This window comes from Cardiocondyla obscurior, linkage group LG01 (genome assembly GCF_019399895.1).
Source record: "Cardiocondyla obscurior isolate alpha-2009 linkage group LG01, Cobs3.1, whole genome shotgun sequence".
NCBI classification, from domain to species: domain Eukaryota; kingdom Metazoa; phylum Arthropoda; class Insecta; order Hymenoptera; family Formicidae; genus Cardiocondyla; species Cardiocondyla obscurior.
The window spans coordinates 9,492,175-9,636,353 of NC_091864.1; the positions used below are offsets into that span (position 1 = coordinate 9,492,175).

The following is a 144,179-nucleotide window of genomic DNA, read 5'->3' on the forward strand; positions in this document are numbered from 1 at the left end:
CTAATGCAAGCCGCCCCAGTTTCATTGATCGCCCCGCTAGGCATTCCCTGGTGCATTCTGTTTGAATGTGAATTACGTATGCGGAATCGCGTATACACGTCGACGCGAAACTAATAAATTAAGAGAAATACGACAGAGTTGACACAAGCCTGCGAAGATCGCTGCAAACTGTTGCAGTTGAAATAAAAATGTTTAAAGCGCGAAAACCCTTCATAAATTCGACAAACTGGAATGTTGCCGTATAACAAAAATTGTTCTTTGGTTTCCATATTGGCACGGTAACGCGGGCAGGTTTGTACGGCAAATAAAAGCGATTTTTACGAACGTTTTTTCGCTTCTCTCGCAATCTGACGGTCAACAAACCGGAGGACAGGTTATAAATTTTTTTTTTGCGAAGTTAAATTTTAAATAAGAATAAAAAAATTACCTCCTTCATGACGAATTATTAATCAATGTTTTATTCATTCGCTTTTCTTTTCTCTCTCAATTGTTTAAAATCGTTCGACCGCGCCGACTTTTTCGCTTTAATTATTTTATTGAAGCTCGTTATTACTTTTTCGACGCAGTTTTCGCAAGCTGCTGTGCGTTAAATATTATCATTCCCATCGGGACTCACGAAAGGACGACAAAGCGGCTCTCGTCGTTTCAACAACAAATTGCACCGTCCAATGCATGTGGTGCACTGAGGCCGCAGCTGTCGCGGCCACTTCTCATGCATGTGTCTGTGCACATGTCGAGTGGCAGAAGGAGAACGCGGAGGAGAGAAGGAAACGGCGAAAGTAATGCACGCCTGATACGTAACAGTCAAGTCTACACGTGTGTATCAATTATGTCAATAGGTAAGACCTGTGCAAACAAGCCGGCAATGCTGCTCTTTAACCTTTCTACATACGAGAGTATCTGTCTGCGAGCAGTTCATCGCGCGCAGATTGAATGATCTATTATTAACTGAACTAGTTTGTTACATATAAATAACTTAATTAAACGAAGAATGAAAGACCTCGTTAGACGAAGCGCCGACTATTTATGCATATTACAATTTTATTTTTTTTTTTATTCCTGCAGTTAATTTACTTTTATTTTTAAATTTTATATATAATATACTATATTAATTATATCGAATCTACCGTCCACCAGATAATCGTGCTGATTTAATAAAAGAATATTAAATATAAAGAAACGTGTGTGATTTTACGTAAGACGTTCTTAAAAATCTCTCATTTCTGGCTGAGAAACCGATCGCTCCTTCCTTCCAACGGTATAAACGATAAACAATGTAACAAAAATAGAATCCCTTTTTACGCGGGAGCTATTACGAGGAACATGCCGTGATGCTTACGCCAGCGAGAAAATGGCTTAAAGCCCCTCGTGGGTGGGAGAGATAAGAAGTTTTAAGAATGAGTGCCGCGGTGAGAAATACGTGACGTTGGCTCGCGCGACGGGATTCGTCATTCGACAAAGGACTAAACCTCAGCTAACATAGCTCGTACAAACGCCGCAATTATTCCCGACAATTTCGGAGGTAGAAATACCTCATTTTCCAAGCCCACCGCACGTAGGACGAGCCACATCGACGTTCTCGCTAAAAAAAAACGTCGTCCCTGAATTGACCGGAGAAAATTTCGTTAGAGATACGCGACGCGGGAAAAACATTTTATGCGGTCTCGCGACGCACATGAAATTGGCGAGGAGAGTTTCCGGCGATAAAAAGCGGGCACTTTTATCCCTGCGGGGTGATTACCGGTGGAGAGAACTCGTCATATTCGCAAGCGTCGTCTTTCTTCCGCTCTGCGGTATTGTGCTATTGTGCGCGGGCTCGCGCCACTTCGGAGAGAATACGCTCTTAAAGGTAATGACGCAACAGTGTCCCCGCGGACATTATTAAGTCTTCCGTCCTCTTACCGCGATCCTTTACCGTAGGACACACGCTCTCGACGAGAGTACATTGATCTTCATCGAGAAACTTCGGGGCTAAGCCGATGGAGAACCGGAGATCAAAACGCTCCTCTGCCGGTCGCGAGTATAGGTATACTGAAAACTTCCTTTGTTTTCGAAATCAAAGCGGAGATTGTGACGGGTCGCAAGGAAACGTCTGATTCAATGATTGGCTTTGAAGTGAAGTTTACTCGCGTTTGTTTTTCCCAATTTAATTTCCTAATCACGGTCGTTTCGGTAAATCTCGAATAATAAATAGTGCATTTAATTTAATTTAATTGTTATTTTTTCTTTTTTTTTGTTAGTTTGTTGCAAAACAAAATAGTACTTTATTTAGTTTGGCATTCGTACGTTTCTCTGACTTTAATATTTTATTGCAAAAGTATGACCCGTTTTGGAGGGATAAAAAATTACTTTATTAATAATGAATGATCGGTATTTGCGTCATGTAGGGCCGTTAAGCGAGGACGGTAGATTCGAAGTGCAACGTATATAGTTTATAATATGCATATTAATGGAGCTGGAGTTCACGAAAATTTTCGTATAATTCAAGAGCACTCGTTCATCTTATGTACTTTGCATCTGCAAGGTTCGGAAGCGATTCGAGTGCCGTCTAAATGACGGCAGTGTACACACACGAAACATATATTAATATTTTCCGCGCAATACTTTCTTACGTAAATTTTGTACGTAGAAAAAAAAAACAAAAAATAAATTAATCGAGTTATTAATATTATATTTACATGCTGCGAAATAAATTACTAATAAAATATTAAAGTACACCGTTTAGCGTTTCAGCTTTTTAAAACTACCGTTAAAAATTGACGAATCGTCGTTTTAGTATTTTCTGAACAAATAATTTAAAGTTAAAAAATGCAACAAATTATTGAAAAAAATCTCCAAGAATTTAATATGTGTAAATTAAAAACAAAAAAGTATTAATGGTATTTATTCTATTAACATTTCTCTGTAGAGGAATTATTGCAATTGTGTACTACAATAAAGGAATAAAAAAAAATTAATATTTCACGGACTTCGTTGCAGTTGATTAAAATATCATAAGCATGACGTACAATATAGATTGTATGTATAATCAATTAAGGCCATCAAAAATGACCTTTGAGTAAAAAAAAAAAGATAAAAACGGAAAATTCTTCAAAGTTAAATTTAATAACCATTAATTTCATAACCGTTATTAATGACACCCTACGTTTCGAACGGCAAATTTGATAATGTAGCTTGACGAGTTACGAGGAAATCGATGACCATCTGGGAGATGATAGCCAATCTCTCCCCCGCCCCCGCATGTAAAACCGACGAGTCGATTAATAAAAGGACCACCCCGAGATTACGCCGAATTGTAATGCGGTCGAAATAATTACCGAATTCGATGGACGAATTGATGGCTGGCTCACGATAAATTATTCACACGTGCGCAATTAGACGGGCTGCCGAATCGACGTAATTGCGCCCGCTGACCGCGCCCGATAATGCACAGGAAACGATGTTAAGCGGCAGAAAGATTGACTCGTAACCACGGATTTTTCAAATGCCACGTCGAGTAGGCAGCGCTACATTTATTACGCGTTTATTATAAATTTATTACATGTTTATTATATATTTATTGCATGTTTACCGCAATAAATTTAATTAACTAGAAGGGATATGCTTTCTCTTTTTTTGATCGTATAAATTTCGCAAATCTGTTGGACAATGAAAAAACGACGGTACTTTAGCCTCGTCGGATAAACGAGTATGAGTGTCAGGTCGAAGGTCGATGTGCGGCGAAGGTTATTTTTCCTGCGTTGCCCTTTCTCTTTGTGCGACCAGAGAAAGGGCTCCCGTGAGAAAAGAGGATATAGCGAGCTCGTTCCCGACAGACTTTCGCTTTTCTGCTCGTAGGGAGCTCAAATGCGGAAGAACAACTTCCGGATGGATAGGAGGCTCTCGTCTTTATTTGCCTTGTAGACGGAATTACGTTTCCTCAGGAGGCGCAAGAAATATAAACTACCGGAAAAGTATTGTAAAAAAATCATGCAACTCACCAATCTGCATTAGCGTCAACGGAGTTGAAGATACTGGCGGTGGCTGTAACATAAAGTACAAAAATATTATTATAGAGATGCTGAAGATAGTTAATGTTTGAACAAAAAGAATCACGCGTATGTAATTGATTCTTTAATATTAAAAAAAAAAATTAAAAATTAAAATAAAAATATAGTTAATAAAATGACAAATTTTATTTAAAAGAAATTAATTCTCACCTAAAAGTTGCTCCGTTGATGCATGATGCCCGTCCCGGACCTCCTCCTCCACTCAGATGGGACGTGTCGAGTCATCCTTCCGCGCACTGGACATTCACGAAATCCGCGACCTGGTGAATTTAAAATCGCGAGTGTTAATTACTGCACACTTTCGCGCGATATAGTACGTTATTCGCGTCTGAAAAATTCGAATATTAAAACTTCTTTGCGCGTTGACTTATACGACACTCCCGAAACGCCCGACGAGCTGGCTGCAGCTCGTTTAATTAGTAATTTCGGAAACGAGCACTTTTCCTTCGGATTTTATCTAAGCAGAACAAGTATTCTGTTTAGATAAATATCCTTGGAGTACTGGGCTGTGAATTAAATGTCAAATTATACATGATAAGTGACTGTTGCGCAAGTAATACGTTCTTTTTTTTATAATTAATATAATTTTATAATTTAAATATTATTCACGGGGTGCAGGGCAGTATTAAATTATTTTATTTTATGTCGCGATGGTAATATTATTTTTCCGCGTGTAGTAGTATAAGATTTTTCCCACCCGAAATTTCTAGCTACGCTATGAAAAAAAACATGCGACTCACCGACCGTTGGAGCGGAGTTTTGCAATTCTGTAACATAAAAACAAAAAAATTAAATTATAAACATTATAAAATAATTTTCGGTGTTAAAAAAAAATTAATACGCGTCTTTAATTACTTTTTTTAATAAAATAATTAAAAATAAAATTATTTATAATTAAAACGAAAAAATTTACCTTTGGGTTGCTCCGCTGATGCAAGATGCTTCTCCAAAGCCTGCTCCTCCTCTCAGAATGTCATGTGTCTGGCTGGATCCTCATTCAGCGCACAGAACACTCCAGGTTCTTCTCTGGATCTACAACAGAATAAAAATTTTGATATGTTAATAACAAATCAAGTATTAATAAATATATAAAAGGACAATTATTATACGCCACATAGAAACCTGCTCGCGACGCTAGCTACGTAATCATTATGCGCAAGGCGATGACAAACATCGCGCGCGAGTCGCGTAAGGTCACCGAAATTGACGTAGGTCTCGCGGTGTTGTAGGTCAGACGCGCGATAACAGCTACATGGTCAGCTATATACACACAGCGACAACGTGAACGCCGCGCGAGCAAAGCACGTAGACTTTCCACCATGGCTCGAGTCACGTAGGCCGCTCGCGCTCCTCACTTTTACTCGCCCGCTACGCAGCATGTACAATTACACAAAAATACTGCCCTCACGCTCACACTCAATACATGACGAATTTTTACCTATGAACACGTTGCGGTACTCGTCGATGAAATCCCATTCCGAGCAAGTTCTGACCGAACAGATCGACGATTTACTTTCAGTACTATCAACGACGTTTCTGTCGCCCGTGTTACAGAAGATCCGTGGTCAGTACAAATGCCATCGGTAGTATTATAAGTTGATGGTCGGTCGGCTCGCTTGAAGCTTGATCAAAGTAGGTTTCAATCGATCACTTGTAGATTACATGATCGGCCGAGAAAGCTGGTCATAACTTATAAATAAATGGGGAAGAACTCTTACTTTAAAAGAAGGAAAGGTGATTTTGGCTGCTCCCTAAGTGGATAAGAGAAGGGATTTATACCAGGGTTGGATTGTCCGATGATGAATATGCGTAGAATTCCGGTACGCATGATCTATCTCTTGCTCAGGTGCTGCGTGGTCGGCGGCCGGTGGGAGAAAGGAAGTGAGATGGCTCGTAACTAGGCACGTGGCGCGCTACTACGTATGCTCCCACCGCGTTCCCCGCGCCGGCAAGTACTCGACGATTTCCTCCATCTCAATCGTTATATTTAATTTATAAAAAAAAAAGAATTTGCACGCCGAATATTATACTAAATATTAATCGGACGTAAAGATTAATGTATCGAGTGTGTTATAACGTGTCGCGACATTTATTAAATCAATTATTTGTAGATATTTAATTAATCAAAGGAAATAAATATAATCATGTAAGATATGTATATGCACGTACGTTTGTATAGTTTATTATTGAAAATTATTGACTGTAAAATAGTTTTCTTTAAGGCGGAAGAGGCGAAAGTAAAACGCGTTTTCTAATGCCTAGTCTTTCTTGATAAAGATTAATCGGCATTTGAATTATTTCAGATCTTTTTCGAGATGAGATTTACGAAATATTTATTTCCTTGTTGTTTCTACTAATTGCTCGGTATGAAAATATTTCGAAAAAAAGTGCCAAGAGCGATTTAAAATTGCATAGGCCACTTGCAAAAACCTCTCGAGCATTGATTCTTTTCCTCTTGAAAAACTCATTTCGGTCGTAGAGTTTTGCGTTACGTATTGATTAAACTGTATTTTGTGTGTCTTCAGTATAATTTACGTTTATGCTGATTGCACAGAGTAAATATCCAACACCGAACGTGCTTATATTACAAAATTATGAATCAATGCGTATTACAGACCGTTATATACAGAATAATAGGACTTATAAATTTACATTGACTTTCACACACCAGACCGATAGAATAAATTCTGAATTTTGATTAACGAGATAGCAAAAATGCCCTAGATCAACGTTGATCACATGTACCAAAAATTGAAAAGTCTGTAATAAATACAATTTTCTCAACAATTTCATTGTCAGATAAAAAACATTAACAACGTTTTTTTTTCTAATTAATAAATATGTGAAAGTTCTAATTACAAATTAATTTGTAAGTTAAAATTTAATTTTCTATAAAAAAAATCAAGTAAAATAAATACAAACCCAAACTCAAAATGTATCGACTTATAGTTATAGTAGATGTAAAACAATACGCGTAATGGTGGTCTAGTTATACCAATTGGATGGTTTACAACTCTCTGGCGTAATATTCGCGTTTGTCTCCAAATTTGCTTGACACATTGAAATCAAATCGTTCACTGCACTGACAAGCGAACAATTCTGGACGTTCGTGTCGGGTTAGCTGTCATTAATTCATGTGGTTAACACGTGTAACAAAATGCGCACCTGTCGCAGTAAATAAGTTTTTCCATGCGTTATGAAACTATTTCTATTTCCACCGTACCTTTAATTAATAAATTGTAATAAAGAATCTTGAATTATAAAGAAAAGCGTCAAAAATAATAATTTTCTTTGAATTTCTTGACGTTTTTTTGTAAAATTTATTAACAATTTAACGACCAAAGTAGAAAGCAAATTATCTTCGAATCAATCGACGATTTAAAGAACGATTCAGTCTTTAAACCGGCTAAAGAATTAACTATCACGTCATTGCAGTTAATATCATGGAGTTTATTATTATGACAATTTTCATTATCTACCGTTTCGGTTTCTGTGTCAAACAAACAAATCGTATGAAATAGCCACTGTGATAAACGTTCCCTCGATACGCTTACGTAAGAGTTAATTAGTTACGGAAACTGATAGTCGCTAATTGTTTATAGAGAATAGCGTATCAAGGAATAATAGCACAATGCACACAGAGCAACTCGAGTCGCTCGAAGCTTTCTACGAACGGTGACAAAATCACCACGTGAATATCTATTTTTATTACTTTTTATCGCGAAAATTAGACTCCTTTATGCTCAAGATTCCGAATAAACTATTATACTTTTTGCGCCTATTTCAATCAAGTTTTATCGTAAAAAAAAAAAGAAATTCGCTAACCCTCGCGAACATTCGTCTCTGTCCGTCTCAGCGAGGCCTCTGAAATATTCATTAGTGCAGGGATTTTCGCCGTGCTCTTTTGCATCGTGTCGCGCCACTACGAGTAAGTCTACGTCAGGATGTCGCAGTGCGGTATGCACGTGCGAACCAATGAAAGAAACGTTACAATGTTGAGGTGGCGAGCCTCGAAGCTCCGGCCGCGGCCTTAAATCGCGCACGCGGATTTGCGTCAAGTTTAAACGTCGAGAACATGCGGGTGTAGGTGCATTTTATTTATTACATATTTTTACAGACAGTTTATGTCGCAATTGTTACTTGTTAATTGATTATCAGGTGAAGAGTTCGCCAAAAGAGAAGAAAAAAAAAAAAGAGCTTATCCACCTCGTGGCCGAGTTTCTTGCAAATACGTTGGCATTCGTTATAAAAAATCGATTTGCCGCAAAATCGCGGGATTTCTTAACCGCGCGAAGCAGCCCGTGGCAATAGCTCTTTGTTTTCCTGCGTGTAATATCGTCTCCTCCAGCGAGATTTGCGAGAGAGAGAGAGAGAAAGAGAGAGAGAGAGAGAGAGAGTTGCGACATTGTCGATCGAGGTCTGCTCTCGCCGCAGCCTCCCTGCGATCGTCTCGGCATGCGCGTAACACTGCTGATACAATGTCGGGAAATCGCCTCAATTAACGGCGTAACGGCGAGCCATTGTTTCGCCCGGAACACATACAGCGTATCCTGCATGCGAGCTACGGGGTCAGCTTGCTGCTCGAAATCGGAGCTCGTTGCGAGCGCGGCAAGCTGTGGCGACATTCAATGTCCAATAATCGCTTCTATATGGCGTAAAATGTTCCCGATCGATCATCATTTCAGATCTACGTATTATAACATTCGTAAGCTTTACAATTAATTCGCGAATTAATTACAGGAGCAGCGCAAAAATTATCCGAGGTCATACTCGGTCGTTCGGAAATAGTAATTATTCATCCGTAATGCGCTTAATATTTGCACTTGTTATTCTTTCAATATGACTGCAATAACTTTTTGTAAAATATATTAAAAAAAAAAAAATTATATTTATTTCTTTTTAACCGCGTATATAAGCAAATTTATAAAGAAAGTCAGAGATCGTTCGGAAACACTTCGGTCAACTGTATGAAAATACTGAACTATCGTTGTTCCACGACGTTCATTGTCGCTCTGAGACAGGAAGAAAGGCCAGAAAACTATAGCCAGCTCCTTGTCTCGCTTCGGTAATTTCGAGGGTTTGTCATCCGCGTTCCTCCCTCGTTCTCTTCTATCCGCTCTTATCCCGAAAGGAATTTAATCAGACTACCCTTCGAATCGAATCGATTCGAGCCGAATTGAATCGAATAGCTTGTAGAGGCAGGGGCGAGAATTTTCTTGCGGCGAATGAAAAGACACCCTCGCGAAATATTTGACGAGTTTGTGCGAAAATAGCGAGCTGCGCGAGAAAACATTGAAGGAGAGCGCGGAAAGGAAGAGAAAAAAGGCGCCGGCTTTTCGGCAATAAATTTTTATCCGCTTCTCCCGGCTCAGTCGCGCGACCTCAAATATTCGCCGAAATAAACGTACCGACCAAAAAACGATCAAATAAAACGTGAAGCATTTACTCGCGTCAAAATTTACGTTGAAGAAAAAATTAATTACGGAAAATCTTATATAAATAATTTAGAAAAAAAAATGACGCTTACCGTCGAGTTGCTCCGCCAACGTATGTCGCTCTTTCTGGGCCTTCTCCTTCTCCCAAGGTGTCGGATGTTAAACAATAGGACGTTCACTTCTCTTCTCGATTCTTTTCTGAAACAGAAAACGGGCTTTAGTTAGTCGCGTCAGCTAACTTACAATCAGCAACTTACAATCTGTAAGTGTACATTACTTTTCGACGCGTACGAACTTAATAGGTTATGCGACTGTCTGTTAACTGCTCGCTTTGACCAACGTGAACTACGCGCTTGGTCAATGATAAATATCTCCGACCGCGATGGCTGCCGCTCGAGATATTTACGCAGCTATCTCTTTCTATCCCGCGCGACCTCTGTCTTACCTACCGCGATCTCCGTCTCTCTCGCACACTACGCACCACGTTACGCACCACGCTACGCACAGCCCGGCTTGCTCGGATTTTGGTCGAAGAGGGCCGGGATTAATCGTTCACGAGCCACGGTAATCATCTCGGAGACGCGAATATAATTAACGCGTAAATGGGGATAATGCTTACTTTATAGACTCTTATCAAGTTCTCTCTACGTCCGGAGCATCCGTCGGGGCAGTCAAATCGCATCAGGATGCATACCAGTACCTTCAAATCTGCGTATAATTAACGAAAAGGACCGAGCGTCTTCACCGCGTGTTGCGCGCTCGATCGCCGAAAGGAGAGAGTGAGAAGGGGAGGTTACGGCTTTACGCAGCTACTGTTCTCCTTCCTCTATCCCCACCCCAACGCCTTCTCTAGTCTCGATGTATTCACGCGCTGTTTACTGCGTGATTCGAGTGTGTCGACCTCCGACTGAGATACACTATTATAATGAGATTTATCACACCGAGCAAGGCCACGTAAGGCGCGATATTTTCTTTATGTAATTACATTCTCTACACGTTGGAAAAGAACTTACGCGTCGAATATTTGGTCAAATATTATTTCACATATTATCTAAAATATTATTTCAAATAATATTATTTTGATTATTCTCGCGGAAGGCGCGCGCTTTGTAATATCTCAACCAAAGCTTTTATCAAAAAATTTATAGATCGCGTGGAGCAAAAGCGAATTAGAGAAAGAGGCGCGAGTATGACCGACGTTACATTCAGGAGACGCTCCGGAGAGGAGAGGAAAGGGCTCATTTATGTCGCCGGAAGAACAAAGCTTGTAATTTCTCTCATAAAAGCTTTCTCTCTCTCTTCTCCTCGCTCTTTCTCTCCCTCTTTTTGTCAACGTCTCTCTCTTCTTCCCCGTTTTCTCGAGCCTCCTCGGTTTCGGTCTCGCAACACAATAACGTGCAATTACGCGGTACATATACAATTACTGCAGTACGTTGGGCGCAAGCGGCACTGCGCGTGTAACCGCCGCTATTTCAAGCTGCGGCTAAATCGCTCTCCGGTTAGCCCCCGGAGGGCTGGAATGATTCTCGGGGGAGAGTATGCGCTGCTCTAACATTTTCTCTCCGCGAGCAACTTAACACTTTAAACCTGACGCCGCTAGCACCTCCTTGGTATTTCAATCGTCAACGAGCCGTGAATTTATTCTCCGGCACATAAAGTAATTTATGATTTCTCTCAGCGAGAGAGTATCTCGCATATCAGCGAAATATTTGCAAAAAAGATTGTGTATTTTAATGTCAACATATAAATATTTTTTAAATCCAACAAATATATTAGCTCCGCTGTTTCCCTTAACGTCCGCGGGAGTTTGTTCAATTTCCTGTTCGATGCCCAATCAAAATTGAAAAAATATTTGCAATTTATTACTCAACGTCGATGTGCGTGGAACACATATTTAATTTAATTTTTAACAGAAATTGCAGCATTTCGCTGATGCGCCGTGCTGAACAATTGCACTTTGTAATAATCTGTAGTTACACGCAGCTGTTTAGTATTTGCAACGTTTAATCTTTTCGCTTTGTGGAATGTTGTAAAAGTACAGTAATAATTCACTTGCGACATCGGAATTTCATTGTAGAATCAATTCTTACGCAGAAGTGTTTTAATAAAATTAATTATGCGCATAATTTATAGCGAAGACTTAACGATTTCTATTTACCTCGCTGCGAGATATGCGATTATTACTGGTACTCGATAGCGCGGGGTCACTTAACTCCGGTAGACTCATTGCGGAAAATTGCACTTCTGTCCTGTGATAAATCATCGAATCGCGCCGCTGTGCTCGCGTGAACGGGAAACTCGGCGCTTCGCTTTTCCTCGCCGAATCTGACGACATTCTTAACGCTCGGATTAAGATCGTTCCAGACGACTCTCTTAAAGCAAGCGTTCTATCATCTCCACCGCAGAGTCGTAGACGCGACATGATTTTGGAAATAATCGCCGAAACAAAACTTTATTTTGCAAGCTACCAAAGAAAAGAATTTATTACTTAATTTTCCGACAGAAGTAACAAATTAATGAACGGTTGAAAAAACACTGGGAGCAAGAGTGATTTAATCGGGAAACTTTATATGCTTCTTAGAAAAGCACGAGGGATCTTTTGGAACTTTTCGACCATGCTATTCGCCTATGCATACGCATGTACATCGATCTAAAAGGTTAATATTTGCGCACAGCAATTCTCGGTAGCAATATCCAGAATGGTATATGTATCCTAACCCATTCTACATTTTCCAAGCACTTCTTTTCGCCAAATCCTCTCTGTAACTTTTGTACAGTCGTAAAAGTGTACGACGGCATAAATCGATCGTCTCTGTAGTTATATGTGTGCTCAAGAAAATTGGGTTTTTTTTCTTTTTTTTTTTTTTTTACGTCAATAGATTTTTGGTTTTTGCGTAATTATAAAATAACCCAGTTTAAAGAAATCGTCCTCATCGCGTGTCAAATTTCTAAACCACCGCTAGGATTCGCGTGTGGCTCTTATCAAATTTTCAAGACGCTCTATCATCGTTGCACGAATAGCTTTCAGACGTAAAGCATTCCCCATGATTTTACTTACTTCCCTTTCACGCGTCGAATCTCGCGAGCACGCCGAAGAGAATCTGCTTTCCTTTCAAAACCAGCTCCATCGGTCTCCGTGGGGAGCTAAATCCATTAGACATTCGTCTTCTCTTTTTTTCCGCGAGGTAGACGAGGTGCAAGTACGAGAGTGGCAACGATACGACGCAAAGCTTACGTGGAAAAGACGCAAAACGTCTCTTGACGAAGCGAAACTCATCTCGACCGGCAGGATTAAAAGAGTATCTGACAAATTAAAGTACCGAGAGCTGGGCGTGCTTTCTTAAATTTGATTTTTTTTCTCTCTCCCTTTTTTTTTTTAATTTGATTTTTCAAAGAACGATAAGCTGCAAGGTCTCCTCTTTGTGAGCTTTTTTTTATTACCTGATATAAATTTGCTCGCACAAGCTTGCCAAACAATTTTTTACTTCGTCTCCGTGATTGAATCATTACGGATTAAGAGACAGGTCAAATTGCTCCCGTAAGATTGACGCTAATTGCAGGTCGTGGCGTAAGGGATTACAGAATGTTGTAGGTCGGGATACGAGAACTTTGCTAATACCACCACAAAGCGTCTCGGGCCCAGGTCGAGGCTTTAAGATTATTATTTTTTTTTTTTACAATGTCGATACAGATTGATTATAAAATAAATTATTTTAAGTCTCGACATAACTAATTTATAAAATTAAATAATGCATCGGTGCATCAGACCAATATTTCTTAACTAACAGCTGGTAATTTGCGACGCGATGCATCAGTTACTCGAAAAATAATCGATCAGAGCGAGGGAGAACGAGGGATGGAAATATGGCAATCGAGGAAATGGCCGTCGACAGACGCGGGAACGATTAGGGCGCTTCAAGGGCTCGAACGGAGGGAAGGTCGTATTTGTCACGGTTGTTCAACTCCGTGGAATTGTGCGCGTGTTGCACGTTTCCTTCTATGGTGGACCACATTGGATCTGGGAGTGACAGCTCGTTACAAGGATTTTCGGGGAAACATGAGCGTTCTAGATTGCGTTCGCTGCGAGAGGCTCGCTTTTACACGTGGTGCTAGGCTCGCCATGATTACGGCAGGTCCTAAGAAAACACATTTTCCTTTTGCGAAAGTATTCTTCCATTCGGGAAAAAGATCCGTGCGAGGTGCCGACGGCACAAAAAGAAAAAGGAATTGTAAAAATGCAATACGTTGCGGCAAATCGAAATACACATGTCGTTTGGCGAGGGAAAGACGCTTTTTTGCAAAAGAATCAGATAAAAGTTTCCGAGTTAAAACATTTTGAACCAGATAATTAAATATCAAAATGAGATGTAATTAAATATAATAATTAAATGTCGTCAGTAGCATCCCTCGCACTGTTTACGTTTGAAAACTAACTAGATAATTATAAAGATTTGGCTGCATATTTCTTTCAAGGTATCGTTAAAAGGGTCGATAATATAATAACGTAATTACATACAACGATCCAGATAAATACGCGCTATATAAAACAACCTATGGCAATCGGGAATTTAATACGGTGGCAAATAAAACGTTCCCAAACGATTCGTGCTTCCAGTAATGTGATACTTTCGAGTACACCGGCAGCCGAAAACGGGAGAAGTACAATTTCATTACGTCAAACAGAAAATTTAAGTTATTCGTATTTAATTAAGTACTTGCAGGCTTGCTTTCATTAAACTAACGACATGAACTCTTTCTCAAACATAACTGAAATTTGATTTCAAATTCTCGGTATTTAGTTGCGTGCGTGCAGCGATTCTACTGCAGATATTCTGTTTCAGACAGCTTCTGATAGACGGATGTACACGGCGAGTACGTACGTTTTTACGAACAAAACGCGATTATTGCGAACGATAAACCAGTTGCCTACAAATAAAAACTGAAAATTCATTACGCAATGATTGGACTCGCTAAATAAATAATGGTTTTCCATAAAAGCGAAAATTGCGATAAAACCGTGAAGCTCCGTGTCACGAAAGACACAAACATTTCAAGCTTTAATTCGGTTAAAATTAATAATTAATCACGTTAATAATTACAACGTCGACGTTATTGGCGCGAGCTCGGTTATTTATTTCAGAGTTGTAGCAAAAAACTGTCCTCAATTTTTTTCAACCATTCTTATCGTTAGCTTCTCCTCTATTTTTTATTTTTTTTTTTATTTTTTTTTCGAAGAAATTACAAATTGAAGATTTATTTTATGTACGCAAAATGAGATTAATCGGGTACAAAGTCGTAAAAGAGAAGCCTACCCCTACACGCGGTACTAGACGTCGCATCCTCTCGAGTTTGTTTCCACCCCTCGTTTGCCCCTAGGAGCCCTTGGCCTCGCTGGCTCCTGCCACCTGCTAACCTCTGGCTCGCCTGCGACACGTCAATATTCGCTATCCACCCTCCGAAAACCGCTGTCCCCACCATCGCCGCCACCCCGGAGGCCTAAGAGGCGCAGGCGCTCTAGATAAACCGGACTGCACGATGGAGTTGCTGGTATCCGAGAACAAAGCGCTTGGATACGCTCGTAGTGCTCTATACGAATGCCATACACTTAATAAAGTCGTATGTTGAAAATACTAAATTCATTTACAAACCATTATCAATTAAAAGAGAAAAGAGACGCAAATTTTAAGCGTAGGAAATTTTGAACTCGCTAATAATTACAGTCCGCTTTCCACCTTCTCTTTCCGGAGTAGCAATTTTTCCACAAAACTTCCATGAACTTTTCACAAAACACATTTATGCGTTTACGTAAAAAAGACTGAATAAAAATTAGAAGAAAAAAGAAAAAAAAATGGCCAACGGTTCTCAAAAAAAATAATCGCGGTAAAACACACAGGGAGCAACAGCGTTATTAATTTTCGCTTTGCATTCATAACAAACTCGCGTTAAAGCACACGCATGCATCCACGTGTCAAGCGCGGTAATGCAAAAGTCAATAAGCCGGGCGCATAATCGAATATGAGAAAGCGTTATTTGCAATCAAATTACAAGATCAAATGCAGCGTTTGTATGCATTTGATGTATCGAACTTCGGCGAGCCCGGCCGCGGAGGCTGCGAATTCGATTACAACACGGTTTATAATTCAAAAGACAGACGGAACTTAAGGGTACTCCACGTGCGCTTTAAATAAACATTATAATAAATGCGAAATACTGACGGCACGTGACACTAATGCCGATCAAGATTGTGGGGCGAGAAATTATTAAGAAAAACGAGCCGGCCTCAATCTCGCCGATTCAACATCGCGTTATCATTTTTATGGTTATTTTAAGCGGGCCTTAACTTCCCAAATAATCGTTTACGGAAAACACAAGGGCGATTCTTAGAAATTAGCCCTCGCAACGATCAGATTAGCATAAAAAAAAAAAAAACAGCTTTTCCTCGCGTCCAACTCGTCCTATTTGCATCTCACGTATCAGACACGTGTTGTGCACGTTACGGTATCCATCACGCGGTATCGCAATTTTTTTCCCGGCAAACGAAGCGACGCGCTTGGAATGTAATATCCTTGAAATAGCAAGTAACGGAATACACGCAATCTGAAAATCACGGAGAATCTAAAGCGGTCTCTCTCCGATCTCCCTTAAAGGCGTCATTTAATTTTAAAAGGACCTTTCCTCTGCAAGGCAGCCGAAGCAGCTGGCGGCGTTTCTCGCCAGAAGCTTATGCGCAAGTTGGAAGAGCCCAAAGTGATCAAATTGCGCCATTTCGAGTGAATGGAAACTGCTGCTCCACGCATACGAGCCGGGATTCTCGTTTCGTGGAAAAAAATCACTCGTCTTTCGCGATTCAACAGATTGTTTCGCAACAGCTAGAGTTCTCCGGTTTTTTCGACGGAAGTCGAACGACAGGGTGTTGCTCAAAATCCGTGGAATCGATAACTATTTCGCGCGCCTTGAAAAAGAAATGGAGGACGTCGTCGAATAAGCAGCGTCGCGCTTACACTTTCGACTGAGCAGATCTTTGGAAATTGAATCGGGAAAAAATTAACCGCGAGTGGCACCTCTGGTAATTCTTTTCACCAGAAGTGACCGAAAAAACCGAGCGACAACTCGCGTCGCATTTCGTGCCTCCGAAACAAAAGGGACCGAAATAAACGATAAGACCTTCTGACGTTCAAAAGCCAAACTTCATACAACGCGATTGTGAAAAACGGCTCGTTTTTCACAATAGGAAAGCGCTGCAACAACCACAGGAAAAAAAACAACAAAAAAACAATAGCGGTTTCGCGATCTCGCGCCAAGCTTATTTCAGCGATTCCGCTCAAAAGGAAAATATACTGGATAACGAGACGAAAGTTGCGAGTATTCCGTGCCTTGCTTTAATCTGCTCAGTAATTTATCCGACTGCAACTAGGTACGGTGACGATTTCGAAAGGATGTAATAAGCGCGAAGCGAGAAGGTTCTAACGTACGTGGTGCGCTCGGCGATCGTTTAGCAGCTTCACGCGGAGTGGACCGAAGAAATCTCTGAAGGTTCACACGAGCGGTAAATATCGCGGGGGCGTGCGAACCTGCGCCCAGGTTCGCTTCTCCTCGCCTCACCTCCGCACCCTGCTCTCGCACCGCCATTGCTAACCCCTACTACAGGGTTCCGCATCCCCGCCTCGCGAACGTCGCCTCGTCGACTGCTTCGTCGACTGGCGTCAGCGCCGTCAACGTCGTCGTCGGCGTCGTCGTCGTAGTGGTCCTCGCGAGTCGACCTAAGTCCCGGCGACCAAACTCCCGCGAGCAAAGTTCCACGGATGTGAAGCCCGCGGCTGCTATCCGCGCGTGTCTCGCGCGTGTCGCGAAATCTCGCGCGCTTCGCTCGCTCGCGAACCGGAAGTGTACGCGAGAGTACGACCGCCGGTCCAGTGTTATTGTTCTACAGCTGTTAACGAGTGTTTTTCATTATAGCGATAAGCGTATTGTCGAAGATCCAGGTCGATCTCCAACGGATTCTGGAGGCGATTCGCGCACCCGGCGGGAGCCCGTATCTCCGTCACGTGGCGAATGTGACGAAAACGCGTCGTCGCATGGCTGATTCGAGGTAAAGATTTAGATTTAATTTTGTGTATACTTGTACACTCATTTTTTTTCGCCGTAATTTTGCAAATAAAATTTTTCCAACGTTCTCTTTAAAGCTGAAAGTTTTAAAGAAATTTTGTACATTCCTAAACGGCAAGCCTCTTTAAAAATTCCCGTAAGTAATTTGACGCTCATCGATACACATGACACCGAAGTAAGTCGCATCGCCAAAGTATCGCCATAAAAGGACAGTTTGCCGACGCGAATGACTTGCTACAGGAAATTCCGATCCCAAGAGGAAAGAATAAATTACGTTTCTTTTTTCCTCCCTGACCAACTGGCCCGAGTTATCTGAAACCTCGGGACGAATATTATATTCACTCGCGTCGCCTTCTTACTTGCACGTCTACGTCCGATACGTCTCTGCCTGAACCCTCATCCCCGCTGGTATCTCGACGTAGTGTAACCAGATGCACTTGGGACGAGCTATTAATATGAGAGCCCTATTTCGGTCTGTGGTGTGTTTACAAGCTCGAGCTTGCCCCGTGAAACGGAAGTACGGCGGATTCGCTTTTACGTACGGCGCGTTGGAAAGTCGCGTTTAACTAAGTGCATGGTTGCCCGTCGCAATTTCCCTGAATTAATTAGATCGCGTATGCCGCGTCGGCGAGCCGCGAAGTTACATAGAAAGCGCATGCCAATCACCGTGTCGCCAACCGAAAGAAAAAGCGTCGAGGAAAAAGATGTCGCGCTAAGAAAAGATCGTGCCACGCGGCAATTAGGGCAGCTTCCTGATTTGGATAACGATACGCGAGTAATGACACCCAGCGGCGTTTCCTGCGGAATTAAAGGCCACCAGTTGCGAGTGATGGTGGAATAATAATTAATCGCGAACAGATAAATATAAAAAGTAACAAATAAAACTGACGTTGATTATACTCTTTCATGTCACGTGTGTAAATGCGCGGAAGTTGTAAAGTACGTTCGCATTTATTTCGGAGCTTAATAAAAATTATGCAAACAAGAGGTCGTCGGCGTACTTGGAAATTTAATATTGCGTTACATTTATTTATAAGTATACGTCGTAGCATTAAGAGCTAATGCTGAATGTTTGCTAAGCGACGCGATTCTCAGAACTTTGTGGAAACATCTCTCGTATAAGCGCGTATTTTGGCATTCCCGGCGCTATCAATAAAACGTTCCAGTTTCCCAAAAAGTTTCCTCAACCTAAAAGGTGTTATTCCAAAGATATCACATTTTCTGCGCGCAAGCTAACTAAAAATGAATTAACCGCGGAGAATTCAGAATTCAAAGGTAAAATTAATTTGACGATATTTGGACGTAGATAATGATCGATAAAATATGAACATAAGATCGCGTCGTATCGCGTGCTTATGGAAGCGATGGGACTTGGTTGCCGATTGCCACAAAGTCCCTTTCCTCCTCGTTCTCTCTGCATTCGCGACCCAAAGATGCCGAGTACGTCGTTGCGTAATGCTCAGCGGAGGAGAAAGTCGGCCTTACGAGGACTGCGGGGCTCGTGCACGTGGAGCAGCCGCTGGTTCTGTAACCGCGATCACCGAGCGTTACACAAAGCGCAGATTTCCATCGCACTTTCGACGAATAAAACATTCGGCGCACGGTTGCATTATCTCGCCCCGCTTATCTTCGGCGTCGAGCGCTCGGAAAATACGCGATCTACACTTTGACGTGCGCCTTGTTGATTTTCCCCGCGTGGCTCAAAGTTCCGATCGTTAAAACAACAGTTTCATTTTTGCGCCGCAGCCCGGAAGTATCTACCTTGCCCGGCTCGCGCCGAACGACTAATTGTCCCACGTAAAAAGCATGCCGACGAGAGGAAATTAATTTACGATTTTTATTATTTATCTCTTTGCCGTTAAGTTGAAAGAATCTTAATTAAATTAAATTATAAATTTAATTCTAACACCGGACGAGATTAAAATTGTTTCCGTGAACTGAAGATTACAAAATTCCGTCAGCGTTACATTTAAGAATAATAACTGGCGATGTCTTGAATCGTGACACCCGGCGCGATGATCAATCGGAAACTTTCTTAGATCGCAGCAGCTATCGGCGGATGTTTCCGGGGAAATGTTAATGGAAAGGAAAAAAGGAACGCGCTTATTTGTTAAAGCAAACTTGTCGACGGAGTGCTTTTGATTCGAAGACAAAGCTCACTTTGTCTTCGCGTAATCACCGCGCCGATCCCGATACGAATGACGGCTGCAAGAAGACTGCGCTTTTCCCACGAAAGTACACTGCCAGGCGTGTCTTTTTACTGTCAGATATTCTCGCGGCCATAACGATTCCCTTGCAAAGAAGCCTTCAGTTCGAGCCGGATAGCTCGTTATGCTGTCGCGCAAAAGAAGAAACGGAAAACGGTAAAGAGTACATTTTCCCGCGTAGCTCCACTCCGAGATTTAAACAAGATATTTTATGCTGCAAAGTTACGGCAGTGTGTTACGCCAAAATAAACTTCCTCGTTATTTCGCAAGCTAAAAATCCGATAGAGCAGCACATTAAAATGTGCCGGTTAGTAAATTTGTAATTATGTGAATATCGAAGCTGCGTTGCTCAATCAAAATTTATACCTCGCATCTTTCATCGTTTTCACTCGATATTCGATATTCAAAGGGCATTGAAAGCACTTTGAAATTCTCGCATCAAAAGAAGCTGAATTTACGATTCAAAGTCATAAATTTCGACGGGAAAATAAGCGGGGAATCTATATCGTGCGTTTTCAAGCCAAGTGGGTTTTGACAAATTCAGAGTCAGTTTCTGCCTTGCGACAAAGGTCGTGAATCATTCTCTTTAAAGAAACTTCGTCGACGAATCGAGATCTCTCGACAAGAAACGATTTCGAGTATTTCGAGACAAGAATATATACAAATGTTATTTATTTCTTAGCTTTTAATGTCGCGATTCCGCACGTACGTTCGTAAATTGCTTTATTTCCGCATAAAAACCTTCGATATTTAATTCGTTAATATATCCGTGAACAACGAGCTGGCCGTCTTTGTTTCAACGTCTCGTCTATCGGGACGGTAATAGCGGTGTCATAAGATCACGCTGTAAGCCTCGCAAGAAAAATTGCATTTTCTCAAGAAACTCGGACGAATCACGTTGCCAGAGCGTCGATGGCGTAGTTCCTGTGGTCATCTTCTCTCCCTGAGGATTACGCTGCCGGTCCCCGGTTACGGGGCAACATAATAAGATTTCGCCGTGTGTTTCGCTCGCTGGCGCACGGTAAACTTCGGAGTCTCTTGAGAAAGGAACCCACCCGTTCCGTAATTACGCTCTCGATGAGTCGCTAATTCGCTGCCGACCTTACGGCTAAAATTGTTTCGACAGCAAACCTATCGCGGTCAAGACGGCGGAATATTTAATCAGTATCGACTCGATGATGTCAGAAACGCATTACCAAGTCACGAATATCAGATCCAAGGACTGAGGCTCTCTTTGCCCGACTTCAAAAGCGAACGGTCTCGCCATTAATTAAAAAAAAAAAAAACAATTTCTGATATCTCCTCGAAGAGAAATTATTTGAAAATTATCTGATCCGATGTACACTCAACGCGTTTTCTCGTGCTTCAAAGATGCAGCCGGAATGAATGCAAATTGCGACGATTCTACGAAGTCAGGAAACTGCTCAATTCATCCACTTTCACTCCTTGGATCAGAGTCTCACGACAGATTTCCGTGAATCGTGGGAGCCTGAAGAATAGACTTTATTCGAGCTCTCGGGGGTAGAAAGGATACCGCGATATCGACAGCGATCATATTTTCGAGCCCATTGACTTTCGCAATTTGACATTTCCCACATTCGGCGCGCAGCAGTTTTTGTCTCGCAACTCTGTCAACCGAGGGCCTTCGGGGTCTCGAACTACTTTGCACGTTATCGTTTATTCGGAAAATAGCCTCGCGAGGAAGACGCGCGATAAGACGACAACGTAAAAGTGCTATCGCCACGAAACGCGACACCTCGATATCTACGCGCGCGTAATAGGTATCGATGCGTTCCGCGGAAGGTGAGATATCCTCTCTTCCTTCGCCACCGTCGTGTATCTTCTCCTCTTTCAACTTTCGATCGCATTCCGTTTTATGCGTCGTCGAATCTAGGTTATCGCTTAGACGGCCATCGTCGCGCGCCTATTCTACGTCTAAGACGTACATATGTACGTGCACGTCGGAATTCCTGAAGACGCGGGGGGATAAAATTTCAGAAACCTCTAGTCACTCTATCGTTTTTCAACGACGCACTTGAACCGTCAGTCGCGCGTTCGAGCGTAATAATTAACGGGAAAAATATGCGCAGCGATATTTAGATAATTTTCGAACGAAGAGTGAAGTACTCGGCCAGAGAGAGATCCCGGAGAAGTGGTCGGAAATTTCACGCGACGATGTGAGGAACGAGAAAAACTCGGCGAAAGATTTTGCTGAATGGAGACGTCTTCGCTCTTTTACCTTCTCAGACGGTTTTTACCGGAATCGCCGTCGACGCTGACGCGCTTTTCGTACTTTACACAATCTCGCGAGATGTCTGCTCGTCTCCGTCGCTTGAATACGCTGATACGAATACGTTCGAGGAAACTTGATGTCCCGGCAGAATGCTACTCCATCGACGGGCGAATATTTCATTGGAAGAACATGCGAGAAGGGCATTACATGATTGTGCCGCCTTATAAAGTATCATCGCGCGTCGACATGTCTTTTTCAACGCTAAATGAATTTTCAAAGACACAAAATTATTAAAGAAAAAAAAAAAAAAAATTATAAATGCCATGAAGACATGTTTGAAGCTAAATAATCTCGTTTGGTTGCACGGTGGTTAAAATAATGGACCGATACCAGATCGATTGCGATACAAAGAGCTTGTTTAACTCGATGAATGCTGTTTCTCTTTATGACACAATGACTCCCGGTTATTTATATCAGATTAATATCTGCGCTCGCATTGAATCAAATTATTTGACCCGTTGGACGTACGGTTCAACTGGCCACGGATCTCTGGGATAGCGACGGTTGGTTACAGCGCGGTGAAACGGCGTGAAATGCGAGGCGCGAAGGCACGAGGAAACTTAAATTAATAAAGCAAAGCATGCGAGAGCAAGAGAGAGAAAAAGAGAAAAAGAGAGAGAGAGAGAGAGAGAAAGAGAAAGAGAGAGAGAGAGCAGCGGCCGCGTGTATTTATAGATCGTCTTGCAAGTAAGCCACTTTGGTCGCGTTCAATTACGCTTCTTCCGCGTCGTTCCGATATGCCCATTTTGGCCCAATCTCCGTTCTCCATTAACTCGATCGTTCGACAGCTCAATTTAAATCGGCGCGGTTATCGACCCGAGGAAAAAGGGTAAAAGACACCGTATAATACGAACACGCCAGCGAAAAACAGATGCGTTTTTCTCTGCGAAACGGAACGCATTCGCGAGAACTTTGCCTCTAAGCTAAGTGCGCGATCGTAAAAACATTTCTTGTAATAATTTTGCTTACAAAATACCTATTCCGCGGTTTAAATCGAACTTTTAATCTCTCCGAAATGCATTTGCATTAAAAAAAAAAAAAACTTGACATTTTATAAAATAGATTTCAAACGCAATATGCAATGTAAGTATTCGATTCGATTATTCATCTTTGCGTGGGCAAAACGTATAAGCCGGTATATTTTTTCAAATTAAAAATAAGAATTGGAAACACTCGCTATGAAAGATCTTCCGTTAAATTAGGAACGCGGGTCTTTTTGGACCCGAGCCCTACCCTGCGTGGATGCAACGAACTTGATATACTCGGTTACAACGAACGGTAGCGTCAGTGAGCTACTTGTAAACCGTGCAACCGAAGTTTAAACTATCCGCTCCTTAGGGGCTCAAGTATCCGACCGAGTGTTCAGGCCAAGTGCCGGCGGTGAGTGTATACTCGAAAGCAACTGGAAACGCAGAAAGGAAAACTTTGTTTTACGCCCTCGGCTCGTTGCTATAATTTAAAGTTCGCTTCCGCATAGATCACCGAGCGGATCCGAGCTCGAAGAAGGAATCCGTAGGATAACACGAATGTAGAACAATGTCTCGTTTTCTACGTCATTTTGCGAAGTACGTCGTTGCCCCCCGCTCCGTTTCCCGCGAAAGATTGGAAGCGAAAGCTCGGTGAACCGGTCGGAGAAAGCTCGGAGGGTTATACCGACATGAGGGAAGAAACAATATTTCAGCCGAGAGTGCATGATTAATGCCTGGTAAACTTAACTAACCGCTTCTCCACCGTCGACGAGTATATACATTATAACGAGACGGCGTCGATATAACACGAAGAACTTGCCGTCTGTACATTAGAAACAACGCCGTTTAAGAGAAACAGTTAAATCCGACGTTACAGCTTATCGATATCTAATTCGAGAGAGCTAATAGTAACTTCGATAGGAAAATTCAGTTCGTTCGGAGTACCTTCAAGCAACGTCGCAACTTTATAAAAATAAATTACTTTGTGATTACTATCTCGCAAGTTAAGAATTAATTACGACGCGTGGATTTCTGTTTGACCTTTTATTAAAAAAAAAAAAAAAATTACTATGTGTAACTATCCTAAATTAAATTACACTCCCGTGGAGCTTCACTAAAACCTTGTGGCGACGTGAAAATTTCTGGCACGACAACGAAACCACGCGCCACCTGCGAGTCGGTGTAACCGAGTAATGTGATACACCGGTAATGATAAATTCGCGATTTAATGATAACAGCAAGTGGCAGTTTACGTCACGATAAAAACCAATTAACTTCGCTGAACACCAACCGGACCCAAATAAACTGTCGTCCTGCGTTGGCAAAGGGTACCGGCTATTAACGCGAGGCGTTAATTAATTAATTTCGTAAAGGTCGGCTGCTTCGTTTTGCGGTGATATCACAACGTCGCGCTTAAACTGGCTACCTGCGATTTCACAATCGTGATCTCGATCCCACGTAAGTTGCACAATCGACCCGCTCTCCTTCTCTTTCTCGTGAAACGGAGAAAGGATTTTAATACCGTCTTATTGCCGTACATTAGATTTAGATATCTGTTACGCAAATCAAATTTAATGCGGCGGGAAATCGAGATATCCAGAATTTCATTTTTATTCCGCGGGAGCAGCTCGCATCGTTCACGGTTAAACTCCCAAGAAGTGAAACTCAGCGAGACGCAATGCTCCATCGTGATTACTCCCGGCAAACGATGGCATTTAATCTTTGCGTGAAATCGAAGAAGCTTGTAAAGCAAATCGCGTCCGAGGTCTCGCTCGCGGGATACCGCCCGGCGAACTCGCGTAAAGGAGATGCGAGAGGAAAGAAAACAACGAATAGACATTGACTCCCTCCGTAGATCTGGAAGGCTTTTACCTCCTTCGATGTTCGCAACATTCTCATTAATTGCACATTGAGTTCTAATGCGTCCCTCGTGTTCAGCCACTTTCAATTCAATTTAGATTTTTATTTACTCACCCGTCAGAATTTGCAAAAAATCTTGCTTTTTTAAAATCGAAACTCATGAAATGTTTAAAAGACTAAATATCCATTATACAATATTTCGCGGTGCGTAGTGGCGTAAACAAAATTAGAAAATACCGGACTTGGTTAGTTGCCAATATTGACTTCTAGAAATAAACGTTGGGTTATCGTGTTGTAGAAAAGCAATTAAAGAGAAGTAGCTGCGAGACGGAGAACGGAGCTATAAGAATGAAAGACGATGTGGAAGCTCATGTCGAAGTGAAGTAGCGAAATGATTTATCAAGGAGTTTTCGAAAAGACGCACGAACCGAGAAGGAAGTATTTTTACAACATTATACGAGCGGAAAATAACGTCCTTTCGAAAATGTCATTAATACAACATTTAGATAAATCAAGCCTTATACACATAAACACTGTAATTTGTGTTAAATAAACATTGTATCAACTTTATCTACAGATTCATCGAATCTAAATCACTTATTCCGTATTATATAAACTTGATTTCGCCAATGCATTCGGTTGTAATAAATAAATCAAATTTAACTCACCGATTTGCTTCATCATGCGCCGCCAAGTCATCGTGTGAAGTACAGAATCGTTGCCGTCACATGTCGCCGGAAGAATTTCGCAAATAAATACGAAATGTGCAGACAGATCCGTCGTACGACGGGATACCAGGCTCTCCGAGAAAGCCGCGGACGAAATTGCATTATGTCGTCCGAGAGATCGTATCCAACTTTCGGTCCCTCGGAGGGTGTCGGAGATTCACACCTGAAAGACGGTGACGTTACCAATTTAATATCCAATTACATGCGCCGTGTCTATATCGTATATTATTAACCGCGAATTATGTCAGCGGAGGGACACGAAAATCAAAATTAAAGTTGAAAATAAAAACTCGTAAGATCGCATGACGAATTCCGCGAGATTTCCTATTACTTCCTATCGAATCGTGCGAAAATTAATGCAAGGCTTAACTTTTATTTTTTTTTTATTTTAATTACGAGATATTATTTTTCCGCGTGTAATAAATACATACTTTTGTCAAAACTCAATGTAACTACTTCTCGGTCAGGTATGAACTGATCTCCGCTACGTACGTGTTACTCGTTCGTCTGTAGAGGAATGTAAAAATCGTAACAACTACAGCGCGCAAAACCCTTCATCATTCGCGCTTTATATTGTTTATAATCTCGCTCACTGTCTCTACGAAAGTTAAACGCATTACAAAGGAATTTAAAGCTTTAAATATTATATCAAATTTTGTTTTTTTTTTCAATTTATCACAAATCTATAAAACTGGATACGTCGCGGTGCTCATCGATTGAACTGATCATTTGTAATTAACAATACAGAAAAGTATTAAGTACGAATTAGTAGAATATGAAAGTCTGGCGCACAGTTTGGCGTACTGTGTTGTACTGCATATTTTATTTATTTTTCTAATGCAAACGTACGTAAATGTCGGATAGCTTGCACCGAAAGAGCGTGTAAATTACTAGCTGGATGCAAAGTGCGAGCATGTAAGTCCCGTTCGCATCGTAAACACGTCGCGGTATAGCACAGGTGGACACCACACGTGTGTCCGAGTGATGTCATTCATTATGCTGACTCCACCAGTGATCCTTCCATGTTTGGCCTTTTGCAATGGTGAACGTGCCCGCGGGATAGATTAGTCTCGCGTTGACGTCAATACGCGAACAAATTTTTTTTTTTTACATTGATTCAAAAAGTACGTCCGTGACTTATTTCGCTCAAGGTATGTAACGCGTAAATTTTTTATTTATACCTACGGTTAATTAAAAAATGTATTTATAGCCGCATGCTGTCATTTCGTATCATTACTATGATAATGACGTACTTAACGCGGTTTATTCGAGCTGGAAGATCTTTAATCTAATTAACACTTCCTCATCAAAAAAGATTGAAACTAAATTTTTAACAAGTATCTGCAGTCAATTTATGGCAAATACTTTTTTAATAACTTAATGCAGGATAATGGAAAAAAAAGTGCGCAAGTGGATTGGTCATTACAACAGGCACAGTTGGCAATTTTTTTTTTTTATAAAAGTTTAAAATTCCACTAAAGGGAGGAAGAGATTTAAAACACCACATGGATTCGTGTCGTAATCCACAGGGTGAATCGTCGCTCGTGTAAGTTTAAACGTATGCGTTGGGAGCAAGGTAAAAATCCACAAAAAAAAAGAAAAAAAAGAAATAAACCTTTGAAAAACGTTCTGGAAACCATATCGAATACGTGAACGGGATTACGATTTACGCTACAATCCGAGATACAGGAAGAGGTCCGACAAATCTCGCGCATTCTTCTAGGTCGTGCATCAACGCCACTATCAAAAATCCATCGCGATTTATGAACGTGGCGTATCCGCCAAATGGATACAGACATAGATGCGCGCAGAGGTGTGCATAGATCTATCTTTCTGTCTCTCTCTTTTTTTTCGTTTTTTTTTTACCGCTGCAAGCATACACAAGCAGTTGATTTATTCCGCGGCCGTGTTGGTTGCCGCGCGCGTCCATGACACACATGAAAATCCATCGTCGTGCCGGATCCCGGGCGATGCGTTCGAGCGATGAGGTACGAGTCGGAATGCCGCGGTCCATCCACGCCTATTGGGATTCCGAACTTAACCATCCGCCACCCGAGAGAATGTTTCCTCCATCAGCTCCTCGTTTCTCGCGGCCGGACCTCGCCGCTTTCGGCGTATCAATTTTTTTTTCTGCGAAATTGTCTAATAGGCGCGGTGCTGGCATAACTTAGCCATGCGTAATTAATGTACGTATCGCGTAGAAGATCCGCCCGTTTCGATAAACGGTAATCAACAATTGGCGCGGCGGCCAGCGTATTTTTCGCTCGCGCACACGTATCGATGCCTATACGGCGCGGCGGACTGTCGCGTCGTGTCGTCTCGCGGCCAGGGTCAACCACTTGTAGAATCCTGGCAAGCGACTATGTGGCTCGTGCCATTCGACCGGATACCGTGCCAAAATCTCGCGCGATTACGGCCTTTGTTCTGCCGTCAACGACCCCTTCGAACTGCCAGCCAGTGCCGCTCTTATATTACATCAGCGGTTCTCTCTGACGGATGCTGCGAATACGAAACGAAGCTGCGCTGAGAGAAAAATACTGACTTTGTATTTTGATAAAGCGTATCATTTAACAGATGATGACGGCCAAAGATTGCTTAAATCGTCTCGATCAGCCACGCATAGTAATTACAGAAACATGCATCGTTCCCGATTGCCGTAGTCGATCCGGAGCACGCACGCCTCGTCGTGCGTAATATGCGTGCGTGTTGCGTGATCCATGTGTAGACGTACGTATATACGAGCGGTGCACACGCAAGCCTAAACAACGCGAGCGCCGCCGCATTGCGGAAATTCCAGGATCGCATATATTACTGATGTTAATTCATTCCCTTTATACGTATCTGGCCATGTGTGCGCTCGCGTGCATTTACATGCGCCATGCATAAAAGAGTCTTGTATCCATTACTTTCGACTTCGGATTCTTTACCAAGATTGAAGCAAACTTCATGCGAAATGTCGCTTCGAGCACGTCACATTTCGGAGCAATTTTTTTTTTTTTTATTTAAAGAAAACGCAGACTCCCGCAGGGATTGCGTCTATCGATCGCAGCAAAATGGCAAAGCAACCGGGAAATTAGCTTCCTTTCGTTACTGTATGTCCATGCTGCACGCGGCATGCATATATCAACGTCGCCATACGCGAGAGATAAATCGAATGTTACGTCGGTCATCAGCGACACAGCAATATTCTTCAACCGTCAACGGAATTTTCGCACTTTCATCGTGATGTAATTAATCCCTCCTTCGGTAGATTACGATCGATGTAATTGAACCGCGTACGGAGATCACGCTCGCGAGCAATGGACCGCGTCGGCGTAATTAGTTGCGTGCAAATCACGTGGGTAGATTTTATAACCGTGAATAAGCAACAGGCTTTAATTTCGAGATCCGCCGGAGTCTTTGAGCGCGACAGAGAGCGGCAAGCTTCTTTCTCGGTTGTAGGATAATCCGGAACGATAAGTTTTCGATAAAGAGGCGGGAAATCCTGACCGAGAAGAATCTCTTTGTTTCTTAAGGAACAGAACTGAAGAGATATCCGTTTCCTTCTCGCGCGCATCTCTTCGAATAATTAAAATCTATAAACCTTTGAATTTAATAGGTTGAATGCGCGAATGGCGATTAAAATCATCCTTAAGATAAACTTGCGAGGAATCTTATAAAAAAAGAGGGACGGATACAAATCTGTACTGAAGTGTAACGTTAATTAAGACGTAAGAGCAATACTTAACTTGCGAGTAATGTGAATCAATTCGATTAATTAAATTGATCTACAATTATAATTCCACGCATAATATCGGCGTATTAGTCGTACGTTTAATATAAAATTCATGACGCATTATTTAAATAATGTAATAGAATGATAAATATCACGTGCCTGACGCCTTCAATATTAATATTAATATAATTCTTTAACATTAGATATTATTTCTTTTAGTATTTAGAAATGTTGATTTTGTTTCCTGCTCCAAGAGTTACAAAGGATCAGAAAAATTGATTATATTGAAACGTTGAATATTAAAATGTTTCGTTGCAAAATAAATTTTATTTGCAACTTCCATACCTTCGCTAATTCATTATTTGTTTTCGAAAAATGTTTACATGGTGGAGTACCGATTTTTGGGTCACCGCTAAACATCTTTATTGCTATGGCTCGGCAATTTGAAAAGCGCCCGCAGGTATTCGAGATATCATCTAAAATTATTTAGAGATTAAAGGATAAAATATTCGACTCGATGCTATGTCCGATATTAGAAATTCCAGCGCGCAGACGTCCCTAGATACCATCATTTATGTGCTATCCTCTGCATGTATTCCCATTTGAAATCGCAGCCGAGCTATCGGGAAGAAATTCCTGTTACAATGTTGCTATTTTAAGTTGCAATTTAAATGCACGTTCCCAGTTACCGTGGCGGCGGCTCCCATGGAAAAAAAAACCCCCCACGTGAAAATTCTAAATTCCGCAAGACAGCGAGACGCGCACGAGGGAAACAGAACACATTGTAAACGTATCGCCTCTATTACCGGGTTATCGGGCCGTATTAGCATTGTCGTCGTATCTGAACAAGTTCACAAAGATAGCCGGGGGTTTTCGCGGGGAGGTTTACATTTCGGGCAAATCGAATCGGAAATCTCACGCCGCAAGCAGCGTTCTATCGCGAAGTACAAAGACGCAATCAGCGGCCACTTCCCGATTTTAATTCTCCCGGATAATATCGAGTGACGGATTGGTCTCATATTTTATAGAATTTGGGTGGTCGGTAAAAAACGAGCGCGAATTACGAAGAAGTCCGGCCGCTCTCTTCTCGAGGAAGAGAGAAAGAGAAAGAAAGACGCTCGCGCCGCTGCGTCTTTGCATTCTTCGCCGTTCCATCGGCACGGAACCGCCATGTCCGGAGAAAAGAGAGGACGACGACGAAGGTGGCAGGTAAACCAGTTTGTCCGAGCCCCGCCGGGACCCTCGGCTCGGGTCGAGGTCCCTCAAGATGCCCTTCGTTTGAGAATTCCCAGGCCCAGGTTCAGTCCGGTGTACCTTGCCCTGCGTCTAACGGTCTGTCTATTGTCCTCTTTGAGGTCCACACGCTCGCGCCTAATCGCGATTTGGGCACTCGTGCATCCTCGTCTCAATCACTCGCATCATCGACAAGGTACAGATGCAATAATTTCTCCTTCACGTGTACGCTAAGCCACGAAGAGACAGATAGACGGCATAATAATAATTATTCGCCTCAAAATATTTTTTTTTTAATTCCTAAATATAAAATAAATTGAAAATGGAAATTAACACATCAAACAATCGAATTTTTATAAATAATTTTCAGTTACAAGAATTTATCTACAGAGTTTATACTCTATCATAAATTTAAAATTACATAATAATCTGTCGATGATGCGAGGGGAAAAAACAAATCATTTTAACGTATTGGCGCGAGTACGATCGGATTTACTCAGACTACTGTTGAAAATGTGCCTGGCGAGTGGCCGAGGAGAGACTACCTGGAACTAGGGAAGCTTTTTCTTCGAATTGCGACTATCAAAAGACGTATTCGTACAAGGCAGTTCGAACGGAATGCAGCCGGCGGGATGCAACGTTGCACGGCCGCAGTTGCTACAGGCGACGAGACGTATCGCGAGATACATAATGGTTGCCCTGGCCAGGAAAGAAGGCGGATGGAAACGACGGAGAAGGCGAAGCTGGATGCAGCGTGAGAGGTGTAGCGCGAGATGAAAGGAAAATGACAGGTATAAATGGCAAATATGCCGATACAAAAAGTTCCACGGGCCACGAGAGCTCGAGAAATCGTGATGAAGACAAAAAAGGAATCGTGACGTAATAAAAAGAAATCTAGAGTGATGAAAATACATTACATTTCCTTCAACTGTAGAGCTGTTGTAAAAATCTAAAATGTAAAGGAAAGAAAAAAAAAAAAAAAAAAAGAAATATTCGCGACAGTTCGCGGTAAAACTCAACGTTTATAAAATTAAAAACCCATTCGAAACGAGGTAAAGTAAAACAAACTACACCCGAGAAGAAGCAAGAGCGTGCAAACAGCGACGCAGACAAAACATATCGATAATTGCAAGCGGAAGAAGTAACCTCATAAAGAGAATCACGGGTACAGGAAGAAAGAGAGACAAGCAAAAGGAAACTGCGCGGGGCAGAAAGAAGTGGAAAGACACTGAGAAGAGAAGGCGACCGTCTGAAAGGAACGAAGAGACAGGATGGCTCGCATGGCTCCTCCATTCCAGTGAAAAGGACGAAAAGGATAAGTGGAAGCGCAAACGTGCGGGCTGGTGAGAGAAGAACGACGAATGGCAAAGGAAGGCGAGGGAAAGGGGCGACAAAGAGGGGAGGGAAAAAGGGGGATGGCGAGGGAGGGAGGAAGGAAAAGGGAAGAGGACGGGTCGTCGGCTCCCCCGCGTCCCTGGGAGACTTCCAGGAGAGGGACCTACGCGATCCTGTAGTCTTCACGAGCTTCCCTTGCTTCTCGGCATGGGCAACATACAAGGAGAGCGCAGGCTTGGCATGGGCATCGCGGTCTCTAACATTGTGTTGTTATACACCTTATACGGCAATGCACCATACATCACGGTGGCGAGTCGCTCGATCTTGCCAAGAACCGAGACTTATCTCAGGCTCGACACTGTCGTTCGCTTTCAAAATACGTGTCTGGGGTACCTAATTCGATTGAACGAGTGCTCGTTGTGCCATAAAGTCACGAATATTCATGTTTCAATGGTTAGCGCAAAAAAATAAAGACAATCAAAGAGAAATGTTCACCCCTTTCAAATAAACTTGAAGAGTCACCGGAATTCACTTCCGAATGTTCCGTGCTCATCGTTATGCGGAATTAATATTCATTAACGCTCATTATTCCGGTCGTTCTAGATCTATCAACGCGACTCTTTAATTACGACGAATTTAATTTATATTGTACGTCATCGTTATGCGTGTGGAATAAAATTGCAGCAAAAAGTCATTTACAGCATTACCTGTATGCTCTACAGGTTTGTTACTGTTACAATAGCGATCAACGCGCTGGGAAAGTTTTCACATTAGTATAATAATTAATATTTTAATCAACGCAAAGTTGACACATAAGTATTTGTTTATTCATAAACTATCGCCTTTTGAATCGTTTTCCTAAATATTTAATGCATCGCTAGTACTTCTACGTTCCGTTTTTTTTTTTTTTTTTCTATCAGTGAAAACGTAATTTATAAGCCGAAGAATGCACTGCGATCTTAACGTTCCATCGCGTAGCCATCTTCGCCAAGGTCGAAACCAGTTTGACCATCTTCCGAAAGAAAAGTAGCATCGTCAGAGCGAGACTTTTCCATAACCAGTTTTACTTGGCCCAGATACTCGCGCCAATATATGTCGTTTCCGATCTAAATTACGCGATCCTTTTGAGAGTTTGTCCTCGCGACTCGGAATAATTTGCAAACAAGAACTGCAACCCACTAATAAATATTAATAAAATTATCTCTAATCTATTTTTCATTATTCACGCCAAAATTCGCAAATATGGTGTTCACGTTACATCACTCACATTCGATTTCGTCATTTATCTGCCTGCGCCCTTCGCCCTTCGCACTTTCCAATTTGTCAATCTGTCACCGGGAAACAAATGTCCCGTTAATTTTCACGGATCAAAGGCAGCTAGACAATTCATTAATATCTCGCCCGTCAATCGCGCATAAATGTTTCGAGTGAAAAATTATACGTCGGCTTCATCGCGGCTGCATCTCGCACCTTTTGTCACAGTTTCAAAGGGTTGTAAGCGGGTGTCACGACGTGACCTCGTTCGCGCCGACCACCGGTTGCTTCGGAAGTTAACTCGCGAGATGAGGGAGACAAATCTCGCGCCTCTCGCGAAGAAAATCATCTCGGAGTACGACGGAAAGATTTCCAAGTCGCTCTCGCCAACTCGCCCGTGATCCGCTTTCACGATCGGCTCGGGCCGATAGTTACGTTTCGGTCGTTTCGCCCACGACTTCCGGGATCGGAGGGGCTTTACGTGCGGCTTCCGGCGTCTTGCGCCCGGCGCGTGTCACTTTCAGCCTGGCGGGAATGTTAAACCGGAAGCGCCGAGTCGTGCACGGAAGGAAATTGCGTATCGGAGCGACGACAGGATGCAACCTGATGCGCGCCGCGCTAAAATATCCGCGCGAAAGGGCGGGGAGACCTTCGATCGGATACCGGTTTTACGGGAAACTATTAGCTGTGCAAATCACACGGCGACGTTCGTTCATTAATTACGCGCGTACGTTCAACCCCGTTATTTATTAGCGTAATCATGCTACGTAATAGTTTAGAATTTACAGGAGCGGATCTTTCTCTTTGATCGGCATACGCGTTGACGATGTTGTAAATTAGATTTGTCCGCGTCGGAAGACCTTTTTACTACGTCGTTTATGCGGTTTTATTAAATATTAAAATGTAGATTTTAACGGGATTGTTTCGTCGCAAGATTTTTTTTCTTTTTTCTTTTTTTTAAGTTGAGACTACAATAATCAGGTAAGAAATTTTAATCCGCTGTTAGATCACTCGACAACTGCGGTAATTCGCAGTCGGAATGTATTTTCGGGTAAGATTTGTAAAAGAAATTGATTCCGAATGGGACATGGAAAGCGACTCAAGTAAGATTAGATCGATCGAGGTAATCTCCGCGTCTATCTTCGGAGATAAGTTCGCTCATGCTATTTTTACGTCGACATTTCGCGGATTAAATTTTAATCGTCTTATGGAGGCGATAGTGCACTTAACTCTTGCGCAATCAATCGATCGGTCTTAAAGCGAGTAACGTGGGAAAGGAGGGGAGGAGAGCTAGTCGCTAATTAAATGAAATACAAACTTGTTGAAATAGCGAAATCGTTATTTCCGCTGCAGCCCAAAGTTTTGTAATTTATCGAACGTTATAATTCCTTAACTCTCTCGAAGTTGTTTATTTGGCTTTCTTTTCCGCAACTTGTTTCATTTCAGCGTAATGAAGCGCTGTGTGCCGCGCGCTTAAATCTTCGCGGAACATTAAAAAGGAGCATCGATTAACGAAACGATTTCTTTCTTCCCTTTTTTCTTTTTTTTTTTTTAAATTGCAGTTTTGCGGACTCGAGAAAACGACGGTGCAACTTTTCAGTATTTACGTTTCCAGCCTCGTTTATCCAACCGCACCTTTCACCACGAGAATGCCAATTCGGATTATGATACGCGGTCATATTTATGACATCACGGGGCTGCCGGGCTAGTGTAAACGAAAGTTGCAGGATTACTCTCACTCTCGTCGCGCTCCGAACGAGGACTCGTTTCTTACGATGTATGTGTAGCAGCAAGAAAGCAGGAACACACATACCTCCGGCCGCTTTTTTTTACCGCGCGTTTTATCGCGAGTCTCTTTGTAAGTACACGGCGTATCTCGCTGGAACTCATTCATTGGGTATCGTTATTTTATTGCGATAGAGCGTGAGACTATGCGACTTTCGTACATTCCCATTTAGCTCGCAGCCTTGCGCCGATTTGTTCCAGCGCAAAAAAAAATTCTATTTATAATTACACAATATACATATATCTTCCTCGCAATATCCGGATGCCGTTGCAACCAGTTACACGTTATCACCGGTTATATGAGACTAGTGGCGTCGTAACTGCTGGATAACACTCGACTATTTATAGCAAAAATATTTTATTCAAATCTTCAGTTCTTCTAAGCGCGAGTAATTTTTTTTTTTTTTTTTTTTTTTTTTTTTTAAACCTGGATTACGACTTATTAAGAAGAAAGGCAATTGCTTAAGCGGAGTTAATTAACCGTGAGGCTGCCATTGTATATTAAATTGACTCTTTGCGTTTGTCGGGATTAAATGCAAAATAAGAGAAGAGATGTAAAGCGCTTCGGACAACTTTCGTAAAACAGAGCGCGTATTAGCCAGAGCGCGTTGTAAAAAATTAACGTAAAGTTAAGCCTCTTTGGTTACACTCTAAACTCAGTCGCGGCCATGAAACTTTTGAAATAAAACATGCATCATTGTACAGAACGCGTTGGCGCGAAATGGAATATATCTCGATTTTTCTCCCGTGAAAGAGTTGTCGGAATAAATTTTCAACTTGTTTATGTTCTCTGAAGTTTATCCCGCGTGTATAACTTCGGAAATCTCTACAGATTTTTCTATTTGGCACTCTTTCATGTACCGATCGGATAACACGTCGCAAGAAACGCGAGCTTCTTCCAAAACTAAACTGCTTAATTCTATTCGTAGTGGATTTCCTAATTTTAACAGGCACCAGAGCGCGTTTGCTTTCGAACTCGCATTTACCGCCGCAGGCTTATTCAGATTGACTTTTAAATCTTTTCTAATTGATTTTTATTTTAAGCGAAAAGTTGATTGTTTCAAATTTAAATAATACGAGACAATTCGCGATTGCAACAATAATTTCAACCAACACCTCGGGATATATCGAAAGCAAAGGCCACATCGGCGCATTAATATCCCACGGTCGGGCTGAGTGCGTGTTTCACGAAATATCTGCATAACGCATTTACGTGATTGCGGCTTACGATATGTGGTCCATCGCGCTTTATTGATCTACGCCGCCGGCGTGTAAAAGTCTGTCGAAATGTCTGACATTCCGGGCTCGCATCGAGCAGAAGTGAAGTGTCTTTATGCGTGCAATGAACCATATACCCTGCCAATGCGTCCGCAAGTACGTAATATTCAAACGTACTTGGAAAGTCCGGAAAGCCGATGGAGCGTCAAATCGTCGTGACCTCGGTGACAAGTCCTTGGAGAAAAGTCGTCGAATCGAATCGTCAGCCAACGTGGGCGTTCAAGTGTTCTTAATTGGTCGCTTGTAAACATTTCCCTTCGTCTTCTTTAAACAAAGCCACGTCTCGTGCGGTAGCTGAACGACGAAAGCTTCGATACACCTTTACTTCGCTGCAAAACGTTCCAAAATTATTAAACCGCTGTAGATCGCTTAATAAATAATAAATTAACAAATAATACATTTAATAGATAATGAATTAATAAATAATATATAGTTAATTTTTAATTCTTAAATTGATCGACAATAAATCTTTTGACAAATTGATCATTTAACTAATTGACTATTTGGCTTTTTCTCGGTTACTAGAACAAGAGAGTGATAACAGAGTAATTTGTTTAACCTAATGAAGCGCCGCCGAGATATTGAAACGTACATCTTAGGATCAGGCAGCCTGCACAAAGGTAAATAGAGCCGAGTTTATTCTGGTGCGCGCCTCGGTGGCTCGTACGCACGGTTCGTACAAGGAACGCGCGCGATCCCACAGGCGCAGCGATGCGAGGTATGATCAGAAGAGAGACCTACGTGTCGACCCACATGAGCTCGGAGATCGAAAGTCGCGAGCCTCCTGAGGCCCGGCCGCGGACTTGTCTTCCGCACGCCGTTTCTCGCGACTGTCTCGTTACGCAAACAGAACGCTTCCCGTTTCATCCTTTTACGATCAACGGTTGCATGCTATTGTCGTCTTCGAATTGAAACCGCGAGAGACTCGTAGACGGGTTCTTACCAATCACGACAACGTCACCGCCAAGCCGGCATGACAAATTCGATGAGACAAGTTGATTCCTGCGATCGCCGAAAAGGTTGCATGTGTACGTACATTGTCCTTCCGTCCGAAAAATATTGACTCATAATCGCGCGACTGCCGACGCCATCATCCGCTCTCAGGCCGGTGGCCGAGCAAACCGAAGCGAGCCGAGTTATCCGAGGCTAGCCGAGTACGAGCCGCGCCGAATCCAGTCGAACTTGGTCGAGCGCGGCGGGAGGCAAGAGGACGTTGCGAGCGGCGTCGGGTGTGTACGAAGCGCGCGCGCCGGTACGTAGCTTGATGTGGAGAGCGGCCGTTAGGTGAAAAAAGTCGAATTTATCGTGTGCACGAGGTCGTCGAGGAGTCGGGAGTGCACGTGTTCCGCAAAATCATACGTCAGCTCGATCGGATTTCGGTCGTCGAGCACCTCCTTGGACGTCGCGACGTGAATCAAGAGCTCGGCACGTGCCGGCTGTTGCCCTCGAGCCGGCGAAAACCTAACCTGCAAAGGCGACCGAGACCCTTCCAGCGTTCAACCAGTTTCCAGAGGTAAGCTCGAAGTGTTCGGATCCGACGGTAACCCTCCGTTCGTCTCGTTGCTGATCCGCGAAAGCCCGGCACGGACCAGCTTTTTGCGCGGCGTTTTTCAACGATGACGTTCGACGGGGACGTCTGTGTATGTACGTTACCCGCCGCGGCCCTCCCACTCTACCTATTTCCCAAGGCGTGAGATCTCCCTTTTTCACTTCTTTTTTTTTTTCGCCGCGTGAGTCTCACGCCGTCAGAATGCCGCGATGGGTGATCCTCACGCGCGCTAAAGATACTTCGTCTCTGCGTCGCGACACTTCGGCCGGTCGATCAGACAACGAGCACGACACTGTGAGAACGTCGTTTCGGGAAAGAGTTTAATATTCCTCCCACCTTCACGGTTCCGGGAATCCGCCGGCGCGCATAAAAATTCGAAGGCCCGGTTATTTCGCCGTTGTAAATCACGATTTTGTGTCGACGTATCTCGCTGCTCCGAGTGTTATTCGATATCAATTTCGGCGCTCTGACAAAGGACTGTCTGTCGTTTGTAGGTACGAAGACTTGAGGCTGCCATCCGGCTCGCATCCCGAGGTCTCGCCGGCGGCGTGGACGGTCGACAGCCGTGGTGCTGGTGAGTACGCAAATGTGGTGCATGAACGAATTCCGGGGACCCGCGCGAGAACGGCGAAAGGACGGCTCGCAAAAAGTCTTAATCTCTCCAGCATGTGCGCGGGAGGTGATGGATCGTAGGCGATAAATGCCGCTCTCTCGTCGTCCTCGTTCCCGCGCGTGTGTGCGTATGCGTGCCTGTCGGTGCGCGCGCGTAGCCGGACGAAAAAAAAACCGCCTCGGTTACGCTCGGACTGCATCTCCAGCCTCCGGCGCGCGCTTTTACAGTCGTGGCAGGAGACTCGGTGTAAAATTGCCCAAGACAGCCGGCTGCCACCCGAAGAAATTGCGAGAAAAGACGCGGATTCTTAAAATCGTTATATTTTTTAATTTTTTTAATTTTTTTTTTTTATTGCGCCTCTTTCGTAGAGGAGAGTCTCTCCCGCTGTTTGACGATAAGACGCCTGTCGTGCGGGGAGGTTTAAGCGATCTTCCGTAGACTCCGCGGTAATTTCTTGGAGAAGATAAGTCAGGGAAAAGAGCAGAGACCCAAGTTTGAACTCGAGTCTGTTTGCCTTGCCATTAACGGCGTAATGATTAATCACAGCTGAAGCCGCGAACTTCTAAAGGTGTATCGACGTATTCGCGATTGCCTTGATATCCCGAGAGGTCGGCGAACTGACGGTGTTATCAGTCGCACGGCGTAACGGATGCTGGCACGAAAACAAGTCTAAGGTTGAAGTGCTTTGCACAATAAACAGGTGTTTAAGCATAATTGATATTAGTTATATTTAAATAATCATTGTTTCTTAAAGAAACTGTACAGTTGATTGAAAAATTAAGTCTGTAATTTGTTCACCATGTTAGAGATCTTTTTTTTTTCTTTTTTTTTAGCGCGGCGGGTATTTTGTAAGTTTATTTGATTTTCGTCACTTGTGTGTTACGTAAAAACGGCTGGTTTTTCATGCAGCACAAAATCGCGATGTAACGAGACGCACGAGAAATCGGCGCCCGAGGCTCGAGACGTAACAAAGCTTCCACGTAACCTTGGTTCGTTTCCGCAGTGAGAAAAATCGTCAAAGCAGCGCGGTCGCTTTCGCTCTCTCGCTGATACGTCACAATCTTGTTGTTACTATTTCTTTTTTCTCTCGTAAAAATCTTCCCAAGACTCGTCGCGACCTTGTAGAAAGGACTGTTCCAATCAAAATGGTTGTTTTCGCTCGCTTGTAAAACATACAAATGACTCGACGGCACGTTGCCTGATTAAACACACGGCTACAAATTACCACTTTTAATTAATATCAATCTTTTTTCTTTATGTTTATAATTAGTCCGGGTAGAGGTATTTATTTTATCGCGTCGCGGAAAATGTTAATTACCGAGTTTTTACATTGAAAACGTAACGTTAAATATATTTATCTTCTGATTTCTGGATTTAAAAAATTGTGGCTTTCATACTTTGATTAAATCCCGATGGGTTTTCGTGAAATTATTGCGAATTTGTACATGAAATGGGTTTGCGTAATTTGTGTATACTCTGAAGAAAGATCTTCGTCATGTCGCCACTTAACACCGGCGTACAGAATTTTTATTGGCAATTATGTCCAAAAGACATATTTAACGAGCGTACAAATTTGACAAATTAATTTCGCGACCACGTAAAACGCCGATTATGCGCGCCTCGAAAATTTTCGTCCCGCGGCTAATCGTAAATTGCCGGCGTAATTTAATCGTCGACATTTCTTAGTAAACACAATCTCACTATGAATTTCTTCAATGACAGTTCAATTTGAAACCCTCTATTTATGTTAACGCTGCAAAACTTTCGGGATTAAATCCGGGGCCGAGTCTGAAATAAAATTTTCGCTAAAGCGACTTCGCCGTCCAATTTATTGAAATCAATTACCGTTAACCGGTTTGCCATATAAATTGTTGTATCAATTTGCGTTACTCGTTAAAACTTATATAATCGATACTTCGTTAACATTGAAAAGGTCGCTAATTCTTCAAATTTGCAAAAACAAATCTGAATTAAAAAATTCTGTAAAGAATGAAGTTTAATTGGCGGAATAATTATAAAGTATTTTCTGCGTTACGAAAGCAATAATTATTTCCTACATTAAACATCTAAACATTTATGTTAAATTTATGTTAAAAAATACTCGATGTAATAGGTGTGTGTACAGAAGTAATTTCTTTCTGCGCGTACAAAATGTATTGTGCAATTTACTTGGTGGCGAAACGATGCTAACTTAGCCGCGATAAACGAATTTGAGAAAATTATTTGGACACTTTAAAAATGCTTTTTAAATATCAAACTGCTGGACTCGGCAAAGCTATAATCGCTAATTCATTTTTGGATCGCGTCATCTACTTTCCGTTCCGTCGTAAATTGGAAAGCTCCTGGGCGAGAGTTGCCGAGACGATTAAAGTTCGTCGTTCGTGTTAAATTTGAGAAAAGCTCGGACGAAGCGCAAAACATGTGCTAGAAGAACTTCTGTATTTTTATCAAACCCTGCGAATCTCGAAAGCTCGGCGGAGCTTACCACGAGCGGTTGAAACAGATTCGCGGGAATCGAGCATAAATAAATTAATAACTCTTCAAAACGGGACTTTATTCACTTGCGTATCTCGCACGCTCGATCTGCTAAATTCGCATCAACTTTTATGCCACGTGCTAATGATAAATTACCTGATAAATTTACAAAAAGTTTCTTTATAAATAGTTAACGAATTGTATATTTTAACTATTTTCATTCGATATATTTGCAACGTATTTGAACTCGATGAAAAACTTTGTCGATAAGTGTTCTCGTGCCATAAAAATGTTTTTTTTTTATTTTTTTTTATTTACGTACTCGAAGGTATTACTTTTCTGAGCGAGGAATGGCAGCTAATTAAGACGGTCTTTCAAAATTTCTAAATATATATTTGATGCACATTTAATAAATAATCCAGAAGCGCAATTTGCTACTTGCTTGCGCTTTTCGTTATTTCAGGTGATTTATTGCATTCTCTATGCCTGTAATATTAAGGTAATTGATTTAGTTAACTACGCGACAATATTACCGTGAGACCTGCACAATTTTCCAGGCATTCAGCCGCGTAATTTCGCGCCCATTCGTCAGCACGTCCTACTTCTTCGATACGTTCATTCTGCTCCATTCATTCGCGAATCTATGCGTGAATAAATCCGGCATTTCTTTCGGAGGCCGGCCGGACGCGAGGAAGACACTCGGAGATGGCGCGAGGCAGATTAATCATTCTCATTTTCCTGGCCGGCTATTTTCTCAGAATTCCCGAGTGTTTTAATTGCGCGATTACGTCATATGGCGGCGAACTCGAGCTCACCCAAGCCGATCTTTGATCGCCGAGCTGCTCGTAACGAGCTACGTGATAATTCCGCGCGCAACGAAAGTATATCCGCCGCGTTATCGCGCGTATCAGTTACCTGTGGCCGAGCAAGGTCGCGATATTAACGAGACGAAGAATTCCCGGCGAATTTTCCGAAAAGCTTGTCGCGCGATAATGATGAATCAGGGGCGTCCCTCGGCCAAATGCGATTTTCTCTTCTTTCCTCAACTTTGAAGATTGATTTTAAATATCGGCGTTGTCGCGCCACCTTCATTAATCAAGTCGCGAGAGATTAATTCACGACCGATTTGGCGCGACGGGAAATTCTTCTGGAATCAGGTCGATACGTTACTTCGATAGTAACGCAGAATCCGCTCAACGGGTCCGCGTTTTTATTATTATCATTTTTTTTTTTATTGCGTCTACTTTCTACTGCTCGTAATATCGCGGGAGGGAGAGGAGTAATGGACCGACGGTAAATTCTGGCTCTTCGAGAAAATAACCCCACAGGGCAGCGGATATAACGATTGAAAGTGGGAAAATTCCTGTAATTGTCGTCGACAATGCCTGTTTCGCGCATCTTTAAGAGCGACCGATACGTTAAACTTTCTTCTTCTTCCGCCGTGTAATTCTCACAATAACTCGGAGGCATAACGTCTAGACTTAATTGACGATACTCAAACGTGTTGTTCATTAAATTACGTCCCCATCACGGCGATGCTATCGCGGTACGTCGCCGGCTGTTGTTGTATCTCACGTTAACGCGACAGGCTGCAATTTAACTTATTGAAATTATAGATTTCTCGATGGTAAAAAAAAAAAAAAAAAAGTGTGCCTTCCGACAGTCGTAAGTCTCAAAAGAGTGCCTTGTATCCTTTAACCGAGTAGTATCAAATTTAATTGCAAGGAGAAATAAGAAGTTCGAGCTGCCGTATGTAAGTTACAGACGTTGCATTTTACCACAATGATTTCTTTCATTTTATTGTCTCCTCTCGGTCGTTATTATTATTATTTTTTTTTTTTTATCAGATAGTGATTCGCAACTGCCTCTCTCGTGTGTAATTACATCGAATTCCGGCGCGTTCGCTTACGATAAATGACACACCCGGTATAAGGAACGCAGACGGCTCTCTTGCCCACGGACTGGCCGGCCAGCTGCTCTTTCAACGAAAAAGTACAAGTCAGCTGTTTTCCGGCGCGCCGGTTTCGAGCGTCTCGAGCGCGACGGCGTCCGTAAGCGGAAAGGCAGATTTGAGGGGATGCGACGTGTCTGCCTTTCATTTTGCAAGGCCAATTCCAAAAGTAAAACCGATATGAGCGCGCCGGCAGGTCTGGTCGTGTCCGTCGATGCATCTCGTGCTTTCTTGTCGAACGCATTTCGAAACTTTCCAGCAAACGCCTGTTTTTTTTTTTTTTTAACGTTGCACGCGCCAAACAATAATTTCTCGTGGTAACGACTGATGCTGGCAACCGCTATTATACGTAGACAAGAAGCTACCAAAGGGAAAAGGTTCTTACGAGGCTCACGCGAACAAACAAATATTACTTCGGAAGCAGCTGCTTTCCCGAACAGTCAGCTGTTTCCTGACTTTCGTATCGGTTCGTGGCACACACGATTACGGCATGATAAAGGAAATATCGATAAAGAGAGCCAGGAAGAGCGAGTTTCTCATTACTTGGTTTAAAAAACCCGATGGTTATTTGGACTAATACTTGCCGGAATTTTATCATACGTCTCTGTTACCGAAAAGCTATAAAAGCAAAATTTTAAAAAATCTAAATAGACCGTTAAAATTAAGTTTTCAACAATAAAGAAGATGCATTTTTTTCGCAATCGCGTTTGCGATCGTGCAAAGTCACATACGTCGAAGAAATTTGCAAATGACCTAACAGTACGGATGAGACTTTGAATATTATTTTTTTTTTTTTTTTGGTTTTGTGATTATTTCATTCGCGACTTTCTTCGTCATTTTTCTACGCCCTTCGCGACTTCGGCGGTTAAGGACGACGGGTTGAGAGCCGCTGTTCTTTGTACCCGTTTGCCCGGAACGAAACGGAATGTAACCGACCAGAGAAAATACGCAGGGTATGTTCGTTGCGTGTAACGTCTTTCGGATCCGGAGCAGGTGCCCCTCGCTGCGTTCGACCGGGACCCCGAGCCGTTCCGATAGTGGCAAAAACTCGTTACGAGTGTCATAATTTAACGCCAGGGCAATCGGGTAATTTGCGATATTCCCTCACAGCCATAACCGTACCTCACGACATTTTTGAACATCTTGCCACATCTTGATAGAGGAAAATTTTGAATTAAAAGGAAGGGAAGCCTCGCCGGACAAAAACTTTCAATTGACGCTCCCGACCCTGCGACAGGAATCTCGATTTACGACGTTCCTTTTCCGTTAGCCACCTATTTCCCTGGCTGCCTTTATTCACGGGGGTATCGATCTTTTAAAGAATTTTTTTTTAACGAACTGCAAGCGAATTGTGCAATTTGTTCTAATTTCAATTTTGAACGACAACAGATTTGCGATAAAAATTCGTAGAATTTGTCGGAATTACGTCTCGCACGAAGAAAGCGCAAAATGATATTTCAGAACTCTACTAAATTCACCGACGTGTCCTTAATACGGACACGCCGCGACGCCACTCGGCGAATATCGATATTTATCGGTAATGCAATCGCGATGCCGATAAAATTTATGATGACTTACAAAGTACCTGGCAATTTACGAAGAAAGAGTTCGAAATCGTACGAGGAAGATATTTCGGGGCCAGCTACCGCCACGTAAATTAATCTCCGAGGTGATTGATGGAAAATGTATGCAAAGAGTGTACGGGAATCTTTAATTTATTGCAAAACTTTTTATTCGTCGTCTTTAAAAGTGTCGAAGTGCATTTCGAGGTATAAGCACCGTCCGCGTCATCCCGAAACGATTAATGTCGTCCTGCGTGCGCATCAATGAAAGAAACTCGCAATTACACGCGCGCGATGCTGGCAGCTAAATGAAAAGGCTGGCGCTCGTAAAAGTGTTGAACGGCTGGAATGTTTTTATCTATCTTGGCGATTCTTGGCATTAGTCGTTGGTGATTGGAAAGTCGGGCGCGTGACGAAAGTTAATGACGACCCATCTACCTGTCACGCAAATTTGGGATTTTTCTAAACACAAAGTTAGAAAGCAGAGACTGCCTTCCCGGGCGCACAAAATTACCGGAATTTTATTTTTTTTTTTTTTTGCGATAGTCCAAAAATTGAAATATAAAAGATATAAAAGTCAGTCGTAGATTGATAACGAACGAATTGTAGTTATTAAATTACCTTGTTAAGATTATTTTTTGCGTGAATATACGTCCTTACTAGGACAATGCAGTGATAACGCCGAAGATCTCTTTCGTTCCCTGCGAATATCCGCGGAGTCCTTTAATTTTACGTCTTTCCGAGTAAAAAAGGCACCGGCTTTCATTCGTCATCGCCCTCTCGTTGCCCCACCGTCGGTTCGTTTGCAGCCGCGTTACGTGTGCGAATTTTCATCCCCCATGTAATTGATTTGCCTCATTTCGAACGACGCTCCTCGCAACTGTCGCGCGATAACCGACCCCTTCAGACCCATGAAAAAGAAACCTTGGGCTGTTTGTCTCCTCCGGCCGCCTTGGGGCTGTTTTCTCATGAGTGTCGGTCTCGGTGAAATATTCTCTCCGCGAAATAATCTACCTACCCGCTTTCGCCGTATTTTCGCATTACGAAATAATGCTGAAGCTCAAGAGCATACACCGAGGGAAAAAAAGTAGTTGCTTTTGGACCCAACGATAATTGTATTTCTAACGATAAATGTGATTGAGTAAATTACAAATATAATTGAGTTAATCATATTTATCGTTGGAAATATCATAAAATGCTTGGGTCCAAGAGTGGATATACTTTTCTCTCGGCATACAAAATTCCTTAATGGTTCCATCCGCCGCTTGTGAAATTTCATTTCAGCTAAGAACTCACCGCGTGACGCAATTGATTTTGATACAGTTGGATCCCTGCGAGCGGGCGGCGTTTACGCAAGGCAAATTTCACCGCGCGTTACGTTCGCCGTGAATACACTCGCATCGATTTCTAGCAAAAGCTTCCTTTCCTACACGGTAATCTTTACATAACGAACTGGTGCAAAGTGTTTAATTTGCACCAGGCACAAAGCGCGATTCCGCGATGCTCGCTTTCTTTATCGCGCAATCGTGTCCGCGGCTCGTTGCCTCTTGCTTATATAACGTCTTTTAATCAGATGGCGTATTTCGCTAATATAGCGCGAACTGGCGATGCTTTTTACGATTAATAAGCGAGCGCGGACTCAAGTTGCATGCCGAGATTGAGTTGCGCCGCGGCGTACGAGAGAGCATAAACGTCGTTATGGGCGTCCGGCGAAAGAAAAACAAAACCGCGATCTCCACACAAACGGGGAAAATCGTAGCGCGCGGGAAATTTTCCCACGGATGTAAAAACATTCCCTCTCTTGCAACGACCGGCATACTTTTCCTCATTATCTCTTATCCTCACCTGGCGTCCTCGAGGTTAGCACGAGGCTTTTATTTTCAACTCGCTCGCACACGTGCTGCGGACGAGCGATTTACTTTTTTTTTTTATCACCGACAGTGAAGAAGAAGAAAAAAAAATCTTAATACCATTAATTCCACCCTTTGACGTTATTTAATCCTCTCTTGATGTGAAATTCAATGAGCGAGCGAGGAGGTAATGCTATTTTAAATAATAGGTTTTTTTTTATTTTATCCGGTAAAATCGAGATATAAATTCGAAATTGTTACGCGTGACGTTTTTGTCTAACTATTGAATTAAATTATATAATGAATTGTATTTTTGCGCATTTTTTTTTTTTTTTTTTTAAGAATTTCGAATATTTAGGGTCAAAACTATTTTTACATCACGAAATGTCGCGGGAGTTGGCTGCATCGAGCTAAAACAACTTCGGGAGACGGCGAAACGAAAAGAGGCGTTGCGTTTTGCCATCATAATAGATAGATGCTTTATTGATTCGTCGCAAACTACAGATACGATGTATTATAGGTTATAGTATGAAACCTGTGTTCGCCTGTAATTGGTTACGGTTTTACGTCCAATTGTCCCAGCTGCCGCTTCGGCTTTGCATTATTTATCTCGTGGCGTCGCGCGAAATCTACTTGCGGCATATGTTTATCGACAATGAGCGATAATGCCGATTCTATCGGCTTATTACAAGGCAGTCTATAGTTACCTACAAAAGAAATTATTTTATTGTCGATTAAATATTTTCCATCCGACAGAAAAGCAGAAAAAAACTCTAAAAGAAAAAAAAAACAAAAAGAAAAAGAGTAAAAAAAAATTTTCTTTTAATAAATAAGTAAATAAAGACAGAAGAGGAGGGACGTCTGGTGCGCTGTAAATCTCTTAATTCTTATCTGCGCGCATCTTTTTATCTCGCGTCGATTCGGCGGCGTGCGATACGGCGATAGCTCCGAAATTTACGGATCAAGATCAAGGTTATCGTCCCGAGAGCCGTCGAGACGCCCGCCCGTGCGGGCGATCGATCGTGCGGAGCGCCGTCCGCGACGGCTCCTTTCGATCCGGCCACCCGTTATGACGCCAACGGGCGCCGGAGTCGCGCCGGGTTGATGCCGCGAGGGTGTTGCGCGCCAGCCAGCCGGGAGGGCGGCCGGGCCGGCGGCAGGGAAAGGGAGAAACACCACCGGCGATGGCGGGTGGCGGCGTCGGCGTCGGCGTTGGCGTCGGCGTCGGCGATGGTGGTGGTGACGCTAGTGGTGGTTGTCGAAAGCCTTCCCCCACCATTCGTCGCGGCGTCTCGACGCCGCGGTTCAACTCTACTCCGCCGTTAGAGCGTCGTTTCAGTTACCAACAGACCGCGCGATCGTTCGCATCGCCGACGCGAAGCAAGAGGGGGAGAGAGCGAGAGAGAGAGAGAGAGAGAGAGCGCGAGAGAGAACGAGTGAAAGGAAAAGAGTGAGAGAGTGCGCGAGTGCCGGCGCGCTGCATCGCGCGCGAAAGGGAGCGAAAGAGAACGAAAGAGAAGATTCAAAGTAATACGTGAGAGAGGCGAGGAGAAAGGAAAAGAAAGAGAGGGAGCGAACTATGTTGCGAGCAGTCTTGGTTGCCGTCGTGCCGCTCGGTCTCGCCTGAACAAAGGAAGGTTCTTCTCCCTCGGTCCTCCGCCGAGGGTCGTTTCCGATCGACGAACCGTCGGGATCCTTCTTCGGGCGTCTCCGGAGCGGCTCGTGCGTCGGACGTGCACGAAGGCCACGAAGCGGTCAGTCACGTAGCAGCGGCCGAGACGTGAGGAACAAAGGACGGCGGCCCCAGGACATCTGCGCGCGCGTGAGAAGGGAGTACGCGAGGCGCGGTGCGGGCTAACGAAACGAGAACACTGCACGCGGCCGGTCGTTCGCACTGTTTCCGGTAACGACACGTTGTTGACGGCCGACGGAACCGCCGGCGGAAACTAGCTCGAAAAACCCCGGGAGAATTCTCGCGCCGAACGTTCGGGAAGCCAGACGCGTTCGCGAGCTCGACTTGTGTGCATTGTACGTTGTTTTTTGCTTTTTTATACTTTTCTATTCTGACGATACCCCGAGTGCGTCGGTCCCGGGACGTGAGGGGAAGAGAAAGGAAGCTACCTGCCCGTCGGATAGCCTCCCTCAACGAAAGCGACCGCGATTTGCGAGTGAAAGAAAAGGATACACGACCGAGAGGGGGCGACAAGGCCCGGATTTTTTGGCCTGCGCGACGAAGCCGGCGACCTAACCTAACAACGGACGGAGAAGTGCGCGCGAGAATCGAAGAAAAAGAATCTCGCTGTGCAAGGAGGGCCTGGGGAGAGAAGCAGGCCCGAAGGGACGAAAGTGAAAAGGTAGATCGCCCACCGCGTATCTTTAACGACGTTCGTCGGGGCTGTTTCGTGTGACATGTGCCGCAGAGTGTGCCACGATTGAACGGAGACTCGCACCGGAGAGAACCCAACGTTTATCTCGGCAGCGCACGGATTATCCTCGTGTTTACGGTAAGTCTCTTTCGGCCAGGTATAGCGAACGAAGCGGGCAGGCGGGCGACTTCCGGTTTGCGTTCCCCGAGACTCTCCCGATTGCTTCAGGACGTCCTCTCGTTTTTTCTTTTTCTTTTTTCTCGGCAGAAAAAAGGAATTCTTTCCTCGTAAACTGAACAATGAAACGAAGACTAGATGAGATAACGGAAACTAACACAATAGGCTCCCGTCTATTCTCGATCAAACCGCGAAAACGTTCTGCGTAACGAGTCTTCCAGTCTCGTTTTTCTCTCTTTTCTTTTTTTTTCTTTTTTTTTATAACGAAACTTCGAGCCGGGAAAACGCCGCGACAAGGACGGTTTCCGAGCCACGTCGAGTGGAATCATAGTCGTGCGTCACGATTCTCGTCAGCATCAATCGAGGCACGTCGAGTTATGTTCTCTCCCATGCGTGAACAACATCTCGGAGGTCGGTTCGTTCTCGCTTTCTCATCACTCTCAGTGACAAGAGTTCTGGGACTCGCTTTTGACCGCCGCGAAGTTCCCGGGAACGACACGGTCTCGGTACCTTCCCGTCGGCTGCAATCACGTTTCGCGCGCGGTGCAATCTCGAAACGTGAGGAACGTCGAGAAGAGATACTCTACTCTTTTATAAGAACGTGGTCGGCTTCGAGAAGGTCACGATTCGCCGGCTCGCACGTCTCCCGTTCTTGTTTATTGTCCTCCCGGCGGTGAACAGTGGCGTTTATGCGATCGGCGGCGTCGGCGCGCCGGAAAACACCGCGACGTCGTATACAGACTCGTAAACGAGGTGATTTGGTGCCATTCGGAGGAAAGATCGTTTCTCGCGAACGACAGGAGTGTCAAATGCTTCGAAATCGTTTCGATTCCGGGCGGACGTACGCACTCGAAACAGGCTAGAGAAACATTGCCAGCACGATGATGGTGTCGTCGCATTAAATAAAAATCACTGGCTGCGGAGAATTTGTTAAATTTTTTTTTTTTTTTTATGATACAGAGTTTGACCGTGAAAATTAAATTTATTTTAAATTTGGAGGAGGGAAATACGGAGGGTCTTTTTTAGTCGGGATTTATGTGTACGACCGTCGGCGTCCGCTTCTCGTTTATGACAACGTGACTCGGCTGGCCGCATTTAGCCCTAAATGCGCGCCAAGGGCCACCGGAGCCTTTGAGAGTCGCCGCGTCATGTCGCGACAAAGTTAAACCGCGTTTGTCGGTGGACGCGTTCGCGAAGCACACCGAGGAGAGCTTAATTAGACAGTCGTTCGGGAGCGACGGTTCCCGCGTCCTCGCCGTTGACAGTAGTTAATTATTCAAAAGCACGCGTGTCGACGCGATATCTCGGTATCGTCGCTTCCGGCAGCGGCCGCGTCGATGACAGGAAACAACGTATTGCGTAAGACGTGAAGAAAGCGGCCTGCCTCGTGCGATCTGTCGAGCGCGGAATGGAAACGAGAGAAATCCTTTTTTCGCAGCTTGAGAATTAATCGTTGAACTTGAAGTTATAACTTTATAAGTATATTGTGTTGGAATTGAAAAATTGAATAGGAAAAAAAAAACAATTATGTTTAATTGGAATGTAATTTTAGTTTAACAAATGCTGTGGCAAGCAGCGGTTAACGTGGAAATATTAATTACTAGCGTGATAATTTTAATTTTATAATTCCTTGGTGGTTCAAGACTTCTGCGATATCGCAGTAATTTTTAAATTTTTCCTTGTGCAGAAGGGTGGAATAAATTCTTTAACAACGCTTGTAATTCTTGTAAAAAATTAAATTAATCAATTTGCAGTTATATTATGAACACGCATACGCGCGCATGAAATATTTGATTTTCTTTCTGATTTTTTTTTGTTTTTTGTTTTGACGAAACGTTCTTCAAAATTCTCGTTGCTAGCGGTGTAAAATGAAACTCACGTCTCGCGCGGACCATTGATTTCTCGTAACGCGACGTTTCCATCGATGAATGCCGTGAAAAAGGAGAGGACAATGCACGGATCGTGCCGGAAAGGGAGAGAGACGACACGGAGGAACATCAATTTTCTGTAGGACAAGCGAGTAATTAAAATTCTGTCCCGCGCCCGCTGGCTTCGGAAATCAAATCGGCCCGCCATTTATAGCCTGCGTGATATCCTGCATTTTCATTTTCGCTCTCTGCCGCTTTCCGATTGATAAAGAAAGAGAGAGCGAGAAAGGGAGGCTCGACACCGAATCAGCAGTCAAACAAATATCACACGTGTGATTTATCACAGCAGTTAAAATTAGGTTACACTAATTACCGACTTCCGTTTCGGAGCACTAATTGCCTGAAATTTATCCTGAAAAACATGTTTTTATTCCAAGCGAACGGTTGACTCTTAATAACGACGGGAGGGTTGCGTTTCTTGAAATCTGGCTACTTGAAGATAAGTTCTTTGTGAGCCGAGGGAAGTTTATTACTGGAAAGTAAGTTCGGCAACTTCGCTAAGCTTGACGGTGAAAAAGTTATTAAATCCGGGATAATATGGTGTGGTTATCGTTTATTAATAACGATCAGCATGATGCAATAATGTATTATGAAACAATGCCGACACAACACGTTGGCTTCTTTAGCGATAAAACGTTATTTTGGCCGTACGTTAAATTTATTTTCTCGCCGCTGGTAATATAATCAATGCTCGTTTCAATATCGACTGATTGAAAATCAATTTCACCGATGGAAAACTCAGCCTCATATTCGCGTGAGAACAAAGAATCTGCGCGAGATTCTCGCGCGGGCGAAGTCGTCAATTCTAACCCGAATAGCGGGCTAAAGAATAAAACTAGGAAAAAAAAGAAAAAAGTGCAACAATTTATCCGCGCCATTGTATTCTACGTCGATCGACATTCTATGAAATATACGCGGCTTCGGCTATTCTCTGTGTAAAGCTCGTGACGTTTAGTATCGGAAGTTTTCGTCGTAAAGTTTTATTTTACCTCGCGTCTGAGATAACAGTCGCGGTATAGGTGAATTTTTAGGAAACACGGCGACCGACATCTAGGAGGGCAGGGAAAATTTCTAACGATTTCTTAAGCTCGACGGAAAATTCTTCGCGTGCCAGCGAGATGATACAAACGTTGTACAATCGTCTCTGAGTCATTTTAATTTACGCTTTTAACTAGTCGTACGTTAAACGTTACGACGTTTTCTTGAACAATTCAGTATCGCTTTTTTTTTTTTTTTTTTTTTTCTAATAAGTATTTTTTGAAGAATATAATGGAGTTATTTTTCTTTTAATTTTTAGAGATAATCTTATTCGAAGAACGCTTAGAAACACGGTTTACTTGTTAAAAAAGCGATACTTATACAATCTGTATTCTAAATATTTTTATTATTAGGTCAGATGACTCACTCCAAGTGTACACGCGTTCAAAGATTAGAAAGCTGAAATAACCGCGCAAGAACATATTGTATTACATTGCCGTTTGTTAAGCGTGACATAAAGCCATGTAACCGCGCGAATTTGCATTTGAATTTAGTACAAGTTACATTTTAAGCGACGCGGCTTATTGTGTGCATACTAAATTGCTCAAATGGTCGCTCGTAGTCACATGTACTTTCACATATTTTATTCTAATTAATAATACTAATGAATTTCCATTTTGAAAATTATGTCGGTGAACAATTTCCATGCGCAAGTATCAAGGCAACTTCGTTCATGATAGATACTTCACGTTTTGCGATCAAATTTGACATTTTATAAAACGAGAGTCCCTTCAAAAAGAAAGAAGTCAATATTTTCTCTCCACTTTTATTATTACTATTTTTTTTTTTTTTTTTTTTTTTTTTAATTTTAATTTTAATTTTTTTATTTTACAAACATGACTTTGACGCGCCCGCGGCTGGTGTTTAGGTGGGAACAGGTTCACGCAGCCGTTAATATTTGCACCGCGATAAAGCCGACGCATAAATACCCACGTCCTCCCCGGTATTAAAGTGTCATTGCGATTAATGCGTCATCGCCGGCGTACGCGCCGGGACCGCGCGTAATCGCTTTCCGTTACATCAAAGTTTCAGCAAAGCGCCGGACGCGCGGCGGAGTTGTGCCCATTGGAAACATCGTCGTGGCGGAGTATCGTAGAACCGGCCTTTCGGATTTCTCGCGAGCCGTGTAAAATAAGGGCAAAGCAGATTACTAAAGAAAGACGCGCAATCGGGGGCTTGATCGGTAAAAATAATACCCCAAAATTCCCAAAGGATCGAGGGAACAAAACACACCCGACGCGGCTCGGAACTGTAAGTGCTATTTTGCGACTTTATTATTACACGAATATATAACTCTTTTCAGACGTGAACTGCGCAGATGATATCTTAACGATCAAGGGGCACGCTGTTAATTATGCCGTTTGCTACACTGAAATAGGAGTCGCTTAAATATAACTCACTTCTTCAAAGCGCCCCGTTATCACATTAATGTGTTCGCGCGTATTATACCTTAAATATTTCAAACTAATTTGTAAATTTTTTTAACAAAGAGATAACGAACATAACGTATACTCGCGCGTTGTCCAGGTCCCGTGAAAGGATTGATAATCGATTTGCGTTTATAATGACCGGTTCGACGGGCGAATAGATGTAATTAGTTTTTCATTCGTCGCGAGTGCAAGCCATCTAATTGCTCATCGATTGGTTTTATCTCGCGGCGACAGCTGTTTAAATCAGTCGCAGTCTATATCTGCCGCCTCTGGTGTTAGTGATACTTCTCTTTTTTTTTTTTTTTTTAAACTGATATTGACTAACCCCTAAACCCGAATAAAATAAATACAGATTATTTGTGGATCTCTTTATCGATCGGCAGATTGTCGGGAATAGAGTTATCACGTGTCAGTTTTACAAGGAATATGATCTGCAAATGTGGAACAACCGTTGCGTCCAACGATAATAAATTCTTTCCATTCGACGGATATCTCCCTTCGACGTCGTTATCGTCAATCTACCTCGAATCAGTGGTCGATCGTCATTAGAAAGTTAATCGGAGAACATTTTGGTCGCGTATCGCGCGTGAGGAGCCGTATAAAAAATATAGAATAGTTGTTCGTAATGAGCTATTTATCAGCTGCGAAAAGACTGCTAAGCGGAATTTTTTGACGGGCACAACACCGATTGCTTACGTGAGAAAGTCTCGGATTCAGAGTGACGTCACAAGCGTTATGAAAATCACGGAGCTTATCCGCGACGAAGTCTCGTGTTCCCGTGTATTTCGATACCTTAGCCTTTCTAATAGTTGATCTTTCGCAAGACAGCCTTGCTTTTCGTCGCGTCGCGACACATGAGAGCAATTCAGCCGCTGATATTAGACCCACGCGCGTGTATTCATTGGCGTGAATCGATATTTTAGAAATGGACTGTATAAACCGTGTAAACACTTGGATGAACAATAAGAGTTGACATTACATTCCGACATTATACCGCCTAAAATAAATTAGTGCGCACGAGTTTGATTAATTTTAGAACTTTTTTTTTATATGAAATAATTTTCAGTAGTAAACTTTCGGATGCATATATCATACACGGCTTTCTGAGCACTTCTACATTTCTATTTTTATTATTATTTTTTTTTTTTAAATAGAAGTTTGGTATAAAAAAATTTTTTTACAGTTAGAATTTTTTAGTCAGAATTTTACTTAGAATTAATTTCTGTGTGTTACAATAATTTTGCGTTATTTATATACGATTGCGAAATGAGTTTCTCGGTTGCGTTAAGCCTCGTTACAACCGCGGTAAGGAAGATTGACGGAATAAGAATATTCCACGACAACGGGTGGCTTCATCTGCTCCATTTTGACGTAATCGCGCGAGCGATTTTTCCACTGTCGCTTTTTGCACTTTCGCTCGCCGGCTCGTGCCATCTCGACAGCTTCTCGATCTCGCGAGAGTGAAATGCCAAAGTGAAAGGGTATGTCTACCCGTGCGTGCTGTTACCTCACAACTCGTCGCGCCGGCTGTAACTGCGATTTGAGAGGAAGTCGTTAAGCCACGTACACATCCGCGTATCCGCCCTGTCGAAATGCCAATGCTCAGCATCTTTCTCGATCACCTCGGCCCGCTCTTCTTATTCCATCGTGAACCAGCGAACTGCAATTAAACTACATTCTTGTGAAAAATATATCTTATAAATACGACGGTAACTCGAAAGCTTAAAAACTTTAAAATAATAATAATTTAATAATAATTTTTTTAATAAAATACGGGAACATCTTGTGGAGTAAATACATGTAACGTTTGAAAAAAGAGACAACCCTTTCTCTCGCTTTCTCTTGCGCGCGGTTGCGTGGTATTATGCAACGAGAAGATAAACACACTGCGTCGTGCACTTGGGATTAGTAGCACAAGAGTTCGTTACATCTCGTTAGAGAAACCCGCGTAGTTTTACGTAGGGTATCCTTCCTCAAATTTCTAATAATAATTTTGCTCCCTCGGCCCACACTGAATCACAACGGAGCCCCCTGATGATCTCACATGTTCGGTATCGCGGAGTTAATGTCACGTAAATTCCGCGACACGCATCGCACAATGCAACTGCGCATAAATGTTAAATGTCGAGAGTTACATAGTTCGTTGATCGGCCTAGCTGATCGTCCCCCGGCGGATTGACGCCGGCTTCGCCGTCCGAGAGAGCGTTCGCGGCATATCGCGTGTGCGCGTCGGCGTGAAAAAAGGGGTCTTGCGTTTGGTCGCCCGCCGAGGGCACGCTGCTCCACGCGTGTTCTACATCGGCCACGTGACGTGTGCGGAGCCGATTCGTCCGACGCGAGATCGATATCGCACGCACGGCTCGCCTTTGCGCGGCGGTCTTTAACCCTCGGCGGCACAAATCGCTTCGGCTAAAAGGTTAATAAAACCGCAGCTTCCGGCGCGACACATATATAGAGGACGTACAACAAATTCCCGCGACTAGTGTTTCCTTGCAATTTGTCGGTACTTCGTAACTGTGAATATTTTCAGTTTTACACTTTTTGAAAATTGCAGCCGATGGTGAGCGACGTAATAACGTGACAAATGTTAAAAAAAAAAAAAAAAGAAAACAGAAAAAGTTAGAAAAATTCTAGATAGAAGAATAAATCTGTATTTAGTTAACAAATTATTCAATTGAAGGAAATATGTAGACGTGTTTATAAATGACGTATAATTTTCTGAAATAAAATGAGTTTGAAATATTCAATGCATTCGATATGACGCATCGCGGACTTTTACGCGGGTACGGTCATAAGCGAAGCGATTTATCAACCACGTATACGCGCGATAAGACCGGAAGGGACTTTACTAATAGCGTGACGAGCGAGATTGCGGTGCAACCGCTGTCTGTCGCCAGATATTCCAGGATAGTCTGAATAACTGAATTCATGATGGGGCTGAATTTGTGCAAACGAGAGCGATCGAAGCGCTTGCCGAGAACGTGCGTCATTGTTTTTTTTTTTTTATGTGCAATCGCTTTTTTCAATTTTTTTTACCTGAGCACTAATTTAACCCACACGAGCGGGTGCGACCTTTTCCGCCTCGCGCGAACATGCGTAGTTGGTTTTCGTAAAAAGTAAGATTGCGATCGAGTTACCCTAGATGCATTAATACCGCGCAATATGTAAATGTTAACGTGTTATGCGTTTGAATACATTTTCCCGCACTCTCCAGAGCGGCTCTCGATGACTGAGAGCGCTCTTCAATGAATAGAGTTGGGAATGACTCTCGGTGAGAAAGGATAAAAAAGTTGGACGCTTATAGAAGTAAGAACGACTCTCTTAATGAGTGTACGCTCGAGGATTTTGCCGTGTAACTATGATTCTTAACAGTGAAATTCTCGAGTGAGCACGAAGTTAAGAACAGTCTTCAATAGCCATGTGCTTCAAAACCGTTGAGAATGGCTGTCAATAGTGGTAGTCTCAAAAGAAGCGTCTACCTTTGCTCCTGTATCTCTAGGAAATTTTTTTTTTTTTTTATAAAGTAACCTTTATAATAATACGCCCTCTTTCCCTTTCGCAGTAGGCAAGAATCTTCACTGTGCGTTTTGATAAATATCTACTTATATAAAAGTTAATTTTCTAAAAACGAAGTAGTTATTTTTAGTTATTCGTTATTGCGAAAAAAATAATCTACGAGTTTCTGTGCTAAAAGCAAACCAGACTTTTTTTTTCTTTTTTTCTAAATCTCCGCATGTAATTACGCCCGCACTGGTCGACTTTCATTTTCTCCTCGCATAACTTCGAGAGGTTAGACAATTCTCATAGCAACGGTAGATCTCGAGAGTGAAAGTATAAAAGGTATTCCAGCCTTTTATGTCTCTCTTTCGTTCGAATTCCTGCGCTTTTACAGATCTGCATTCGGCTGCGAAAAAAAACATAGCAATAATCGCTCGCGATGTCTAATTTTATACACGATCTTTTTAATTTTCGACTTAAAAAAAAATTGAAGTATTAATTGCAACGTATTGCAGCTGTCGTCACCGATTAATCAATCGGTATTATTACGTCTTCAAACAGGTCAGGATCTCCCGGGGATCTCGGCGAGTCTCTGAGAGCGGCAGGCCGTGGTTTTACGATTGCGAAAAGTGGGTTAAGAACGATCGCGTCGAGAATCGATCGGCTAAGTCGGCCGATCAGCCGCTAACCGGTCCTTTTTAGTCGAGACCGGCGAGGCCGCCGCGAATAAAAGGTGCTGCTCGCGCGTGTAGGATTTACGCGCCCCGCGAATGTGTACCGCGAGAACTGGAATAGCAGACTATTCTCGATAACTATATTGAAACCAGTCAAGCACGGCCCGTCATTTTTAACAGTTACCGTCTGGAGCAATTTAAATTCCCCGCCTACCAGCGGGCTAACGTTTCACGCGTGCGAAAGAAACGTGTGGTACCTTGGCCTCTAAAATAAGAAGCCTCCGATCGATAACCGACGGCCGGCGCTTCTCGCAATAAAAGCTTCAATCCTAATACGTACAATGGTATCGCCGGCGCTGAATAGCTTTTTCAATTCTCGCCCCGATCGATGAACGAGTGAATGTACCAAAGGTTTTTAAACTATAATAAAACTTTTAATGAATAAATCGCCATCGCGGATATAATTATCAGTTATTCTAAAGGAAGGAGGTAGACCGGGAGAATTTTCGAACTTTAAATAATTCCGTGATATTAAATCGGGATTTATTAAATATAATTTAAAAGAATTGTAGACGAAATTTATTAGCATCAGTATGTTAATCGCCGCGCTTCAAAATTAATTAAGGGATTGAAGAGATGTTAAAAAGACTAATTTAGTATGCAATAATTATACAATAATTTATAGTATGCAGACCTATTGCGTCAACTTTATTTAATATTTATAAAACAACAAACATTTTAAATAACGTCTCACTGCACATCGAGGTTGTCGGATAAGAAGTGCATTTCTTCTTTCCAACGGCTGCACGCTGCCAGCAGCTTTGCCTTCGAACCGTCAAATAACAAATGTATAAGGCACTTTGTCTTCGCAGCCGCTTTTCTTTTCTCAAGCAAACGTGTACCAAGAGAATGCGTATCCAATTCTTGATTTGCCGAGAAAGGAACGCGCTTTGTTAACAATCTTAATGTGGAACGTTACTGAAAGGACTTCGGCCAAGGAAACAGAGATTAAGCGCTCACGGTGCGGTATCCTTGCTCCATTTTTGCTACGCGCGTTAAAACTTGGCTCTTTTATCCGGCATTACTTTTCACCTGCCGAGCGTACAGGAAGCGAACTGTTTTTTTTCCACAGTTTACAAAATATATATTTCGACCCGCAAGTGGGTGGTACACGGCTAATCCGTTTGCGACTACCTCGATAGATCGTTCGTACTTGCTGGACCTTCACGCTTCGATATGCGACCTTGACACGCTTTCTCTTTCTCGCGGAGTGCCTGCCCTTTCGCACTTTTCAACCAGAAATTTCGAATCCAACTCGAATTCGAATGTCGATCGCGTCTCTTTTTCCGTGCGTTCGCTTCGCGTACATGCTGCGTGAAGTAAAATAAAAAAAAAATAAAAAAATACCGCCGAGGTATTGTAATTTTTCACGATCTATGATTACTAGATTACGTTACATATTTAATGCGGATTGTGTGCGCTTTTAGCGTTTTTAATTTCAATTTGTTTTAATCTCATTTATTACATCGCGGAACTTCGCATTGCTACAATTTCCGCGGCGCGGGTTACTGAAATGAGCATGATTGTGTTGCACAATATTGTTTTATAATTTTATGTAATTCGCGCGATAACCGCGCACAATGAAATCATTATCTCGACGCTGAACACGCGTAATATTGAAATTGACAAAAACCATTAAGCAAAAAATTAATTTTCAAAACAAATGTTGGCTATTTGGATCAGTTAATTTTCTCTCTCTCCCTCTCTCTTTTTCTCTTGACGTCATCAATCACGTCATAATATTTGTGTTTGCTCAGAAATTATCGAAGATTCCATGTGTTACACATTTCTCACATAATTGCAGAAAATATTGATTTTATTAATGAACGAAGAGGCTTTGGAGAACCGTTTTATTTAAGGTGAAACAACACTTAATTTTTTATCGCGAGGTAATTTGATTCTCTTTTCTCGGGTATGGTAATTTTGATACTACCGTTAAAACGATACTTCGCAATCGGCAGAGTTTATTCACGGAATTAAACGTGCGACAGGAAATGCGAATGAGTTTCTATTGCAGCTCGCCAATATTTATCGTACGAGCGATTATTTGTCGCGAGTGTTTGTCAAATATACGGTGCATATTTTATCGCTCTCAACCTCCGTTTATATCCGAGTAATGGAACTCTTGTTTCGGCGATTCGCGGTTTTTGGGCACGAGTAAGAGTCGACGGGGCGTCTCGATCTCTGCCGTGGATACCGATCTGCGCGTAAAGCGCGAAGGAAAATGCGATTTGAAAAATGTCCGCGAAATGTCAGAAACACTCGCCTGGCCGCGGATGAAAATTTAAACTATCCTGCGGCTGTGACTCGAGGTTACGGACAATTACATGTGGAATTCTCGTTTCACCAACACACGCAGAAAGTCTGCGAACACGTCATCGCGTTTGTACCCAACAGTGAATGGGTCAACCTCTTACTATACAGCGCGCAATGTACAGGACGTTTCACGTGCCTTTCACTCTCCGCGTTGCGTTCGCACGTTACGCGAATTCTTCCCACACAAACGTAACTGCGCGAACTTTTAATTTAGCCTTTTCACCTTTGCCATTAAGTATCTCGGAAGTGAAATTAAAATCGTATAATTCTGCCGAAGCCTGAAGCCTTTCCGTGCCGTTTTTTTTTTCTACTACCGTCAGTTCTTCCAGTCGGAAATTATTTCTCCGACGGAAAATTGCTAATTTGGTTGCGAAAAAAGGACAAATATAGCATCTGCTTTCCATTTTCTTTATCTTTCGATTTCAAACGGAAAACGCGCGTCGCGTTTATCCGATGTAACGCGGCTGCTCCGGGTAGCCGATGTATCGACAGAAGTGTCGATTTAATTCCCATCGTTATTCTTTATCTAGCACCACCCTGGTAGATAAGTGTGCTCGATACGTCTGAGATTTATCCCTTGCGAGTTTCTTTTTCATCGCAACAAACGACGATCGTTAAAAGTAATAAACGGACACGCCGGCTCTGTGCGCAGTCAGACGCGAATTTATCACCGGAAATGGCCTCCACATTTCCCGAGTCCTTGAGTCGGCTTTATCATTTGGGCCACGCACGCAGAGAAAGAACATTTCTGCCGTTTGCCACGCAACGTGACTATAAAACACCCATTAAAAAACTTATTCTTTAAATTAAAAGAAAAAAAAAATAAATAAACGAAAAAAACGACGTCTAGCGTGGAAGTCGAGCAGAGTGACTTTTGAAGAAAGAGACTGATAAAGTTTCAACGTGGTGCACGTTGGCACGTATATGTATATTAATGTTCATAATTTTAAAAGTCAATGAGACTGAAACAAGTTTTTTAAAATTTTAACACGCTTTAAAATTACAAATTGACCAAATTCACCGTTTAAGCTAGAAGTCCTCAGCAGTGCCGTAACAGTACGATATTCGCAAAGTGTTGCGATGCAGACGGAGTGCGATTCCCACCGGTTTTAAGAGAGGTCTGAAAAAAAAATTCCTGAACCTATAATTTGAGAACAAATCGATAGTCTCGATGACGCGGCCCACAGACGTGTTACAAAAAGTCGGCTGTAGGACATTTTTTTTACGAGCCCATCGGGATACATCGTTACGACGCGGACGTCACGAGATCGGAATTTAAATCGGCACGTCTCGGCGAGATGTGTCGCGGAGCCGCGAATGTGCGGCGGCTCATTAATGCGGAAGGTCGTAGACGAGCTGAATATCTCGTTTTAACATTCGGAGGATGTTCTCACGTTTCCGGTTAACCAAAAGCGACGAGCGCCAAACGTTTCCTCGAACGGATAGCGGTCTCTCCGTCTCCTTCGCTCTCCCGGGCTTCCTTTCCTCGCACGGTCGATTGATTGAAGACACCCGCGGTCGCCGACGTCATCGAGGACTTGTCCAAGTTTGCACAATTGCAATTTCAACTTCCGCGAACGCGATTACGTTGGAGCCGCTGCGTCTTACATTTGTATTCGCTCGAACAATACGTGCCCCGGACATTTAACCCTCTGATGCGCTTTGCCTGAGTGCAATGAATATTCTGAACGATCAATGTTATTAACTACAATTTTTGATATTATTTTTACATTCTTATACATATAACAAAACTTCCGTGGATTATTTAAACGCTCTTAGTTTCCTTAATATAGACTTGAAATTTTGTCGATCGTCCAAGAGACGTATTTAATGGATTATATCTCGGTTATTACGTTTTGACAGAAGTTTAATTTAGAGTTTAATAAGGAAGTCGAAGGTAGAAATTTTGAAAGATAATGTATTATTTAATCGTTCCCAGAAGATAAGCTCGAGTTACAGAATTGAATGTATGACCGGAAGCGTGTTGTCTGCGATGGCGATAGTCAGGTCGCAGGCGTAATTGCACAGATTTTTCAAGTCCCTGGAGCAATGACGCGTAATCAGCTCGCGGAGCGCCACGTAGATTTCGAAGAGCTAGTTAGATTCCCGGTAACCAATCGCGATCGTAATCCAACTCGCTCTTGGCGCGCGCTGCTCGAACTGCCACGTTTAATCGAATCCCGAAGGAGAGATGCTCTTGCAGCGTAATCTCTCTGATGGGATCAGTCACTGCGGTGGTAACGCAACGTTCGCCTAAATGGTCCAACGGCTCGGGATACCCACTCTCAAATATGCAGCAGTCAGCCCTTGTTTATCGTTACACGCCTGTGATCGCCAGTTTGAGACGCCTAACTCTTCCCTCGAATTCGATCGAGAGCGACTGATGCGATTCTCGCCAACAACTTCTAATTTGCGGCGGCGTATATCGCGCGGATAAAGTCAGTCATTCTTGCTCGCAAGTAATACAGCAGCACCTGTCTGTCATTCTTCTTGCTCTGTTTTTTTTTTTCTTTTCTTTTCCTTAAAAAAAAAAAAAAAAATAAAGAAAAAAAACCTGGGAAAGAACGAAGTGAAGTAACGGTACTCTCGAAACCACTTCCGTTTTACGACATCAGGTGCAAATTTCTTCCGAGACGCAGTACAAAAAAAAAAGTTGGGTTTCATCTAAGAACTTGATGAAATAAAGCCGCAACTTTTGCAGCAATATTCGCAAGCTTGTATATTTCTAGTGATGTGCTGATTATACGAAATAGATCCCTGCGAGGTAAAAAGAAGTAGAAAAAAAAAAACAGATATTTACGACGTCTCCGCTAGAAGATTAAAACTTCGGGCAACTTTGAAGAAAAGTCTGTAAATAGCCTCGCGTGAATGAAAATTGCGATGATATCTTCGTACTATATCAGACACGCCTCTGTTACCGTCGCAGGAGTGAGCGAACAAAAGCGGCAGCGCCCGGCGATAATTTCGCATCGCCCCGTGTAGAACGAAAAGGACTGAAATTTAATGGCGCCATAAATTTCAATCTTCGAGCGGATGTTGCTATTAAATATCTGTCCTTTTTGCGACGTCTTCTTCCAGCTGGCAGCGCAATTTTGCAGTGCTACATAAAATGATTTCATTTATATATATATATATATATTTTTTTTTTATGCATTATTCCTTAAAGATCTTATTGAGCGTGTAATTGCCGTGCTCGTTTTTCCATCTCTATCAATTACTCGATTTCGAATACCGTTTCGGAATATTGGAAAACCGGAGAAGTCGCCGATTTATACAAAACGAACACGCGTGAAGAGACGTTTAATGAATGATACTGATATTCCCACGTCGCCGGTTATCGCCACTTCGTTTAGGAGCTCGTTCTATCAGGTCGCGAAGGAAAGTCACCGGCGTGATAAGAGCGTTGCGAAATCAATGCCCAGAAATAGGGAACGACGAGGAAGGGCACTCACATCGTCGGCCGCGAGGTAGGTCGGGAGGTCACTGGCTTCGTGAGAATTTTCGCGCAACTGATGCGAGACAAGATCGCATTGTCGTCTCGAAGAGCGTAATCGGGCGTGCTGAGATATCATCCAATTTCCAGCGCGCCGAAATTTACATAATATACACGTCTATTTAATTCGCGCCTAGTCGCGAATGTAATATTCATTACGATAATAATTTGCAACTGAAATAAGTGTACTTTGTATTTGGTGAGTCGATGGAGAAATCAATTCCGCGAAGTGCGGAACTCTTTACCGTTGTTTATTAATATTTACTTAAATTGATTGATTAGAAGATAATAATTTGAAAGGTGGTCTTTCTTTCGCGCTGAGCAGCAGGTGTCAGTTTTAAAAGGCGAAACGTCGGCGTTTATTATTAATTGCGGAATTGGAAAAAGCTCGATCGACCAATTATATTGAATCGAGCGACGACAGCTTGCATTAATGTTCAATGATCTAGCGAAAATGATCACGTGAAGGTTAACGACGCGGTTCGACAACAAAAAGAAGCGAAAGAAGGACGAACTGTCCGCGCCCTCGTGAATTATTCAACGGACATGATTTTACGCATTAACTCTCGCGCGCGTAACTCCAACGTAATCGATCGGATCGCCGCTTTTTGCGTCAGTTCTCGAGCGACGTAAACCCGACGGCATGCCGCGCCAAGCTTGTCAAACAATTTACAGCTAGGGAATATTCATGCGACGGTGGATCGATGACGCGAAACGAAAATCGAGTCCCATCCGATTGACATAACTTTTAATTAGCTCGCAATAACAATGACTGATCGCTCGTAATATCGGTCGATCGTGTGCGGCTGCTGTCGAGCATGTTGCAGCATATTGCCGTGCGATCTGTTTTTCGTCCGCATAATCATAATCCGCATATTACGCGTTAACGAAATTCTAATTGAATCGAGAGAGAGAGAGAGAGAAATAGCGAGAAATGGATGGGGGGAAGCTGGATATAGTTATGTTAATTATAAACTCTTGTAACGGCAAAGCATTAATTTTGGGAATTACACGTGGATGACGCAATTCTCAAATTCGCTGTAAATTTGCATAACTCGGGTAATCAGCATGTCCGAGATTGTTGGGTCTATTCGATGAACAATTATAAACTAAATTGAGACACTTGTCAAGAAGAAACGATCGTGTTTGTAGATTAATTTTGCAAAGTATTCTTGTTATCATTTAGATCGCTGAAATTTTAATTAGACGTTCCAGCGAGGTTACGCAAAACAGCGTAATTACTTCTGTGAAAATTAGAGAATTAAATGTAGAATTGCGTTGTTTCTTGTTAAAAAAAAAAAGCAAAAAAGAGCCATGTTGTGTTAATTTTGCCCGTTTATTTTGTGGCTTATTTGGGCGTCTCAACGCCTCGGTTTTTTTTTTTTTTTTTTTAATAGAATTTAGCGGGATTTCGACAATTTCTACCCTCGCACCTGCGGATTCCACGGCGGCATGTGGCCTTGGCTTCTTGCCAGACCGTGTCGCGTCGCTTCTAAATTCCGTATCGAGTGATGGTGATGCACGATTGTTGCTTTACGACTGCAACGTGAGTCTCCCTTCCTCACGGCCTCTCTTTCTCTCTCTCTTTCTCTCTCTCTCTTTCTCTCTCTCTCTTTCTGTCTTTCTCTCTCGCCAGGTGCGTCAGGCAAATTGATGGGAATGACGACGATTAACTTACGCAACGTTCCCCCATTTCCGCGCCCTTCGGAAGTTTCGACTCCGCCGTTACGTTTCACCGTGATCGACATGCTCGTAGCACTTGGGGGGGAGGAGAGGAGGAGGGGAGAACGTTTCTCGGCTCGCTTGTTGAATCTTTTCTCATCCGAAGAAATTACGCCCGTGCACGAATAATAGAAGAAGTTACAGAGTGAAATGGGAAAATTTGCTCCGTGGCGCATTGTATTTTTAAACGCCGCGAGAAAGATCCACTATTCTCGGCCACTTCGTTGACGCTAATACGTCGCGGTGAAAGAGTCGCTAAATCACGACCGAAATTACGGGAGACGGTAGTAGTGAGGAGACACTCTCGTTAAAACAGCGACAAATTGTTTCGTACTCGTTAGTTTGCATAAATGTATTAACATTGGCTCTCGCGAGGCACAATTTTGCACGATTGCGTCGTATTTCAGCCGCGCTACCTCGCTGCTTAATAGCATCCTCGTCGCGTATCGACCGCAGTGAGTTCTTGTGCGGTTTTGTTGCGCGCACCGCGTACGCCGCATGGGTGTCGGTTTCGCCGGAAGTTTCGCTTCGTTGCGTGTTTCCGGCTATCTGTTGAGATCCGACAATGGTATTGCACGATGCGAAACGCCCCGCGTCCCAGTCCCTCCTTCTTACTTCTTTCACTTTTCCACATGTGGATCACTCCATGTGGTGAACGTCGCAAAGAAAGGCTGACAAAGGAATCGGTCGCGTTATTAAGGATACTGCTTTCTCTCGCGAATGCTACTCTCGTTACTCGCAAGTATTTTGTTTCGTTCTGGACAAATTTATAAAACGTCGTGCGACACGAAACGAATTGAAAAATAATTATACAATTTTTATGAAAGTTATATTTAATTCTCTGTCTGAATATACAAATTTTTTAAGACAAGCATAAAACGTTCCGCGTGACGAGTATTACGAGGGAACAATGCTCGAGGCAAATACTATTAGGGCTTTTATCGCAGACGTTGTCAGTCCAGTAATTTATGTCTTTACACTAAACGAAATTTCCTTTTTCTGCTTTCAGGTGAGTATTGCGGTGTCCCGGCAGCGTACCGTGGAGGAGTCATAAATTTTGCGAGTACGAGATTACCGAGTGTTATATCTGGAAGGTAACGTATAGGCTTTTACGCTACGTGTCAGTACGAGCTCATTCTTTACGACTTTGCATCATAATCCCGAAGAATGCGCCACAATTTCTCAGAGAGCGACCCGAAGAGGTTGCTTTATAAATACCATTCTCGGTCCCGTACCGTGTAATAATGTTTATATATCGCGAGATGCCTTTTTACGGCGGAGAAAATTATTCCCACGTCTCTCGCGATTCAATATTTCGATTCGCCTCGCGTCGAAAGCAGAGCCCGATCGCGAGAAATATTTCAACAAGGAAAAAGAAAACATGCTCCGGAGAAGCGGGAAGAGAATATTGTCGCGACGATCATTGTTTGTTCGCAATATCGCTACGATATTGTTACGTTCATTATATTCGACTCTATAAAAATAATATTTCACCTTTTAAATTGCGTTTTAAACTGTGTGAGAAATTGATAAAATTTACTGTCGCCAGTAGATAAACTCTATGGATTAAATTAAAAAAAAAAAAAAAAAAAAAAAAAAGAAAAGTATATATACATATACACGGTATAAAAACAACCGAGTTCTCGTTACAAATGTGACTTTCGCTTCGCAAAGGGTTTTTTTTCGACGTAACGAGCAATCTAATTCAACACCGCCGTTTCTCTATAACCGTCGTATCTACGCGCCGTGGAAAGCAATTAATCTCGCAATTAACACCGTGCGTTATCCTGCGGAGGTTATCCCATGAGGTTATCCCTTCTCAAGAAAATAACGCCGTTAGATTTCTAACGAGCGTCTTCGGCGATACGGTAGACGGATATGTTAATAAATTCGCCGGCGAGGTTGCAATTCTGCACTCGACGTGAGGCCCGAGTAATTTATCTATACGTCTATAATATACGCCCCGCGTCTCTCGGGGGCACCTGTGATTTTTACGTATTGACGGTCTCCCTCGGACGTTAAACGAGCGGCCGTAATCCAGTTCAGCGAGTCTATCCCGAGGATTTTATAATGCACCTCGACGCGGGCGTGTCGGCGCGATGGAAACGCGTGCCAATCGACTAGACTACTAATTTAAGAAACCGTAAATGACGGGAGCCGCGCCGCGCGATGCCGAGAATCTTTTTTTTTTTTTTTTTTTTTTTTACACGGCGCACGGATCACGGAATATCTCGCGCGTGTGGTTAGACTCGAACTGTTATTTTCTCGGAATTCTTCCGGAATCCGAGTAACTCGAATCCGGGAACCCACCTTTCCCGCGAGGCTTGTGCGCTAGCGTATGCATTACAACTTATTGCCGATCGGCGTTACTCGAATGACTCACGCGATTTCCTCGCGTCGCTCGGCGATAATTCATCGCCGCGAGTTATCGGTTGCAAGGTGCATGCCTTTGCCCGCGGGTGCATAAATACGTAAATCGCCGCGGTGTTTCCGGATTAATCCCGCGCCCGGCGGTTAGTGCACGCTTAGGATAGTTGCCCGTAGGCTGCTCTTTACGCAAATTACACGATAACGCAGAAAAGTGAATGAAAAGGTTGATGGACGCCCCGAAGACGAAAAACTTAGGAGTTCTGTCCTTGCCGCGCGACGATTTATGTGCGAAGGCGCGACTCTATCGAATCTTTTCTCAATTCGCGTTTGGATATTTTTATTAAATTTCTTAGTGTATCAATTCTTATTTCCACGCTGTCAAAGTACGCAGCACTTCAAAGAAATTTATTTTACATTGTTTAGAAATTATATTACGTTTTCTTCTTATTTTTTTTCTTGCCTCGCTTTTTGGTTTAAGCGAAGAAGATTAGATTTACTGTACAGCAATGCTTCCGCTGCTTAACACGCCCGTCGCTCACCATTATCGGATCGAGATAATCAGGCAAAGCGGGAAAATTCGCACGTGGGTTTTCCCAGTGCGGCGAATTGTCTCACAGGCGGTTTTCGTGGTTGGAAAATTCGTGGGCGGTCGAGAATAAAGAAAACCGAAGGTCGCGTAAGGAGGCGAGCAGGGAAAGCAGCACCTACGCGATACGTGCCGACGTTCTAAAAATACGGGCCTATTTTAACGAGGAGAGGGATATACCCGCGTGAGAACGACATACAGTCGAATATACGGGCTGTGCTTCAGCAGGAAGGTCACAGAGGCGAGCTACAAGATCGTGTTCCCATCCAAAAGAGCTCGAACGAGAGATATTATCTGTCAATGACGAACACGTCGTGCGCATGTCGATTCAACTGTAATTGTGGACAGAAATATATAATTATAATTATATATTCTTATTAAGACCAAAAGTAACGATTTTCTCTTAATGCATACACAGAAAAAAGTTATTTTTAAATCGAGAATATTAATCTCATATATGAGCAAAATTAGTGATTGCATTGATTTGAAAATATTAATTTTAATCTGAAAATCATTCTTTTTAAATTGGAAACTAATTTAATTAATATAAATTTGATTAAAATTTATATCTCTATTTAAAGTGCTACAATTGTTGTGCTCCCATACGAGATTACTATTCTTAATTAAAAAATACCTTTTTTTCTATGGCGACAGATCAAATCTTGTCGTAACAAATTAATCTCAATTTCTCAATGGTCCACAAATACAGTAAATCCCATATTCTTAAAGTTTATTTTACCGTGCCTCACGGCCACTTTTCTGAGCCGGAGTTTGATATCGATCATGTGGATCGCGTGCATCGCGCGATTTTCTCTGTCGCGTAGGGACGTTTGTCAACGCACGCGGCGTCCGACGCCCGGCGCCGCGACGCCCTTTCCGTCGGACGTTGAGAAAAAAAAATGGAAAGAAAACGAACGCATCGCGGAGTTTAATTATTTCCATCTCGGCCCCAAACGCGAGCGATAACGATGAATAAAAATTTCCCCAGCCGCGCACGCGGCTGCTCTTTGTAATAAAGCGTTAAGGTTGGGAGATTTTTCGTTTCTTGACGCAATTACATTTTTGAATAAATGATATTTTATAGAAAGAGATGTTGAAACGATTTGCTTAAGTGCAAGTCCGTATTATCCGTCGTTTTGAGCAGAGAGCATTTTTTTTCTCTTGTACAAAAATTAATTGAGGTTAAACGGTATATTAATTTGCTGCAGTAAAAAATATATATTAAAATTTATATATTATTTTATTTTATTTTACGTATTTTTGTAGCACAGTGTATACAACTTTTTTATAGAAAGTTTATAAAACTTGTCTCTGACATTTTTTTTTTTTTTTTTTTTTTTTTTTTTTTATTTAGAGAAACTTGCACAGCCGTCCAATTGCGTAAAGAACTGCTGGAAAGTGCTGTAACTGTGCTCGCGTCCAATTTTCGAACGTCGAAATCTCGCGCTGTTAACGGACGCTGATCTTGTTTCCGGCTGTTCAGCTTTCTCGCCAATCAGTACGCCAGGCTAATTTTAGCTCTCTATCGATTCCCACCTGGTAGAATTCGGGCTTTCGTTCAAACGCGATGGATGATACCGCATTTAATATTGGCGAATGAATTGTTCATCGCGGAAAATCGACCAGACCGGGAAACATAATTAATTGCATTACGAATATCTCCCTCGAAAATGGGACTTTCTCGTGGCAACAATATCCTTACTGAACACTCGTCGTCGATCGCTTTTGGACAATTAAAAATCACGGGAAATCAATGCATATTGTTTTCGACAGAAGTTCAAAAACGTGCAAATTCTTTTACGAATGTTATAAACAACATATAAATACTCGCATTTCGCAAGCACGAAATTTTACAATATAATATCAAACTCGAAGGAGATCGTAGTCGCATCTCGAAGTCTCGGAATTTTTGAGTCTTGCAATTTTAATATGGATCTCGAAATATCGCGAAGCTACGAAACTTTGAAACTTTACAAGAGCCTCGGCACTTCGATATGTTCAAAAGGTTACGACACTTTAAGCCTTTGAAACTTTATCGACGTCCGGAACAATGCTTACTTCACAATTTCGAAATTTTCAATATAACACATTCCATGTGCAATGTATATAAAGACGCGAAATCTCTCTCGACAAAAGGAAGGATAAATCGCATCGTCGGTGCTCGCTCTCGAAAAGTCATTTCGCGCGGGGCCAATCTTTTTTCTCTTTCAGCTTTGCGAGTTCTGTGGCATAAATATTTCAATATTTAAAACAAATCAAACATTTATAGCATATATTACGCATAATGTAATCGGTATATCTGCGGTGAATCGCGTTAACGTTAATAGTCGCCGTTGGAAAGGACGTGTCCGTCGCAGCAACGTCATTTTCACGGTGAAAACCAACTCGCCGCGCGAGTAATCTAGAACGTTGCGTAATGTCATAAATAAGCGAGCCGGACTCCCGTTTAACATTATAAATATCGCAGATACTCGGCGGATCGATCGGTGTCTCTGAAACAACGTGCGTCGTTGTAAACAAGCACGCGGCGGTGAAACGAGTCAGAAATAATTTCCTCTCTTTTCACGGCGCTTTAGAAAGCGGAGTATCACAAATAGCGCATCAACGTGCCCGCTCACTAATGTGCGACCACTATTGCTTCAATTACCAATGATTGATCGTCGGAGATTGTCGTAATGCGAGTTGATTTTTACGACGCGCGATAAATTTAATTAGTCGCAACAAAGCGAAGTACTAAACATGATAATCGCCGATAATAATTCATATTCGAGGAAAACGTGTGTCGAGTAACTTGCCACTTTAGACAACGAAGCCCTCGAGTCCTCCTTAAAAATTTTTTTTTCTTTTTTTTTCTGAGAAATTAATCTCGAGCGCCAAGTATCACAATCGGCAACAACGAGGATCGTCCTTTTCGTTCGCTGCGTTCTTTGTATTTAGCAGGAATCATCTCGCGACGGAGCATCGTCGGCTCGAGTATCATTGCATGCATAACAATTACACCGCTAATGCATAAATAAGCAGCTAGACACTTCGATGGGTGCGCGTCACGTGGACAGGGTAATTAAGAAAGTTTCAGGGCTCCCCTGTACTTTAAAATAGCTCCGAGCGATTGCTCGTCTTCAATAAGTGGAACGAGCTTCCATAAATTAATAAACCCACGGAATTCTGCGCGGCGAAGCGCCGGCGTGTCCTCTCATTAAAATTGCATCCCGTGTTTATGTTCCCTCAAGCCGCTCGCCTCGTTTCGTTACGTTCTGTTTTACATTGTAGCCGATGGTGTGTAACGTAACACGAAAGTAAATTTCAGGGGCCGCCGGCCATCGCTGAAAGATTGATCGCAAGGCCGAGAAAAAGAGAGAGAGAGAGAGAAGACTTCGACATAGCGTTTCCTACCCGCGGCTCGCCGCAGCCATAAATTTCTCACCGCGTTCGCAAAATGCGCCTCATGACGTGAAACGGGAAAAACGCCCCGGAATTCTCGTCAGCGGGAAATAATATATGATAAATGTAATAAAAATGCTAATAAATGTGTCTGCCAGTCCCACCGGCGGCGAGACAAACGAAAGAAACAGCCCGAAACACTTTAAATGGAAAACGCGAGCGATAAATGCCGGGAAATAAAAAGACGAAAAGTTAATGACGAGAAAATATATGTCCCGTGCTTTTGGGATTATTCTTACCGCGGTTAGTCCTAACTTTATATCCACGACCATCGGCACCCTTTTTCATTTTTCTCGACCGTGGTGGCTATTTTGACAAATGTTTTTGTTAAATTTAATTAAATTTTACTGTAAAAATTTTTAACCGGAATCGCGCTAAAATATAACCGACGTGGAAACAAAGAGGATAATTGATACGGAAATGGAAAAGGTTTTGCTCGCAACGCTCGACGTATTAATCAAGAAGTAATCGATAAATTTGTCAAATCTCCGGTTATCGCGCGGCCTATTAATTTTTCTACGTCGCAAAACTCGTACGGGATTACCATCCGTATAGTTTGTGCGAATTCGCTCGTAGGCTTCTTCTTCGAGACCGGCCCACGGCGTAATGCCAAGTAATCCTAAATGCGAAGCGTACGGATCGGTCTTTACTACCTCACCGTGAGAAACTGTTGGCGCAACGAACCGCATTACAATTAGCAATTAACATTGCGGCGGCCGTATGTTAATTGGAGTAATAATCATGATACGCTCGGCTTGCCGCGGAGTCGAGCGCCTTAATCGCGCCTTGCGACCCGGAAAAATATGCGTGGCAATAAAATTTGTTATTGTTATCGGCTGGAATTGCCGTTAGGGATAAACATTAAAATTCTCCGCGATCAAATTAATTATGAAATCATGCTTCTCATGTATTATCATTTTTTTTCTCCCCCGCCTCCCCCCGCGTGTTTATTATTAAATGTGTTAAATTTTTAAAAGCGAGCTTTTCACTGCGCTAAAAAATACATATATTATACAATGCGTAATAATGTACGACAAAATACCCCTGTATAAAAATATTTTATTAATTTTATTATTCAGTAATACATAAAATATTCAGAAAGCAGGTGCATAATAACTCTTTGAATACCAGATGTAATTACAATGTGTATGTACCCGTGCATGGTAAACACATATTTAGAAACTTTAGAAATTCATGAATACAATTTTATTTATTAAAGCAGATTATTATTTTACATTTTAAAGAAAATATGTAGTGCGCAAACATATATTTTTGTAGTAAATATTAGAAATTAGAAATTGTAGTTTTTTTTAAATTTTATTTATTTTATTTTATTTTTTTTGTTCTAATTATGGTTACAAGGAGTTAACAGAGCTGTTTAATAAGCTGTTTAATACAAATAGAATTTTAGAATTTAATAGAATTACTAGAGCGTACTTATTCTACACCCGGTTTCGTGATTCTGCGGGCTGTTATTGTGCAAGACCTACGAGATTCTCCTCGAGACTCGATCGTGTGGCGAACGATGGTAAGAAGATGACGTATGCGGGCGACAGCATAATGTAGCTTGATGCTTCCGTTAGACGTAATTGTTTCTACAGCTATTAAGAAGGCTTGAGCATTCTCTTATCTCCTCGTATTTCACGAGGCACCGGAGAACTTAATGTAGCGCAGAGATTTCTGTGTAAAACATTATAAACTTAGCGCACGCACGAGGTAGAGGGGTTTGGTCCTTTCTTTTGATTAATTGCAAACGATTCCGCGTACCTGTAAATAAGATTCCTAGAACGTTATTTGCGTAACAGACGTGGGAAGTTTATTTTTCGAAAAAAATAAAAACTTTCTCGTTTGACAGTCACAACCGACTGCGTGACACGCCAACTGTTAACCAGTCGATCCGGGATCTCTAAGAAAGTAACATTAATTACTTTTGATGGTCTTAATTGAAATCTTACTTAAGGAGAGCGCTCCGGGCTTGTTTTCGACATTAGCGACTTCCGTTCTCTCACATCATACGTTCACACATCGTCCCAGTGCCGCCGGCGTGATCGATATAACATTTATACGTGTTTTGAAATGCTTATTCATCGCAAGTTACGTCAGTAAATAAGTCACTCGAAGTGATCCATCACGTACACTCTAAACATTCTGAAGTGTCTAAAGGTATCTCTGAAACATAATTCATAAATTCGTTACTATACTAAATTTTTATTTAGCCAAGTTTCCTTTTTTTTTCTTTTTTTTTTTAATAAAAATTTATGAACGTTACTACTTTTTCTTCCAAATTAATATCAATTAAAATAAAATCATTAATTGGATTCTTAACAACTGAAAAAAAAGCAATGAGTCGTTCAGTCTAGAAAAGTTGTAGCGTTATATTAATGTACTGTTAACAGATCCACTCTAACGAACGTCGATCGCAGCCTTGTTTCTGAAGCTACGATCGCGGTGGGAAAAAAATCGCGATCAGCTTCAACCTCGAGCGTTGTTTCGCCGCTCGCGAAAACAATTCTGCCAATATAGCTCTCCTTAGACGTGCGATTTATCCAACCCACCCACATTACCGTGTGATTTAACGAGCCATCGTGTAACGGTCGCTTAACGATGATTCAGAGACCGGTCAAATGGTGCTTGAACCTCTCCTCCACTCATCTTCCCTTCCGCTCTTTCTCTCTTTCTCCTCTCGCCTTTGATATACACGTCACCCGCTCGTTTCTACTCTCCGACCTCTACACTTCTCTAGGTACGCCGCTCTCGAGCGTTGATCTTACCAACTAAGAACTTGGAGAACGACACCGCCAGAGCGAGAATGGCTTCCCTACTTTTTCACGCTCTCCCAGTTCCTTTCTCTCAAACGTTTTGCGATCGGGAGGGAAGCGCGCTTCGGCAAAATAATCAAAATTGAAAATTGTCCGCGACTGAGAAAAACTAACCACTCGCGCTTTTTCGTCGCTTCGATCAAGGCGCCTTTTAGCGAAATATACCTCTTAATGAAATCGTCGGGATGTCGGCGCGCGCTCACGTAAATCGATCTCGCGATTCGCGCGACCTGCCGGCGAGAGGTCGCAGTGCAGTGACCTCCTCCAACGTATTCCGCATGCGGAACGTAGCGTCGTCCGCGCGGCGTCATAACCGCTCAGCGCTCGTAAACCACCGGCAACGAAACGACCGGCACTTCCGGAAAGCGTGACGCTGATGCACTTTAACGTTGAAAATGCACCGGCGGGTTTAAGTCCCGCCGGCGAAGAGGATTCGAAGCTCTCCCACTCGTGAAAAGTACTCGCTCGATTTAACGTTTAACAGAGATATCATTGCGTTCAAACGCACGTCTCGCTTTCGCGAACTGCGGGCGATCAAAGCTGTAAAATGCATGACGGCGCGATGCAATTCCCGTTTTAAAATGTATCGCGTCCGGTATTGATCGATCCGTCGATGCCGCGTGTTTCTCGTGAATTATTAACTGCAATAATATTAATGACGAATTAAATTTATATGAAGCGACAAACTGTTTGAGGCTTAACAAGATTAATGTTATTTTACATTTGTAGTTTTATTATTTTATTTAATTAACTTTACGTATAATTTTTTTATTGTGCGTCACGATTTCGGATAGTACAGTTTAAAGTCTGTCTTGAAACGTATATTCGTGGTAGCTGAGCAGACGCTTTTTCAGGAATTAAAGTTTGAAGTGAAGCTTACGTCAAAATCTATTTGTCGGAATATCGGAGCGAAAATTTTCCACTCGTTAGAAATCTTGGCGCACTGGAACCCAAACGATCTCGTTACAACCACTTTCGTTTCCTTTGTCAACGCCGGCACGCAGACGCGATCGATTTGGCGTCTGGCAGGCTTCCGTCTATCTTTCCCTCGGGCTCGAAATATTTTCTGGCGATGCATCTTTTGCGAATCACTTTGTTAACTTAGGTGTTACATTATTAACTTGACCGTGGACAAAATAATCAATAACCAACGCGCACGCACGCGCGTGTTCTCTCGCCATAAAATTAAATCAACATAAATAAAATGCGCAGTATATTACGAAGTAAAATATAAAGGTAAAAAAGAAAAAAAAAGGGAAGAAAGAAAAAAATTTATTTGACGTCGGCTCGCGTTATCGAATAAAACGCGGGCGGAATATCGGCGGGAGGAGACGAATGCGAACGTAAAACAGATAGATCCGTGTCTATATTTCTTCGGATATTGTCGCGCGTACGTATCGCGCGTTATTGTTTAATATACGAGGCCCGGGAAGCCTCGGCACTCCGAGGTACAATAAATTTTCTCTCTATCCGTTCGCCGGGCTCCGGGCTCGCCTACCTTTCCCATAACCGCAGCGCCGCAGCCGTTACCAATCCGTCTGCGGCGCAGGCCGATGGCCTTTTCGCTCGGCTCCGTCTGTCTCATCTCGTTCCTCGTTCCTTGTTCCTCGGCTCGCGAACGTGACTATACCATCGCCGCCACCGCCATCGCCACCACCACCGTCGCCGCCGCCGTGTATCGATCGCGGTCGATGCTCGCCCGTCGAGCAAAATAACGTTAATCAAACGGGAGGGCGGCGGGGGCAGGTGGCGACCGCTCCCCTCGTTTGGGGCTAAAGAAACATCCGGCAGTGACATTGAAATTACCAACCGGAGTACACGCGAGAATCTACGCCCCGCGCTCGTTGTGAACGCCCGATGCGAGTCCCCGCTGATACTACCTCTGTTTGCGTTTCTCTCTTGGTGAGCATTGAATTTGGTGAACCTACCGTCACGTTTTTGGATAATTTAACTTGCTTTATTTTATTTGCGACAACGGCGGGAGGATACTTTATTATTGTAAAATCGAAAAAAATTTAAAAACTTCAGGTGTTAAGTGGTGAGAGAAAGGCGAGATTAGCGATCGTTAAGTTTTTCAAAATGATGGAAACAATATTTACCAAGTTTCATTACTAAAGTTACCGTCGAGAAAGGGTTGAAGAATGAACACCGGTGTGTTGCTCGGCAAGCAAATAGTAGTTTATCGTACAAAGCGTTTTTGCAAAAAAAAAAAAAAAAAATTTAATTAACCAATTTTTAACCGATCGTTAATCTATGTGGACGTAAAATCGCAGCTTTGTCAGTAAGTACCATCGCGAGATATCGCAAACCTGGAGATCCTTTCTTATCCAACCCGGGTGAATTCTTTTCGACCACCCCGTAGACGAGCACGCACTGGCGGCGGGCTGCGTCGAAGGGCGATGCACCAACGGTTACCGTTCCCGAAGGGCGGTTGCCGTCCCCCTTGGATCCCGCCGTCGCCTCTGCCGCCACCATCACGAGCGGCAACGGACTCGACCCTCGTCGGAACAACTCCGGCGAAGGGTTGGGGCGGTCGATGCAGCGTCACTATGGAAACCAGACGCGCCGACCGCCATCCCTTCCCACGGTGCATTCAACCGTGGGGTTGCGATCCGCGCTCGAAAATGCAACGGTACCTCGATAACGGGAATTATCCTCGCCAAGGACACGTTCCCGCGTCCGTTTTTCTCCCCTTCGACCCTCTTATTTTTTATTCAGACGGCCCTCCTTTCGCCTCTCTCATTATACCCCGACGCCATGTGTGATTTGTCATACGTGCAAGGATCGCTGGTAACGTTCTTCATTACCTTCCACGATGTGATTCTCCGCGATTGAGACGCGTTCGAAGATTGACGGCGGGTGAAACGAAGGAAGCGCGACGATTCGCGAGATAATAATTTCCTGCGTACAATCGGTGTATTTTTAACGCGATTTCAAATTTTATTGCGAGCGCAAATAAATAAAAACAAGATAGTTATTTTCGGAGCTCCCGCCCGTGTGAATTATACACGCCCGGCTATTCAATCGCATACATTTTTTATATATAATATATGAATAGGTTCAGCTTGAATATTTCATGAAATATTTTAATAATTTACCTTTTCCGTCACATCTCACGTTGGCTTTCTACAAAATTTATTCCCGATTATTTGTGTGAATAAAGTTGTATCTTAATCTCGATAAATCTCGTGTAAAATCCGCTTCTGTCGTTCAACGTTCGAGCGGAAACTAGTACCGTTGATATATATTAACGTTGGTGCTTGATTTTATTATTCAATGACGCGGGTTTAGAGCTCCTCGCGCAAGGAAAAAAAAATATATATATATTATATTCACACGTATTATTTTACTGTACGTACAAAGTTGCTCACAATGGCGTGAATCTCGCTTTCGGCGAGTTTACCACGCGTACGTTGCGATTTCCTTAGCCTCGGTATGTTAAACGCGGCTTTCCGGCGACCTCGGGCTCCACGGACGCTTCCCTCAGGAGCGTTCACCTTTTATCTCGGGAGTTAATCGAAATTCTTGCACGAAGACGGCGCGAGGACTCGTCGGCGCAGTAACTTCAGAAGCGTTTCCTGGAGCGCGCGCGGGCAGATGCTCTTTGTTCGCCTCTGCGGTTTCCTCCGTCTTTCTCTCCCGCCTCATACCCCGCTCGTCTCGTTTCTGCTCTCTCACGCCGCCTCGTTTCTAATAACGCCGTTTCAGCTTCAATCGGACTCTTCGATCCGAGATACAGCTCGGTCAAAGACGATCTTTCAGGATGAGAAAACGTCACTTTGGCCCGTTCGTCCAGCTTCTTTATTAAGTCTCTCCTCGTGTCTCCGCGTCGAAACTGGACGAGACGTCAGCGGCACCGAGTTACCGAGAGACAATATTTTCATTTAAAGTTTGACACGTTGAAAAATACTTTCTCGCCTCTCTTCTTCGTCTTCTCTTTTCTTTCCCGACGCCGCTTTTTTCGCTCCTCCTTTTCCGCCCCCTTCTCGCTCAGCGTGGAAAAGCGAGTGTCGTCGCACAGTATCCGATAAATTCGCCCCACCGGTCGGAGAGAAGTACGATAACCTTCGCATTCGTGACCTTGGACTCGCAGTCTACGCCAGTCCTCCCTCGTTCTTCCTTTTCCTTCGCCGCCGGCGGCGGCGCGCGTCGTTCCTTTCCCACTCGGCCGATCTCTCTTTGCTTCTGACTGCCAGGTGAAACATGGCTGTCCGGTCCGAGCGATTTAATTAGAGGGACCGAAGCCCTTGCTGCGAATAGCCGGCGCGTCTTCGGGGATGGGTGCGGGGGAAGAAAGGCGAAGGAGACGTGGGAATCGCAATAAAAGAGACCTTTAAGATAGGAAATACCGTAATAACGATTAATCGCAACGACAACCGCGGCCTGCTTTCTCGAGGCGCGATAATCGAACATTACGACATTATTATACCGTTATTGTGGTGGATATTACCGATGAGATGCGAAATAATACGATATTCCTTATTACTCATTACCCCGGACTCCATCGCGGTCGAGATGAGATATGCAGATAAGCACGCTCGTTACTCCTAGCGTTATTATTAGAATTGTCTGTTATACCCAGCATGTTTTACGCAACGGAGAAATGTATGGGTATATTGATTACACGATTGCGTCAATGCTAATGATATTATAATAAGACCTGGGGGTATCAGTTTTAAGGAAAAAAAATAAAAAAAAAAAAGGAAAGAAAACTTGAAAATATTAATGTAAAATTTGCAAAATCGACGAGCCAAAAATTTTTTAAGCGTTTAAGTGTTGAATTTTTAGATCAAATTAATAACGATAATAACGCGTGAATAAATTATTTTACAAGATGAAATGCGACACGTTAGTTTATCGCTTTTTTTTGCTTGCAGGGATGCCGGTTGATTGAAGATGGCCTCGCCGACACCCTCACTGGAATCGCGCGCAAATTCCCTCGGGTCCCCGGTCTCGCTGTCCCCAGTAACGGTGAGCGGTAGCTCGCCGCCTGCTAGCGATTCGGCGATCTGCGACGTCGACAGCTGCGATTTGTGCCTCGACGCGCCAAAGTCGGGCGAAGATCCGTGCCCGCGCTGCCGGCTGGGTAGCACCGGCGGTACCGGCCACATCCGTTGCACCGGCTGCAAATCTACTGAGGGCGTCGTAGCCGGAGCCGTAGCCCGTTGTTACGATTGCGAGCAGTTCCTCTGTCCAAACTGCGTGATGGCACATCAATACATGCTCTGCTTCGAAGGCCACCGGCTGTTGAACCTAGCCGACTCCAAGATGGAAACCGTCGGCAGCGGTGGTGGCAGCGGCGGCGGAAATGGTGGTAATAATGGAGGCGGCGGTGGTAACAACACAATTACCGCGACAACAGAACTGCCTAAAAGCGCCTGTAACGGTAGCGGCGGCGGCGGCGGTGGAAACAGTCTAGTTATCAACGGCACCGGCAACAGTAACAACGGCGGCAACACGGAAAAGATACACTTCTGTCTGCGGCACAAGCAGGAGATCATCAAGTACTTCTGTCGAAGCTGCAACGTGCCGATTTGCAAAGAGTGCACTCTGACAGAGCACGCGGCGCCGCTACACGATTGCGCGCACGTTTCGGAGGTGGGCACGCAGCAGCTGGAGGCATTGTCGCGGATCGTCCAGGAGTGCCGCTCGAAGGCGGCGGATGCGCGCGCGGTGGTCAAGGCGACGGACCATAACGCCGCGATCCTGCAGGTTCAGTACCACAAGGCGCAGAATGAGATCAACGACACCTTCCAGTTTTACCGATCGATGCTGGACGAGCGCAAGCAGGAGCTGCTGAAGGAGCTCGACTCTGTGTTCTCGTCGAAGCAACTCTCTCTGAACGTGCTCTCCCAGCGAGCCACTGAGATGGCGGACAAAATAATGCAGACTTGCGACTTCGTCGAGCGCGTCACCAAGGTCACCACCATCACCGACTTTCTCATGGTGAAGAAAATTCTTGAAGCCAAGCTACAGGTACTACTGAGCAGCATACCGAATACGGACATAGCAAATCAGAACGCGGACCTCGAATTCGTCAGCAATTACCAGGCTATACAGGTAGGAGTGAGAAACACTTTCGGCTACGTTCGAAGCAACAGCAACAGCGAAAATAACGCCGGCTCGATCGGCAAACAGCCGCCTATCGCACGACCTACCGCTCTGTCGAGCAATGGCATCGGCAGCAGTAGCAGCAGCAACATCACTAACGGACCCGGCAGCGGAGCTGGCTCTTTGGGCAGTCTTCTTCTGGATCGGACTTACAGCAACGGCCTGATCTCCTCCAGCATGAATTGCGGCTCGTCGTCATCACCTTCTTCGATCGATACTGTCAGCAGCGTGATCTCAAAACGTTTCAGTTCTGCCAACAGTCTCGGCCCGTTTTCGACGACGATCAGCGACGTGAATCTGAACGGCATGAACGCCAATCCGTACGAGAAATGGAGCAACGGCGGGAGCGACACTTACCCGGTCGTAACGACGAATGATCATTTCGCGATGCCGTCGGTGAACGTAGCGACGAACGCCGCGCCAGGCGACTCCGTCCTTGACCTGACTTCGAAGCTGATGTCCGCCACCGCGATATTCCCGCCCAAGTCGCAAATCAAACGGCAGAAGATGATATATCACTGTAAATTCGGCGAGTTCGGCGTAATGGAGGGCCAGTTCACCGAGCCATCGGGTGTTGCGGTGAACGCGCAGAACGATATTATTGTCGCCGACACGAACAACCATCGCATTCAGATCTTCGACAAGGAGGGCAGGTTTAAGTTTCAATTTGGCGAGTGCGGCAAACGCGACGGTCAATTGCTCTACCCGAATCGCGTCGCCGTGGTGAAGACGTCCGGCGACATTATCGTCACGGAACGCTCGCCGACCCACCAGATACAAATATACAATCAGTACGGTCAATTCGTGCGCAAATTCGGCGCGAATATTCTTCAGCATCCGCGTGGCGTCACCGTCGACTCGAAGGGACGAATCGTTGTCGTGGAGTGTAAAGTAATGCGCGTCATCATCTTTGACCAGACCGGCAACGTTCTGCAGAAGTTCGGCTGCTCGAAGCACCTAGAGTTTCCAAACGGTGTGGTAGTAAACGACAAGCAGGAGATCTTTATCAGCGACAATCGCGCGCACTGCGTCAAGGTATTTAATTACGAAGGCGCCTACTTGCGGCAGATCGGTGGCGAGGGCATCACTAACTACCCGATCGGCGTGGGCATAAACACGCACGGCGAAATCCTGATAGCGGACAATCATAACAACTTTAATCTGACCATCTTCACGCAGGATGCTCAATTGGTCTCGGCCCTCGAAAGCAAGGTGAAGCACGCGCAGTGTTTCGACGTGGCACTAATGGACGACGGCTCAGTCGTGCTGGCCAGCAAAGATTACCGGCTCTACATATACCGCTACGTGCAGGTGCCGCCGATCGGCATGTAGACCAGCGACGCGTCACGACGACGACGATGATCGTCGTGCGCCAGTCTCAACATTTTTCATCGTGTCATTAACGCCATCGTCGCTCTTCATCGCACGGCGCTCGCGGAAAAGCCGCGGTCTCGTCGATCTTTCCTACGTTCGCCTGTCTTCTATCGCTTCACCGCCAACGCTTCACCATCGTCATCGTCTGCTCATCGTAATCTTCTTCGTTCGCTCCGCCTACAAGACGTTTCACGGAGAATCGCCGGCTGCAAGACAAGAGGCACACCATCTATCGCGTCTTATACGCGACCATCGAAGAACCGACCTCCGAGCGGGTGTCGTTCACGGCAACGAGAAATTCGGAGTCCCCTCGTCGGAACGTTCCCGAGATGCTCCTCGCGTGGACTCTGCCGAACGACGGACATCATCGACGGTATGCGAGATAGCGCGTTTCCCTCGGCACCCTTGCGTTTCCGCGAGCCGCTCCTTTCGTCCTCGAGTGGACGAGCGGGAGCGAGGAAAAGAAACGCGTGACGCTTCGTATGTGCAGTTCTCGCGACGCTAGGCTGTCGAGGACTCGTAAACGAGATAAAAGGGAGTGAAAAACGGAGAGAAAGAGAGTGAAAGAGGGAGAGAAAGAGAGAGAGAGAGAGAGGACGTGTAAATCAACCCTGCCCCGACAAAAATCGCGCGCGCTCCTTTCTTCGCGCGTACGTGCCGCGCGTGGGTGCGGCCGCGTACGCGATAACTTACTTGTTAATGTTGTTATAATACTGAAAATACTGTTGTTGTTGTTTAGTTGTAGAGCTCGCCGCCGCTAGTCACTTCCCCTCCCCCTCGCCTTCCACCCGCTCCTCCTCCCGCCCGTTGTCATTCTCCCGGCTCCTTCATCCCCGCACTGACCACAGTCTTCTCTCTGAGGCCTCGTCCGACGATCGCATCGGGAAGCGCGTTTCTACTTGGTCACGGCGAAACGATTCACCCGAACGTATTAACGTCGAGTCGCGCACCCAAACTCACACCGCGTTTTTCGTTACTCCCCTCGACGATGGCCGGTCGCGGTCGTCGCGCTTCAAAATGCCTCCCTCCGCGCGAGGTCCGCGAGGAACGTTTTCGTCCGTTCGGCGCACCAACATCCGCACATCCTCGCGGAGATCCACGCGACACCCAACGGGGGTCTCTCGCGCGGCTCGCCTTCAACAGGTTTAAGCCTGTTCCGCAGGACCGAGACTGAGTCTTATATCACGGTAAGCCACGAACTAGCTCGCCAGCGCGTCTCATTTGTGATCTTTGTCAACCGGTTTGTTTTCCAAATTGCTCGCGCGTTGTCTCTATTATATGAATAATCGTTTGCTCTTACCGAGTAAGACGGCGAATTGATCCATATGCTGTGGAATGCTTTCGTAGAGACGCTTTGGAGAAATTGTTGGAGAAATTAAAATTATTAATTTCGTCACTGTAATTTCGATACGGCATGCAGTGTGCCAACATATTTGGATGACAGACTCTCGTCAGAGATTGTTATTGAGGCGTGCGAAGGGGCGCGTTCGGGACCGCTGATTACCCGAGATTAATTGATACCGGTCGCGAGAGTCGTCTCGCGGATTTGATGCCACCGGGACATATCCTACGCATTGCGGACAGATCGGACAACATTACCGGCGTTGAGTTGGTCCTCTGATTACACCTTTCCTCTTTGTTTTCTACGGTTATCGACAATTCCTACGGAGACTCGTCCCGAGGTGCATTTAATAACTATGACAGTTTCATTGAGCGTTATTGAACGATCACCGACTGCCTTAATTTTTTTTTCCCGTCTCTTCAACTTATTGATTAGTTTTTATTTAATTAATTTTCGTACCTCTCCAGCCAGCCCGAAACACTCGCCGCCATCACCTCATCGCGAAGTCGTATCGATTTATTATACGTTAATCACTCGACCGGTTTTTTTATTCGGCGATAAATTTAATAATCACTTTTTGACGGCGAGTATGTACCGGGTTGTGCTTATCGACGATATCACTATTCGTTACGATCATATGTACTGTTACGATACGTTTTCAAAACGTCCGCGAGTAATTTTCATACCAAGTAACGTTAACGCTTAAATACCAGAGCCTGAATTTATAGATTAATTAATAGAGATGAAGATTTTTTCACTTGCATGGACATGCAAAAATCGCACAAGAATTCGTAAATAACTAAATTATATAGTATTACAAAAGATGAATCTCAAGGAAAGAAGCAGGATACTTGACGTTTGATCCATGCATAAAAATAAAAAAGAAAAAAAAAAGATTGCGCTCATCGACACACATCAAAGTTCGTTTTTGGCTGTTATAGCAAAAGAAAAAAAAAAAAAAGAAAGAAAAAAAAGAGAGAAAAATAGCGCAACGCAATTGTATTAACTTAACCAACATCCTCGTCAACGATACAAAAAGCGGAGAACGAATTGCCGTCGTCTTCGCCGACTTCCCATTTTACGGCGAAAATCCTCTTCCTTTTTCTTTTTATTAGCGTAGTTAGTATCGTAGCGCATATAGTAGCTCTTAGCCGTGTAAGACTTTCCTTTTTTGCTCTGTATCTCGTTCTCTAAATAGTTGTCACAGTCTGATGCAGCTTCTTTTGTTCTTCTCTTCTTTTTTTTTTTTTTTTATCTGTGCCGCTTAAAAAGAGAAAAGAGAATGCGTTGTTACTGCTGCTTGCGTTCTAGAATTCCGACGAAATCACTGTTTATCCCAATCGACGATGAGAAGTCACCCTTTGACCACCACCCAATCGCCCACGCAGGCCGTTTTAGGTTTGCGCCGGCATCTCGCTCGAGGGCAAAAAGAAAATTTATAGTATTAATAATATATTTTGTTGGATGGACCGTCGCCGATGGCGGAAGTCCTCACGAACTCCCGCTGCGCGGCTCCATGCATGTGTTTACTATTATTATATTTTTTATTAATATTATTGCATTATTATTATTTTATTATTACGAACGCGCTGCGACTTTCGGTACGAGATGTTGTCCAACGCCCCCGCTCCCGCATTGTAAAGAGAAAAAAAGGCTAGCTGGCATACTATAACGAGTCTAATTATCAATCGTAACGATTTTTTACATTATATTAGGAAACTTCGGCTGTCGATTGTTGCTTCGCTTGCGCAGATATTAATTTTGTTTGGTAGTTCTGGAAAGTCCTGTAAATTTATGGTTTTCTTGCGTTCAATCGTTTTAAGAAAGAAAAAAAATAATAATAACTGCATTATTTTGTAAATGTTAAAAAATTTTACGCGAAAGTAACTGAAAGTTTTTTTTATCGAATAATTTTCTGATTACAGTTTGATCCTCTGCGATCGAGCATTGGATGTTGTTTCAATCTATTGACCGATTTCTGTAATAGATTAGAATTATAATAGTGCAATGATATATTGACTTTCCACAATTTGATTGGTCAAGCGGCAATTAAAAAAAAAATTTAATATGCTCGAATAACTTCATCAATCGTAGTCGAAGATCCTGAGATAATTCAGTGATCGCTTGATTTGGTAGTCGAATCTCAATGCACACTTCGTTCAGTAATGAGTTGATATCTGAAAAATCAAACTAAAGATTTGTGGTATTTGATTAAAGATTTTATTTGAAAATTTTTAATCCCAATCGATCTATCGTAAATTTAGGGGCTCAAAGAAAAAAAAACCCTCAATTGTGATATAAACGTTTTGTTCCCACAGTTGTTGCTTCCAAGTGAATGCTGCAAATCTCATGACCTTTGTAGATTAGTAATTATTTAAATAAAGTCACACGAAGCGTATGATGTACCACAGACGTTCATCATGCGACAAATAAATACGCAATGACAGACGCTAAAATAAATATTGAATCGTGAGTCTCTTAATTCTTGCACGATTAAAGAGGTGCAATTAAAGACTACCGAACCAGCTGATCGCTGAACTCCGTCCTTGTTTGTCCGAGATAATTCCACAGACATTCCGTGAACATTACCGATTTTCTTCCTTCGAGTCGCGCAAAATCATATCACGGACCAGTTACATGCACTTGTCGTTTGCCGTCTCGAGCGGAGGACCCGATATTATTTTTCGCCGCAAATTCTGGACATTCTCCGACCGGAGTGTCCCCGTTGTGAAAAGAAAGGACGGACAAGGAGGGTGAAAATTAATAGAGTACCCCGAGAGAAAATAAACGCGAAGGTGGATCATCAAGAATTACTTCGATCATTTCGTCTTTCTTTGTATCGCGATTTAGCGTCAACGTTTTAATCTCTCGATCAAATGCCATTTCCGCGTCGACTCTGGCATAATAGTTAAGCTATTTTTTTTTCAACTTCTTGATTCGTCAAGCTATTTTATCTTAAACTTTAAACGCTGCCTCCGCGACCTTTAGTGTACCTTTTTAAATAACTTGACAAAGACAGAATGCCAGGAGAATGACGCGATCGGAATAAAAATGCATAAGTAAAGAACTCGGCATTTATTTTTTTTTCTTTTTCCTCTCAAAGAGAGGCGGTATCGATTCGGGGTAGAAGAAAAAAAAGGGGTACGCGAGGGAAGTTGCACCGTCGAGACGTCATCACAAAGTATCTGTCCATTAGTATTTATATCGCCTAAGTATGTGTTGATCCCTAATTAACATTACTGTCATTATCACTATTACTGCTATTATTAATTAGTTATTAATGTTTAGTTGCTATTATTATTATTATTATTATTACATTATTATTCTTATTAATCAGTTATTGTATCGTTATTGTATCGCATTAGCGCGTTTGACGCGACAAACCGAGGAGAGACGGTGCGCCGCCTTGCCAGCTAGCCATCACTACCACTCCGCCGCTCTCATTGTCGGTAATCGGCCGTGAGGCGAGCGCACACAAGACAAGAGATTAAATTCCATTCCTACGCATCGCTCCCAAAGTAAGAGCCCGCGAGATGTATGTACATGCGTTTGTGTGTATGTGTATATGTTACTGCCTGCGTGTGTTTTATATATGCGCGCAAGATGAGAACGAAATACCGAGAAACCGTTTTCAAACACTACTATCACTTTTCTTCTCGCTGTCAGCCACTCTTCCTCCTCTTTTTTTTTTGTACTGGTTTGTTATGTTATTATTATTAATATTATTATAATATTATTGTATTATTATTTTTAGATGATACAACTCGATTGTTCTTAATTTAATTGTAAATCGTATTTTTGTTTGTTTTTTAGTTATTTTTTGTTGTAAAATGCTTTTTAATAATATTTTCAGTTCACATTACGAATGACCAGTTTTTTGTTTCATTTTTATTTTTGTACGTCTCTCGCCTGCCTGCTGTTGGACCTCGAGAACGACGGCGGTCCGGTTCGGAAAATCAATATCTCTCTTTTGAGGAAAGTCCATTTGGAGGCATTGAATAGAAATGCAACTCTTAAGAAAAGTCCACTGTCAAGCAAATGTTATAATTACCTATGTAAATTTTGACATTTTTGTCGTTTTTTTTTTTTTTTTTTTTTATTTTACGTCACATGTGAATTAATAATTTCTCTTGTATCACAACTTACAATTTGACATTCGATTTTTGCACTTCTGATGAATAACAAAGTAATATTTTTATATGAAATATGATGTGCAATGAATAATTGGATAATTGCATTTATTACTCTAATAATTACAAACTTTTCTTGGACTTTTCTCAAATTTTATCGATTCTGAGAATTTTTCGAGCTGGCACGCCAATATTTTTCTGTTCAATCGATACGCTTTTACGCAAGTATAATCGACGAAAGAACCTGGCCTCAACGAAGTCTTCGCCGATGGTGATCAGTACAACATTCCACTATAACGTGTGCGTTACGTAGTACTATGTTCCTGTTTGATTATTGATGATGCAGTATAGTCTCTATAGATCTCTCTTGGCGTAGCTAGTTGTTTGTTATCCACCAACATGCAGTGTCCTCGTTACGCGGCGCATAGCCACCGGTATGTCTCTGCCAATTTAAAATTATTACGCAAAGCGGAAAATAAGAAATGCTGTCAAAAAAAAGAAAAAAAACTCAATAATTTTGCAACAATTTTTATTTTGATCTTCTACACCATAGACGCATATGTCCTTTTTTTTCTTTTTTCTATTAAAATTTTTTATTTATCTCCGAAAATTGTTTGAGAAAAATGTAAAATTCTATGTTGCGACAAATGCCGAAGATGACGCGTGGAGATGATGTCGAGTGGCGGATGTAAAAGAATTTCGAAGAGAACGTTGCCGTAGCGAGTACTTTGCCGATCGATATATTCAAGTCGAGCAATGACCAAGCCAATTGCATACTCCCTTGAACTGTTGAATTTTACTCGGCTTGTTCCTAGCACGCCTATTCTTCTTGATATTTTATGTGCGAAGACGTCAGGCGAGATGAAGAACTCGAGCTGATCCCGTAGCGCCGAGCATCCCTGAGTTTTCCCGACGGTTTCCTTTCCGCGTGACGATCTCTCGTGATGGACGACCAGCGTGACGTGAGAACGAAATTGAGATGCGACGGGAGCGAAACGAAATCTCGCGCGCGGAACGGAGGAGCTGCAAGGCCCTCCGGCGGCTCTCGGCGTGACGTCGTGATCGCCGGTGAATTAATAATAACGAGAAAAAAAAAAGAAAAAAAAAGAAAGAAAGACGAGTTTTTAGAAACCTATAGCGGATTATAGATGTCACATATATATTTTTGTACGTTCGCAGCGCGCGTTAATTATGTATACCGACCGCGCCGAGTGCCGCCGACGAAACGCGCGCAAGAAACGTCCGTTTCCGTCGACTTGAAAAACGCGCGCAGAGGGACGGCTTGTCCCGAATCCTTTTTGACTCGCCGCAATTTTTGCTAACAACTCGGAAACCGCGCCCGCGAGCAACTCGGTGTCCGGCCGAGGGTCAGAGGAAACTTTCCCTTACGCGGGAGAAGAGGAGAAGGGACGAGATTGAGAGCTTAACGACTAAAGGTATCCGTGCAGGGGGGATTTTTTTTAAACTGTCCACACGACGTCACACATACTCGCGACGCGAGAGTAAAAGACAGCGGCGCGCGGCGACTCTGTGTAACTTTCGCGAGAAAGGAAGAGAGCGAGGAAGGAGAGAAAAGAAGAAGAAAAATTACATTCTTCCCGGGCCCAAGTAATGTTACTTAACGAGTAAACAAAAAACCAAAAAAAAAAAAAAAACAAAAAGAGCAACTGTGAAAATGAAATGACGAGAGAGTGAAAGAAAGAGAGAGAAAGGCACTTCGGGAGGAAGGGATGCGAGAGAAGGAGAGAAAGAGACCGAATGTGTGACCGCTATTTTTAACTCAAGGAAAAATACCACTCCAAGTATTGTTGCATGCCTAGTTATGTATTGTACTTGCTGCCGAGCTGCAGTCTCTTTGACACCACGCGATGGTTATTACGATGCTGTAAACCAGCGGAGAACCGGCGCGCCGCACGGCAGACTCGGTCGCACCGAATCTGCTCCGGTCGATCGTACTTTCGTCCACTACGCAGCTGGATTATTGCAATCTGACGAAGCCCGTCGAGGGTTCCTGGCCGGAGTCGAACGAGATGCGACCGCAGGTCTCGGTCGGCGCGCCCGATCGCGAATTTCCTAGTCCATAAGCGATATACGCGAATTAATTATTATCGTGCGCATATATCACTAGCATGATTAAACGTGGTGTATACGTATCTGCGCGTAAAGTGCGCCAATCGACGGCGGTACAAGTGAGTCCACGAGCCGAGAACGAGCGTGTTAATTATTATGTTTCGAGTTTCTTCGAGGACCGACCAGTCCGAAGGGGTATAACTTACGAGATCGTCAATATGGTTTCGAGAAACTCAGTTCGGACGACTCGGCCACGCGTTGGAGTCCCTCGATGATCTCGTTATTCTGATTTATGCAACTCTGAAGAGCGGAACGGAGAACAAGGTTGTGGGAAAGGTGCTTTTGAAAAAAATTACTTGAACAGTTTTCCCAAAAAAAAAGAAAATTTTTTTCGGGAACTCGGCTGCCGGCTGATCTTCCCTAATGAAATCGATTTGACTCCTTAGTTCTTTAATCAAAACTGCGATTTGAGAAAGACGGAGTAGCGAGGTATACAAGCGTGGAAAATGATGCGAATTACTCCACAATGAGCGAGTTACATGCAAGAATGAGAAGTGGGAGGACGGAAGAAAAAGAAGGAGGCTGATGCTCGAAGTAAAAAGATGACGAAGGGTTTTTCTTTATTATAGCCTGATTGGCGAACAAATTGTCGAGCCGGTCGCGTCGTTCTCTCCTGGAATTTAAGTAGGTCTTAAGACGTTACTCGATGTTGAATGGCTAGTTATCGTTAATCGTTGAACCGCCCTTACTGCTTACTTATCTCGGGAAAAGTTTTTAATGGATTGTCCGTATGTTGAAGCGTGAAGGCGAAGCGATGCGACCGGCAACTCTCCAGAGAATGCCTCTTCACATCTTTTTTCTTCATGAAGAATCGCCACCGATCTTCCAGCATTTAACAAACCTTATTCCCGATTTCTGCATCTAAAGTCTTTTTTTTTGTCTACGATTATTATGCTCATTTCAAACAATTTTATAACGCGCAATTTGAAGCGTCACTTTTAATTGAATTCTTTAATTATTTTATGGCGGACAAGCGACTCAATTAAAAATTGAACATTTCACGAGCGTGTCCCGATTCATTCGAGGTATCTGCAGAGTTGCAAATTTCGTAACGGAGTATACGATTGCGGAAGAAATGCAAAATTAATGTTGTCTTTTCGATCGAGGAGAAATTGTGAATTTCGATGTACTTTAACGTTTTCCCGACGAAAATATGTAATCGAAAAGTAATTATAAGAGCGACGCCGATTTCGCGTGGGCCACTTGTACGATCAACTAATACATTCCATTAAGAGGAGCTTATCGGAAAGGATATTCGGTCGAGCGTGCGATTTCCTTTTCCTAACGAGCCGCCGCTTTTTCGCGCGGAGAAAAGAACGGAGGCGGAAAAGCGGCGGCGAAGTGAAAATGATCGAGCTGCAGTCGATCAGCGGGCGTGGATTGGGCACAGCACGCGGTACGGTATGTGTTGTAATTTAAGATACGTTTTTCTAGACTTAGCTTTCGCGTGTTTTTAAGATTTAACTCTAGCGAACGAACATAAGAAAGACAGGTGTACGTGCATGGGCGAGATAGTAAGGTCTTTTGCTATGTGGTGTATAGATAAGAAGCCTCCAGTATTCCAGAATGTCTGTCATGTAATCGTGAATCGTTTACTCACTTTTTGATTTCTACCGCCGAGCGAGAAGAAGGGCGCGAAAGGCGCCGTGCGCCTCCTCGGGGCGAAGGAGTCGAATACTGAAAGTAAGAAAGGCGGCATGTTAAAGCGGGGAGAAAGAAAGAGAGGTAAGAAGGCGAACGAAGCGGGGGGAGAACTTATATGTATATTACGTGTATGGATATATTAATTAAGTCGAGTGTGTTTTAATTCGTCGGCCATTTTTCCGGTGCCGCCCGCCACTTGTTATTACTATTGTAAGTCGTATGGCAAAAAACTTATACGATTGAATGTCTAGTCATGGCCTCTCGATAACCTTTGCTGCTTCGCATCGCGTGTAAGGCGTGCGAAGCCCCAACACTCAGCGTAATAATTAATAATTAACACTACTAGCCGGTAAGGGTGCAAGCGCGCGTATACGGAGGGTATATATACGCGCGACACGAAGACACGCGCATGACATACACGTACACTCGAGGAGGATGGGACATGTGCGCGGAGCACACAGGGATAATTGCCATTATCGCTACCATTACTATTATTGCGTATTATTATTACTATTATTATTCTATTAATTATTATCGCCATGATTGCATTATTATTAGAAGGAACGGGGATTTGATAAGGCTTTTCCTACATTTTTACGCTCGTCGTCGTGATGTCAGTCACATTATTATTATCATTGATTACCATTGGCATACGACAATATTATTATTATCCCCGTCATTTTGAATCTGTTGCCAAACGCGCGCGCGTTCGCTATTTTTTATTGTCGAATCATTGCGACACCCACTCCCATTGTCTTTGCGAAATTATGTGATTAGATCTTCGCCCCCTGTTCGTTATTGCGGATTTTTCTTTTTTATCGAATTTATCTATCGCGAATCATTCACGATCGCTGAGTTTTGTCATTGTCTCTTTGCACAAGCACCGCGGTACAATTCTAGTCGCCAGTTACTAATCTCCGCGATGCAGTTTTTAACATCGCGAATTATTATTAGTCGATCATTATTATTTATTGCCATTATTAATTATTATTATTATTATTATTAGTCTAATATTATTTTTATTATTACGATTATTATTGTCATTATTATTGATAAATTATTGCCCACCCTAACATTACGCATCATTATATTCCATATAAATCCTACTCATATCTCTATATTCGCTAATCGAGCATAGTACAGACACATTATATACGCATAATACATTACATTATAAATATATATGACGTATACATGCATATATATTTAAATTAACTATTATTATTACTTAGATTGGTAGGATTTTATTAAGGGAGTTACCACGAGCTAACAGAGAGAAAAGAGGAGAAAGAAAAGCACGGGACGGAGGTAGCGTTGTTTGACAAGTTGAACAAAAAAAGGGGAAAAAAAAAAGAAAGAGAAAATAAGAAGTAAATAGTTAGACCGCGCCCGTCGCGATGCGCGTGTCTGGTTGAGAGTATATATGTATTTTTTTAAATTTTGAAATTAACAAAGAACACAAAAAAAAAAAATTGTGCGTGCGTGAATGTGCGAGGGAGGCGCGATGAATAAATAAATCTGGGAACAGTACTACTTGTAGGTTATTAATTAATGACTATTTAGCTGCGCGACGTCGCGGTGACACTCGCGTTAACGGCGCGCCGTTGATAACGACGGGCGAGCGCACAGAGATACGAAGGACGAAGGGCGGGACAGCGAGACACGGAGGGAACCGAAGAAGTGAGAAGCTGGGAGGCGCGGGCTTGGATGTTTCTCTTTTTCCGTTTAGACACTAGCTCGTCGTCGACGTGTAAACTGTTCGCGAATTATCGAGCAACATTTCTGCGCAGTTTCGCGACTCCTCTCTCGCGGCCGCGTACGTGGCGCGGCACGTTCGGAATTTTCTCTCGCAACGATCCCGGATTACGGCAGCAGCTCGTGACGCTCCTCCGGCGAACGAGGATCCGGAATGAACAAACGAACGAACGAACGAACGAACGAACTCGTAGACCGCGCGTGACAAAAGTGTAACAATAACGACTGCAAATCTGCGCCGCGAAGTTCCGCGACGCTCGACACACCCCGCGTGTCTCAATTCTTGTACTCTCATTGTTAGAGCCAGGTGAGCATGTGCATCCAGTCGTTCTTGTCGTGAGATTTTTTAGCAGAAATACCTTGTCTATCATTAACATTTTTACGGATATTGAGGAGTAAGGATTCTTCTTCGAGATAGGTACTATCTAATAGTATACAAAGAGAATACAATAAATTCCTGATTGCGGATCAGCTTTTATTCTAAAGCTAGCACTTTTTCTCGGATATTTTCGTAGCGCGATAGCTGAAAACAGTATAAACGTGTAGAAGAACCGTTTCGAGTCTTAAACACGGTACGCGTAGACGGTACACCGTGATCGTTGTCGTCTTCATTTTCAAAGCGTTTACTCGATAGAATTGGGGGAGAGTTGGACAATTATATGCGGAGGATTCGAGTCACATCCTTTGTAAGAAAAGGAGGGGAGAAAAAAAAGGCAAAAAAAAAAAAACTACTTTTCTAATATATTATCGCTTGTTATATATGACGTTGGCAGCTTGAATGTGTGATAATATTTTAAATATCAACAAACCAGAGTGTAACGTTAAGTACATTATTTTTTGCCGGCGAATTAATAATTAATAATTGATATTCCTTCGCTCTATCCACTCTCCTCTTCACGCGAGTCAATCGAATCGGGAGAGGCCGCGCTTAGCAACGGAAACTTTATAATTCTACAATCTCCGGGAAACCATTGTCTCCCGCTACAAGAGACTCTTTTTATTAACAGAATTCTCTTAGGCCGGTATCCTTGGTTTATTCTTACATTTAAGATCGTCTTAAATACAATTTTGTTTGGCTCTTGATCAATTGCAGAATCGTATTAGCGCCATAAGACGTTACTTGAGACGGTCTCGAAATAGGAATAAACCGCGAATCGCCGACCTTAGTGTCCAAAGAGAAGCGAACAATTTTTCAAATGCCCTGCGTATGATTGTTTATCGTGCTAGGGATATAAAGGGATAGAACATTTTGAGGACCACTATAAAGGTACATCCTTCCGTGCAAAATACTTAAAACGTATTGACAATTCCGGCATCGTCGTATTGATGTTCTGCTTTTCACAATGTCGATTTTTATCGCTGGATGAGCGCATCGAGAAAATGGAATTGAATGAGGAAAAGGGAAACGGTGAGAGAGGAACGTTCAGCGGAAAAGTGGTATAAACTATAAGTATCTTCACATGTCAATTACTCTAGGGAACATCAAAGCCACGGGTGAAAACGTAACCTTTGCGCGCCGCCAAAGGAACTTTTTATCCCGCGTAAATCTTTTTTCTACCATCCTAACGTATGTACTTTTTAATGGTTATCGACCGATTCGTCCACCGCTTCCGCTTCTTCTTGGCGCACCGTTCAATTTCGATGCACGCCGACGCGAGAGGAGCGAACGAAACGTACGGACAAAAGAAGAGCGAAGCCACATTGACCACGCGAAAGGCACCATTCGCAGCTTGAAATCCGCGATTCGTTTCACACAAAATAAAATACAAAAAGAAAAAATAGAGACAGAGAGAGAGAGAGAGAGAGAGAGAGAGAGAGAGAGAGAGAGAAAGAAAGAACGATAGAGAGAGCGATAGAGGAACAGGTTTCGGACGGAACGCCCGATTCTTTCTCGGCAATTATGGCAACGGCACCGAAGTTTCTTTTGAAGGTACCGTTATGAAATATACTTTTGCACGAAACAAAAGGAAAATGAGAGAGGAAGATTAAGAAGCGCGAGGTGTCGCGTTCTCGCCGATCGCTCGATCGGCGGGCGATCGACGATCGCGCTTGTAGTTGACAAATGCCGACGATCGTTGAGCGAAAATATCAGAGTTGTTCTTTGGAAATTTTATTTTTGCAAGGCAAACCGATAATGTAGACCCGCTATATAGAATATAGCGACTGCCAAGAGAAAGATGACAGTCTAATAAGATACGTATTTGTTATAATTCCCAATACGAAAGAACAAACGTTCCCTCCGAGCTATAATCGATAAAAGTCCAGATAAAAAATAAAATAAAATAAACCACAAACGAGCCAGACGAGATTAATAAAAAAAATAGAAAAAAAAACGTGGGAGACGATCAGTTTTTCACAGACGACACACATATACACACACACACAGACATACACACATACTTTTGTACAACTTAATTCTTTCGTGGCACCCTTTTTCTACATTGTCCAAGAGCATATCCTTTCATTAAAGCTAAACCTGTAAAATTATTCTCTCGTATTAAAAATTGTTATAATTTAATAAATTAAAGACGAAAGGGGGAAAATGGGTTACATATCGATTTCGAAAAGTTATATTTTTTACTTTTTCCGAGGGCGACACCCTCGCAATAGTACTTTTCTACGAGGATCTTTACGGAATTCGATCCCGAAGCTTGTTTCCACAGACAAATCTCGATGGGCCGAGGGATATTTCGTAGCCGCGATCGCGGAGAACGGCGCGGATGTTCAATTGAAAAACTCGTGTGCGATTAAATTTTTCCAACCGCACGTCGAACCGAACCGAACTGACGCGCGAGGGAATTCATTCACAAGTCTGATTGTTATAGGTGTTTTAAAGTTAAACGAACGGAGTTTACAATCATTACAATTACGTTGTTGGAGCATGACACTATTATCGACTAATTCCATTTCGATAATCATATGTAGATTCGTTAGAGTTAGAAATTAGTTGTACTTTTAACAAAGTGGAGACCCAGACTGCACAATTGCTTGAAGAACGACGGAACGACCGCGGAGGGATTTTTTTTTCTTTTTTATCGAACGCAGGGGAGTGCAGTGTCGATCGCTGGCGCAAAGACCGTTTTTTATTGTTGCCTAGGGGAGGAAAGCCTCGAGAGCGCGTAGTGATTCTATTTCCGATCGGGACAGCGTTCCGAACGATTAATTTCCGACAATCTTGTTTCTAACTACGCCGGAAAAACGGTATACCGATTCTCGTACCACGAGATACGTTCTCCAGAATAAATATTCAAATGTGGACGTTAGCGTACATTCAATCGAGATGATAACTCTCCCACGAATAGTGCAAAACAAAATGGAAACAATTTCACATCGAATTACTGCGTAAATTCAAATCGAGCCTCGTTTTGCACTCACGAACATTCTTACGCGAGATAAAATTTTCCACACCAAGTGCTCAAGGAAAACCCGTTTCGTCGAGTAAAAAAAAAAAAAAAGCAAATTCGCAGAGCGTATCTCTTTGGCAATTCAATATCTTCTATTTTGTCGTAGACGAAATTAAATGCAAAAAAAAAAAAAAAAAAAAAAAAAAGAAACAGTCTGTACTACATGAATTATATTATTCCTCGCGAATCGAGTTGCAGTCTGATTGTTAATTGGCCCGATTCCTTTCCGCTAACGAGCGCGAAACGTGCGGAAATCTTCGTCACGACGCTAGTCAGGTCGCGAAGTCAGTTCGTGATTCAAAGGGAAGCTGTGACCGAGCAATTTAATTTTATCCTTCGGTTTCCTTGTTGCTTGATCAGGCATGATCCGGCCTACGATTTCGATGGACCCGGGATTCATCCCTGCGCGATGCGGTGGCTTTATTAATCTCCGGTGTTGAATGTTTATTCGATGTTCGTTGGCCGCGCAGGAATGGATCTCGGGGGAGAGAATCGATGGAAGATGTCTCGCTCGCTCAAACGAATTGAATCCCCGAGGGAGCGGTTCACCACAAAACCGGGTTGAATCGTTGAAAGGGTGACCGGTAGTATTTAAAAGGAACGCGCGGCGAGAGAAAGGAACGGGATAAAGGGAGAGATTTTTTAAATATTATTTTGTCATAGTAGGATTTATCGTATTTATAAGTATATACATACATTAGAAAGCCAATGTATCGATTAATGGTTAACAATATACGCGCATATTTAACGTGCATATACGTATAGCTATTTTAGAAAGCGCACTGCGGCTAATTATCGAATTAGCGACTATCTATATGATATTAACAATCTATCGGATATGTTGTATAACATGTTTGTACGTAATTTTTCATTATTGATTAACTGCGTTTTGCTCATGTTGCGGGGGGAAGGGGGAAGAGAATTTTCACCGTGTAAAACATCCGCGAGTCCGCACGCGGCCGAAGTGCGGGAAGTCGCACGGTTTTCAGGCGCGTTCTAGGTAACTCCGCGAGCCTCTCCGATTGCACTTTCAGCGGCCAATTTTACCCGAGGCATTTACAACACCCGATCCAGCGGTGCACTTAGCAAAGTCCCGTCACCGGGCGGGACAAACGCACGGCACTTTCATTTCGAATCGGACGGGATTCAAGACAAGAACTCTGTCTTAAAGATAACCCGAGAAGTAGAGCGCATCGAGCAGATTCGATGTAACCGACGCAAGTGGGTTTCTCGAAACCCGGAAGAGAGCGACAGGTGATAGAAAGAAATCCACAAAGCGAATGTTGTTAACAGCCTAAGGAAGATAGAGGAGGACGGCTGAGCTATCTAATACTACTGCGAACGAACGGTTATCGATAATAGTGCGACTGTGCTGTTTACCCAAGTATAATCATCGGCACGATATTACGTCGCTACATTATTATTATCACAGTTACTATTACGACGCATAATCACTGTAACATGTATGTACGCCATCGCCGTTAATTATCGATCTCGGTGTTTTTTGATTGCGATCGAGCGCCCGGTCGAGCTTGACGTGCTCGACCGAGGGCTCTGTCGTTTGATCAGCATCTCGTAGAGGTAACTAATCGAACCTTAGATACTCTTAACGAAAAGCTTTGTGTAAATATGAGACCGCGGCCAGTCGTGGCAACCGCGGCACCGTCGTGTGTACGTTGTGCTAATTCCCCATTTTATCTATGCAAGCAACGCCGCTGCCTGTTTAAGTACAGCGGCGTTCAGCAACGCGCTTGCCAGGGTGTTGCGATGTATAGTTCGCTTTGCTAACTAACCTCCCGCGAGCGAGAACACACGGAAGAGTAACGATAAACTGTAACTGAACACCAATACCGTAACAATACCAGTCCCGCCCTTGCAACCCTTTAATCGCGTTAGAATTACCCTTTCCCCACCCCCCTTCACTTCTACGCGCCCCAAACTTAAAAATTAGCCCTTTTCAGGGTGGCTTTAATTGACCCGATTTTCATCGATCGGATTTTACTTAAACGTCGAAAGAGAGAAGGCTTGCTTTTCGCAAAACTTCGCTACCGTATCACTCGATTTGCGGCAAATATGTGCATTGATTTTACATTTTGTTACGCTCGAATAGAGAGCTTTGAATCAACATGATGATTAATTGTTGCGATCACGCCGGCCGGCAAACAATCAAAGAATGATCCGCGTTGCTTCGATAAACGCTGAAAGCGTCGCGTAATTCGCGTATTTGGTAATAATAACTCGCTATTATTGCTGCGAGACGGGCAAGCTAAATTATCAGTAACTTGTATGAATTGAATTAATATTGCATATTTGCAGCAAGCAGAGGTTAAACACATGCGATTCTCGTTGGAAAATTAATCGACGCCGATCTTTATTTCTTTATCAGTTGCACAATTCGCGAATGTGACATCATCGTAATTTACAGTCTCAAAAATTATATTTTATTTTCTAAGATAATTTTTTTTTGGGAGTCTCGTTTAAAATGTCTTTAATTGAGAGAAAGAGAGAGAAAGAGCAGTATTATATATTACATTGCACGTACTTAGACGACGTACACTCACGCAAGTTTCAAACATTTAACGTAACGCATTAATCCTTTTTCCACGACAACGACCTTTAATTGAAATTCTCAGATAAGCCGGGGATGTTTGATAATGACTTTATTACATTCTTCTAAACGCTATCTACCGAGATACCTTTCGCGGCTAATTTTCAACGGCTTTACCTCATTTTACCAGAATTTCATTGCTCATTATGCTGGATACACGGCGTAGCTTTATCGCGGGCAGTGTCAATAGATCGATACCGGCAATCGGCTCAAAGCGTATTCCGTGTGTTGATATTGGTCGCACGATAACGTGCATATGTTGTCTTCAATTTCCGCAAATCCTCGAGATCCGTAATATTGCAATTAATGTGTAACGTGCGACTATATGCAACGCGCGGGCTTCCTTGCTAACTAGCCCTTTAATTTAATATACGCCGTGAATGCCGCATTCGCGCGATCCGGAAACGGCGTCCGCAATTTTGCGCGCATTTACAATTATTAAATTGCGCGCGTGCGTGCAATACGCCTGCTCGAAATTGTTTAAAGACACGTTAAACGCTACCCTGTGATTATAGTTAATGTCTAAAAGAAGCGAAAGCATCGCGGAAGTGAAATGACCACTAATCGTTCGGATGAAATATATTCCTGAGCCGCCGCGTACGCGAAAGAAGGGCGGCAGAAGTATATCTCTCGCGTACCGGAAGACATCGAGGACAACCTCCCAAGTAAAATACTTCTTCCTCGCGTTCCACCGATTTCGCAGGCGTTTACCTCTGCAGTATATCGTATTATTTATCGACATCGAAACTATTGAGAGACTGTTTTTTTCACCCGTCGTAACGTTAAGCGACGCCTATTTGTTGCGAGTTATCGCTGACACTGTTACAAGTATGCTTTGTATAGTGACCGACTATGGATCGAAGGCAACATATTTTGATATATCTTATCGATATGCTGATAGCCGTGCCGTTCAATGAAGGAGTGTGTTATTGAAACCGCGATACGAGGCAACGTAACGCCAGCCACGGGCCGTCGCGGAAAGAAAATATGCTATTTGTTGCTGAAATGTTTAATAATCTCCATAATTATAAACGCGCGGCGCGTAAAGCCGGGCCACTGTAAAGAAAAGATGAAAAAATTATTTGACTGTTCCCGCGACTAGAATATTTTTCTGTACACAAAATATTTTTTTACCAAGAAAGAAAAAAAAAAGAAAATACGGAGGAGTTGAGGGATTAGCGCGGCAACGCGAGTGCTGAGTAATCGAGTTAATGTTGCGTGATCACCGTTTTACCGATAGTTATCTCGGACGTTGTTCGATCAACACATATATATTCGTCGTTTCTTGTTTTTTAATCTTGCCACGCACAATAAAAGTTTATCGTACGGTCAATATTACCCCGTCTTGCGACAACGTACGCAGAAAGAGCACACATGAGATACTACCGCGGCCGATCGACATAAAAAAAAAAAGAGAAAAAAAATGCGATTGTCAAATAAATCCATTGTTCGAATCGAACGAATTCGTTTCGACGCGAGGTAACGTTATAGACTCTTGTGTTTATCAGAAGCGCGAAGTGATAGCCGGCACGCGAGCCAATATTATTTCGCCCTGGTTTGGGGGGTGTAGAATTAACTCGTGCAGGATTTCGATTCGCCAAAAGGTCTAACGCAATTTGCAAAACGGGATCAAAGTGTCTCTCGAGAAAATACAGAGCCCTGCGTTTTCTCGGCGTGTTTCAGCGCTAAATGTGGCTTCTAAGCTTCGCGTGTTTACCGATGTAAGGATTCGCGTTCGAAATTGGTAAAGCGGAAAAGAATCGGATGTTACTATTGCACTAAGAATTCACGTAAAAGTCTTGGGATTGCAATAAAAAAAAAATTTATTCTGTTTCTTATTTATATATTATTTATTATTACTTTAAAGAAAAAGTTTTATTGTAACTTGGTAATTTAAGTGCTTTTCCGAGGTGATTTGATCAAATATTTAACGGAAAGTTAACAAGCAAATAAATTAACAAGTGATAACATTGATAAGTTCGCCGACTCGAAGCTATCGGTAAACCTCAGCATATATTTCATGGAAGAGCCAACTTTGTCGCTAAAAGACGTCGTGAACGCGGCCTGTCGTCTCGTAATAACGCAATCGGATCTACTATTTTCCTCTGGCGACGATTACGATCGCGCGTACACCCTCGTAGGATTTAGACCAGTCAGTGTAGTGAACGCGCTCGTAGTAAGCCACACGTAGTCGGGCTCTTCGCGCCAAGGAGCGCCCGTTGTAGAATCTCTTTATTAAGTAAGAACCTTAAGGTAGCCACTCGGTTTTTCTCTTCTTGTCGGTAGGTATTATAGGCAAGGTCCACCTCTCAGGGTCGACCGCAGTCACGCGTGTAGATTAGCAATAGTGAGTCGTAGCGTAGCGATTATTTCAACGCACCTATTATTATAACCCTTCGCGCGCGGATGTGAGAGAGAAAGTGAGAAAGAGAGAAAGAAAGAGAGAATGAGAAAGAATGGCCCTCGGATTCAAAGCGTGGCGGAGGTACCGTTCCCCGCGTATCCCTCTCGTTTGGTCGCGAGTCCCTCGCTAAAGACGGTCGCCGAAGGGTCAACGGAGAGAAAAGGGTCTCGTATTTTTGTCTCGTTGAACGTTGGTCTTACCGATACGCGGGCTGTTTCCTAACGCGTGCAGAACGCTCCGGGGATGATTCCGGAATCCAAACACGAGAGCGGAATGTCCATATCGTTTTCACTCCTTATTTTTTATTTGACAAAAAGCAAGGATATCTGGAATATAAATATTTTATCAAATGTGATACGGATCGTTTTACAACGGTTGTGCGCAATAACTGGCGGTGTTATAAAATGTTACGGGGAGAATTATGGCTGTAACGCGATAAGAGAGAGAGAGAGAGAGAGAGAGAGAGAGAGAGAGAGAGAGAGAGAGAGAGAGAGAGAGAGAGAGAAAGACAGAAAAAAATAAAAAATAATAATGAAGTGGACCCTGCAATTACGGCACGTGTTGGGAAACAGACTCTCGCGGTGTCGTCATTATTAAACGTTTGAGAAAATTTATTTTTCTACTGCATCGTACATCGCGCGCCGCACAACAGCGAGCATCTTCGTTTTACGGATTCTCTCGCGATAGAGTTCGGGCCGCGGATTGAAGCTTGTTAACACTAGAACGTACGGGGGTTGAATGATTCGTTCACCGACGGTCGCGTATCAGAATTTGCGGGATATCTCGTAGACAGGTACTGGCAAACGTCTTTCAACACCAAGTATATTTTTTATCGACGTTCTCGGAAGCGTATTTGAAAGAAATTCGGCATCGGCCATTCAAAATTTTCTCATATTCCGTCGTGCACACATTTTGCAATGTGCATGTATTGAACAACGTTATATTACGCGAACGCGGCGCGTGTCAAGTCGCAAAGTTATCGTTCTTTCTCATGCGTTATTCAGCGCTCGCGGACTCAGTTTCCGGTTTGATTGCGTTACGACGAAAGCTCCCAGTCCCTGGGAGATCCGCGCTCGATCGGGAAACGACCCGGACGTTCTAGTGTTAAGCAAATACGAATAGAAGTTTCTACGAAGGGATACCTTCGTGAGAGGGATGAGGAATAGTTAACGGCGGGACTGAAATTCGCTGATTTAGAAAAACCAAAGGATTTAGGAAAAGAGAAGAGAGAGAGAGAGAGAGAAGAAAGGAACACTTGGACATTTCTTTCTAATATTTAGATCGAGGACTCGCGACAACGCGCACATATTTTACGCACACGAGATGGAGGGCGGAAAAGGGCGGGCGGAGAACGGCAGGAAAGGAAGACTTAACGTAAGCAGCACTTAACAGTGGAAGACGCGTACACGTACACGTATCGATTATGCGCACATTTAACACGATCGCATGTTATAACCGTTGTATAAAGATTGCCGTTAGCGTAACTACCACCCCCGCGGAGGGAGGTTAAGTTGAGTAGACGACATTTTCACATGCACACTTTCACGCGCACCACTTAGACTCCCCGCGACATTGGTATTCCTCTTTTGCGTCTCTGCGCTCTTTGCGATTATCATCGGGGGAGAGAATAATCGACGGGAGATGGGAATCGGCAGACGGAGCTCACTGACCTAGTCCCGAAACGGTCGTGATCGGAAAGAAAGAGAAACCGTACGCTTCCTCGAGGAAAATGGATTTACCTCACGAGAACTTGGTCGCAAGAGGAATAAAAAAACAGACAGGGAGAAAAAGAAAAAGAGAGAGGACACGTTACTTTTTTCTATAATTTTGCATATCCAAAAATATCCATCGGATATTCATACGAGGTGATATATCTGCGAAAGTTAGCACCGGTACAAAGAAATATCGCTTTGGGCGAGGAAAGGGAAAAGGGAGATACGAAAAAGGGAAAATTTGAGGAAGGTCGCATCTCTTGGGAATCGCACCGACATCTTGCACGTCTTGTCATCCATTCTTTAAGACTGAACGATTCTTCATATGTACTCGCGTGACTTCTAAACGAGACGTGACGAGCGTGAAGAATTCCCATTTCTTAAGAAAAAGAAGAAAAAAAAAGTAAAAGGGGGAGGCAGAAGGAAATTGCGCTTCACGAAGATAATGCATATACGCATGCCGGAAGAGAATTATATTATTCGATGACATAAAACGATAGGACTGCATTTTTGGAACACGACACCGCTCGAGCGTATTTTTCGAGTTTGAAACGCCCTCGGCGTAAGGACTGGACGTGTGCGGTCGAGAGTTTTGCCTTCGCGGGGAGAATTTTTCTCTCGAAGGGACGTACGCTCGAAAGTTTGTCCGCAGAAAGTAAAACTCCCGAAAGTGAATGTAATACGAAAAACGGGCGGGAAAGGGCGCGGGACGGAAAGTAGGGATATTATCGAGACGCAATCGATAAGAACGAGAAGGAAGGGAAGAAAAAAAAGAAAAAAAAATAAAAAGACATAATAACGATTGATTCTAACTCTATCTCTATATTCTTCTACCAATTATATTTTTCTAATTATATTTGTACGTTGACTCGTAAGCTAATCGACCAAGCGATGTTTCGTGCTTGTGGTAGAACGAGGAGGAGATAAAACGCGACAAAATTATAATAAAAAGAAAAAAGAAAAAAAAAGAAGGATTGTATGGAAAACGGAAGAGGAAGGTAGAAACGCGTTGCTGAGTTAAAAAATGTAGAGCGGGATGAAAGCAGCGAGGCTCGCATTTCGCGGCGACTACAATAAACTGCGTCACTCGTTTTCACGTAGACAACTCGGTCTATCTTTTTTATTCCCTACGATCGGCCCTTTATTCTTACCGCCGTGGTCTATAAGAATACACACGTGATAATACCCGCGGGATTGTGGAACCGATGTAATTTCGACGAGCCCGAACTCTCGGCGTTTTTCGCGGAAAAGGCATGAGCAACCCCTACGCCCTTTCGTCACAATGGTAACGACGCGGGCCAAGTATCTTCCTCCCTTAACCACGACATTCAAGAAACTGAATTTATCGAAATTACACCGATTTCTGTTCCCGTACGTACCACTTTAGGTCGCGTTCCGAGAAGACTTCAGCGCCGTTTTCGCGACGCGACTTTGATATTCCGTTTGCAGGCAGAGCTGAACTGTTTCGAGAAGACGCGGGGATGATCGATCACTTAGCCCTTTCGCGAAACTCACCGTAATTGAGAAATAAGAAGAAGGAAAATTACAGGTGGAATAAAATTAACCTAATTGCTCTTGTTAATCGGGAGTCACTTTTCGAGAAAGACAGGGCTTTATCGAAAGCTCACAAAGACGTTCTTATTTTTTCACCTTGTACCGTTCGTTCATTAACTTGAATAAACGGAATGAAAGAATTTACGCCGCGTTTAAAATTCCCTTTTCCGGGCTGGTCGAGCTGTAATGTATTCCTTTTTGCTCAGCTCAGCTCTGCGCGCAAAAATGTGGACGTACTTGAAGACTCTAAGATCACATATGCACAAAAATTCGTATCAGATCGAATTTATTAGGCCGGTTTTACGCTCGTATGCCGCACCTGGTCCCCGACGACAGTCTTTCAGTTAAAAAAAAAAAAAAGAGAGAGAGAAAAAGAGAGGGAGAAGTACGTTTGCTCGATCTGACTTGGTATAGATATCGACTCTACAAACATATTTATCTCGAAAAGCTATTTGGGACTTTACTCCGGCGGCGAGGAAATTCTTTCACTAAGACTAAAGCAATCTATTAGAATTTATTTTTATACTGCAAAAAGATTTTCATTCGATTCGCAAAGTATGCGTTCTCGCATTTTTACGAATGTCGAGCGAATCGTCGAACTCTGTCGGGTTTTCCTACCTCTGCGTCGACCAGGGTCGGTCCGATTGAGCTAACACTTACTACCAAGCTGCTACAATAAACTGTTGTAATAATTAATAAACTCTTACTAACAATATTGCAATCGCAGTTTCCATTAAGCACCGTCTACGGTGGGTTTACGGCGATTAACGATCCCCGTGGCTTTCATCGTGATCGAGATGTGTTTGCTCTTACTAAATCAAAAGAAATAAAAAAAAAAGTCTCTCTCTGCGAATCTACAAAAGTTTGTATTTTTGTGTATGGTAGAGCGAGATGACGTACACCGCCGCGTTCTCCACAGAGCCATGGCACTTGTTACAGCTAATTTCGCACGAGACAGACGTACGTGATTCGCGAGGAAAAGAGGGTGGAAGCTGGGGAAATAAAAGAAGAAAGGGAAGCGCAGTGGCTCGAGATCGCGGGAACACAAAACAAGGGTTGGGGGTGCGACGTCGGGCCCGAAGCGCGACGCTCTTTCTTCAGCGGGCGCACCAGCACACAAAAGAAAGAAAGAAAAAAAAGCGATTATTAATCAATGTGCAAAATAATAAACTCGAAGTTCAGTCTCGAACGGCGCGGACAATTTTTTTATATCGCGTTTATCCGGCGTTGTTAAATCTTAGCGTTAATGATCGGCCAAAGGAAATGCACACCAACGCGATGTGGTACACACGCGTGAATGAAACACATACACACACACACTCACACATGTCTACAGATAAAACTACACGACATACATACGGCACAAGGGAACTCTTCATTTTCTCGCCGCTCTTTCCGGGTGTGGAACAATGGGAGTCGGAGGCACTGGTCCCACCCGTGTCTTTCATCGGCGATCGGCCGTTCATTCACACTCCACACGTTAAGCGAGCGACCGAGGGCCGCCGACGTCTCGCACACGACACACGCAACAATACAATTTTTCTTACAATACACAGGCGCGCGAAACTCGCGGGGGTCTGCGAGCCAGCGTGGCCGGTATTTGCATAATTAATTGCGTACGTATATGCATATATTAATCACGAACACGAATATCTATACGTACACGTTTGTAATATGTATATACATGTATTATCAAAAGATGTGGAGTAGGCTACTTCGGGAAATCAAATTTGCGTGCGCGCGGACGATGTTGTGAGGACGTGTGAGGAACCGAGGAAATGTGAACGAGAGAGCGGAGGGGGTGGAGAAATGACGGAGATGAGTGAAGAATAATTATTGACTGTAAACGGTTAAACAGGCGCCGCCGGGGGGCGCAGGGGGGTGCGCATCTTTGACGTACTTTAACGTTTCGCGCGAGGTAACGAGAACGAGGGGATTTGACAGCTTCATCGGAGTGCTCGTGACGAACGAGCCGGCAAATGCAACGTTTTTTATACGAAGTATTAAAATTGACATCGCAAGTAATCGCGACGCGCTGAGCTCGCGAAATTCGCAAGCAAGCACAGAAACTGAAAAGTATAACTTGTTTCGCATTTTTTTATAATATATTTCTCGGCGAGTTAGAAGAACTGTTTAAATGTATGCAAAGTATTAAAAATAATTTTTTTTTTTAATTTATATTAGAGGTTCAGGATCGTTTATTCCATCACAATCACTTCGATGAAGCCTGCAACGATAACGTCGGTGCTCCTTCGGCGAGCTTCCTGTTTGATAACGTCGCGAAGGAGAGACGACCTTGCGAACGAAATTCGTAACGACTCGGTGATCGCACCGGTTTTTTAATCGCGAAGCGGCGTTACATCTCGTTCTACATAACGAATCAATGGGGGAGGGAAACGGCTGTAAATCTGTATAAAGGGTTTTCCAGTTGAAATAATTATTTTATTAACTTAGTCGTTTGTACGTGTGCGGTTTTTGCGGTGTAACGGGGAGAGAGTATATATTCGGGGGCGACGATATATATGTATACGTGTACGTGCGCGCTTAGAAATTGGCTCAATTCTTCCTCAATCGCGAGAAGATCGACCGCCCTCAAATGTATTTTTGTTACTTACGACGTTAGGCGTACATCTGAGAGGAAAACGGAGAGAAAGAAAAAAAAGAAAATAATTAAATAAAGAGCCTATAAATATATTTTTCCCTCGGAGAGATAAAACTTCTGCCGCCTGCGATAAGTGTGTCGGATAATTTTGACGCGCGAAGGAGGTTCTCCGTTGAAATTCGATTCCGGCTGAGAACTAACTTTCTATACCGAGAGCGGCTATCGGTAATTAAAAACTCCGCGAGTCCTTGCTGAAAATTACTCCGAATCTATTAAAAGTTTTTCTCTCTTAAAAAAAAAAAAAAAAAAAGGTAGAAAATCAAGAAGCGAAAAGGACAAAACTCTCAAGTGTACGTTTATTCGCGGGTGCGATGGTGACGTCGTTTGGAGAACGGATTCGCATAACGGTACGTGTTCACGTATACGGTTTCGGACGAGAAGAGTGAGCAGATTTTTTGATATCGCGGATACACGTCGGGAAAGTTGAGGAGGGCGACGGCGATACAACAGATCAGGCGCATTATCCGCGATTTCTTGTTCGCAGAGGCCACCCCCTCCTCCCCCCTCGGTCGCGAATTCACGTTTGTTTGGTTTTTTATTGTCAGAAGTTTCTATTTTTCCATAATACGATAAGGGACGATAATATTTACTACTGATATATATGTATGTGTGCATATGAGTGTATGCGTGTTAAGCGGCAGCGTCCGATCAAGAAAACGTGGGAGAGAAAAAGAGAGAGAGAAAAAAAGAGAGAAAAATAGCAGCCAGATCGAAACGAGTTTTATAACGACACGGTTTGTTAAGTATTAAAAAAAGGCTACACGTGTTTTCGCGGAAGGTACTCACTGGGACTCGAAAATCACGGACGCTATATTGATCTTGTTGCCATTGTCTGAAGAGATGCTTCAGTGAAATCGATTAAGACTTGTATGGATAAAATAAACGTTTAAAGTTACAAACACCTCTTGTTCCGATTTCCTTTTTTTTTTTTTTTTTCTTTTCCGTTTGATTTTCGAGCCCCGTTATCTGTTATTACCTGCGACGAGAAGTGCGAGATAGGGATAATGCAAGGGATGTTGTGAAGTTACCCCAGGTTAAAGTGATGGAGACGCGGGCGGGAAAGCGACGGAGAGAGAGAGAGAGAGAGAGAGCGAAGGCGAATCGAATACGAGTGAATACGAGAGAGCGAGAGGGAGAGACAATTTTTTTTCTTGTTATGAACTAAGTGTGCCTAGTCAATAGAGAATATATCTCGTCAATTTTAATATTACATATATTATATATATTATATATATATTACTACGATTATATGATTTAAACTTGATACTCTCTGTAATATTAACGATGTGGAAACCTATCGAGCGTGTGAGACGAAGGGGGAGAAAACGAAGAAGAAGAAAGGGGAGAAAAAGCAGATGCGACAATGATTGTGCTGTGTTGTACTACGAAATGTTGGCCTGTGACTTATATTTGTAGCGATTATACGTACGTACTCCTGCATAAAAAGAAAAAAAAAGAGACGGTAACCACCGGAATAAAAAAAAAAAAAAACTATGAAGTAATAACGATACGCGAGTCACATACACACACACACACATACATACACACACATATACACATACGTACATATATATACGTGTCTATATATGTAGGTTGTGCGACTTTTTTTCAGTCGAGAGAGTCAAGAAGAGAGAGAATCGCGAAGAAATCGATCGCAATCGACACAACACGGTCCCCCGCGAAGTATCAGATCTCCGATTTTGTTCCGTCGAACGTCTTCTTTCTTTTGCAGAAAGCAATAATTCTGTTTTTGTGGAGAAAAGCTTGAGGGGAAGGCGCGAAACCTAATCAATCGGGTCGCTCCAACGACGACTCTCCGCTGCGATCGAAAGTCGTTGGTTCTCGCGAGTTACTCGGGATCGAAATCGATAAGAGTGTCAGGAGGCTTCGCGATTCTCGTCCTTTAATTACGCAAGCATGAGGCCAAACTCGTGGTAATAGTCGAACAACGGGAGCCTTCATGCGTGCTTCGACTCGCACTGATGGTAGAAAACTCGAGAGAGTCACGAGGAAGGAATATAAAGGAGTTTCGAGAACGACAAAGTGGATCGGCGATAAATTGGTTCGGATCTTCGTTTCTCTCTCTCATTTTCACCTACTTATCTCTCTCTCTCCCTCTTTCTATTTCTCTCTTTTTTTCTTTCTTTCTCTCCTTTTCTGTTTCTCTCTCTTTCTCTCTAATTTTTTTTCCTTATACATTCCGCGTGTTAAAAATGTGAAATGCATTTTGCGAACCGTAAGGCCGAGTAGCGATACCAAAAAAATAAAAAAAAAAATTATGCATGCGAGAGTGCGAGCACATGTGTGTATGTCTGTCGTATGCATACGAAAGAAAAACACCGAACAAGAAATATTTTTTCTAATAAATACTCGTCCCAGTCGTGGCAAACGCAACCCCCCTATCTTGTTACGTGCGAAACTTATTCGCTATTAATAATTAATTCGTTGTAAAAATAAATATTAGATGGTGAGTAAAAAAGATACAGAGAAAGAAAGAGAGAGAAAGCGAGAAAGAGAGAGAGAAAGAGAGAAAAAGAGGAAGAGAGAGAACTGAGAGAAGGAGTGAGCAGAGAGAATAATTTCTCTTAAATCCAAAAATAGTGTGAGAGGAATAAGATAGCGAGTAAGAGAAAGGGAGAGAAAAGAAGATGAGAAAAGCCAAAGGCAGATATTAAAGGGTCATATCAAGATTGGTTATGGAATAAGAAGGCTATTTATTTAGGATATAACTAAATGGTCTGTTTTAATGTGTCACGGGCTACACGTACTGTACTATAATATCTAACAATAAAGTATTTTGTTTGCTTCAAGAATCGTTACATCATATTCACTCTCGTCATTGTTGCAAATTTAAATTTTTAGAGATGAGAAATAAATTGTTCACTTACCCAACAACCGCCAAAGCTCAGGCAACACACAAGAAGTAACAGGAGTTCGGAACGAGCGGAATCATCCTCTTTTTCTTCTTCTTCTTCTTTTTCCATTCTGGAAGCACTGGCACTCGACCTCCGAAATTTTCAATCTGGTTGGATACCGTCAAAGAATGAGTAAGATGGCCAAAGTCAGGACGCCGTTTCCGCCAATTAGACCGCTGGTGCCATCTTCCATCGACAGCGGGAAAATTGTGTTACTCGATGGTAATAATAATGATAAAACAGAGGTTGTGCCGATATTGCAAGGTAATATGTAACTCGAGCTTCCCGCTCGCATGGTCCGCTACTCCGCTTTTTCAGTTACAAGTTATAAGTAACATGGCGCCCACGAATGTCAAGTTCATTGAACAACCGGCATAAGAGTACATACATGTCATCGTTTCCGGAGCGTGACTCGCGTGAGTGTTATTTAACTTTGTTAATAAATATCCGGAGCCGCGTATCTTTATGATGCAGCTTGGCGGCGGACGGAAAAAAGGTTGATCGCCTTTTATAACCTCTCGGGCACTTAATAAACGCTTCGCGTCGCAATCTTACCCTTGCGCAGGCACGCTACAGGAAGTTGAACTTAACTTAACCTTACCGGCGCGTTTACTTCCACGCTGATTGCAAACATTAATGACGGAAGACGCTTAGCAGATACCGGCCGGCTTGTGGTGATCGCCTAATTACTTCCTACCGGCGGCGGATGACCGTTTAGATGGATGATGAGCGAATCCGATGACACAGACGTTCTGCTCCTAATCCCGCCTGATATCTTTCACGTGCCGTCTTCCGAATCCGACAGCAGTTCGAACGGCGGAGCGGACCGCGGCGTCATTTCGGAGCTAGTGGGTCACATGCAATCGCTGGAGTCCCGAATTACCGCAATCGAGTCCAGGGACAACAGCCTGGACGTCTCCACGACGAACAGTTTGCTTAACGAGTCTGCTCAACAGATCTGCAGTGGAGTATTGTGCCCTTATCAACGCCAGACCCTTCCCAGAACTAGATTCTCCGTAAGTCAAGGCGCCAGCCTGCAAAGCACCCCGGTGAAGCCGCGTAAATCTCTGTCCGTTCCCTCGACTCCTAATGGGTGCTCGTCGCAAAGCTGTACTAACTTCCCAAGGAAAGACATGAGGTCTGGGTGCCACCTTCCACCAGCTACTACTTCTAACTTGACTAATACTAATTCCATTCGGGCCAAGCATGACGCTCTATCTTCATACGCTGATTCCTACGCGGTACCTTTTACTTCCTGTGGTACTGGGCTCTCGCATGTCACTGTTATGCCTGCGAAGGACTCCTGCTCGTCTCTTCAATCAAACGAACGTACAAATCATTTGTATTGTAAACCCCACAGTTCCCCGCATTTAACTGTACCTGTGTCAAATTTATCTAACGCGTCGATAGGTCAGCTGCTACACACACGTTCTAGAGTAGTGCAAGAGATGGAGTTATCTGAAGTTGACGAACTGCTCCAAGAAATGGAAGCTACTGAGCTGGAACTCTCGAAAAGGATAAACAGCGAATATCAGTATCGCAACGAACTGCTTTATCCATTATCGTCTACTCAAGCCGTCGATAACACAAGTAGTCAAGAGAAAGAAGCCCAAATCAAGCTCGACACACATCGAAAGCTGGATTTTCAACCATGGGAGAATAAAGATTCTCAGTTAACAGATACTTTATCGATCTTTTCTCCAAAGAAAACGAATAATACATTCCCTGAGACGTCACTGCATAGTGATTTATTCCACTCAAATGAGACTGAAATAGCTAAAATAATTTCTGATTTTAAAACGTTAGAACAAAATTTTCAGCAGCCTAATATAAAATCAAATGGAGCTAGAGCAGAAAATATAAAAAATATAGATTGTTCGTTAAATGTATCAACTGCAAATGATAATGCTAAATCAAAAGAATCAGCGGCAGATCCAAATGCTCCAACGATAGATGACGGAAATACAAGCAGCGTATATAATATGCAATCAAAATCTTCCATTGTAAGTGCAGGACCTATGTTGTATACTAATGAGTCAGTAAAGGTTTCTGGTGTGATACCATCGAACCCATTACAATTTACCAATGGAGATCTTTACAAAATATCGTACAATGAAAATTTACACGATAAAGAACAATCTGACTTTAGTAAAAATTATGCGCATGTTGGAACAAACACAGATTTAAATTTAAGGTACTTTATATTTTAAAATGTCTCGTTGCGTATTTTATTAAATGCTTTAAATATTTTTAAGAAATGTTTTTAATTTATTTACAGAAAATGTCAACGACTTTTATCACTTTCGGATTTTTGGGTATCCAATCCGTCTAGACCGCAAGAAGAAACGTTGAGAATTAAAATAGAAGAGGAAAAACTTCGTAGAGAGGTATTATAAAAATTCAACGTAAATCTATATCGTGAAAATTATTTTTAATAATTTTTTTTTGTTTTTAGCATTGCGAGCATCTAATTCAAGAACTTCAGAAACGTTTGCTGGAACAACAAGAAAAGGTCGCAGTAGCGGTTAGAGTTGACAATGAAAAAAATTTCTTGATATCTCAGTTTCACACATCTTGGTCAAAATTAAAACAACAAGTTGAAATATTAAAAGTTGAACATAAAAATCTTCAAACTAATTTGCAAAACATTGCAGAAAAGCATCAGTCCGAGATTTCAGAATTTCAAGCTCAAGTCAAACGACTGGAAAGAGAATTATCGAAAGCTTTGGACTTGGCAACAGGATATAAAGAGAAGAGTAATACTGTGATCAAAGAGAAAATTGATCTGTTAAAAAATCATGCAGACGAATTAGAAAATTACAAATTATTAGTTCAAGAAGCGGAAAGTCGATACGAGCAAATGAAGACAGAATTTAACAAGCTATTGGCGAAAAATCAACAAAATGAAGAAGCTTTAAGAACTGTACAATCTGAATTGAACAAAGAACGTTTGAAGGGAAGTGAAATACGAAGTGAGATGGGTGTCATTCACAAAGCGTTCGATGCTTGTGAAGCCGAATTGACGATACTCAGACAAGAAAAAGAGAGTTTGCAGCTTAAACTTAAAGAAGAGTTAAATAGAAATTCAATATTAGAGCAAAAGAATTCGTCGCTGCTTGTATCTGTCGATGATGCTAAAAAAGCGGAGGTAATATACCATCTCTTCACATATTAATTAAACTTTATTTTATCATCCATGTGTTTTATTTTGCATTTATTATTGTTTCAGAGATTAGCTAAAGATGAAACAAAGTCTATTGCAGAGCAAAAAGAAAAAATTAGAGCAGAATTACAGGAAGTTTACCAGAAGCAAGTTGACGAGGTGGTAAAAGCGAAATTACAAGAGTTTCAAATGCAACTTGATAATGCCGAATCAGAATTTTTAGAGGAATTAAGAACAAGACAGCAAGTTATAGCTGAATGTGCCGCTAGAAAAATAAAGGACGTTATTGATAAGTTCGTTCGCCATACACGATTTTTATAATAACTTAGTAATATTCTTTATTTAATCTTTTAAGTTATATACGTATCGATTTTTTTTTAGACATCGTTTGGAAATAAATTTGTTGGAGGAAAAACATAAAGAAGAAAAACGATTGTGTGAATTACAATTAGCTCAGGCTTTGCAGAGATCGTCTATGTTAGAAACGCAGTTGAATTCTCAGCGCGCAACAAAATCTCAACTTGCGGAGCGATTGCATTCTGTTATGCAAAAACAATGGCAACAAGCTCTGCATGTTATATCAAGTTAGTTGCATAATGTGTTTGAATTTACATATGATCGTTAATATTATTATGATAATGGTATTAATTTTATTTGTAAATTAAAAAAAAATTTTATTACAGGTAGTAATATGGATAATATTTCCCCAGTTCAAAAAATTTATTTAGACAAATATTTTGACTCTAAGGGTCCTAAAAAATCTGAATCTATGCCAAATTGTTATACAAAACTTTCTCAGGAATCGATCAAACATATGGCTCAGTCGCTAGGGGCACATAATTTAATTACACAATCTCCTGAAGATCAGAATGAAAGTGTAATGACAACAAATTCCGTCGAAAACGCGCCAGCAATGAGTAAAAGTGAATCAAAGGATGATTTTCGAAAATATGTAGAACTGGTGAAAAACAATTAATAATATATTCATGTAATATATTTAATTAAAATTAATAATTAAAATTAATAATAAAAATCTGAATTTTTTTACAGATTACAGACATGCAATTAATGAAAGAAGATCGAGATTCAAAACCCAAAAGGAACATTTCAAGTCCGCCACTAGAGTGTAGAGAAGTACCACGAAAACACCCACATTATTTAAAAAAGGAATTGAGTTTAACAAGTGAGGATAACGTTTCATGGCAACTAAATTCCGAGGTTGGTTTATTATAATAATGATGACTCAATGTGCATATATACAAATAACGTCATTTTTTTTATTATATAGATACACGATGTTAGCGAGCATATGTCTCTTCCGCAAAAAATGCTTACAAAACTGGATCAACAGAAAAACAAGCCTCCTTGGAAATGATATACAGCATATGATGACAGTGAAGGTGTCGACGAGCTCGATTATGCTAGCTGAATTTAGTACAGTGTACTTAATTAGCAATAGTAACTTTTATATGGATCAAATATGAGTATCTATTTTTCAGTAAAAAGAAAATAAAGTAAAATAAATTTTTTACATGTACTCATTAACTTTATTAATTTTTTTATCTTTTTCAGATGTCCCTATTTTTCTATATTATATACTACAAAGCGTGCGCCTTATTTACTATTTCTTTTTAAAGGAAGCTATTTATATTTAATAATTTTCGACGTTAAATATTAATCCGATATCTGAAGCATCTCTTTATATCAACTGTCTTCAAAGTTTTTTTTTGAATCTTTAACTTTTACATTGGTTTTTGCATGTGGAAATACTTTCGTAAGTTATGTTTATCGAACATATAAAGGAAAAGGATGTGTGATAAAATAATAAACTGAATTGATAAGTTTATCATGTGGTAGAAATTCCGTCAGTGCCTATTACGATTTTAAAATAAACCGTTTCGTTTTCAAGAAGAATTAAAACTTTTTATAAATATTTAAATAGCGTAGTATTAAAACATGTATTTTTTTCTTAATACTATCTTATGTTCCAGCGAAACCAGCACGGTCACATCGACGTGAATATAATTCTGTTCCTTTACGGGTCGTCACGATCGTAAACTTCGCGATTCTCTCGCGATCGCGAAAATCGTGGATGCCCGATCGCTGGTGCCTAGTCACATAACGAAGCTGGAGAACGGGACAGCTCGAAGAAAGCGAGGGTCTCGGGGATACGAAGACTGTGTTTTGCTATAAACAGCGATCACGCCTACGAGTCCTGGGCCCCAGCCGGCGCCAGTTACGAGGATTGCACGTGCGGAACAAGTTGCCGATTGAAAACGAAGGAACAGCAAGAATGCAAAGGGAGGAACGTGATAGCGGCCACCCCCTCTTCGTCTGTGTGTAATAGTCATGAGCCGCGCGTCCGTTTCTTCATGCGCTCGGTATGTACATGGCCTCTAGTCGCCGAGCAAGGCTTCGACAGTCGAGGAGAGACGTCGCGCGTGATCCGGTCGGCTCAATACCGTTTGCCACGAGCGGAATCTGAATGCGCGGCGAGAATGGAGCCCGGTACGAGGCGTCATTCGGAATTCCGCTGGCTGACAATAACGCTGTTGGTCATCGGCCTTCTCGCCGACGACGCCAGCAGCGTTTGGAAGAGACGGGAGGATAAAACCAAGTGTCCGAAAGTCAAGGGTATTCGCAACTTTGATATATCTGAGGTATGGAACGTGTATTATTAACTTTGAAACTTTTTTTAATTTTTTTTTTTATGATAAAAAAACAAAACGTACGTTGAATTAAAAAGTTTTTTAACAAGCATTTTTTCGAGATGCATGTCGAATGCACTAACGTTTGCAAATATATGAAATTAGAATTTAGCGGTACTCACCGCTGTCTTTCTTTCCACAGCCACGTTCAGCAGATTTATTTTTAGATTTGATACATATTTATAGGAATACTATTCTGGAGATATATACGACTATTTCCGCTGGTTTTCTTTTGTCATAAACGGCGATGCACACTTTAAGCGAAGTGGATAGTCGATGCAGATGCGTTTAAATTTTTAAATCAGTTTTTGAGATGTCTAAATATATCAAATTAAATAAAATCTTGTACATATAGAAGATATTTAAATGCGCTTTTAATCGAATCGTCTACAATTTCACAAGAGATAGAACCTTTGAACCAGAATATATAAACATCTCGCGATAATCTAAAAAAAAAAAAAAACAACTGTTGAAGCGTCACACGCTTTTATTACGAGTTCAATTAATTCGTTAATACGGTAACGTTATCATAGAAATTCATAAAAAATACAAGCAAAGAACTTCGGTGCTTCGTCACGCCTTAACGTAGAAACAAAGCGATAATCCGAGAGTTTTCTTCTATTGTATTTAACTATTGTGGTTCTAATGCCGCTTGCTGTCGATCACTTGACCCGCTAGTAACGCACACATTTATTAGCATACGTTAGCGCGAATAAAATCGTCATGGCGTGGTAAACTGTTGCACCTATTTCATGCACGATTTCGCGTCTCCGTGCACTCGCGCTCTAACATATACATATGTACTTTGGATTTCTTGCAGTTTCTGGGATCGTGGTACATAGTACAATACTACGCGAGTTCTGAAGAAGCTCTTGCGTACAGATGCATGCGGGCTGAGCTCTCGGTCTCGCACGAAAACGCCGAAGTTACCATGAACTTCACCTACAGTTTCACTGACGACCCCATTAACGAGCTGCTCGTCGGGAACATCACATGGAAAATTCCCTCACCGGACTTACCTGCTCATTGGATTCACGCCGAATTGCCATGTAAGCGCACAATTTTTCCTCGTAACGTCATCAATTTAATAAGTTTTATAATTTATTTGATTTATTGGCTAATTTGTTGATGTTACAGCAGATTCACGCTAAATTACCATGTAAACGTATAATTATTTTTCTTCGTCATGAATTTAATGAGTTGTGTAATTTATCTGATTTATTGACGTTGCATCGAATTCAAACGGACGAAAGTAATCGTTATTACGATAATTTAATTCATTAAATGTAAGCAGCAACCTTTTTTTTAATTCTTTATGTAAATTCGATATTTTCCAGACGAAGGTGTATACAATACATACGTGTTAGACTCGGATTATAAATCCTGGGCGTTACTGATGCATTGTGCTGAAAAGAGCAAGAGCCCACGATATTTATCCAGCTTCATCATGAGCCGCGAAGCGAGCCTAGGGGCAAACGTCATTTCTTATCTTCGAGAGAAACTACCCAAGTACGTCTGCTTCGATATTATTTCTGAAAATAAAGAATTGCCGAAATGAAATGTCGATACAGTAAATATATATAATCAATTCGGATCAATGTTAATTCTAAAATCTCTTTTATTTCGGAAATATTTTATTACGGCGCTTCAAAGAAGTTTACAAAATTAAATTTAATCGTTTTTTCAAAAGTTTATTAAATTATTCACGCACACCAAAGATGCCTGCTTTATATTAAACAAATTAAATTAGAATTAAAACGAGTATTGGGTTTTCGCATTAACGAGATCGTTAAAAATAAAACTTTTAATACGCAGGTATGACATTGACTTGGAGTACATGTTCCCCATGGACCAAAAGCAATGCAATAAGACGGACAACGCGGAGGACTTGCTTGTACCAGCATTGCCATCGGTTAAAAGAAGCCACGTCGCCAGGAGGCATCCGTTAAAACGAAAGCATAGACGCCAGTAAACCTCGCTCAAATCAAACGCCTCTCCGTTACTTTGGGCTAATTTTATTAATTCAATTAACAACGTGTTATAATATTCTTCGTCTCTTCCTCTTATTTATAATTACATAATTGTAATGAACTGTTATTGTTTTCTTTAGACCCGTCGTCTTTCTCAATATCTAGCACAATTCAACCAAATTAACTGAGACACACGTGCGGCCGGCACGTACGGTCATCACGATCCACGTCGTCACTATCATCATCATTATCATATAACATAACAGTCGTCATCAGATTATCACTCAACGCACCTAATACTTAAGTTATTAGATATGGCAGCTACAACTTATAAGAAATATTACAAAATCACTTGTGACTCATGCTTCTCGCAATCTTTTACGCATACGAACTCTCACACCAAGGCAATCCCTTTTTTTTCCTCTCGCGAGCGTCCTCGTTACTGGGCAAGCTCACGTCTGGCTTCGTGAAGTCTGGTCTGTCGAATGTTGAAGTAATCGGTTCCCGCAAACGCGACATTGCGCATCGTAGTCCTCCCCTTCGTTAATACGCACTTCGAAAATATATATAATTACCGGGCACGTCTATTGCCCGTTCGTGTCATCTTCCCGTGGAAGAACGCATCGCGGGAGGAACGACGCACGAGTGTCTATAAATTCGCCTATATGTTTCGAGATCTTTGCGGCGACCGAGAGAGACAGACCGAGGAAGCCAGAGCTCAGACAGATTCGCGATAAACGTTATCAATCGCCGAGCTGTGCCACGCATATACACGCGCATTCGTTCCTTCGTTCTACGGGCATTATACGTATCACCTATTAGTCTCCTATTAATTCTTTAATATTAATTAGTTATACATTTAATTGTTTTCTTTAATCATTTGTAAATTAATTACCTAATTGTTGAATCTGTATACTGTTAATCTGCACTCGAGTACGTGCGTCTGTGTGTGTGTCTCTGCGTGTACGTATGGCACGTGTGTGCATGTAAGTGGGCAGGTTGTGTGTGTGGGTGTGCATGTGGGATGCGTCGGTGCACGTGTATCTCTACTGGAGAGAAGTGTTGTCCTCATTATTACTTCATATAGCTGGTAGACTATCTATTTATCTGAAATTTACGTTTTATAAATATCCTATAGTAAATCCGCGTTTTCTTTTTTTTTTTTTTTTTCCTTTTTGTTACTTCGTCATTCGATTATGCGCTTTTGTACGAGGGTGTAAGTAATACGAACCGAGTGACATTATAGTTTTGACGTGTGCCCATGTGTACGTGTATCTGTGCGTGCGTGAGTGTGTAAATATGTACGTGTGTAAATGCATGTATGTGTGTGCTTGTACAAAACTCAATAATCGCGTACAAGCACCTCCGGATGAGCACTTGCAGAATTCTCACTGTCGGATCGGTCCGCCGTCCGTGCATTCGTCCGGGGATTCGTGCGGTACGGCTCTTAAGGAAAATACAAGACGGCCAACGCGGCTCGTCGGATGTTTGATTTAGCAGCCGGGGGTGCTTCGTGAGTTCGGGGTGGGCGAGTGCACGGCCGAGCGAGCGAACAACCGAACCGTCTCGCTTCGACGGCGGTTTCGATTGTCAAAAGTAGAAACGTGAGAGAAGCTGGGCGAAAGACAGAGTCAGAGAGAAAGAAATCAAAAGGAAGAAACGAAAATTGACAGGGGAAGATACAAAAGAAGCACTCGCGCATACGCATAGGTCGCCGCGGTGGGCCGCGACGAGAGATGAACACTCGTTAGATATTAGCAGAAGTACTAGACGAAACCGGCGAAGTTCTCTACTGCTTAAAGTTATAGTTAAGTGGCGAACGGTCGGCAGCACGCCAGCCCCTCATTTCTTATTTTCTTTAGTTGAATGAGAAGTGTGGATTCGTTTATTGCGACAGAACTTCATCTACACATATATATGTATACGCACGTGCGTACGTATAAATGTATATGAATATGCGTGTATGTGTTTGTAGCCACTGCCGTGCCGCACGATCTCTAGCTTCTTTTTATTAAATAATTACGATAAAGTACGATAGGAGGCAATTACAGTTTACGGAAGGTCGGTAAATTCCGCAGACAAAGAGTACGAAGTATGCAGTTGCTCGGTTGATGTCCGCGCAAAGTACGAAGCGGCTACTGTTTCTTGTCTGGCTCTTCGCGTTTTGCGCGGTTATTTTTTTTGATACTCACTATCGGCGTTGTCGTATCACTGCTGCACACAGTTCGCGCGGTAAGCGCAAATTGCCTTGAACCATAATAAGAAAATCATGTATGAATTCGCCGAAATCGTGCCAGGAATGTGCCGAGAGAAGTGATAGACTGCGCGGAAGTAGAAGGGAAAGACACGCATTCGTTCAACAGTCTCGTTCAAGAAGTCTTAGCTGGTCAGTGTTGTTCCTTGCTTTTGAATCATTGAAATCTCGAAGGAAAAAGGCGGAACAGAGGGAGGAGGTGCAGGAAAGAGTTGGTGGTCCGCAAAAAAGCGTCCGTTTCTAGACGCGCGTGACGACCTCAATGTCGCCACTGATCCTCGTCGTTTTTTCGATGATGACACGCTCCGATTTCACGGACGCGGCGATGCTCATCGATGTCTGACTACGACGTGTCGCTGATCTTTCCCTCGTGTCCCGCGACCGGTAATAACACAGCGATGGAAAGATTTTCATGAACACACGGTTATCGTATAATCACGCACTTGAATCATTTTCACCGTCGAGCCGATCGGCGGCGGGTACGTTTGTTAATACGTGGAGTACGTCCCACGTTTACGTAGCTGCCTGCGACGTGTTCCTGCTGAACGTCGCCGGCTACCGGTGCCCGATCTTCGCGATGAGAGGACCGGCCGTGGTACGATGACCGTCACGGCGCCAGCGATCACTGCTTCATTTTCGATGAGCCGTTGCAGTCCGTGGTGACAACATGACGGATCGGCGAAGACCGCTGTCAGTAGACCCAAGAAACTGGTACCCATTGGGGTGTCGTGTGGACGCGTTCGATCGCGGCCTCCAGCTGGGCGATCGTTTCGTCGAGGTCGTTGTTTACGATGGTCAAGTCGAAGAAGTGCCCGTACGCCTGCTTCAGCATGTCTGACTCTTTTGCTAGGCGTTCCAGGCTGCCGTCGAACTGAATACGACATTGTGAAATCAATGCATGCCTAATAAAAAATGTTTTATTTTTTTCCGATTAATTATATTCGTACTTACATCCGTAACGTTTGCAAATGCTGGCGCAGCGATGAAGACGACGTAAGGCGCGAACTCAGCAGTCCGTAAAATCTTCAACGCCTGCGGTTCAACATCCAATATGGCCATTTTACCTTCTTCAAAAATTTTGCGAATTGTTTCAAGCTTCGTTCCATACATAGCTTCTTCGTGCGTACCTATTTGTAAAAGAAATATTTCGAATTTAATATTTAATATAGCACACGAATACGTGCTCAATTATCACTATTTACTATTTATTGATATTTAATGTTTTTTTATTATTAATTTATAGCATTTATAAAAATTAATTTATAAATTAAATTATTTGCTCATTAATTGCAATAAATTTCAGTTATTAATTTAAGAGAAAATTCGCGTGGGCATAATTTACCGTATTCAAGATATTCATTGGCAGTTATATCTGCCATCATTTCATCGTGTGCTACGAAATAGTAGTTGCGACCGTTTTCTTCGTCACTTCGTGGAGGCCTCGATGTATCTGTCGAAGGAATACATATTTGACAAGTTTTCTAATAAATGTACAGTCATAAAAAATATTTTAATCAAATGTCATAAAAAAAATTAAAAAACTTACGCGGAATAGGATAGGCGTATTTATCGGGATGCTTGGAGATAATCGTATTTTTTATATGTCGTCGACCGACGCCATGTGCTCCCAATAATACTAAAGTTTTCCGTTGGAAGGCAGGATCTGTGTAAAAAAAAATATTTAATAACATTTATTTTTATTGTATTATTACATTATTTAGTGTGTGGAAAAAATAAGAACATTACATCAAATTACATATATTAAATCAGTTTTATATTAATTTGTGAATCATATAAAGTTGCAAAACTTACAAGGAAGCTTCACGACCTCTTCATAAGTCACCAGATCCAGCTGGTCGAAAACAGCGTTGTGCTTAGCAAGATATTTATCCTTGTATTGCTTCTTTTTCCGTCCGAATATTGAGCAATTTACTGCAAGTAGAAAGGAATCGTTAATACATACAAACGCCAGGAAAGCCAATAGTGGCGTTGTTTCTTTTCGAAAACGTCTTTAAACTTGCAAATTATTGCGCAAGTGTTATGTTACGGAATATATTATCCGTGCCAATTAACGACTTTAGTGCCTTAGTGTCGATGAACGACCAATCTCAAAGAATGATCACAGTTCCGCATAATGAAATAGAATAGCAAAATTTATCGTATCAGAATTGTCAACCAAAACGGTGAATTCGTGAAGATTATGGATATTAGTTAAAAAAAAATCACTGATTTGCGTCGCCGGAAATCGCACGAAGAAGGTACATTGATAACTTCCGTTGCGCAAAGGGTCGTTCACGTTGCTAGAATACTTTTTGATATTACTTTTCCTATACAAGTACTATCGGAGACACATTGCACGGATCGATGTGTGCACTTAACGCTAGCAGTTTTCCGTAACGTCACGGAAGTTAATGCTAACGCGAGGTGACGAGCTACTTTGTGAATATCGACTTTTCGGTCAAGCAAAATCTTGTCTAGTAATGATAGAAAGAATTCATTCAGTCAGCCAGTCTGAAGGAAGCCATGCCCAGAGGCACTCGGGAGTCCTATTAAAAAGGGTGTTCCAGCAGGTCACGAGATGACAATCATGATTAACTGATGCGTGAGATCTTTAGTAATGTGTCGTAATCAGGGATAGTGAATTGCTTTGCGAGTGTTATCATTACGATCACTACTGCACTAAAATACGTATACTAGAAAGGATTTACGACTACAATGTATATCGAAGCTGCGAATGATACATCGCGTGATGTGCACATCGTAATATCTTGCCAAAATCATCTGGACGATTAAAAAATAATAAATAAAATTACGCGAACGTATCTCTGTTTAAAGAGAATGTAGAGTTTATTTTAGAATCTCGAACATTTTTTACACATTTTTAGCAAGATATTTCCATAATATTATTGCTCGCTAACATAGAACAGTTGATTATCGATTGTAAGCCTTGATCGTGCTGCGACATATGCTTGCGAGTAAATTCGTGCGAGATAAGCGTAAGTGCGTGGAACGTTTTGCAACAAACGCATGCATTAAAGCACGCTATAGAAGCTTATTAATTAATCCATTAATTCATACTGCAAATATACCATACTGCCTATCGATAAATAATACCTACGCCTGTGTCATTAAATAATAATATAATCGGCATATTGTCTTATAATGTTTCATGGCGTTGCAGAAACTTTTCACAAGCCTGAAAGATGAAAGCTCGGAAGTAAAAGCATAAGTATCCTTTTCCATAAATCGTCGAGAAACATTTGTTCCACTTTTTGTCTTCTTTCTGTACTAAGGCGTGTGTTTAGAAGCGTAGATCATGCGTCTAAAATTACGTCCTAAATGACTCTCTACACGTGTCTACCTGAAGGCAGAGACGTACCTGTCGAGCCGTCGCAGCCTTCGGTGTGAGAAGAACATCCACCTTCTCCTTCAGCATCTAGCCCCGCATAACACATATAAACAACAGATATATCACTGGCAGCTAATTATTCTCGTAGGCGCTAGCTCTCCATTTGCCTATTCCTAATCCGTCCCCCATGCCAACCTCTCGCGCCGGCAGGCGCATACGTAGAGATATACGGCAACCGAAACTTTCTTGCACGTGTTCTTAAAGCATTCAGCTCTTGATTTGCATACGACTTCAGCAGCCGCGATCTGCAATTAGAGCTCTAATCTGACCTTTAACGCTCGAAGTTGCGAAAGTAGTTTCTTCTATCATCTTCGCGCCGTCCCGTTTGTCATTCGTTACCTGCGTTCTTATTAAAATTATTCGACCTGTCGGTCGATTTTGCGCCACAAAAATAAGGTATGAAAAAAGTCTCGCGATTGATAAATTATTTTCCGCATAGCTCGCCACGTTTTTTTTTTTTTTTTTTTTTTAAATATTTCGTTGCTTCTGCCAGCTTGCTGTAGCAGCATCTCTTTTAAAAAAGATTTATAGCTAAACGCAATGGCATCTTAAGATTTCATGGATCAGTAACTATCCAAAGTAACGATTACGCTTGTGCTTTATTTCCAGCGTCTGGAGATGATAGATGCTTTTAACCAAACGGAACGGCCGCGGGAACGTATCCAGCCTCGAGATTCGAAATCGATGCGAATTTATACTCCACGCGGGGTTTGAATTATAAAATCGATTTGAGCTATAAACGTTCGAGAGATAAAACTCGGTCTTGAGGTGAATTTAATTGCGCGTTTTTCTGTTTCTTTTTTTAATTAAAAAAAAAAAAAAAAAGAGAGAGAGATCTTTGGATGCAAATCGCGCAATTTAGTGAGATGTATCAACACCTGACAGCTATCTATCGTAACGCATCTCATTTAACAGTATAATCGATTGATAACAACGATATCACATGCTCCATCGAAAACCTGTACACATCGAACAACACACAGACGACATCGTGTTTCATCAGCACATTCGTTTCATTTTTTGGGCAGCAATGACTTTGTGAAAATCAGTGGGAATTGAGTGGAGTCATCAGACGTGATTGGATGATGATGGATCGATTGAGCAGCGGTGAAAGAATGTTATACGTGATTATCTTAATCGGCGAAACCCCGACTCTCCGTTTTGCGGTCTAAAGAGATTCTGCGATCTGCTGGAACCAGTGACTACCGCGCTCGTTTTGTTCGAGTTTTTAACCGAAATTGTTCTTATCCTAAATGTTTAATGTCAGAGAAAAAAAATTATTCTTTCGATAAACCTTGAATGAGACCGTCGTTAAAAATACTTTTACAACGAAGTCGTTAAGAAATTTTACATTTTTACGTCGAACTGTTCGAACGAAATAAAGAAAACACACGTTTTAGAGCGATAGTTTTCATACTTGTTTCATCGAATATATTTTCCTTCGCTTTTCGAAGAACTTTGCGTCCATTTCGTGAGATAACAATCTAGAAAGTAAAATGACGAGGAATGATCGATATTCTCATTACGCGGCGAAGGGGAGCGACGTAAGCCGCGAGCATCACTCTTTTTTTACACATTCGAAGTGGTTTTGTGTTCTACGGACGAGCGGCTTCGCGCAAAAAGAACTAACACGAACGGTGAAGTTATGTTACCTTGTTCTTGCTTGTTCTTCTCCATAGACATACAAGCGATGCGCCATTCCTGAAGTTCGGGTGAGGGGATAAGACCTGCGGAGCCAGCCGCGTTGTCCTTCCGCGCCTGCCACCAGTGATGATCATCCTTGCTGATGATCTGCAGGATGTCGCCGGTTTTAAAAGCGATTCCAGCCTGCGCGCAGGGTATCAGCTCGTCCTCCAGCGGATCGTAGTCAAATTGCGCTCGAACGAAAATCTGTTGGTACAGCGAAGACAACGTTAGAATTCTTTAGGGGAGGCTGGCGCGTCGTTATTGCTATCGTTCACCGTTAGACGACGTCAAGGATTTCACTTCGCGCTGACATGTTTGAGAAATTGCACGGAAAACTACTGTACAAAGTGTAAATTACAGCATGTGAGGTAACCGATAAAATAAGTGCAAGTTACAGTGAAATCGTTAACATCCATTGGATTAGTAAGGAGAGATTTAATTGACAACAATAGGTCCCCGATCATGAGACGTGACTAGGATATCGTTCTACGGCTAGATCGATCGCTGATGGACCTACGCAGCGCTGCGCTAGACATAGCGAACGGGTCTATTGCGTGGAAAGCGAAAGATGCGACGTAGTAAGCACTGGCAATAGCTCTTGTAGAGAGTAACGGTACAATGTAGAGAAATGCACGGCGTGTATGTATAATCACGGCAAATACAGCGCTCGCAGCTTCGCCCGAATTGACGTCACACGACGCACAATAAGTCAGTGGGATGCGAGTTCACACGTTGTCCCGACACAACCAGCGATCGACTCGTAGCTCGATTTCGCCACATCGCTTAAAAGTTAGGGTGCAATCAAGGGACACGTGAAACGCGAAGTATTTGAACGAATTATGGAAATCGCTGGTCTCTGAACGTCGCTGTATGACGTTTTACAGTCGGTGCGCAGATTTATTCTTTTTTCTTTTCTTTTTTTCTCTTTTTATCGACTTTAGTTTGGGACCTGCACGGCTCTCACAGTTAATCGATACAATTATCGGCGTCAGGGCGGGAATTCGTCAACAGAAGGGAGGCGGGATGAGGGTTGTTGTGCGAGCTTTTTGTCGTAATGCCGTCAGCGACACGGTTCGGTCATCTAGCGATGCGCAGTACGTGTAAAGGCACATACATAGATATACAATACGTATGAGTGATTCCATTTCACAAGAAGCTCAAGCACTAGTTGCTGCACATCGCGCAAGGACAGACGCACACGCACACGCGCACGCATACCGAAGATATGCACGATGCAGATATGCGCGCGGCCACTACATGAATGTGTGAATAAAGAACGGCGCGTGAGGAGGTATAATGTATAGTAAGTATAATGAACGGTATGGTTGCACAAAGTGACGGAGAGTGACTTCCGGTTAGCACATGGGGATGACAGTACGCACCGGTCGCGAAACAGAGCCGCGGGGATTTTCGATAATGAATAGGAAGACGTGGGACATCGAAAGACGAAAAGGGGTAAAACTCTGTCTCAACTTGGACTCTGTACGAATATTACTTGGCAGGTATTCGCAATTGTATCGGTTTTAATTACAATTAAGATTTTTCCGGACACACCAAAGTCGAAATATCGACAATTCTAAGCTAATTACAAACGGCGTGCGCTAATTAAAGCCACCACCGTTACCCGGCGAATATTTGCGAGGGCGTAACGTATATCGCAGCCCGACGGCCAATTTGCAATGTTATTTCACTATCATCTCTTTACGTTTAATAGTTTAACAATTAATGTACGCGCACCACGCGAGCTTTCGCTCGTAATCTATAGTTGGTCGTCGATCGAATATTCGTACAGGTTTGACATATGTGTAAAAATCTTTATACGTATTAATAAAATTGTGGTTACTCAGGGTTGTCGTTTTGATAATAGTAAATCTCAACAAATATACGTTAAAACTTGATCGTCAGTCAATTAATAATAAAAAAAAATTAATATAGAGATGCTGAATATGAAAAGAATTAAGTGTTTCATGCATATTGATAAAAATTAAGTGTTCTGGAAGTCAATCAACTCGTGGTACCAAACAAAAAGTCAGCAACTTACGTTTCTTCCCGATTTCCGGATCGCAAGATTTTAGATTCCGGAAGTTCCGAATGTGAATTAAACGCGAGAGCCGACGCTCTCTCGCGAATATACCGCGGGATATTAATCGTAATATCCTGTCAAACGTGCGGCCCGTTTGAACAAGTCTCGATGCATTTCCGTATGCGCGTTTTCGGCATCAGCGTATTTTTCTCAGCGTCATGTCCACAAATGTTCCCTGTGAAAATATCGAGGCCTGTTCGAGAAAGAACCGCACGTTTTCAAACAGGACGACCGTTTCCATGAATTACGGTAAGTGCTTCGACAAACGGAAGAACTTCTTTTGGCAAGAAATACATGGGCGTTCAGACGAAGGGCCGCCAGATTTATCTGAATTTGAAATAAACACAATTGAAATTAACTTAAATATATCTTTCAATTTTCTTTTTTTTTATCAAGCACAACTGACGACTTTTATATGCAACTCAGTGACAGCATCTCGACTTTTCTTTTACTTCTAAAGCATTCCTCTGAGCGTCCATGCGAACGGAAATTTTTTTTTTTTACACGAAGGCACGTATAAGCGAACATATCGATACGTATTACTCGCACTTGAGAACTCCTGTCGCAAGGTAAAAGCAATGCGAAAAAAGGGTGGAAAACGCGCGGGATTAAAAAGGGAATGGAAAAAAATTGACAAACACGAAAATCCGAGTAAAGTCCTACTTTTCAGCGATGGCGTATAGATATATAGAAACAGAGACAGTACGAGGCATGTATATATGTTTGTGTATATATATATATATATATAGGTATATATATAATATATATTTATGAATATAATAGATAAGTATATGTACGCATAGCCTTCTAACTACAGCAGTCCAATCACACCAGATCAAGTGGCGGTACTTACTAACACTGGCAGAGGCTTAATCCTGAACAACTAGAGTGTTGAGGAAACAGAAAAAAAGGAAGATCAATTAATTAATCATGTATCAAAGTCGCACCAAAAGCGTAATACCGATTAATCGAGGTCCTCCCCCGCGCGGGGAGGAAGAGAGTGATAAGAATGAAGTACAATCAATGGTAAAGAGCACCTACGGTTGAGTCGTACGCGTCAACGCTTCCGAGATGCACGGTGCGCATTGCTGTGTGGCACATGCAGGCTTTTTTTTTTTTACTTGATCCTCCTCGTATCATCGAATTGATGCCTTTCGTACTCTCGACGCTTACAAGCGTTGGGCCCCGCAATCTACGCGCACGATATCTAAATTGATGGTGTAAAACCGATGTTATTAAAAAAAAATTCCGGGATTCAAAAAGTTAATCTTGTTGAAATGTCGATTCGCCAAAAAGACACCTACTTCGAACGTTATCGCTTGTATAATCTTGCCCTGAATCAGCGATATAATTAAATAAATTGTCATTTACGATTGTTGGAAAATACACAGTAAAATCAATAGCCAGTGGTGTTCAATAAAATTTAAAATTTTTACCGAGACGTAAAAAAGCGTTTGAAGTTCGATTCTTACGTGCACTTGATTGTGCTCGCATCGCGCATATCGCTGATACAGCGCTAAGACTATCGCTATTGATACGCAATCTAATTAAGCGGACAATAGTAACGGTCGCTTACTTCCGTTTCGTGCGGAGTGATATAACACGCATAGATTACCATTATTCACCGGTGTGTGCCCAACACCTGCTGCGAGTCGAACGTACGAAGTAATTTCGAGCTCGCAGTTCTGCGGCACGTGTGATGAGCGTGGCGCGGAAATGCGAGCTTCGAGCAAGAACTCTCGATGCTTCCTGCCGGGAGGAATCAAAGCTGAGCTGGTACAATTAGCGGCATTCTAATGCTCGGTAGTACGCCTTGCATTTTACGCGATAGAGAAGTTCCCTTGCGCGTACGGCGGAAAATAAAACACCCTCAAGCGGAAGCGGGCCGGTGGAAGTTCTCGTAGTTCATCAACTGATTGTGTAAAATTTATGATTAAAATACCACGTCAAATAAAAATATCCATTCACGCGGTTAGTGAACTCCAGTTCGCAGCTTGTTCTGTAAATTTCGTATCGAACGATTAGACGAAACTTGTTTCTAAACTCCTTTATTGGCGAGAGACACGTTTTAGTCTCGAATATTGATCGCGGTTTGCGATCTTAAATGTTAAACTATGGTTTAAACTAATTGATAATCGCTTCGATATAAAGTGAATAATGAAATGATGATCTATAATACAAGCGAATGAACGTGAAATAATGCATATCATTCAAAGTGAATAAAAAGTAGAACGTGAGAAGAAAGTAACGAGATAACACACAAATGTAATAAAGAAATGCAAATTGGGTTCACAATATATTTTCTAACTGATCGATATTTCAACCTTATCTTCACTTTGACATGAAATTTATACCGAAACGCCCCGCAAACGGGGTGGTCTCCATCCGCTAATGGCTCTAACCGGTAAATAATGTTAGCCAAATATACGGTCTTTGCCGGTAAATTACATTTGGGGTCGTAAAATAAAGCGGAGGCTAATTGGACGGTAAAGTTAATTATCTGAACAAATTAAAGTCTATCAGGCCGCGCAAAACATTTTTGACAAATCGATATCACGCCCCGTTTTCTTCGGCTCCGATAAGGTCCATATGTTGCGATACGGTAATTTCTATCTTATCTGATTGTAAATTCCTATCTCGCTTCGATTCGGACGAGAGGAATAATGACGCGAGTCCCTTTTATGAAAACCGATTCCGCGGCAGAGCTCGACCGGCCGCTGCGCGCCTTCCCAAACTTCAGGCCGCACTGTTCGAATAAAGTCACCGCGCGATTGTGCCCATCCCGTTTCCATAGTAACGTCGCAGAGGACAGTGCATGGACATGGTGATTCGGTATGTGGGTTCCCGACGTGCATTGGAAGCTGCGCTCTACTTCAAAGAAGAAATGAACGGGCGGGCGATGGGGAAGGTTCGACGGTGGTATGCCGTTGATGGGATTTTCAGGCGACACTGGGAAAGACAATTCTACTCAGTGATATAGCAGGTACTGCGCTATCGACAACTCGTCTGGTGGACTGACTGCTGCTGATGCTGCTGAATCCTCCTGTCGATTTCCATCGGGCACGGGACTACGGTGCTTCCGAGCGGCATGCCAGAAGAACCAGGCTTCGGGCTTGCCGCTCGGGATGGGAGGGTAGGGGAATCGGCCGGGGGAGAAAAAAAAGAGCCGTATTGCAGCGCGAAATTAATTTCGCCGAAAATTTTCGCGACGTTTCTGCCGCGATAGCGATGCAGATTTTAGTCCGTCGAATTACCAGCCTGCGCAATATCGCCGACGCGTACTTTCCGTCGTCGCCATCGATTTAAAATGCAATCGAAACCTGGGCTCTTTCAATAGTTATCAATATCTCGCGGTAATCGTGCAAGTACTATCGAATTTTAAAACCTGTTTTTTTAAGCTTTATGCTTTAACGAATTATATAACGGGAGATCATTAAATATTTCTAAAATAATTTTGGCACTGCATCCGCGATACGTCTCTTAAAGAATAGGTTGTACTTTCATGAAATGATTCTTTACTCGTTACAGTAAGGGTCAAAGTTCTATGGATTATGAACATCGTAGATAGTATAGTCGGAATTTGCCAGGGTGAAGAACACAGACACGTAAAGATTACCTATTTCATCCACGCATACTGCAATTAATATGTGTGTGAGATGGCAAGGGTAGTGAAGGGCAACGTGTGATGAGGGGATAAAATATGATTACAGGAGCTTTTTTTTTCTTATCGTTTCCGTTCTATCGCGGATTCACGTAGAAAACCAGCTTCGGATTTAACCGTCGCCTGATGACACGAAACTCACAAACGTTGCTCCCGCACGCGATTGTGGAAATGCAGGCGGTACTTTCGTTTCCCATGATATTTTTCGCGAGGGTGGAAGCGTCATAAATCGAAAGCGCAAACCGTTGGCAGGCAGCAGATACGCGCGTGCCGAGAATAAAATCCGAAAATGTCGAAGAATCAATTTTGACAAATAGAATTTTCGGCGCGTTATTAATTCGTATTATATATAAAAAAAAAATAATAATACAAAAAATATCCCATTAAAAAACACGTGTCAACGAATAATATTATCGAGATGTACTCAATGCATTAAGTTTCTAAACTAATAAATTAAAGTAAATAAATAACAAAATAAAATTAAGCACTCTAGAAGAAATCTATCCAATTGCACTGCAGCGTAATCGAATCTATTCATCTAACGCGCTCGAGATTGCTCGTAATAAGTGATAGAAACTCCCTTTTTCCGGGTCGCCCCGTGACAGCCGATTTCTCACGCGCCACCGAATCGCGATGAAAAAGATCGGGCTAATTTCCTCGAGACGTCTAATGAGATCTACGGAAAGCCGACGGATTCGAGCGGAGATGCCTTCGTAAGGTAATAAAGTACGAGCAACGATCAGGGGCGCGATCGCTGCGAGATGCGACAAAACGAGTATGTGAACAGGGGCGGGAAGAAGGTGGCTGAGGGGGTGATAATACGTAGCGGAGGCATGTCTGACGCGCCGGTGTGTATACGTGTACATCGAGCAGACAGGGAGTTCTTGTGTGCGGCGCTCGTCGATTCTATTTCTACGGCGGACACGGACAAAAGATCGCGTTACAGGTGACGTGCGACGACTCGTGGTGTGTTCTAGCGGTTCATGCTTTATTATATCTTCGTACAATGCACTGTGGGGGTAACAACGCCGCCGCCGTCGCCGCCGCTGCGCTTGCCGATGCTGTTGCCGCTCTCGCCTAAAGGTGCAACCGGGGGGATGGGGGATCCGAGAGTGATGGCTTCGGAAATGCAACGAGGGTCGGAGGAAGGGAGGGCTGTGCTTATCGAGGGTGTCTCGCGTTCCGTGTAAAGCACGAGATACCCCTGTTCTCGTTCCATTGCGCTCGTCGCCGCGAAACGCCTTGGGTTACATTGTCTTGTTCGTATCGTGCCGCGTAAACGGGCTGCCGCACACTCCAACGGCGCGGCATGTTTGCGCAGTGATTACTGGTCGTAAAATGCTCCTTTTTTTCGATGTGACGGCACGGACTCGCGAGACAGAGAACAGTTAACTTCGTAAGCTCGTTTTCGTCGGGGACGAGTAGCGCCGATGGATATTACTCGGGCCCGTCGCCCGGCTTATCGAACGTTCGCGCGGTTATCAAAAATAGCGATTTTTTCGGCGCGGGAGGAGAATCTTTACCACGTATCTTAATCGCATCTGTTGTACACGAGCCGTTCTCGCTATATCGACTCACCGAGCTCGCGGTATCTTCGTAATGTAGGTGACAGTTAACGTTTATCTGTCCCGCGTCCTTCTACTGCGCTCCCGAAGGCTTAACGAAATCGTATATTTCGGAAAATATGGTCTATACTATGCGATCTCATATACAGATATTTGTCACACCAACAATTTGAAGTACACATTGATAAGATCTGCGTATATCTTGTATAGCATCCACAGACTCCCAGCACATAGTACAACGCTTTACAAAATCTAAATCCAACCAAGCCGTCTGCGCACACGTGTATGTGTGTGTGTAATATAGAGTGTGAGAGGAAAATAGGCAATATATCACGTTCTTAACATATCTCCACTTCTTATTGCGTCTCTACGTGATGCATTACGAGAAGAACGAAAGGCCGGGCGCTACTTAAACACACGTATGAACATAAGCAGATTTACAGAATACAAAGTATTTACAAACGAATATGCTACGTTACACCAAGGTGTCGAAATTATAATTCAAACTGGACCGCACGCGACGTGTTGAACAATGTCAGCTACAGAACTACGTATATCCTGCTCTCCGCGAAATATATACACACAACGACCGTAGAGGCTGCTAACGATTATCGTAATTGCCGAATAAGTTACAAGATTTTTTTTAAGTGAATTCGCAATCTCTCATCAGGTACAGAATGTAGGAAAGAAAAGTCCGTTCATTCAGGTACGAAGAGAAAGGATGGTGCTTTGCTTCAAAGCCGCCGTTAGTGCACGTTTTACTGACGCACTTTGAGAAATACCCTAAAGGTTTATCGATAAGGGCGCCCGTTCGATCTCGCGGGATAAACTCAAAATCGCGATACTTATGTTAAACAACGATTTATCCGAGCTAGAACGGGTTATTTATTTGCGATTTGCGATTTACCCTCAACTGCATGTACGGATATTTTTGCACGTGTCAGACGTATGTCGATAATAAATGTTGCGGGAGATCTGAAGATGTGGTTTTCTCAAAAAAAGAATCGAACGGAACGGTCTCATTGAATTATCTAAGAAGATGATACGTTACTTCTCCTCTAACTTTCCAAATATTAATTTTCGTCCCAATAAAATTGTAGTATTTAATGTTGTCATATATAAAGAGTAACAAGTTTTTGGAACATTTATCTCTAAATTTTTATCTGGAACGTTTCGAAGAGAGATACATTTCTCTCGTGTATCTATAGATAATCCAACAGTCGTGAGACAATACAGTTCGCCAATAAAACGAATGGAAAAAAAAGTAAAAAAAGAATCAAATTACATTGCTACCAGGCTTGCGCGTTATCTACACAGTCACGAGTGAATCCGTGCAAGACAAAATGATCAACGAACGGCCCAGAGAGTTTTGCAGTCTCGACTAAAACCCATCGATCGACTTACACAGCCTTACGTGAATGCACTTACGATGCAGAGGGCTACATTTGGCCAAAAAGAAAAGCGTCAGTCCGCAAAGATGTCCTTCATGCAGGTGAGGGTATAATGAGGGGTGTAACAAAAGCTCCCTTATGACAGAAACACAAACAACATTCCAACACATGTGGAAACGAAATTGTGCATTCCTTATGTACTCCTTTCATCCGCAAAGTGAGCTATCAGTAACGAAGTGTCGTCTAATCCAACGTCGCAGGGAGAAATCAGAGGGTAGCGGGGAAATAAAACGAGAAAGTAAAGATGGACGGGAGAAGTGAGTGGAAGAATAAAATTACGAGACAAGAAGAAGAAAACGGGAGAGTGATCGAAAAAGAGATAAATCGGAAAAAGAGCGAGAAAGAGTCATGCACGCGCCGTGGACTCGAAAGCGCCGACCAAAGCGTTTTGTTACACCGCTCGTACCGACCTCGCCTTATAGAGATACGTGTTATATAATAAATATATAGATACTTTATATATATCTTTTTAATATGTATGTCATACATTATTTTCTAACACAGTCCCGGTGGCTTAATTAGGTCTCGCAGCGAGTGGCGAGACTCTTGCGTCACACCGGTCGGTAATTCCCAAAATTCACATTAACCGAAGATATGGCACTCGATTATAACAGCCTTCGTGTTTGTAGCGTTAATCTGGGTAATCCCCGGTTAAATGACCGTCTTCTTATGTTAATATTATCAGAGTAAATCGCCAATTATGCCTCATCTCATTACAGAATTAATGTCCGTGAAATTAATGTGAACTTTGAACACGGGCCGGTGCGGGGACTATCTATTATACGGGACATATATACGCAACCCCGCAAGATTGACGTCACAATTGCCAAAATTTAAATTTTTTGCAGCAAAAAGTGGAAAAAAAAAAGTAGTCAAACGTAATCAATTAATGCACAAAATCATATTGTTTACGCGCAATTTATGCAATTTTATTTTTATTTATTTATTTATATTTATATATGCAATAATTTTAAATTTATGTATTTTTGAGATTTTATATATTTAACGATTTTTCGTACCGATTGTATCGTCAATTTTGCAGCGTTCCTACGACGCTCGTTTACTGCAAGCGCGGTGTAATCCTCAAGAAGAGAGAGAATATTATACGTCATGCGACTAGCATATTGTCCTATTGCCGTACAATTACAACAATCGTAGGAGATTCGTTATCTACATAATACGATCCGAGATAAGCGACTGAAGATGACAAACATTCTTTATACAAGTGGACACGCGGAGAAGGGTGTGTCGTACATTTAAAGAGCTGTACATATGACTGTGTATTGTACGGGCCTTTGACAATTTCGCGTGATTTGAAGTATGTATGTACAATTCGTGCCCGAAGCACGGAATCGCAACGCAGAATTGTGAGCTATGAAAATATTGCGAGCACAAAATCGTTTGCTTCGTCAAGTGCTCTATCAATCCCGCAGATTGATCGGAGAAGCAATCATTTCGCGCGTACTGATATGAAATCAAGTTTGCAAAAACATAAAGGCGGCTGCGTGTACCTAATAGAATCTTGATCCGGGAAAAAACTCCGTTTCTTCAATTTGATTTTATGCGATTTGGCATTATGCTGAAAGAAATCTTTTTGTCTTTCGTGACGCTGCTTGAATGTCGAGAAAGATGGCACAATAAAGTGGTGAAAGATATATTTCCCGTTTTACAAATGCAATCGCCACAAACGAACGTAATTTAAATAGCATGAGCATATTTCTCGGTACATCAAGCAACATCACATCTGCATCTTTTCATAACAGTAAAGAGTTAGTTAATTTAATAATTATTTTATATATTATTATTATATATGTGCATGTATATATATGTCTTATAATACGGATAACTGGTGAAAACCTCTGCAAATGTCAACCACGTTTATATCTATTTTTATAGTTAAATAGTTTCTTGTTTGTTGTTTCAACATGTCATAGATTATTTAGAAAGTAGACAATATTTTACGCATAACGAGCTATTTTGTAATTTTACTTGAACCAGGGCCAAGTAATCGGTGAATACGAATTGCAACACGCGAAGATTTTTCTTGACTTTGGAATTTGTAAATAATTAAATGCAATCACGCAACTATTGAATGAGATCGCACAACGATCGACGGGAATGAAACCGCGCTGATTTGACTTCAGAATTATTGCGCTTTGAATATAATTTCGATTCCACCTTCGCTTTCACTGATTACGCACGTTGTGTACTATTGTTCAAGATCCCATCTCGATTTAAACGACAAATAATAATTGCGAATAAGGTGAAGGTATTCGCGTAAATGACTTTACTAATTTCAACTTCGTAGAAACGAGGTTAGCAATTTATAATAAATTTGACATTAAATTCTGCCATAAAAAAAATCTAAAAAAAAAGTCTTTTATAGTCGTTTCTTAATTTTTTTCTTTTTTTATTTAAGCATAATAAATTTGTATCCGGTATTAGATACTGCTCGTTTTTTAAATCCTTGAAACTATTAATCAATAAACAAGACTTTTTGCACAAAAATGCTGTTCACAGCGGTTTTGTTCAAACGAATTCAATTTAGAAAATTTTATCCAATTTCGCTTGTTCGCTCTGACAAATAAAAATAAAAATCCGCGCTGACAGTTATCAATTTATTGATAGTTAAAGTTAAATAAACTGGTGCTCAACATGCTAAAATTTGAAAAAAAAAAGGATAAAAATTTACGGATTGCACTTGCGGACTCGACTGTACTTGTAATTAGTCTAAAACGTAAACGTTCATAAATCACGAGGAGGAAAGTTTTTGTCATCTACTCCGTGAATTCTACGTCCTCTAAGAACTTGTTCCCTCGGATGAAACCTGCGCGCTAATTACCGAAACTTCAAATATGACCGGACATCACGCTATAGTGATATTCGTCGCCGAATATATTCAACTATCCGAGAATATTGCGTTCAAGCTGGCGTATATCAGTTTCTGTTCCTTCGTCAATCTCAACGAAGATTAGCAGTGAAATTATGTCTAAAGTTTGTGCTATCTCAGAAATCTGACGCGTCATCTCTGTTTATTAATAAATTATGAAATCGAGCTAATTGAAAAATTTACTTCAATAGATTTTTGTTTTACGAGAAAATAATTAAATAAAACATCTTTCAATTAAAAATTAATATAAAAAAATTAATAGAAGCAGTAGAAATTTTTTCACTACCAGATTATTTTACACGCGACGCAAAGTGGACACTTAATCGCGTCTCTTCCACCAAACTCCTTGTAAACTCTGTGGTCTACCTTAGATGAAATTACGCAGGAAACTATACACGAACTGCAAACTATTGAGAAACTAATCGCATATCCCTCTGTTCATTATCCGAAACTTTCCTAATCGCGAAACGGATAATAGGCGGAGACGTTGCGTGAGCTCTTGAGAAGTAGCATTCGTACAATGCGTTTCAACTTATGAAATATGAAACGCCATTTCGTCGTGAAAGTATGTCAAGTTTGAATCGTCTAATACGAAATTGGGTTAACTTTTTGAAAGAAAAAACGGGGACGGTCTTCTTGAGTATAATTATTTATAATAATCTACGTATATAATGTAATGCAAATTATTAGTTGTTTATTATTGCCAACTTTACGAGAAATGTTGAAGTACGACTTGTTAAACTAGAAGATCGTTATGGAAACTGAGGCAAACTATTTAATTAATTGATAAATCACTTCATATCTCGAATCATGTCCCTGAGTTATAATCAATAATAATACCAGGAACATAGCTGACGCGACTAAAAGAAATTTAGTATTTCAGAGACATTTAATAAAGAAAAGAAATCAGATAAATCATTTACGTTCATCAGTTCCTTTAAAGAAAATGAATGATTCGTAAAAATGATTTAGAAAAGAGAATTATTTCTCCAGCATTAAATTAATAAGTAATAAATAAATAAATAATATGTAAATTACTGTACGCTTATTACGTTAATTCTTCAGACGTATTACTTTAAATATATTTATCATAATATCGTATCACTATCAAGATTGTTCCAAATTAACGAAAACCTTCTAATTTTACAGAAATTCATATATACTTAAAAACAATCATTATGCAATCAATATAATAAAGCGTATTAAGAAACAGCATGCACAATTACTAACCGCAGAACTACCGTAATAATCAACTGTCATAAGATCTACCTACTCTATAAGGCCTAGGTTCATAAGCAACTTCACTATCTCAGTAATGAATATAATAGTGTTGTTGGAAGAAGGCATAAATTTTTGTCCCGAGGAAAATCTACGTCCAAAAGCAGATGTACTTCTGGCGATTCTTGTAAGATCTAATCGAGCGAGCTACTTTAAATCGAGATCAATCAAGGGATTTAAGATTTTCGCGATCGTAGGGCCGACAGTGGATTCAAGCGACGTCTAGGCGTGCTCTCGGTGGACGAGGAAGCGCTCTTAGACTTGGAAGCTTTCGACGCCTTAGGCGCCTTCTCCTTGCTCGTGGTGGCCGCAGAGGTTTTCACAGATTTCCCGGGTTTGTTCGCACCGCCTCCAGAGCTCGCGGCCGTGGAGGCCGTGGAGACTGTCGGGTTATTAGACGCGATAGTGTCTTGGGAAAGGGTTTGGGTGTTGGGTCTTACTTGTACCTCGCAGGGGGGCGGCGCGCTCCTGTACGACGGCACGATCTTGAAAGTCACCGATCCACGTGCTTCCCGCTGTAATAATGGAAAAAAAACCGATTCATAAAAAATTGCAGCTGTAAAGAATAATCAAAATAGTGCATAATTCATATAAATATTGAATTTTGAGCGCAACGATAAATAGACAAAGTCATCTGGCATTAAAGTTATATTCCAATAAACAATTATATTTTATTATAATATAAAATTTCTAATCACTTTAACAGCTTGAAAGAAGCTCGAAAATTTACTGACAAAATTAATCCAACAAATAATACTCACCAGAATCTTTTGCAAGGCATTAACGGATTGATTTTGAACCGGTATACCATTGATCTCTCTGATTTCATCACCGACGTGAAGAGTGGCTTGTCTGTGTATCATTCCACCGTGCATAATCCGTGCCACGAAGCATTGCCCATCCTCATTCATTTTCAACGTGATTCCCTGAAAAGCGATCGGATAATACGAAATAAATTAATAGCAGCGAATGTAACACTTTATCGATAATAAAACGTTAAACATTACTTCACGATAGTGCGTTTTGGGCGCGACAAACATCATATTAAGCCGCGTACGTTATAAATTATTGCGTGAATGCAAAATTAAAATTGTCAGAGCAGCAAAATTGTTGTTTATACCATGATCAACCATTTAATTTTTATTTTTACCTGATATAACAAAATGTGCGCTTTGCAAGTGTTATTTGTTCTTACCTCCACATTAGAGAAAACAATTTTCGTTTAATAAATTTCAGCAATAAATTACAGATGCGTATGTATGTATATACACATCCTTACGTTGTATCGTCAGCGCTTCTTGCTCCTCTAAATGTGATTTCAATATACATTCGGACATTTCTCTTTTTAGGTTAAGTATACTACAATTGATTGATTGAATCAATTGTATATCGCAACGTATTTAACAGTTACAAACTCGCGAAATATTGAACTCAACACCTCATTAATATATAATATAATATTCGGTACTTAATTTCTTTTATAACGAAATGACACGAGTGGCGAAACGTTATTTCTCGTATGCAGATCTGAACTAACCTTAAAAAAATCGGCTTGGCAGTGAGAGATGTATCAGAGCTGACATCTAAATGATGTAAGATGCAAAACGCACCTCCTTATATTCGTGTAGGCAACCGTGGACCAAATGATCCACGTGATCCAGATCATTAGTTTCAGACTCGAGATATATTGAATTTATTACTTAATTAATATTTTATACGATATTCGGCATGTAATCGTTTAACGTTAAATTTCGTAGCAATTGAAACGAACAAATTCGCTGACAATTCTTAGTGCTGGCAGCACCTGCCACAGAGTGCAGTGTAAATAGCGCATGCGCGACGGCCAGTCGTGAACAGGCCGCACATCCATCTCCGTTTCAGTACTCTACCAACCGGTGACCGAGCGACATCAATGTCAGACGACGTGTCGTGTTTGTGTCGGTAGTGTTAGAATTATCTCTATTCCGTGACATTCGCGTAACCGCGGAGTGATCGAATCAGATCTATAGTGATCAAGCTTCAAGCAAGCTAATTGACAATTAACTCGAATATTCTGGGCAACGCTTGTGTCGATCGCAAAATTCTTTTGAATTACTGCTGTATATACGGGCAAGTGTCGCGTAATGGTTAGCAGTTGGAGCACTTGGAGCGGCGCTGTGTATGCACAATGGGAGCGGTGCAGCACGAACAGCGCATGTGCAGCGGTCCGTCGTGAACAGGCCGCATATCCATCTTCGTTTCAGTCCCCTACCAACCGGTGACCGAGCAATATCGGAGTAAGACGTATCGTGTCGTGTCGGTAGTGTTAGTGAAATCTGACGAACGACGACGCATCCCCGGCTTAAATTACAATCTGGAGGCTTCATTCTATTTGCGGAGAGCACCTGGGATCTACTTTTTCCTCCCTAATGTAAGTTATGTCTTCGTATATACGTAAATTATCTGTACTTTTCCGTGACGTTCGTGTAACCGCGGAGTGATCGAATCAGATTTACGTCGATTAAGCGTCAAGCAAGGTAATCGAGAATTAACTTGAATACTCCCGATAACGTTTGTGTCGACTGCGGAATATAACGTGTTACTACTGCGTAGCCGGCTAGTGTCGCGTAAAAGTCAACGGGACAGGCAGGGTACCAGTGTATGTGTCTCGCGCGCGCGGTGCCAGGCGTTGCCTGCGTTGGTATATGTATAAGATACTCGGCCATACTTTATGTCGTGTTGACCTACCGCAAAGCTCGGTGGTATGAGACCCGCGCGTGCTGTTTTAAGCGTCGTGCATAATAGCCGACTACGTCGCTGGCGGGTTTCTAACGCGATGTAAAATAATTTTTACATTTTTACAGTTTATTGATACTTGATTTATTATTAACACAGTAATATTTTTGTGCTGTTTCAGATCCAGAGGAGAAGCTGAACCTTTTTCGTTGTCGTTAATTAGTGATCAAAATGCAATTAATTTTCTAACATTTTTTGGGAGTACCGATTAAATAAATTCAGTGATCAAAACGGAATTAATTTTTCGGTTTTTTTTTCGAGAGTACCTAATAAGTAAACGGGCATATAAATTTCGTTTTTTTTTAAACGTGCGTGTGTACGGTAATTAGTTCTCTCGCGAGTGTAAATTCACGGACGGGACTTTCGTGAGTGTCCAATGGAAGGATGATATGCCATCCAAACTGAGAGGAGGAGAAAGTGGCCTAGAAGGGACAATATGCTTTGGCGGAGCAACATTTCAGTGAGTATTACTTTCACTTATGTAAAATTAACGATTGCTTTTTTTACAATGTTAACGTTATGATATCCCGTATAAAAAAAATTAATTATATAATACGAATTAAATACAAAATCAAGTATAAACGTTCAAAAAAAAAAAAAACGATATATTACACCGTTGAACTATACGCTCCCGATTTCGTTACTTACCATCGGCTCATCCGTGTTTTTCTGAAACTGCACCAGTCTAACGCGAGTAATTTTCTCATCTAAATCTCCGTTTTGTCCTTCGAGATCGTCGCCGCCATTCAGATACGTTAGAAGCGGCGGCGGCGTTACTCTGGTGGCTTCCTCGCCATAGACCTCGTGACCAGCAACATCGTGAGCTTGCAGAAGTGCCTGCAACAAACCAAAATTATAAATTAAATTAAAGTTTTTTGATTAGCTGCTCTGAAAATATATTTTCCTCTCTTACTTATCGCAGCTTCGACTATAAATGCTGTAAAAGATTTTTATTGTAAATTCCAGCCGTACTCTGAAAACTAATAAGTATGCATAGCTTTCGTCGTATGCAGATACGCTTTATTTACGACGGGAGGGCTTTAGTTAGGTATTCGTTTATTTATGCAGCCGTATAGTTTACTTTTGCCATATTATCTTGCAAATGAAATCATTCGACTCTATAAAAAGAAGGCGTGCAATCAAATTTTGATTGCTGATTGAGTTTTCTTTCGCAGAACGTGATCCAAATCGTGTATGAATTCTTAATCTCATTAGGAGTAGCAGGTATTGTTTAAAAAATTATTTTTAATGTTACGTAAAGGTACCATGTGCGCGATGCATCGGAAGAGAAATAAAATAATTGATACACTTCATTCAGTTTAACAGAAAATTATTTCGCGAATACAATTCAATAAATATAATTTTGTAAAAATGTCTGATTACTTTGTTAATTATTAAGTGGCGTTACATGGGCGAAATAAATTGTCTCGCGCGACGAAAGTGGCATTTTTCGTATGAAGAGCGCTTATCGCGTGTAAGTAGCGATATGCGCGTTTCGAACGAACTGGAAGAGCGTAAAATATGCATTTTAATTTACATTTAAATTATCGGGCTTCATTAAAATTCAAAAGCAAATTCTGATTTTAATGGCGGGTTAGCATACGTGATAAACAAATAAACGATTATGCTCCACTTTACAACGTGTATATTAATAAATGCACTTATATGTGCCGCATAGAGCGGCGTGTTTCATTCTTATTGACGAATATTTTCGCGACAAATATTTTACTATTAAATATATTCAAATGGAATTATTTATTTTAATATGATGCAGTTGCAAGAAGCATCGCAAACAATCTATCGTATATACATATCGCGGAACACACTCATTTTGGACTCTGCTTATCTTGCAAATCGGATTTACTCGCAAAGTCAGAGAGCACCTCTGATATCGAGTAGCCGCAAACCAAATCTACTTCCTTATTTACTAAAACTTGTAACTTGAGCAGTAGCTATCGACGCTGCATACTACCGCGGATTAGTTAAATAGACACTTATATAGGCGATCGTAACTGAATTCGGTGGTTTAATAACAGTACTCGGATTCGAAACTACAGTTGTTCGGTCGATCAAGCTTAGACCTAATCTGTTATGACCTCAAAATTGTCTCGGACGACTCGCTCGTGCTGCAAACTTGGTTTGAGGATTGCATGTTGCTTTGATACGCTAATTACGCGTTCGCATAATCCACTATTGGTTAGTTCCACTTCTGTCGGGGCTTATACACAGAAATTTCAATTTACGAAACAACGTTTGCAATAAAAAAAATTTTTTAATATTAGTGTATCTTCCGTTTTAATTTCGTAAAATTATTTATTTCGATATTTAAGTTATACGAACGCGTCTCTTTCTGTAGCGGTCGATAACTTTGTTTAAAGGGAACAGTTATTGTCGCGCGAATAATCGTTCCGGATCATAGAGACGCTTTGTTCATAGATGTAAAGGATCCTCGAAGGAACCGCGTAGCACAAGCACTTGGTCCAAGGACGGATCCCGCTTACCTGAAACGCGGTCAAACTCGTCACCTGTGACCTAGTTGATAGTAACGACAAGTCTCTATTTCTACTCTCTCGTATCTACTTTATATGCAAATTGCATATGGAAAAAACATATTTCAGGCATGGCGACTAAGACGTAACGGCCGGGAAATATGATAAACTTAAACATAAATTGCTCTTTGTGACGTGAACCGCGCGAGGAAGTATGAGGAAAATCGACTAAATGTATAAAAAATGCATTCTTAGATTGCGCTTGAGAAGTATTTTTAAGCTAATTTTCGAGCAGGCTACGGCGAAAATTTATACATATATTTTGCAACCGTTATTTCATAATTAGTTATAGGAAAAAGTGGAATAATCGTAGCGATGAAGGTAGCTGCGTAAATCATAAATAATGGATTAATCTTAATGTGATAACGTATTTTTGTTCCTTTGTTGCACCATCTGTTCGGTAAAAGCGCCGTTGCATAACTAATAAGAAAAACGGGAATAGCGCCGGAGACTATTTCGGTGGTTTTCGTTCGCAATACCGTTTAATCGAACGCCGTTAATTACATTAGTACCATCGGATATTCATTAATTAAAAATTGCCAGGGCATGCAGCGGTATCCATTAACGGTTTTCTCTCCCGGAAATTTATTAGAGTTTAAAAAATACCGAACAATTTAATTGAAAATTGCGTTAGGCGCAGAATATCGTTCGTCTTCGTGGAAGTCCCCTTTTACAGGAATTACCGACAAACGTGCGTGTCAAAGAAGTTATTATATATTCATACCCGTCATCTTGAAATTGCGCACTTGAAATGTTATCACTTAAAAAATGTCACGTTACCATAATTTAAGAATGCAGTAACGCGTAATATATTTATAGACGTTTCAC

At 42.3% G+C, this 144,179-nt stretch overlaps 4 protein-coding genes across 21 annotated transcripts in view; 3 read left to right on the plus strand and 1 right to left on the minus strand.

Annotated features, from left to right (window-relative positions):
- Positions 1–17,367: 17,367 nt before the first annotated feature.
- Brat (brain tumor) lies at positions 17,368–107,895 on the plus strand. 5 transcript variants are annotated; one of them, XM_070661492.1, is made up of 4 exons: positions 37,493–37,759; positions 38,290–38,369; positions 65,958–66,042; positions 79,042–107,895. In XM_070661492.1, exon 4 carries the CDS (start codon positions 79,061–79,063, stop codon positions 81,605–81,607), a length of 2,547 nt encoding a protein of 848 aa, XP_070517593.1. In that variant the 5' UTR covers positions 37,493–37,759; positions 38,290–38,369; positions 65,958–66,042; positions 79,042–79,060; the 3' UTR covers positions 81,608–107,895. The 5 variants fall into 5 exon arrangements, with proteins under 5 accessions (XP_070517605.1, XP_070517593.1, XP_070517601.1 ...); XM_070661504.1 differs by lacking the exons at positions 37,493–37,759; positions 65,958–66,042 and adding an exon at positions 17,368–17,573; XM_070661500.1 differs by lacking the exon at positions 65,958–66,042.
- Positions 107,896–110,185: 2,290 nt separating this feature from the next.
- On the plus strand, positions 110,186–114,965 carry Cnb (centriole duplication and spindle assembly protein centrobin). Of its 4 annotated transcripts, XR_011546166.1 has the most exons (10): positions 110,219–110,325; positions 110,475–112,103; positions 112,188–112,296; positions 112,365–113,057; positions 113,139–113,365; positions 113,454–113,656; positions 113,756–114,033; positions 114,123–114,290; positions 114,361–114,556; positions 114,645–114,965. XR_011546166.1 is itself a non-coding variant. In XM_070661379.1 (9 exons), the coding sequence occupies exons 1-9, from the start codon at positions 110,259–110,261 to the stop codon at positions 114,445–114,447; spliced, it is 2,616 nt and encodes an 871-aa protein (XP_070517480.1). In that variant the 5' UTR covers positions 110,186–110,258; the 3' UTR covers positions 114,448–114,609. The 4 variants fall into 4 exon arrangements, 3 of the variants coding, with proteins under 3 accessions (XP_070517480.1, XP_070517454.1, XP_070517469.1); XM_070661379.1 differs by lacking the exon at positions 114,645–114,965 and having other exon boundaries at positions 110,186–110,325; positions 111,320–112,103; positions 114,361–114,609; XM_070661353.1 differs by lacking the exon at positions 114,645–114,965 and having other exon boundaries at positions 114,361–114,609.
- Positions 114,966–115,313: 348 nt separating this feature from the next.
- On the plus strand, positions 115,314–117,871 carry Karl (lipocalin/cytosolic fatty acid-binding protein Karl). The gene is made up of 4 exons (XM_070661810.1): positions 115,314–115,732; positions 116,601–116,829; positions 117,118–117,289; positions 117,596–117,871. Exons 1-4 carry the CDS (start codon positions 115,445–115,447, stop codon positions 117,750–117,752), a joined length of 846 nt encoding a protein of 281 aa, XP_070517911.1. The 5' UTR covers positions 115,314–115,444; the 3' UTR covers positions 117,753–117,871.
- Cask (peripheral plasma membrane protein CASK) overlaps positions 117,780–144,179 on the minus strand; it is a 141,484-nt gene continuing 115,084 nt past the window's right edge. For 4 of the 11 annotated variants that reach the window (XM_070661393.1, XM_070661415.1, XM_070661409.1 and 1 more), the window contains 11 exons: positions 141,451–141,639; positions 138,789–138,953; positions 138,468–138,542; positions 128,036–128,065; positions 125,066–125,303; positions 123,384–123,440; positions 121,817–121,936; positions 121,551–121,667; positions 121,347–121,454; positions 120,956–121,131; positions 117,780–120,875 (listed from right to left, as the gene is read on the minus strand). In XM_070661393.1, the coding sequence (XP_070517494.1) occupies positions 120,696–120,875; positions 120,956–121,131; positions 121,347–121,454; positions 121,551–121,667; positions 121,817–121,936; positions 123,384–123,440; positions 125,066–125,303; positions 128,036–128,065; positions 138,468–138,542; positions 138,789–138,953; positions 141,451–141,639 (1,455 nt within the window). In that variant the 3' untranslated portion in view covers positions 117,780–120,695. The remainder of the gene's footprint in view (positions 120,876–120,955; positions 121,132–121,346; positions 121,455–121,550; positions 121,668–121,816; positions 121,937–123,383; positions 123,441–125,065; positions 125,304–128,035; positions 128,066–138,467; positions 138,543–138,788; positions 138,954–141,450; positions 141,640–144,179) is intronic. The other 7 variants (XM_070661426.1, XM_070661472.1, XM_070661401.1 and 4 more) reach the window with 6 other exon arrangements.

Coding starts and splice junctions, on each gene's coding strand:
- Cnb (XM_070661353.1), top strand. CDS start 110,632: ATGATGAGCGAATCCGATGACACAGACGTTCTGCTCCTAATCCCGCCT. Junction 113,058..113,138: donor ATGATGCTAAAAAAGCGGAG/GTAATATACCAT, acceptor TTATTGTTTCAG/AGATTAGCTAAAGATGAAAC. Junction 113,366..113,453: donor ATAAAGGACGTTATTGATAA/GTTCGTTCGCCA, acceptor ATTTTTTTTTAG/ACATCGTTTGGAAATAAATT.
- Karl (XM_070661810.1), top strand. CDS start 115,445: ATGCGCTCGGTATGTACATGGCCTCTAGTCGCCGAGCAAGGCTTCGAC. Junction 116,830..117,117: donor GATTCACGCCGAATTGCCAT/GTAAGCGCACAA, acceptor GATATTTTCCAG/ACGAAGGTGTATACAATACA. Junction 117,290..117,595: donor CTTCGAGAGAAACTACCCAA/GTACGTCTGCTT, acceptor TTTAATACGCAG/GTATGACATTGACTTGGAGT.
- Brat (XM_070661504.1), top strand. CDS start 79,061: ATGGCCTCGCCGACACCCTCACTGGAATCGCGCGCAAATTCCCTCGGG.